General features: G+C 44.8%; 5 protein-coding genes across 9 annotated transcripts in view; 2 read left to right on the plus strand and 3 right to left on the minus strand.

The window, feature by feature from the left end:
* Window positions 1-17,103: 17,103 nt before the first annotated feature.
* Window positions 17,104-51,531, plus strand: LOC129821938 (glucagon receptor-like). Of its 4 annotated transcripts, XM_055879703.1 has the most exons (14): window positions 17,108-17,402; window positions 39,566-39,736; window positions 40,227-40,323; window positions 40,738-40,845; window positions 42,403-42,524; window positions 43,729-43,835; window positions 44,263-44,416; window positions 44,555-44,714; window positions 44,826-44,886; window positions 44,982-45,051; window positions 46,035-46,123; window positions 47,001-47,139; window positions 47,392-47,433; window positions 47,899-51,531. In XM_055879703.1, the coding sequence occupies exons 2-14, from the start codon at window positions 39,683-39,685 to the stop codon at window positions 48,253-48,255; spliced, it is 1,560 nt and encodes a 519-aa protein (XP_055735678.1). In that variant the 5' UTR covers window positions 17,108-17,402; window positions 39,566-39,682; the 3' UTR covers window positions 48,256-51,531. The 4 variants fall into 4 exon arrangements, with proteins under 4 accessions (XP_055735677.1, XP_055735676.1, XP_055735678.1 ...); XM_055879701.1 differs by having other exon boundaries at window positions 17,106-17,402; window positions 44,555-44,886; XM_055879702.1 differs by lacking the exon at window positions 40,738-40,845 and having other exon boundaries at window positions 17,104-17,402; window positions 44,555-44,886.
* LOC129821942 (cytochrome P450 2M1-like) lies at window positions 51,443-56,753 on the minus strand. The gene is made up of 9 exons (XM_055879710.1): window positions 56,146-56,753; window positions 55,296-55,458; window positions 55,001-55,150; window positions 54,202-54,362; window positions 52,936-53,112; window positions 52,609-52,750; window positions 52,203-52,390; window positions 51,963-52,104; window positions 51,443-51,726 (listed from the first exon to the last, which is right to left on the minus strand). The coding sequence occupies exons 1-9, from the start codon at window positions 56,335-56,337 to the stop codon at window positions 51,527-51,529; spliced, it is 1,515 nt and encodes a 504-aa protein (XP_055735685.1). The 5' UTR covers window positions 56,338-56,753; the 3' UTR covers window positions 51,443-51,526.
* A 2,995-nt stretch (window positions 56,754-59,748) lies between these two features.
* Window positions 59,749-64,883, minus strand: LOC129821939 (cytochrome P450 2M1-like). The gene is made up of 8 exons (XM_055879705.1): window positions 64,646-64,883; window positions 64,349-64,498; window positions 62,379-62,539; window positions 62,043-62,219; window positions 61,642-61,783; window positions 61,251-61,435; window positions 60,959-61,100; window positions 59,749-60,557 (listed from the first exon to the last, which is right to left on the minus strand). The coding sequence occupies exons 1-8, from the start codon at window positions 64,866-64,868 to the stop codon at window positions 60,367-60,369; spliced, it is 1,371 nt and encodes a 456-aa protein (XP_055735680.1). The 5' UTR covers window positions 64,869-64,883; the 3' UTR covers window positions 59,749-60,366.
* A 15,289-nt stretch (window positions 64,884-80,172) lies between these two features.
* LOC129821682 (cytochrome P450 2M1-like) lies at window positions 80,173-114,294 on the minus strand. Its single transcript, XM_055879274.1, is given in 16 exon segments — window positions 80,173-80,981; window positions 81,780-81,921; window positions 82,072-82,256; window positions 82,463-82,604; window positions 82,864-82,900; window positions 82,902-83,032; window positions 83,196-83,391; window positions 93,273-93,462; window positions 93,865-94,003; window positions 94,154-94,338; window positions 94,603-94,744; window positions 95,004-95,180; window positions 95,340-95,500; window positions 101,436-101,585; window positions 101,733-101,895; window positions 113,918-114,294. Coding segments are annotated over 16 exon segments (2,520 nt in total). The 5' UTR covers window positions 114,107-114,294; the 3' UTR covers window positions 80,173-80,790.
* Window positions 114,295-134,215: 19,921 nt separating this feature from the next.
* The window catches only part of LOC129821937 (CAP-Gly domain-containing linker protein 3-like), a 462,950-nt gene continuing 452,986 nt past the window's right edge, over window positions 134,216-144,179 (plus strand). The window contains exons 1-5 of one of the 2 annotated variants that reach the window (XM_055879699.1): window positions 134,216-134,355; window positions 137,088-137,240; window positions 138,150-138,289; window positions 143,934-144,027; window positions 144,176-144,179. The exon at window positions 144,176-144,179 is cut by the window's right edge and continues 158 nt beyond it. In XM_055879699.1, the coding sequence (XP_055735674.1) occupies window positions 137,108-137,240; window positions 138,150-138,289; window positions 143,934-144,027; window positions 144,176-144,179 (371 nt within the window). In that variant the 5' untranslated portion in view covers window positions 134,216-134,355; window positions 137,088-137,107. The remainder of the gene's footprint in view (window positions 134,356-137,087; window positions 137,241-138,149; window positions 138,290-143,933; window positions 144,028-144,175) is intronic. The other variant, XM_055879700.1, reaches the window with a different exon arrangement.

Raw genomic sequence — 144,179 nt, forward strand, 5'->3', positions numbered from 1 at the left:
AGAGTTGCAGTCAGTTTTGGAATGGGTGGCCTCTTTGGGCTAGGAGGCAGTATTTTGACGTCCGGATGAAAAGTGTGCCGAAAAGTAAACTTCCTGTTTATCAGGCCCAGAGGCTAGAATATGCATACACATGGTAGATTTGGATAGAAAACACTCTAAAGTTTCTAAAACTGTTAAAAATAATGTCTGTGAGTATAACAGAACTGATATGGCAGACGAAACCCAGAGGACAAACCACCATCTTTGAAATCCAAGAGAAAGGCCATAATGTATTATTCCAGCCCAGGTGCAATTTAGATTTTGGCCAGCAGTGTACATGCAAAGTGTTAGACTGATCCAATGAATCATTGCATTTCTGTTCAAAATGTTGTATCAAGACTGCCCAAATGTGCCTAATTTGTTTATTAATAACTTTTCAAGTTTATAACTGTGCACTCTCCTCAAACAATAGCATGGTATTCTTTCACTGTAATAGCTACTGTAAATTGGACAGTGCAGTTAGATTAACAACAATTTAAGATTTCTACCAATATCAGATACGTCTATGTCCTGGGAAATGTTCTTGTTACTTACAACCTCATACTAATCGCATTAGCCTACATTAGCTCAACCGTCCAGCGGGTTATGCCATTATGTGAGCCATGACCGACCTTTCAAAGCACTTCATAGCTACTTACGTGAGTGCTACGGGTCGGTAGTCATTTAGGCAGGTTACCTTGGTGTTCTTGAGCACAGGGACTATGGTGTTCTGCTTGAAACATACAGGCATTACAGACTCGGTCAGAGACAGGTTGAACATTTCAGTGAAGACACTTGCCAGTTGATCAGCGCATGCTTGGAGTACACGTTCTGCTAATCCATCTGGCCCTGCGGCCTTGTGAATGTTGACCTGTTTAAAGGTCTTACTTACATCGGCTACGGCGAGCGTGATCACACAGTTGTCCGGAACAGCTGGTGCTCTCATGCATGCTTCAGTGTCACTTGCCTCGAAGCCCACATAGAAGTAATTTAGCTCATCTGGTAGGCTTGTGTCACCGGGCAGCTCGCGGCTGGGCTTCCCTTTGTAGTCTGTAATAGTTTGCAAGCCCTGCCACATCCGACGAGCGTCGGATCCGGTGTGGTAGGATTCAATCTAAGTCCTGTATTTATGCTTTGCCTGTTTGAAGGTTCGATTGAGGGCATAGCGGGATTTCTAGAGACCCGCTCCTTGAAAGCGGCAGCTCTACCCTTAAGCTCAGTGCGGATGTTGCCTGTAATCAATGGCTTCTGGTTGGGGTATGTACATACAGTCACTGTGGGGACAACGTCATCAATGCACGTATTGATTAAGTCAGATTTGCCAAATGGAGAGCGAGGGAGAGCTTTGTACGCGTCTCTGTGTGTGGAGTAAAGGTGGTCTAGAGTTTTTTCCCTCTTGTAACATGCTGGTAGAAATGAGGTAAAATGGATTTAAGTTTCCCTGCTTTAAAGTCCCTGGCTACAGTTTTTAATGTCCCGTTGGTAGGATAGTCTTGAACGGAGATCATCCAGTTTATTCTCCAACGATTGCATGTTGGCCAATAGGACAAATGTTAGAGGCGGGTTACCCACTCGCTGACGAATTCTCACAAGGCACCCAGACCTATGTCCCCTGTATCAGCGTCTTATCTTCATGCGAATGTCGGGGATTTGGGCCTGGTCGATATCTGGTGTAAATCCTTCACGTCTGCCTCGTTAAAGAAAAAATCTTCGTTCAGTTCTGATATCCAGAAGCTCTTTTCGGTCATAAGAGACAGTGGCAGAAACATTTTGTACAAAATAAGTTACAAACAGTGCGAAGAAATACACAAAATAGCAGAATTGGTCAGGAGCCCATAAAACGGCAGCCATCTCCTCCGGCGCCTATCTGTGTGTATGTACTGACATGTACTGTATGTGTAACTGATAGATGCACACACACGCACACTACATGTACATTTTTTAAATGTATTTTTCGTTATTTTCATGCGTTGTTCCCCCTGCTTACGATGTATCACTGTTTTACTCTGCTCACTGGCTGGTTCCTATAATGGAAACCTCCGTGATAGAGAAAGGAAAGGGGATACCAAGTCAGTTGTACAACTGAATGCATTCAACTGAAAGTGCCTTCCACATTTAAGAGGTAGATGCTTTAGTAGCTTTCTCTATTGTTAAAGACAGTCAATCGTCTGGTTTCTGAGGCTCCAAACTAGAGAAGTACTGTACAGTATGTGTAATTGGAGTAGAATTGGTTTGTCTGTCTGAGTTCGACACATGGTTATGATTTTGAACAAACCGCAGAGAACGACTATGTTCTCATGGCTAATTCATAGATTGTGATTAGTCTGACATTATGGCTCATGTATGCCATCATAATGATACACTACACTGGATTGCCATTCTCATGTTGCAACGAGACTCATAGGAAAATGCCTCCCCAGCTGTGTTCTTAGCGGGGCGGGGCCTGGCAGGGCGTGAGATAGACACGAGTGACTGTTAATGAGGTTATTGTCACGATCCATTATGTTTCAGGTGGGAGCGGTCAGCACTTTAAAAACCTGTTTGGGCTGCAAGCCCGAATTCGGTACGACAATGACAACAGCTGCAGGGCGCGAAATTCAAAATCTATTTTTTTAAAATATTTAACTTTTACACATTAACAAGTCCAATACAGCATTTGAAAGATAAACATCTTGTCAATCCAGCCAACATGTCCGATTTTTTAAATGTTTTACAGAGAAAACACCACATATATTTATGTTAGCTCACCACCAAATACAAAAGTGGACAGACACGTATGGATATGATTATGAAGTATGAATCATGATTGAAGTAGCATGCACAAGCCAACCGAAATAAACTAAAACCAACCTAAAGAGCCCAGAAAAAACTACCTCAGATGACAGTCATATAACATGTTACACAATAAATCTATGTTTTGTTCATAAAAAGTGCATATTTTAGCTATAAATCAGTTTTACATTGATGCTACCCAAAAATGCTAACACATAGCTAGAGTCTGAATCCAGACGGGAGTAGCCAGAGAAAATACATACACCAACGTCGGCTACTAATTACACCTCATAAAACATTTCAGAAAAACATATCGTGGATAACTAATGAAAGACAGATATCGTGTGAATAAAGCCAACATTTCCGATTTTTGAAGTGTTTTACAGCGAAAACACAATATATCGTTATATTAGCTAACAACATAAGCTAGCATAAGTCAGCACTAGCATTGGTCAAGCGCTAGCCTAGCACAGTTAGCCCACTTAGCACAGCACAGCTCAACAGATATATGAAAAAGCATCCCAAATTGGGTCTTATCTTTGTTGATATTCCATCAGAATGTTGTAACGGGGTCCAATGTCCAGTAGAGTCTTTAGTTGGGTTCCAGAACGAATTATTTCCTTCTTTGGTTAGCAAGCACGATAGCATTGCGGCGCTACACAGCGTTTCTTCAAAAAATTCTTCCGTCGTATCACATCTAAAGTCCAGAATAAATTGCAATAATATAATTAAAGTATATTGAAAAAACATACTTTAGGATGATTTTGTGACATGTATCAAATAATATCGTAGTCAGACATCATATTCACCGTTATCTACCTTGTTCCAGAAGCCGAGACCAAATTATCCTTCGCGCCCGGAATTTTTTTTTAACTGCGCAGGTCTCACAAGAAGGTGTGTTATTCAGTCCATGGACGAGATATTCGACTCCTTTCAATTCTCACTTCCGCATTACAGCCTGACGAAGGCCTGTGACGTGTCCCTATGGTCCTAAGTCAAAGGGCCTTTTATAGAGAAGGTCTTAAAGAGACACATCGCATTTTGGAAATCTCAATTCGGCTGGGAAAATGGCTGTAAAAATATTTCTGTTCGACTTAGAGAAACAATTCAAACCTTTTTAGAAACTACAGACTGTTATCTATCCAACAGTAGTAAATATATGCATATTGGAAAATAAAAAGTTTCTTAGGAGGCCGTTTGAAAATGTGCACACATTTTCCAGTTTTTTCAATATTCAGCTTGCAGCCCAAACAGGTTAAGAGACCATGAGAGGAACATTTCCTATCCGATTTCTTTGAATGGATCTGAGTCTAGAATATCTAGAGTCTGTATTGAGTGTATGGCACTCAATCTAATTTCAAATGAGGCATAAATGGGAGCGGTTTCTGCTATGTGCCCTTTCCCTACTATTATGCATAATCACTCCTGTACTTCGTTTTGGGGACACTTATGAGACAATGACATTGTAGAACCTTGAATAAAGTCAGTGAGGATAACAAACTATCACGACAAGCACAAGGACAAGTGAAACAGATCAGGGTGTGACACAGACAATTAGTCATGTAGCCTTGTAACATAGACAGAATGTAATTTATTCATTAGATATGATAAATAGATATTTCCTGGATGGCTCATGGGCCAGTGGAAGAATCAAGTGGAACATTTCTCAAAGAAAACACCAGAAGAAGCATGACCACACACACAAAAGTTGACGACCCCGTGACACGTATGATTACTGAGCTGAATATCCCTCTTTGTGTGGTGCATCAAAAAATTACTTAGCACAGTGACTCAACACTGGCCCTTTAAATAGTGTTAACCTATTTTCCAAAGAGGCACTGTTGACGGCAACATCTGAAGCGATGCAGTTGCCTCATTAAGAAAATATTGAAAAGAAAGTGTTAAAAATGTTCATGTTAACGGTTGCTTTTAAAACCTCTGATCAACACACAACTATCCTACTGTCTTTTCTTTTAGCATTTATCTCCTGCGGCAGGGGTCAAAGCAGAAAAAGTAAATTAGGGCATTTATTTAAGATTGCAATCAATGAGAAATGCCACGTAACCCTGTGCCAGGACTGTATCTATGCTGCTGCTGTATGTGATATCATAACATTTCAGTGAGAATATTTTTGTTTCAATCTTGTGTATTGACATGTGTTTGAAAATGTGAGGATTTGGAAAGCTAGGGGAATAACCATCATTGTGTTTTCATAATGGCTAACACGAGTGCTGTGCCAAGCACTCTTTTGGATTTGCACAAAACATAAAAAATGTTGGTCTTCACACAGAGGCATGGTTTTTGTTTGGGTTTTGATCAGTCTACCTGTTCCCCCATGAAACACTATCCATATGATGCTAATTTGGGGATTTTTCCCACAAATATCAACAAGACAGAAAATGATGGACCATTCTTTAATGTATGAGCCCTATTTATGAAATATCTAATGTACTGTGTACCACATTGACCTGTGAGTACTGCATTTGCTCACACAGCAATCAATGGTAAAGAATTCCAGTCTCCTGCAAGTTAAACATTTCCTGACAGGTGTTATTGTATAAGCACTTTACATGTAAATATTCAGACCATCCACAGTTCAATATAGTTGTGTTGATTAACATCCAAATCAGCACTATTGAGAAAGTGCAGATTTTTACAACATTTCTGATAATAGCTGCTTTTCCTGTTATAACTCAATATAATTTCCCCAACACAGATGCCAGTACATTAGTAGAGTCAATGTATTGACATAAGGATATGACTCAAGCTGGTTTTAGGCCAGGAAGTGCTTGTGGAAAAGGATAGCTATCAGCCAACACAGTCATAATCCATCCAACAATCCTTTTGTGGCCAGCTCAAGGACAGCTGTAACGGCAGTCTAGCTCTTCCTCCTCCTCGGACGAGGAGAGGCGAGAAGGATCGGAGGACCGTGGTAAGTTTCCATAATTTAATGAGATGAAAACTAGACAAGAATACAAAACAACAAACGTACTAACCATCACAGTCCCGTGTGGCACAAACACTGACACAGGAAACAATCACCCACAAATCCCCAACACAAAACAAGCCACCTATATATGATTCTCAATCAGGGACAACGATTGACAGCTGCCTCTGATTGAGAACCATATTAGACTGAACACAGAAACAGACAAACTAGACACACAACATAGAATTCCCACCCAGCTCACGTCCTGACCAACACTAAAACAAGCACAACACATAAGAACTCTGGTCAGGACGTTACAACAGCCTTCCACTGGTTCCTGGTCTGCTGGACTATACTGCACTTCAGTGCCTTATTGATTCAAGTAGTTAATTTACTGAATGTGGTAGAAAATCAGGGATCATGAACTAGGAACAAAATTACAAATAATTTGTAGACTGCAAATTGACCGCAAGAAGCCCAAACAGATGTTTGACTAACATGTTTGACTATGTTTGACTAACACATAATCATTTCAAACCTAGCTTACATTTGTATACGATCACGTGTCTCTCTATTATGCGTGGGAATACTTGGGTACAGATTTCTTAGATAAAAATCCTGGTGTTTTTACAGTGTTTTATGTCCAACAATAAAAATAAAAAAAGTAAAAAGTATTTTTTTCAGTACATATTTTTGTTCCAAAAATGTTGGGGGTCAAATAAAACCACCGGTGGGGAAAAGTCGGTCCGCGGGCCGCAAGTTGGGGAGCCCTGTTTTAGGGTTATCGGGAATGGATTAGGATAATCTCAGTCAGGAGGAGAGTGTGACTTCCTGGAGACAAGAGAAAAACACATGCTACAAGCCTCAATGCTTTCATTCCAATCACTCAATGAATAATTTGTCTAATGATGGTGGGCCAGATCAGCTTCCTCTCTCGTACTGGGAGTAGAGGTGTGAATCTGACATACAGTTTGGTCCTCCAGGACCTGAAATGGGCAGCAGAGCTAAAAGATATCAGCTGCGATGAAGCTCATGCATGAAGCAGCTGCCAGACTGCCACTTGTAGGGTTGGAACACTTTGGCCTGCAGCCATACAACGACATTCAGCCAGCATCCTTAATGATCCCTGACAAGTGCAGGAAACAACCACCGCCCAGCAATGGGAAGTTTCCACTTCTGATGTCTGATATGGTTCTATGTTTCTCATGTGTTTCCCTGCATATCCAGATCTTATCATCTTTACAGCCAGGGTAGATAATATCCTTCTATAAACGTCCCTTTTCAGGACCCTGTCTTTCAAACATAATTCGTAAAAATCCAAATAACTTCACAGATATTCATTGTAAAGGGTTTAAACACTGTTTCCCATGCTTGTTCAATGAACCATAAACAATTAATGAACATACACCTGTGGAACAGTCATTAAGACACTAACAGCTTACAGACGGTAGGCAATTAAGGTCACAGTTATGAAAACTTATGACACTAATGAGGCCTTTCTACTGACTCTGAAAAACACCAAAAGAAAGATGCCCAGGGTCCCTGCTCATCTCCATGAACGTGCCTTAGGCATGCTGCAAGGAGGCATGAGGACTGCAGATGTGGCCAGGGCAATAAATTGCAATAAATTGCCTAAGACAGCGCTACAGGGAGACAGGACGGACAGCTGACCGTCCTCGCAGTGGCAGACCACGTGTAAAAACCCCTGTACAGGATCGGTACATCCGAACATCACACCTGCGGGACAGGTACAGGATGGCAACAACAACTGCCCGAGTTACACCAGGAACGCAAAATCCCTCCATCAGTGCTCAGACTGTCTGAGAGAGGCTGGACTGAGGGCTTGTAGGCCTGTTGTAAGGCAGGTCCTCACCAGACATAACCTGCAACAACGTCGACTATGGGAACAAACAACACCGTTGCTGGACCAGACAGGATTGGCAAAAAGTGCTCTTCACTGACGAGCCGCGGTTTTGTCTCACCAGGGGGGATGGTCTGATTCGCGTTTATTGTCGAAAGAATGAGCATTACACCGAGGCCTGTACTCTGGAGTGGGATCGATTTGGAGGTGGAGGGTCCGTCATGGTCCGTGGCGGTGTGTCACAGCATTGCCTGCTGGATTGCAGGCAATCTCAACGCTGTGCGTTACAGGAAAGACATCCTCCTCCCTCATGTGGTACCCTTGAGGGTCATGCTCATCCTGACATGACCCTCCAGCATGACAATGCCACCAGCCATGCTGCTCGTTCTGTGCGTGATTTCCTGCAAGACAGGAATGTCAGTGTTCTGCCATGACCAGGGAAGAGCCCGGAACTCAATCCCATTGAACACGTCTGGGACCTGTTGGATCGGAGGGTGAGGGCTAGGGCCATTCCCCTCAGAAATGTCCGGGAACTTGCAGGTGCCTTGGTGGAAGAGTGGGGTAACATCTCACGGTAAGAACGGGTAAATCTGGTGCAGTCCATGAAGAGGAGATGCACTGCAGTACCTAATGCAGCTGGTGGCCACACCAGATACTGACTGTTACTTTTGATTTTGATCCCCCCCCTTTGTTCAGGGACACATTATTCCATTTCTGTTAGTCACATGTCTGTGGAACTTGTTCAGTGTATGTCTCAGTTGTTGAATCTTGTTATGTTCATACAAATATTTACACATGTTAAATTGACAGTGAGTGGACATTTCTTTTTTTGCTGAGTTTATGTCTCCTAGATTTTAATACTGTATCACCCTTAGGGTAACATTTATTGAAGCTTAGTGAGTTATTCAACTCTCTCCTGTGCTAATTTATAACGTGCTCTCTTGACAAACACTATGACTGGTGTCATATCAGCTGTCAGCAGCAGCACCAGCCTCAGCTGCACGAGTAACAAAACACATCTTGTTGTGATGGCGCCGACAGAGATGGTCCTTAGGACTATGAAGTAATTTGTTTTTTAATGTATTATTTCTTACATTGTTAGCCCAGAAAATCTCAAGTGTTATTACATACAGCCGGGAAGAACTATTGGATATAAAAGTGACTGTAACGTTCCTGACCTGTTTTCTGTTGTTTTTGTATGTGTATAATGGTCAGGGCGTGAGTTTTGGGTGGGCAGTCTATGTTTTCTGTTTCTATGTTGGTTTTGGGTTGCCTGGTATGGCTCTTAATTAGAGGCAGGTGTTTTGCGTTTTCCTCTAATTGAGAGTCATATTTAGGTAGGGTGTTCTCACTGTTTGTTTGTGGGTGATTGTCTCCTGTTTCGTCCATGTCTGTACCATACGGGACTGTTTGGCTGTTCGTTCGTTTTGATGTAGTCTGTTCCTGTCCGTGAGTTCTTCGTTTAGTTATGTAAGTTCATGTTCAGGTTTCGTCTACGTCGTTTTCTTATTTTTTTAATTTTGTAAGTGTTTTGGTTTTCGTTTTGCCGTCCTATTAAATAAAGAGATGGCTTATTTCCCTACTGCTGCGTATTGGTCCACTGATCCTTCTCTCCTCTCCTCGTCCGAGGAAGAGGAGGACAACAGCCCTTACAGAATCACCCACCAAACTAGGACCAAGCGGCAAGGGAAAGCTCAACAGAGCAACCAGGACTTCTGGACTTGGGAGGAGATCCTGGACGGCAAAGGACCCTGGGCTCAGCCAGGGGAATATCGCCGTCCCAAGGCGGAGTTGGAAGCAGCGAAGGCAGAGAGGCGCTGGTATGAGGAGGCAGCGCGGCGACGCGGTTGGGAACCCGTGAGTCAGACCCAAAAATTTCTTGGGGGGGGGCACACGAGGAGTGTGGCAAAGCCGGGTAGGATACCTGAGCCAACTCCCCGTGCTTACCGTGGAGTGAGAGGGCGTCGTACTGGTAAGACACCGTGTTATGCGGTAAAGCGCACGGTGTCCCCAGTACGCGTGCTTGGGAGGGCTAAGTTGGGCATCGAGCCGGATGTCATGAAGCCGGCCCAACGCATCTGGCCACCAGTGCGTCACCTCGGGCCGGCATACATGGCACCAGCCTTACGAATGGTGTCCCCAGTACGCGTGCTTAGCTCAGTGCGGGCTATTCCACCTCGCCGCACTGGCAGGGCTACGGGCACCATTCAACCTGGGAAGGTTGGGCAGGCTCGGTGCTCAAGAGCACGTGTCCTCCTTCACGGTCCGGTATACCCGGTGCCACCTCCATGTACCAGTCCTCCGGTGGCAGCCCCCCGTACCAGGCTGTCTCTCCGGGTTCTCTCTCCAGCTGTTTCCTCCTCTCCAGCGCAGCCAGTGCCTATACCACGCACCAGGCTGTCTCTCCTTCTCCTCCCTACAGAGCCGTCCTGCCATGACCAGCCAGAGCCGTCCTGCCATGACCAGCCAGAGCCGTCCTGCCATGACCAGCCAGAGCCGTCCTGCCATGACCAGCCAGAGCCGTCCTGCCATGACCAGCCAGAGCCGTCCAGCCAGGACCTGCCAGAGCCGTCCAGCCAGGACCTGCCAGAGCCGTCCAGCCAGGACCTGCCAGAGCCGTCCAGCCAGAACCTGCCAGAGCCGTCCAGCCAGGACCTGCCAGAGCCGTCCAGCCAGGACCTGCCAGAGCCGTCCAGCCAGGACCTGCCAGAGCCGTCCAGCCAGGACCTGCCAGAGTCCCTCAGCCAGGACCTGCCAGAGTCCCTCAGCCAGGACCTGCCAGAGTCCCTCAGCCAAGACCTGCCAGAGTCCCTCAGCCAGGATCTGCCAGAGTCTCTCAGCCGGGACCTGCTGCCCCTTATCCCGGTGCTGCCCCTTATCCCGGTGCTGGCCCTTATCCCGGTGCTGCCCCTTATCCCGGTGCTGCCCCTTATCCCGGTGCTGCCCCTTGTCCCGGTGCTGCCCCTTGTCCCGGTGCTGCCCCTTGTCCCGGTGCTGCCCCTTCTCCCGGTGCTGCCCCTTATTCCGGTGCTGGCCGTTCATTTAGGGGGTTTTAGTTGGAGGGTGGTCATTGGGAGGGGAATACAGAAGCGGGGAGTGACTATGGTGGTGTGGGGACAGCGTCCGGAGCCTGAGCCACCACCGTGGTCAACTGCCCACCCAGACCCTCCCCTGGACTTTGTGCTGGTGCGCCCGGCGTTCGCACCTTGAGGGGGGGGTTCTGTAACGTTCCTGACCTGTTTTCTGTTGTTTTTGTATGTGTATAATGGTCAGGGCGTGAGTTTTGGGTGGGCAGTCTATGTTTTCTGTTTCTATGTTGGTTTTGGGTTGCCTGGTATGGCTCTTAGAGGCAGGTTTTTTGCGTTTTCCTCTAATTGAGAGTCATATTTAGGTAGGGTGTTCTCACTGTTTGTTTGTGGGTGATTGTCTCCTGTTTCGTCCATGTCTGTACCATACGGGACTGTTTGGCTGTTCGTTCGTTTTGATGTAGTCTGTTCCTGTCCGTGAGTTCTTCGTTTAGTTATGTAAGTTCATGTTCAGGTTTCGTCTACGTCGTTTTCTTATTTTGTAATTTTGTAAGTGTTTTGGTTTTCGTTTTGCCGTCCTATTAAATAAAGAGATGGCTTATTTCCCTACTGCTGCGTATTGGTCCACTGATCCTTCTCTCCTCTCCTCGTCCGAGGAAGAGGAGGACAACAGCCCTTACAGTGACGTCAATTTACCAACATTACGACCAGGAATACGTCTTTCCAGAAGCGGATCCTTTGTTTGGACCTCCACCCTGGACATGGGATCTTATCCCAGAGGCTGAACCAAAACAACGCGGTCGCCGCAGGAGAGACAGACGGAGTGGCCTACTGATCAGACTTAGAAGACGAGCACACCATCCTCCGCTTCCGAGCATATTACTCGCCAATGTCCAATCTCTAGACAACAAGGTGGATGAAATTAGGGCACGAGTTGCCTTCCAGAGAGACATCAGAGATTGTAACATTCTCAGAGATTGTAACATTCTCTGTTTCATTGGAAACTTGGCTCACTCAGGATATGTTGTCACAGTCGGTACAGCCACCTGGTTTCGTTACGCATCACGCCGACAGAAACAAACAACTCTCTGATAAGAAGAAGGGCGGGGGGTGTATGCCTTATGATTAACGACTCATGGTGTGATCATAACAACATACAGGAACTCAAGCCCTTTTGTTCACCTGACCTAGAATTCCTCACAATCAAATGCCGACCGCATTATCTACCAAGAGAATTCTCTTCGATTGTAGTCACAGCCGTGTATATCCCCCCAAGCAGAAACCTCGACGGCCCTGAAAGAACTTCACTGGACACTAGGTAAACTGGAAACCATATATCCCGAGGCTGCATTTAATGCAGCTGGGGATTTTAACAAAGCTAATCTGAGAACAAGACTTCCAAAATTCTATCAGCATATTGAACGCGCGACACGGGCTGGTAGCATTCTGGACCATTGCTACTCAAACTTCCGCGAATCATACAAAGCCCTCCCCTGCCCTCCCTTCGGCAAATCTGACCATGACTCCCTTTTGTTTCTCCCAGTTTATAGACAGAAACTAAAACAGGAAACGCCCATGCTCAGGTCTATCCAACGCTGGTCTGACCAATAGGATTCCTCACTTCAAGATTGCTTCGATCATGTGGACTGGGATATGTTCCGGGTAGCCTCAGACAATAACATATATGCTGACTCGGTTAGCGAGTTTATTAGCAAGTGCATTGGTGATGTACTCACTGTGACTATAAAAACCTTCCCTAACCAGAATCCGTGTATTGATTGTAACGGCTCTCTTTCGGTGAGTGAGTTGACCAAGGCGCAGCGGGTTGTGAATACATAATGAACTTTATTTAACAAGACGAAACTAAACACACGAAGAACACTTGAATAATTTTACAAAACAACAAAACGAACTAGACAGACCTATACTATGAACTTACATGAAACGAGGAACACATAAACAGGAACGACCGAACGAACGAGACGAGACAGTACCGTGTGGTGCAACAAACACAGACACAGTGACAATCACCCACAAACAAACAGTGAGAACACCCTACCTTAATATGACTCTCATTTAGAGGAAAACGCAAAACACCTGCCTCTAATTAAGAGCCATACCAGGCAACCCAAAACCAACATAGAAACAGAAAACATAGACTGCCCACCCAAAACTCACGCCCTGACCATCACACACATACAAAACAACAGAAAACAGGTCAGGAACGTGACATTGATGGACAAAGTAGAGTCGCAATTTAACGGTTCAAACACGAGACGTATGTGGCAGGGTCTACTGTCAATCACGGAGTACAAAAAAAAACACAGCCCCGTCGTGGACACCGACGTCTTGCTCCCAGACAAATTAAACAACTTCTTTGCTGGCTTTGAGGACAATACAGTGCCACTGAGACGGCCCGCTACCAAAGCCTGTGGGCTCTCCTTCACCGTGGCCAATGTGAGTAAAACATTTAAACGTGTTAACCCTCGCAAGGCTGCCGGCCGAGACGGCATCCCTAGCCGCGTCCTCAGAGCATGCGCAGACCAGCCTGCTGGTGTGTTTACGGACATATTAAATCATCCCCTATCCCAGTCTGCTGTCCCCACATGCTTCAAGATGGCCACCATTGTTCATGTTCGCAAGAAAGCTAAGGTAACTGAACTAAATCACTATCGCCCGTAGCACTCACTTCCGTCATCATGAAGTGTTTTGAGTCAAGGATCATATCACCTCCACCCTACCTGATACCCTAGACCCACTCCAATTGGCTGACCGCCCCAATAGGTCCACAGACGACGCAATCACCATCACACTGCACACTGCCCTATCCCATCTGGACAAGAGGAATACCTATGTACTGTAAGAATGCTGTTCATTGACTACAGCTCAGAATTCAACACCATAGCACCCTCCTGGTCCACCCACACAGTCAGCATTGTGAAGAAGGCGCAACAGCGTCTCTTCAACCTCAGGATGGTGAAGAAATTTGGCTTGTCACCTTAAACACTCACAAACTTTTACAGCTGCACAATCGAGAGCATCCTGTCGGGCTGTATCACCGCCTGGTACGGCAACTGCTTCGCCCAAAACCACAAGGCTCACCAGAGGGTAGTGAGGTCTGCACAATGCATCAATAGGGGGCAAACGACCTGCCATCCAGGACACCTACAGCACCCGATGTCACAGGATGGCCAAAAAGATCATCAAGGACAACAACCAACCGAGCCACTGCCTGTTCACACCGCTATCATCCAGAAGGCGAGGTCAGTACAGGTGCATCAAAGCTGGGACCGAGAGTCTGAGAAACAGCTTTTATCTCAAGACCATCAGACTGTTAAACAGCCATCACTAACATAGAGTGGCTCCTGCCAACATGCAGACTCAAATCTCTTGCCACTTTAATAAATGTAATAAATGTATTTAATAAAGGTATCACTAGTCACTTTAAATAACATCACTTTTATAATGTCTACATATCGTCCATTACTCATCTCATATGTATATACTGTATTCTATACCATCTACTGCATCTTGCCTATTGCCGCACGGCCATCGCTCATCCATATATTTGTATGTACATATTCTTATTCATCCCTTTACATTTGTGTGCATAAGGTCTTCATTGTGAATTTGTTAGATTTCTTGTTAGATATTACTGCACTGTCGGAACTAGAAGCACAAGCATTTCGCTACACTCGCATTAACATCTGCTAACCATGTGTACGTGACCAATACAATTTGATTTGATTTGATCTTGTGAAATGCTTGAACCTGAGCATTGTGCTTAGAGGGCTTCTGTGGGCTGCCATTGTTACAGTGTGTTTAGGCAGAGACTTAGCCACCGTAGTCTCTCAGACTGCTGTTGCAGGTCTTGTTTCTTCAACATGCATAACCCACTCGATGTCACAGTATCCAACTCTCTGTGTACATAACATCGTAATCCTCTCATTATTTCTCTCGAGCTACCTACCAACATTCCCTTCCTTGCACCCCGCCTTCTTGTCCCCCTTCCCTTTCTCCTTAAATCTGTAAAGTAAGAATTTGACAGCTCTCTTCTGACCTCGGTGAACCTTCTAAATTGTGACGCATTGGTTCCCTTGGAGTGATGTTCAGATGTTACTGAGGCTCTGTAAATCAGGTCTGACTCCTGTTGACTGGCTTTTCCCTTGTGCTGCTGCAGGATGTGGTACTGTAGGTTCCTTTCGTCTCGTGGTGGTCAGGGTGCTGAGGATGGTTTGTTTCGGTTTATCCTGATACACCCCAAGGTTGCTATTGTTTGAAACTAGAGATGGTGGCTGAATGAGGATTTGGGAAGTAAGGCATGCTGCTGTTGTGCCTCCATAACATTAATTCCCACACCCCACCAATGAAACTGGTATTTTGAGAATGTTTCCTCTCTCCTTTCCTCTCCTGATATAGCCATGCTGCTCTTATTTCTCGTATTTTAAATATAGGGTTTTACACATATACTGTAGCATGTTTAATATTGTATGTGGAGGCTGCTGTATGTGTAGGAAGGGGATTGGTGGAATTGGGGGGCAAATGCATGAGTATTGAATTCCCAAAGTCAACAACTTCCTTGGAACATTTTCCCATACACAGTCCTTGATCGATATGCCTGGAGATTAAACAGTGGAGTTACCACTTCACCCCCCCCCCCCCCAAACCACCTCTGGGGATGACCCTGGGGATGATCTGTTTGGGAGTGAGTGAGAGTCCCCATCAGTTCTGTTTATTTACGATGAATGGGCTCGTGCTCAGGGTGAATGATGACTTATGAAACAAAGCTCAGTCATTCATTCTTCACCATGAGGAAAAACAAACCATTGAACCAACAGTGGGCTAAGCTAGCAGGGTGGTTAACTGTAATTGCCTGGGGGTCCCTTCTCTCCTATACATCCCAATCAGCGTTGACGCCCCAGAGCGGTGTTGGAACATGCAGCTGCAATCCATCACTTAATGAAACACACTTCAAAAACAACAGCAGATACGGCTTATCAGAGAATCAGCCAGTGTCCTCCCAGAGGTGTGCTGAGACAAATAATGTCTGTCAAAGATAATGGTGGTCACTGTCACGGCCATAGAGAGGTTTTTATTCTCTATTTTGGTTAGGCCAGGGTGTAACTAGGGTGGGCATTCTAGTTTCTTTATTTCTATGTTTTCTATTTTGTTTTTGGCCGAGTGTGGTTCCCAATCAGAGGCAGCTGTCTATCGTTGTCTCTGATTGGGAATCATACTTAGGCAGTCCTTTTTCCCTCTTTCATTTGTGGGTAGTTATTTTCTGTTTAGTGTCTGCACCTGACAGAACTGTTCGCTTTTTTCGTTTTGTTACTTTGTTCAAGTGTTTTTTTGATATTAAATAAAATCATGAACACTTACCACGCTGCGCTTTGGTCCACTCCTTCTGACAACGAGCGTTACAGTCACACACAAAGCACGTTTCCTAGTAGAGGGCTATAGACAGAACACAGGGCAATAGGTCAGATGGATAGAGAATGATGTCATTGATAAAGAGAGGGTGTCACTCATTTAGGGTGTCACTCACTTACTCAGAGTACACGTTGGTAGCGTTTGCTAGTTGGGAGTGTTATGACAACAATTGTGTGCTAGTATAACATGCTCACAAGCAAGGTTCATGGATAAATTAGTCACTTCTTTACCATGAGGGGTGGAGGGCCAACTTCACAATAAATGCAATGCACTAAGGTCTCCCCGTATGTATGTCCCAGAATGGGAGGGTGGAGTGTGAGGAAAGTCACACAAACTGGTTGACATTGAACCCTGCACTCTTGTCCATTGTAACCCTGATCCAGTTTGTTGCTGGGGTGTTGGGTCTAGTTTGGGCAGTCATGTGGGATTGGAGAGATATAGGTTTTGAAGGATAAACAGTCACAGTACCTTTGTGTGTGAATGAGAACAGGAACAAACAGAGAAACAATAGGTTGCTAAACAAACAGTGTGATTCTGGCACGCACATTTTACACAGTTAATATTCACTGAATTATTGTTGGTTTAGTAAGGAAGTAAATAGCCCAGTATTCTTCTCTTTTGACCTCTGAATATCCTTTATCCAGGGTCATTCTCTGATAAACTTTGAATAAAAAAAATACTTCACATAAATCTTTGGTCGTTTCCAAATTGTTTTGCTTTGCAAATGAACACTTTAGACCCATCGCTGTACCTTTAAAGGGGCAATCTGCAGTTACTACATCCACTAATGGTATTATAAGTGAATGATATAGACTAGTTTAGTTCAACTGTTGTAACCCATCAGAAGCCAAACTATAAGCTTGTTTGTTTAATGTTTGTAAACAAAGTATAAGTCAACAAACACTGTCTAGCCTCAAAACATGGTTAAAACTATCATTTTGATATCTTTGCATCCATAGCTCGGTCTATGCATTTGAGTGTGTTTAAATTTCTCCAGGCAAATCGCTTAATCTTTTACCCAAACAGTGGCGGGCAATGGGAAAATGCTTTGTTATTGTTTCGACTGCGTCAGCGCCAGACATCATTTTCCAAGAGTTTAGTGTTTCGCCCGTGTTTCCGAGCTCACATCGCAGTCGACAGACAGTGGGCAGGCCGGATGCTAATTTGGTTCAATTCCCTGCAGAGTGATTTTAAGCTTCACATGTATCGCAGTGCTACGGGTGGAGGCGCCTCTGTCCTACAAACTTTATGGATTCCGCTACAAACGTGTAATTTTGAAATACGCTTTGTATTTGGCGTTTAAAGGCCATTTCACTTGTACACGGGATCTAGACAATTAACTGAAAAAAAAATGATTCCCCGAACGGTAAGATTCTGCTTTCAGTATTCATCTCAGTGATAGTATTTATTAATGGTCTCTATTGCATTGGCAACTTTGTAGTCTGCATTGATAAAGAAATGCGTGAGATACTTTTTGAGCGCGAGTTGTCTAAAAATATTGTTATTTTTAAGTGGTTTAGCTCAGTGTGAGGCACATAAAGCCACTTGCTAAGAATTGTGCATCATTTGCCCAATTATGTGTAACATGATCACAATTCGGGAAATTCAGGCGCCCAGGCTGATGCAATGCTATTTAACATGATCAGAAAGCAGACTTGCGCCTGGAAGAATTGATATTCGACCTAATTACAAAATATATTGATCATTATCACAGTGAAAATGTATTATAAATTGTAGGCTATATTATTCGTATTAGTAGTAGTAGTAGTAGGCCTAGTGATATATATATATATATATATATTATTAGAGTAGACATTATATTGTATATGTTACACTTAATATTTTATATTTCTACATGTTATTCGTTTTCTTATTGGGGTTTTTCGTTTTCCTTTCCATTAGGCCTATTTATCTGATATGGGATGGTTACATGTTTGTTTCATTTTCAAAATGACACGTTTTCAAACGCCAGTAGGCTTGTTGTCATATCAAGATTATGATAAGGGGTCGAAAGTTGATACGTTGGAAATAACAAATCATGGTTGTGCATGCCGGCTGCGGGTAGGCTTCATCTCTGTGCCTTGCGCACAACTAGCGCTCCCGACCCATGACTTTGCTATTGACAGCTCTAGTGCAGAATTATTGGAAGGCGCTAGTCTGGTGTCATTTTATCACTTGGTCAACCGTTTTACATGTATTGGTTGGACAAAGAGCTGAAATGTCTTTGGTTTGAGGCCCGAGTGTGGTTTTACCTATTTGCTGTCATAGACTGTACAATTATTTGTGTGGCGTGGTAAACAAGCTTTGAATGTGGAGAAGATCTTTGAACCAACAAAGAACGGAAACCTCCGGGGCGTTTTACGGGAAAGCAAATAAAACATTATTGCTCTTTTGTTGAGGTTTGAGGTGTGTTCAGAGGTTATTGAACACATGACATCATAAAAAATAAAAATAAATAAGAGTTAATTATTTTACATTTATCCAAGTTGTTATAGCAAGTAGCTGCAAGAAGTCATATCTACAGGTGAATTCTTCTTCAAGAGGCAATGATGAATTCCTGACAAAAGACAACTGTGCACTGACTTGCATCATTTTGATTAGATTAGTTGTTATGGTCACTATGATTTATGTTTAGAGATGTTATTTCAGAGTAAAGTGTCCAGTACAGTACATTGCTGATAGGCAATCACAGATTTGGCTGAATGATAGTATTGATGGACTGTTACATGTGTTTTCCTTCACCCTCCGCTCTCCACCCTCCTGTTCGTGGTAGGGGGTTTATGCAACACAAACCTTGGCTTCCATTGTCATGCTGTAACATACAGTACTGTTCATTATTATTTAGACCAGTGCTGTTTCCTTAACATCGTCCCCAAACACAATCACCTCACTACCAATGTCTCTTACGTGTAAAGCATGCAAGCAAGATGATAGTGCTTTGACTTTTTGAACTTGTGAGAAGAAAGCACTGGGTAACAGTTCAGCATGGCTCATTGCTTCTTCTTTGGTAGCAGGTGCTGTCAGATAGTTGTTACATGCAGCGCATATCCACATATTTTTACGGTACTTGGACATCTTGATGTATTCATATTCACAGAGATCACCATACAGACACACATCAACTGAGCAAAACACATGCACATATACTGACTCTCCATACCCGTCTCTCTCAAACACACTCTCTCTGTCTTTCTCTCTCTGAGAGAGAGGATCACGGACGCCATTTGTAGTAACAGTCCTGTTTTGTAAAATGAGAGCTCTTTCTGTCGGGGGTGTCAGTGTTAATTGGGCTGGCACCTAATGGCTCTGTGTGCTCCTCTGTTAGAGTCACAAACAGTTGTGCCGTGTGTCTGTCAATGTACTGGCCCACGCACCTGACACCACTCAGAATGACAGGGTTGTGACATCAGGCGCTCCATGAATGTGGTGCCAAGGGGTTCCCGGTTTAGAGCAAAGGAATTTCATACCAGCAGGGGCATCTGGTTGCTGGGATATGCCACAGCTCCTATACTTTACAAGGAGTCCATGAGTACATTACTGTAATGCTTTGGTTGGCTTGGTAAACATCAGTGGCTTCGGGGCCTCCCGAGTGCTAGAGGCGTCACTACCGATCCGGATTCGATTATGAGGCGACGCACAACAGGCCCAGCGTCGTCTGGGTTAGGGGAGGGTTTGGCCGACTGGGATGTCCTTGTCCCATCGCGCTCTAGCGACTCCTTGTGGCGACCGGGCGCATGCACGCTGACTTTGGTCGCCAGCTGTAAGATGTTTCCCGATGACACATTGGTGCGGCTGGCTTCTGGGTTAAGCGAGCAGTGTGTCATCACGTAATTGGAGAGAAAAAGTGGTAAAAAATAAAATAAATAAACATCAGTGCCTTGCAACTTCTTTAAAGAGAATCCCCGGATTAAGTGTAGACGGACACAAAATAGATGTCTTGAGCAAATAAAATAGTGTTATCTGAAGTACAAAGTAAATTGTGTGTATGTGTGTGTGTGGCATAGCCCTATGGCGCCTGGATGAAATATATTTTCATTCTTCTACTGCCTTATTGTGTACTGAGTCCTGACCTATTTGTAAGCCAAAATTCCAATATTTCTTATTTCATTTAATAGAATGTATTAAAAAATGTACACGTAAAATCTAGGGAGAATGGTCAATGCTTGTTCAAGGTTTTCTACTTTTGAAGATTATAAAATGTATCTGTCCTTGAATATTATCAATGATCTTCCAAACATGTTTTCAATGATTCTGTTTGTGATTTTCCGTAATGAATAGGGTTTATGTACCGACATCAAGACGGGGAAAAGTCTCAAAGGGAGATTTCCTTTTTATCTTGTTTGCCGTCTTGAAAATACAAGTAAACAACACAAGCATGTTGAGGGTGGTTAGTTGATTACTTTTCCTGATTTAAATGACGCATGCAGTATAACCTTTCATTCAGTCATACCCATGATCTGATCAAGACCTCAGGTACAATAAATCCAATTTGGTCAATGAGGTCAGCATCAATTGGCTGAAGTCTATGGAGTCCCTAAGTTGTACAGACAGTTGATCATGGCAGGATAAAAGCCAGTAACACCAACTTTCAGTCAGATAAGCATACATAAAGCATCTATGACCATCTTATGAGGCAACACCCGGTATAGACATCAACAAAAACACTAAGACAACAGACAACAACAAAAACTGAAAAGCTCGCTTTAAACACCCAATCCTGTTGTTCACTATGGAATGTTCGCGTCTCGATTTGAAGGGAATACCTTAACTGGAATGCTATTGTTGCAGGTCTTTCTGTTGGCACTTCTACAGTACATGGGAACCCCACAAACAGTTATCCCCTCTTTTCCTTCACCCTCTAACTTAGGTAGACTTCTAAATGGCCTGAGGGGTTTGGTTTGTTTCTAATCCTCCTCTATTGAGGATGTGCCAAGGCATAGCCCTGCTGCAGCCGGGCTGAAGGCAAACGGCGCATAGAGCTTTTCTTATCTGCGTCGTGTAGAGAGGGAATCTGAGGTATTAGTGCAAATATGAGATCTGAATCTCTTTACCCTATTAAGTATGATAATTGGGATGTGAAGCAACACACAAGGCTCCAGTAGTCCAAGCTTGTGTTTAGAAGCTACAGAGTTCTCGTGGATGTACTGTGTCTCTCACTGCCTCTTTTCTTGCCGCACCAACTGTTCATGTTCGATTCTTCTTTGCTATGAGTCTTTGGTCTTAACAGAGTAGGTGAAGTTCTGTTTGTTCTGTTCACAGTAGGTAGGCTATTGCATTTATGGGGAAACATTTCTCGTCATGTTTACTCAGTCCTCCATATTTCACCTTTGAATGTACTGATCTATGGTTTCTACAGCCTAAGTTACTCCCAGGGAATGTCTGCTTAATGATTGATTGACTGTCTTGCCAAGTCATGGCTGCCATGTCATGTGTTTGAGTACTAATTAAAAGGACTAAGGCCCACTTATGAGGAAACATCTGTCTATCATCAAGCCTTCAGGACAGAGAAAAATAAACATGGGAATTGAATGATGCCTTCCTCTTTTATTTGGCATTGTGGTTGCCTCGTGATTTATCAGGGAAAGATCCTAATGTAACCTATCTGTTATGAGATGTCAGACATTGCTATTGTTCGTTTTATCATTATTATCACATTTCAAGGTAAGACCCAGATGCAGACTGTGTCGAAGTAACAATGTTTATTACAACAACAGGGGCAAAGGTACAGGACGGCAGGCAGGCTCCGGGTCAGGTTAGGCAGAGGCCGGTAATGCAGAGTAATGGGGCAAAGGTGCAGGGCTGCAAGCAGGCAGGGTCAGGGCAGGCAGAATAGTCAAAGCCGGGAAAAACTAGAAAACAGTATTCCCTGCCAAATAATAGGTTACGTGCGATTAAGATTCGCAGAGCTACGCCTCCCCTGGCTTATGCAATCCCCCCACCGAACACACACGCACAACCAGACCTCGATTAACTGATTGTGTCACTTACAGAACGTTTCCTAGGATTTCCTACCTGCAGCAACACTAGTAGACAATTCTGGAAATACCAGTAAAAGCACAATGCCTCAAAAGTGCCCCAAAACACCTGCCCAAATGATGACATGTTAGACATTGTGTTTTATCTTTATTGTGTGGGTGAGTGCGTGCGTGTGCTGGATGGCGTGCCTGTGCATATCTGCATGCATGTCTTTGCCCATTTCTGTGTACTTTGCCATACAGTATACCGGTATCTGTGCGTAAACAGTGCCATGTGGAAATGATAGCTCTCTCTCTGAAGTAAAAATCATTCAGTGTTTACTATGTAGATCCCCCCCAATCCCTCCCTCCCCTCTTCTACACAACACGACGATTGAAAAAAATGGATGTCACACAGGAAGAGGGGCCAATGGGTCCACAGCTTCTTGTAACCTTCCACTGCTCATCAGAGCTCTGATATGCCTCAGAGATACTACAGCAGCAGGAATTCAACAACAATTCCTCTCCTCTTCCCTTGCAGGCTATAGTACTGGATCTGAATTTGAAAAGGCATTCATCCGTTTTATCGCTGTAGATTCCATCATCCATGCACCACACATTTCATGTTTGAAATATGCTGGCTACATGTCAAAGTGCTGATGCATAGAGGAGGTTGAATTATTTCCCGCTTCCTGTGTCTACAGCAGTGTAAAGGGAGCAGTGGGTTGTGCTGGCTTGCTCCAGCTTGATCAGATCAGGTCCCACCCGACTTTCCCCTAGTTATGCACACAAGCTCAAATCTCCAGTTCTAATCTTTCCCCGTTTGAAGCTGCCGTGCTTCTAGACCTTGGTAAGTGTTATTACCTTAGTCACAGACAATGAGTTGGAGGGGCCACAAGGGCCACTGGACTGGCCTGAAATAGCCCTGGTGTTAAGAAGACCCAGTAGCCTAGCTCTGATCCTCTTACACCTCCTGCCCAAACCGTTTCCAGTTTGACCATGATGGAGAGGGTCACACGCCATCCACCCTGTTTTAAAAGCATATCTGCCTTTGAGGACAGAAAAACTGTGACAGCACTGGTAAGAGACAGTCCCTCTACTGCAAGTTATACGCAACCAACCCCTGGCTCATGTGCTTCCTATTACTGTCGGTGAAAGATGCCAGCTTCCATGGACACAAGATTAACTGTATTGTAGAAACTTTGGGAAATAGGGGGAAAAAAACTACTGAAAAACTGTGGCGCAGTTTAGATAACACAACTGACCACATATCCTTATACCTTGGGCTTCCCTTGTTTTCATCCTCAAAAGACTGTGACTCTACTCTATATCACAGGGCTGGCATTGATACATGAGGTCATTGCCATGGTAAGTAGACCTGAAATACATAAATAACAGTCTAGATCTGTGCACTATAGACACTATATTCATCAATTCTCCAGGCTGTCGTTGGTGAATATTATTCCACCTGACAGTCCCATTTTACGGCTTTCTTCAACATCTCTTCACCTGCTTATATTTGTGTCTATTTGATTCCAGGCGAAGCGCCATTCTGCCCCAAAGCGATGTTCTTTTTTGAATTATCCTCTAATGTTTCTAGTCAAAGACGCCCTGTGTGTTTTCCCTCAAATATGTCATGAAGATGTCATTTGTGTTTAAAAATAACATTTGTAACAACTACCCCTGAAAATAGGCTCCATTCTGATGTAATATTGCCCACCAGATTCCAAATCACTGAGTGCATGTTTCACTCTTTGCAGTGAACTGTCAGTCAGAGCTTTGGATCTCTTTAAAGGTAAGCCAGATGTTTCACAACAGCCTTTGCAGATTATTTTTGTTGCGTTCTAGTCTAAGCCTTTTATCATTACACCTGGCTCTAGCAGGGTTGACAGAGGTTTGCCAAGGACACGGGAATAGGATCCGTTGTCTCCTTCAAAGCGTGTCGTCAGGGAATACCTGAGCCAATGTTTGAAGGAACCTTAAACGGAGGACATTTCACTCACCACTTCATCTGGTGGATGGAAGCGTATGTGTGTTCCTTCAATAGGCCAGACTTGTCACTGCCGACACAGTACAGGGATGGATTAAACCTACACAGATATGTCAAAACATTGCAAGCGTATAACACCTCATGAAAAGAGGCATGATAAACATGCCACTAATGATATAAAAAACTCTAGATTCTATCACTTTTTGAAAATCACATGTTACCACGAGTGTCTGTAACGTAGCTTGGTTTTTGAGAAGTAATTCCTTTCTTGACATTGAGTAAGTCATCCTTGCTATGTTGGCTTTCTCCCTATTGCTCACGTCTCACAAACGTTGTCCAAACCTGTTATGGCAGCCTAGGTTGTCTCATGATGCTGCCTCTTACCTGTCTACACTCTGGCGTCAGATGGGTTCGAGTTTGAGGGGTTTCCTGCCAGGTATGACTGGCATTAAGGCAGGTTATCATCACTCCCATCTCATGCCTGGATTTCAATTATCTTTTCACTTTCTTTGCAGGGTATATATGTGTAGGCTAGCTCTTTGTATAGCTACAGTCTATGTGCATACTGTAGCTGTACATTCCACTGAGACCCTACAGAAAATATGTATTTTTGAGATGATAATGCTGTAATTGTTTGCCTAAAACCTCAGCAGCTTCAACGGTAGAATCGCCTGGATGTTTTGTGAGACCAATTCCAATAATGAGATAATTAAATCCTGAATATTCTGGCAGAATGTGAACTCTCATAAAAAGTCATGTTTTATTCACCATGGTACACTGGAATTGCCCGAGGCCCGAGGCCTCACTAACGAGTTGGGTTTTAATTAGGATTCATTAATGTGCAAATATCCCCCACCACATAACGAGCAGGCTGTCACCCAGCAGACGTGCGATAATTTCCTCATATGTTACCAGTGGCAATTTTATCATGTAATCTTGGTGGAGCAAACTCAAACTAAATGTTTTAGATGCATGCCAGCAAAGCCACAACACAACACTAAACAATACATTAATTGCATTATAACGGCGACAAGCGATGCCCACAAACTGTTACCTCCTACATAAAGCTATCCCAACAGCAGAGCTTTCTTTTCAGCACCATTCAGAATCCTTACCACCGCTACACCTTCAAATCAAATCAAATCAAATTTTATTTGTCACATACACATGGTTAGCAGATGTTAATGCGAGTGTAGCGAAATGCTTGTGCTTCTAGTTCCGACAATGCAGTAATAACCAACAAGTAATCTAACCTAACAATTCCACAACTACTACCTTATACACACAAGTGTAAGGGGATAAAGAATATGTACATAAAGATATATGAATGAGTGATGGTACAGAACGGCATAGGCAAGATGCAGTAGATGGTATAGAGTACAGTATATACATATGAGATGAGTAATGTAGGGTATGTAAACATAAAGTGGCATAGTTTAAAGTGGATAGTGATACATGTATTACATAAAGATGGCAAGATGCAGTAGATGATATAGAGTACACTATATACATATGAGATGAGTAATGTAGGATATGTAAACATTATATTAAGTGGCATTGTTTAAAGTGGCTAGTGGTACATTTTTACATAATTTCCATCAATTCACATTATTAAAGTGGCTGGAGTTGAGTCAGTATGTTGGCAGCGGCCGCTAAATGTTAGTGGTGGCTGTTTAACAGTCTGATGGCCTTGAGATAGAAGCTGTTTTTCAGTCTCTCGGTCCCAGCTTTGATGCACCTGTACTGACCTCGCCTTCTGGATGATAGCGGGGTGAACAGGCAGTGGCTTGGGTGGTTGTTGTCCTTGATGATCTTTATGGCCTTCCTGTGACATCGGGTGGTGTAGGTGTCCTGGAGGGCAGGTAGTTTGCCCCCGGTGATGCGTTGTGCAGACCTCACTACCCTCTGGAGAGCCTTACGGTTGTGGGCAGAGCAGTTGCCGTACCAGGCGGTGATACAGCCCGACAGGATGCTCTCGATTATGCATCTGTAGAAGTTTGTGAGTGCTTTTGGTGACAAGCCGAATTTCTTCAGCTTCCTGAGGTTGAAGAGGCGCTGCTGCGCCTTCTTCACAACGCTGTCTGTGTGGGTGGACCAATTCAGTTTGTCCGTGATGTGTACATCGAGGAACTTAAAACTTTCCACCTTCTCCACTACTGTCCCGTCGATGTGGATAGGGGGGTGCTCCCTCTGCTGTTTCCTGAAGTCCACAATCATCTCCTTTGTTTTGTTGACGTTGAGTGTGAGGTTATTTTCCTGACACCACACTCCGAGGGCCCTCACCTCCTCCCTGTAGGCCATTTCGTCGTTGTTGGTAATCAAGCCTACCACTGTAGTGTCGTCCGCAAACTTGATGATTGAGTTGGAGGCGTGCATGGCCACGCAGTCGTGGGTGAACAGGGAGTACAGGAGAGGGCTCAGAACGCACCCTTGTGAGGCCCCGGTGTTGAGGATCAGCGGGTTGGAGATGTTGTTACCTACCCTCACCACCTTGGGGCGACCCGTCAGGAAGTCCAGGACCCAGTTGCACAGGGCGGGGTCGAGACCCAGGGTCTCGAGCTTGATGAGTTTGGAGGGTACTCTTGTTTAAATGCTGAGCTGTAGTCGATGAACAGCATTCTCACATAGGTATTCCTCTTGTCCAGATGGGTTACGGCAGTGTGCAGTGTGGTTGCGATTGCGTCGTCTGTGGACCTATTGGGTCGGTAGGCAAATTGGAATGGGTCTAGGGTGTCAGGTAGGGTGGAGGGGATATGGTCCTTGACTAGTCTCTCAAAGCACTTCATGATGACGGAAGTGAGTGCTACGGGGCGGTAGTCGTTTAGTTCAGTTACCTTAGCTTTCTTGGGAACAGGAACAATGGTGGCCCTCTTGAAGCATGTGGGAACAGCAGACTGGGATAAGGATTGATTGAATATGTCCTTAAACACACCAGCCACCTGGTCTGCGCATGCTCTGAGGACGCGGCTTGGAATGCCGTCTGGGCCTGCAGCCTTGCGAGGGTTAACACGTTTAAATGTTTTCTCACCTTGGCTACAGTGAAGGAGAGCCCGCAGGTTTTGGTAGCGTGCCGTGTCAGTGGCACTGTATTGTCATCAAAGCGAGCAAAAAAGTTATTTAGCCTGTCTGGGAGCAAGACATCCTGGTCCACGACAGGGCTGGTTTTCTTTTTGTAATCCGTGATTGACTGTAGACCCTGTCACATACCTCTTGTGTCTGAGCTGTTGAACTGCGACTCTACTTTGTCTCTATACTGGGACTTAGCTTGTTTGATTGCCTTGCGGAGAGAATAGCTACACTGTTTGTATTCGGTCATGTTTCCGGTCACCTTGCCCTGGTTAAAAGCAGTGGTTTGCGCTTTCAGTTTCACGCGAATGCTGCCATAAATCCACGGTTTCTGGTTTGGGAATGTTTTAATCATTGCTGTGGGTACGACATCGTCAATGCACTTTCTAATGAACTCGCTCACCGAATCAGCGTATTCGTCAATATTGTTGTTGGACGCAATGCGGAACATATCCCAATCCACGTGATCGAAGCAGTCTTGAAGCGTGGAATCAGATTGGTCGGACCAGCGTTGAACAGACCTGAGCGAGGGAGCTTGTTGTTTTAGTTTCTGTTTGTAGGCTGGAAGCAACAAAATGGAGTCGTGGTCAGCTTTTCCAAAAGGAGGGCGGGGGAGGGCCTTATATGCGTTGCGGAAGTTAGTATAACAATGATCCAAGGTTTTACCAGCCCTGGTAGCACAATCGATATGCTGATAGAATTTAGGGAGTTTTGATTTCAGATTAGCCTTGTTAAAATCCCCAGCTACGATGAATGCAGCCTCAGGGTGTGTGGTTTCCAGTTTACAAAGTGTCACGTTCCTGACCTTGTTTTCCTTTTGTATAGTTGTGTTTAGTGGGTCAGGACGTGAGCTGGGTGGGCAGTCTGTGTTTGTTCTATGTTAAGTGTCAGGTTTAATTGACCTTGTATGGCTCTCAATCAGAGGCAGGTGTTTTACGTTTTCCTCTGATTGAGAACCATATATAGGGAGGTTGTTTCACATTGTTTGTTGTGGGTGGTTGTCTTCCGTGTCTGTGTATGTTGCACCACACGGGACTGTTTCGGTTTGTTCGTTCGTTTGATGTAGTCTGTTCCTGTTCGTGAGTTCTTCGTGTATTTATGTAAGTTCCATGTTCAGGTCTGTCTACTTCGTTTTGTTATTTTGTAGTTTGTTGAAGTGTTTTCGGTTTTCGTCTTTACTTTAATAAACTTAATTATGTCTACATTCCACGCTGCGCTTTGGTCCAATCCCTACTCCTCCTCTTCGTCCGAAGAGGAGGAGGACACCCGTTACACAAAGAGTCAGATAAAGTTCGTTCAGGGCCATCGATGTGTCTGTTTGGGGGGGAATATATACGGCTGTGATTATAATCGAAGAGAATTCCCTTGGTAGATAATGCGGTCGACATTTGATTGTGAGGAATTCTAGATCAGGTGAACAGAATGACTTGAGTTCCTGTATGTTGTTATGATCACACCACGTCTTGTTAATCATAAGGCATACACCCCGCCCCTCTTCTTACCAGAAAGATGTTTGTTTCTGTCGGCGCGATGCGTGAAGAAACCAGCTGGCTGCACCGACTCCGTTAGCGTCTCTTGAGTTAGCCATGTTTCCGTGAAGCAGAGAACGTTACAATCTCTGATGTCTCTCTGAAATGTTACCCTTGCTCGGATTTCATCAACCTTATTGTCAAGAGACTGGACATTGGCGAGTAGTATGCTAGGGAGTGGAGCGCGATGTGCCCGTCTCCGAAGCCTGACCAGGAGACCGCCTCGTTTGCCCCTTTTACGGCGTCGCTTAGGGTCGCCGGCTGGGATCAGATCCATTGTATTGGGTGGAAGGCAAAACACTGGATCCGCTTCGGGAAAGTCATATTCCTGGTTGTAACGATGGTGAGTTGACGTTGCTCTTATATTCAGTAGTTCCTCCCGACTGTATGTAATGAAACCTAAGATTACCTGGGGTACCAATGTAAGGAATAACACATAAAAAAACAAAATACTGCATATTTTCCTAGGAACGCGAAGCGAGGCAGCCATCTCGGTCGGCGCCGGAAGTTGCACAATCTGGTAGTCAGCAGAGCCTTGTCTGGCAGCGAAACAATTCATCCAGCCTCGTTGACTGCCTTTAAAAAAAAACATAGCTGATATGGCTGACTTGCTTAAACAAATACTGACATTTGAGATGTACGAACTATGGCATAAGGGAACAATGAGCGGATAAGAGACATTCCGTAATTTCGATTAAGACATTAAGACATCTTTTTTCCAAGATGGCGTAGCAGTCAGATGTCCATTGTCCTCGTCTTGTCCCGTGTATATATATTTTTCTTCGCATATCTTTTTTATATATATATTATTTTCTTCTTAAAAACTCAACTTCAAAACACTCTCCTGCAACCTACCTCACCAAATGTGGTGCGGATCTGTTTTTTTTCTTCCTCAAAAGTATTATTCACCTCGTATCCGAAATCTACAACAGAAGCTAACAAGCTAACCAGAAGTTAGCCAGCTCACAAGCTAACGTTAGTAGCTAACGTTAATAGTTCAGCTAACCACAGCTAGCGCTCATCAGCTATCCTTTAGCTCGGAAAACTATTGCCAGTTTTGTACAACGCGACTCAGACCAGAGCATACCAGACCTATTTTTCTCTCCATATCCCCGGATTTTTACCTCAAGCTCTGGACATTTACACCTGGATCTTGCAGCTAACTAGCTGCTATCCGAGTGTCTATCGGCTAACATCAATTCCGGAGCAAACACCAATTATCCCGGAGCTAGCCAGCTGAAGAGTGCCATCAGCCACTCCTGGGCTACAATCACCTATCCGGACCCGTTTTACTGCCGATGCGGAGCCCCACCGGGCCTTCACGACTGGGATACCGACGTTATCTGCCCGAGGGAGTATTTCAACCGGCCCCTCCATCGCGACGTAACCTGAACGTCCATATACTAACTGCGGCCCGCTAATCGTTAGCTGTCTTGAGCATATCGGCTGCTATCTGAACAGGTCTATCGAACAATCTTCTTAGGCCACTATAACTATTTTGACAACTGGATTGGTCCCCTCTACCACACGGAACCCCACTAATCTACCGACGGAATTGCACGGCGTGGCTAAAAACAGACCTCCATCTTCTGCTAGCTTGCTACCCATGACTAGCTGTCTGAATCACGAAGCTAGCACCAGTTAGCAAACACAATTCTACAACTCACAACCTCTCTTTCGCCACCGCCATCCGGCTTGGATTCTCTGTCGACACGACCACGTCTGGTCTGCAGACAAATACCCCATCCGCTGTGCCCTCAACCGGCCTCCGTCTGAGCAGACCCCCTCCGTCTGAGCAGACCACCCCCCCGGGCTACTAACTTTAAACGCCGCGGGCTAGCTTAGTGGAGGCCTCACTACTTCATCTACGGCTGGCCCCTGGACACTATGATCACTTGGCTACATAGCTTATGCCTGCTTGACTGTCCATTAATTCACTGTACTCCATTCTGTTTATTTGTGTTTTATCTGTCGGCTCTGTGTCTTAACTCAGGATCTGTGTGTAGTTAATCCGACCCTCTCTGCCCAGTCGTCGCCATTTTTTACCTTCTGTTGCTGTGTTAGCCGACTAGCTGCTGTTATCTGACCTGCTGTTTTAGCTAGCTCTCCCAATCATGACCTGCAATCACTTTATGCCTTATTGTATGTCTCTCTCAAATATCAATATGCCTTGCATACTGTTGTTCAGGCTAGTTATCATTGTTTTGGTTTGCAATGGACCCCGTAGTTCCACTCTCCGTACCTCTGATACCTCCTTTGTCCCACCCCCCACACATGCGGTGACCTCACCCGTTGAGACCAGCATGTCCAGAGATACAACCTCTCTTATCATCACCCAGTGCCTTGGCTTGCCTCCGCTGTACCCGTGCCCCACCATACCCTGGTCTGCACATTATGCCCAGAATCTATTCTACCACGCCCATAAATCTGCTCCTTTTATTCCTTGTCCCCAACGCTCTAGGCGACCAGTTTTGATAGCCTTTAGCCGCACCCTCATCCTACTGCTCCTCTGTTCCTCGGGTGATGTGGAGGTAAACCCAGGCCCTGCATGTCCCCAGTCACCCTCATTTGTTGACTTCTGTGATCGAAAAAGCCTTGGCCTCATGCATGTCAACATCAGAAGCCTCCTGCCTAAGTTTGCCTTACTCACCGCTTTAGCACACTCTGCCAACCCTGATGTCCTTGCCGTGTCTGAATCCTGGCTTAGGAAGGCCACCAAAAACTCTGAGATTTCCATACCCAACTATAACACTTTCCGTCAAGATAGAACTGCCAAAGGGGGAGGAGTTGCAATCTACTGCAGAGATAGCCTGCAAAGTTCTGTCATACTTTCCAAGTCTATGCCCAAACAGTTTGAACTTCTAATTTTAAAAATTAATCTCTCCAGAAATAAGTCTCTCACTGTTGCCGCCTGCTACCGACCCCCCTCAGCTCCCAGCTGTGCCCTGGACACCATCTGTGAATTGATCGCTCCCCATCTAGCTTCAGAGTTTGTTCTGTTAGGTGACCTAAACTGGGATATGCTTAACACCCCGGCAGTCCTACAATCTAAGCTTGATGCCCTCAATCTCACACAAATCATCAAGGAACCCACCAGGTACAACCCCAAATCCGTAAACATGGGCACCCTAATAGACATTATCCTGACCAACTTGCCCTCCAAATACACCTCTGCTGTCTTCAATCAAGATCTCAGCGATCACTGCCTCATTGCCTGTATCCGCCACGGGTCCACGGTCAAACGACCACCCCTCATCACTGTCAAACGCTCCCTGAAACACTTCTGCGAGCAGGCCTTTCTAATCGACCTGGCCCGGGTAGCCTGGAAGGATATTGACCTCATCCCGTCAGTTGAGGATGCCTGGTCATTCTTTAAAAGTTACTTCCTCACCATATTAGACAAGCATGCTCCGTTCAAAAAATGCAGAACCAAGAACAGATATAGCCCTTGGTTCACTCCAGACCTGACTGCCCTCGACCAGCACAAAAACATCCTGTGGCGAACTGCGATAGCATCGAAGAGCCCCCGTGATATGCAACTGTTCAGGGAAGTCAGGAACCAATACACGCAGTCAGTCAGGAAAGCAAAGGCCAGCTTTTTCAAGCAGAAATTTGCATCCTGTAGCTCTAACTCCAAAAAGTTCTGGGATACTGTAAAGTCCATGGAAAACAAGAGCACCTCCTCCCAGCTGCCCACTGCACTGAGGCTAGATAACACGGTCACCACTGATAAGTCCGTGATAATCGAAAACTTCAACAAACATTTCTCAATGGCTGGCCATGCCTTCCACCTGGCGACTCCAACCTTGGCCAGCAGCCCCGCCCGGTCCGCTGCTACTCGCCCAAGCGTCCCCAGCTTCTCCTTTACCCATATCCAGATAGCAGATGTTCTGAAAGAGCTGGAAAACCTGGACCCATACAAATCAGCTGGGCTAGACAATCTGGACCCCCTATTTCTGAAACTGTCCGCCGCCATTGTCGCACCCCCTATTACCAGCCTGTTCAACCTCTCCTTCGTATCATCTGAGATCCCCAAGGATTGGAAAGCTGCCGCTGTCATTCCCCTCTTCAAAGGGGGAGACACCCTGGACCCAAACTGTTACAGACCTATATCCATCCTGCCCTGCCTAGCTAAGGTCTTCAAAAGCCAAGTCAACAAACAGATCACTGACCATCTCGAATCCCACCGTACCTTCTCCGCTGTGCAATCCGGTTTCCGAGCCGGTCACGGGTGCACCTCAGCCACGCTCAAGGTACTAAACGATATCATAACCGCCATCAATAAAAGACATTACTGTGCAGCCGTCTTCATCGACCTGGCCAAGGCTTTCGACTCTGTCAATCACCATATTCTTATCGGCAGACTCAATAGCCTCGGTTTTTCTAATGACTGCCTTGCCTGGTTCACCAACTACTTTGCAGACAGAGTTCAGTGTGCCAAATCGGAGGGCATGTTGTCCGGTCCTCTGGCAGTCTCTATGGGGGTACCACAGGGTTCAATTCTCGGGCCGACTCTTTTCTCTGTATACATCAATGATGTTGCTCTTGCTGCGGGCGATTCCCTGATCCACCTCTACGCAGACGACACCATTCTGTATACTTCCGGCCCTTCCCTGGACACTGTGCTATCTAACCTCCAAATGAGCTTCAATGCCATACAACACTCCTTCCGTGGCCTCCAACTGCTCTTAAATGCTAGTAAAACCAAATGCATGCTTTTCAACCGTTCGCTGCCTGCACCCGCACGCCCGACTAGCATCACCACCCTGGACGGTTCCGACCTAGAATATGTGGACATCTATAAGTACCTAGGTGTCTGGCTAGACTGCAAACTCTCCTTCCAGACTCATATCAAACATCTCCAATCCAAAATCAAATCTAGAGTCGGCTTTCTATTCCGGAACAAAGCCTCCTTCACTCACGCCGCCAAACTTACCCTAGTAAAACTGACTATCCTACCGATCCTCGACTTCGGCGATGTCATCTACAAAATAGCTTCCAATACTCTACTTAGCAAACTGGATGCAGTTTATCACAGTGCCATCCGTTTTGTTACTAAAGCACCTTATACGACCCACCACTGCGACCTGTATGCCCTAGTCGGCTGGCCCTCGCTACATGTTCGTCGTCAGACCCACTGGCTCCAGGTCATCTACAAGGCTATGCTAGGTAAAGTGCCGCCTTATCTCAGTTCACTGGTCACGATGGCTACACCCACCCGTAGCACGCGCTCCAGCAGGTGTATCTCACTGATCATCCCTAAAGCCAAAACCTCATTTGGACGCCTTTCCTTCCAGTTCTCTGCTGCCTGCGACTGGAACGAATTGCAAAAATCTCTGAAGTTGGAGACTTTTATCTCCCTCAACAACTTTAAAAATCTGCTATCCGAGCAGCTAACCGATCGCTGCAGCTGTACATAGTCCATCTGTAAACTACCCACCCAATTTACCTACCTCACCCCATACTGCTTTTATTTATTTACTTTTCTGCTCTTTTGCACACCAGTATCTCTTCTTGCACATGATCATCTGAAGATTTATCACTCCAGTGTTAATCTGCTAAATTGTAATTATTCGATTTATTGCCTACCTCATGCCTTTTGCACACATTGTATATAGATTCTCTTTTTCCTACCATGTTATTGACTTGTTTATTGTTTACTCCATGTGTAACTCTGTGTTGTTGTCTGTTCACACTGCTATGCTTTATCTTGGCCAGGTCGCAGTTGCAAATGAGAACTTGTTCTCAACTAGCCTACCTGGTTGAATAAAGGTGAAATAAAAATAAAAATAAAAAATAAAAAAATAAAAAAATAAAAATTTAATGAGCGAGCTAAGACGGACATAGTCAATATAACTATGTGTTCAGCACTTTTGAAATGTACAGCAACAGAATGCAGAACATGGCCTGCTTTTACAGTATTTTCCCTGTACACCAAGTGAGAACCGTAGGATAAATAAAGGGGGCATTTAAGCAGACAATGAAAGCTCTTACAATATTAGATGATGACATTTCTCAAAAACAGTTTATAGGCTACATGTGCACTGCCGAGTCAGAACAGTAACGTTAGGCGAAATTAAGAAGTGAAAATAGACCAAATTACTAGGGTAAGGCACATGGGCTACTAACAGCTTACTACACAACATACACTTAGTATTACTTTCTTAGCTACAGTATATATATCTCTCTGGCATATTACATCACTTATGCAGCAGCATACAGTATAAGACATTTTTGGACTCACCTTGTTGTGATGTGCTCACTTGAACAGGAAGGTGGCACGGCGGTCCTTCGTGGGCAAATTTTGTTATCAAAGAAAGAGAAAGATTCACAATTCCGAGTTGGATGACCGTTCAAAACTTATTTTCCCATTCTGAGCGGATTTAGACCCGACTTCCCAGTTGCAATGCTTGCAGTTAGCCACTGTCCCCGATTCCTTCCAAACAATTCATTGTTGAATTTGCGATTTCCAACTTGTTGTGTAGTGTTTATATCCAATGGCCGATGAGCACCGATACGTTTGATCTACAATTTATCTTCATATGACAAGGATTAAAAATGATTTGCCAGTAGATTGTCTACTTGATTCATGATGATGACTGCTAGCTAAGATTTTGAAAGTATTATGTTGACATAATCAGTCCAATCAAAGCTACTGTAGATATAATGTGATTTGACATCATTTTATCCATGACCAATGACCTTGAGCCTTGAGTGACAGAACACTGAACCAATCACGATGCAATGCTCCTATTTTCTGCTGACCTGCCCAACCATCACAGAAAGCACTGAGCTAGGCTGAAACACCTACATTTTGGAGCTGCTCCCCCCCCCCCCCCAAAAAGATATATTCTTCATTTATTTAGCAAAAAATGTGGGGCTCTGCCGGGTCACCACTGTATGTTACGATGTAAAGTATTGTCTGTTGGATAATGCAGAACTTCCTTTTCTGTTTTGTGCGGCCATAGTACCTCTAAGGGTTGGATTAGGGTTCAGTAGCTTGGCTGACATGTTGACTTAAACAAAGATGTGTTTGTCATGATGAGATGACATGGTAATAATGACCTATCAGGCTGTTATACACTGCTCAAAAAAATAAAGGGAACACTAAAATAACACATCCTAGATCTGAATGAATGAAACATTCTTATTAAATACTTTTTTCTTTACATAGTTGAATGTGCTGACTACCAAATCACACAAAAATTATCAATGGAAATCAAATTTATCAACCCATGGAGGTCTGGATTTGGAGTCACACTGTCACGTTCCTGACCTGTTTTCTGTTGTTTTGTATGTGTGTGATGGTCAGGACGTGAGTTTTGGGTGGGCAGTCTATGTTTTCTGTTTCTATGTTGGTTTTGGGTTGCCTGGTATGGCTCTTAATTAGAGGCAGGTGTTTTGCGTTTTCCTCTAATTGAGAGTCATATTAAGGTAGGTTGTTCTCACTGTTTGTTTGTGGGTGATTGTCGCTGTGTCTGTGTATTTTGCACCACACGGTACTGTCTCGTCTCGGTCGTTCCTGTTCATGTGTTCCTCGTTTCATGTAAGTTCATAGTTTAGGTCTGTCTAGTTCATTTTGTTAATCATTTCAAGTGTATTTAGTTTCGCGTTTTTCCGTCTTGTCAATAAAACATTATGTATTCATCACCCGCTGCGCCTTGGTCTACTCACTCACCGAAAGACGACCTTTACACACACTCAAAATTAAAGTGGAAAACCACACTACAGGCTGATCCAACTTTGATGTAATGTCCTTAAAACAAGTCAAAATGAGGCTCAGTAGTGTGTGTGGTCTCCACGTGCCTGTATGACCTCCCTACAACGCCTGGGCATGCTCCTGATGAGGTGGCGGATGGTCTCCTGAGGGATTTCCTCCCAGACCTGGACTAAAGCATCCGCCAACTCCTGGACAGTCTGTGGTTCAACGTGGCGTTGGTGGATGGAGCGAGACATGTTGTCCCAGATGTGCTCAATTAGATTCAGGTCTGGGGAACGGGCTGGCCAGTCCATAGCATCAATGCCTTCCTCTTGCAGGAACTGCTGACACACTCCAGCCACATGAGGTCTAGCATTGTCTTGCATTACAAAGAACCCGGAGCCAACCGCATCAGCATATGGTCTCACAAGGAGTCTGAGGATCTCATCTCGGTACCTAATGGCAGTCAGGCTACCTCTGGCGAGCACATGGAGGGCTGTGCGGCCCCCCAAAGAAATGCCACCCCACACCATGACTGACCCACCGCCAAACCGGTCATGCTGGAGGATGTTGCAGGCAGCAGAACGTTCTCCACGGCGTCTCCAGACTCTGTCACGTCTGTCACATGTGCGTGTGAACCTGCTTTCATCTGTGAAGCGTACAGGGCGCCAGTGGCGAATTTGCCAATCTTGGTGTTCTCTGGCAAATGCCAAACGTCCTGCACGGTGTTGGGCTGTAAGCACAACCCCCACCTGTGGACGTCGGGCCCTCATACCACCCTCATGGAGTCTGTTTCTGACCGTTTGAGCAGACACATGCACATTTGTGGCCTGCTGGAGGTCATTTTGCAGGGCTCTGGCAGTGCTCATCCTAATCCTCCTTGCACAAAGGCGGAGGTAGCGGTCCTGCTGCTGGGTTGTTGCCCTCCTACGGCCTCCTCCACGTCTCCTGATGTACTGGCCTGTCTCCCGGTAGTGCCTCCATGCTCTGGACACTACGCTGACAGACACAGCAAACCTTATTGCCACAGCTCGCATTGATGTGCCATCCTGGATGAGCTGCACTACCTGAGCCACTTGTGTGGGTTGTAGACTCCGTCTCATGCTACCACTAGAGTGAAAGCACCGCCATCATTCAAAAGTGACCAAAACATCAGCCAGGAAGCATAGGAACTGAGAAGTGGTCTGTGGTCACCACCTGCAGAACCACTCCTTTATTGGGGGTGTCTTGCTAATTGCCTATAATTTCCACCTTTTGTCTATTCCATTTGCACAACAGCATGTGAAATTTATTGTCAATCAGTGTTGCTTCCTAAGTGGACAGTTTGATTTCACAGAAGTGGGATTGACTTGGAGTTACATTGTGTTGTTTAAGTGTTCCCTTTATTTTTTTGAGCAGTGTATGTCGGTTCTTGGTTTTATTTTAATACCTTCATTGGTCAAGAAAACCCTCACAGTTAGTGTGCTTGTTCAGGAGTTACCAAACAAGTTAATCCAATGGCTATCCAATGGCATCTCCAGCTTTGGATCTTAATTCTTATTTTCAGTGTTCTTCTGAAGTGAAGTCAAAGCTTTTCAGGGTGTTTTGAAATGGCTGCTCATAGTTTGCGAAGGAATAAAGTACCGACAGTGTACTGTGGATCACAATCTGTGTTTTGAGTAGCTACTCTTGATGTTGTGTGTGTGCTACAGTGTTTGACTGCAGACTTACTGGATTTTCTTTTGTACAGAGGAACAACATAGAGACACTTGCTGGGTCCCCCTCAACTCTTTTCTGGCCTAAAACTTAAACATGTCATGTTCGATAAATGTACACAGTTGGGGTTATCTTTGTAGGCTTAGAACGTTTTTCAAATCATGAGAGCATTAGCAAGAGAAAAGTAGAATTCAGAGAAAAATACATCTTGTCAATGTGACTGATGCTATGCACACAACTTCCAAATTCCTTGTACAGAAAAAATGACCCGTCATAAAGGACTCCTTGTAAAAATTGATTAGATTAGTTGATTTGATTACAACACTTTCATTGGATCCTCTGCGTGCATGAAGCATGGCCCTAAAAGCACAAACTCAAAAGCACAAACAATGACGTTATCACAGTACAGTATGTACATTGAGGGAGTTGCTGTATAGACCAACGTGTTCCAGCTCTTTAAGTAACATAGCAGGGACAATGGTAAAAATATGTTATGTTCAGTGTTTGTATTTCTTAAAGAGAAATCACAGGTTCTTACACTGTTTAGCACAACACCCCCCACACAAAACTATGAATAATTGACTGCAACCCGGTCATACATGATTTAACAGAACACTTTGTCTCTGGATACATGCATGCGGCTTCTTCAGAGCTATATTTAGAGAGTTAGGCCAACTTTTTAAATTCTGAATATTGTTTAAATTTTTAGATATTCAGTTATATAGCATTATACCATGGCATTGTTGAATACTCATTTCTAAATAGCTTGAAGGGCATTCCAGAGTGAGGATTATTTCCCTATAACACACGGTATACAGTGTATGATAGCAAGCTAGGACTGATGGTTTGGTTAGCTAAACTAGCAAGTCTGTATGTATGGTTACCAAGGCACCTACTGTAGATATCTAGTAAACTTGCTAGCTACTTCAGTAGCCCCGTGTTAATTATCCCTTACTTGTTTAAATATTCCCCATGTAATGATAGTGGGGTGCAAACATGGCTGCCATAGAATGTTGTAGTGTCATGCAAATGCATCCTAATGCAGAAACCTCAAGGTCCTCTCCACATACAGTACATGTCTCTGGGCTTCTTTATGTAGATGTTTACAACATTACAATGATTGGCTCTCCCATCAGATTGTCAGATAGCACTCTGGTTAGCTTTCATTGAGAAGTCTTTGGGAGACGTGGGTGTGGACATGACATCGATGCTCAAATTGTGCTGCCATTTGTCTAATAAGGCATGCCCTTATCTCCAATCCAGTCCCAAGTAACGAAGTGTCCCCATTAGTGTCATGCTCACAGAGAAAGCCAGAAATTAGCCCACACTACAGTAGCAACAAAATGGGTGTCTTGTTGTCACTGTGTCATTGGGAAATAGTGGGCTGAAACCTCTAGTGCTCTAATCAGCTACATGGTCTAATTGGCCAACGTTTTGACTTCCTTTCCCCAATCAAATGTCAAATCCTATGCCCATTGTGGACCACACGCTTGTCTTAGCGTAATAGGTGATAAGAATTGTAACCCAAACCCATATTGTGTGATTCCTCTGTACTGTATACAGTAGGTCTAACTGACTGTGTGTGTTGTTTTGCAGGGTGTGGGCTATGGGGTGGAGGTCTGAGGCATGGCCTGGTTCTAGCCCCCCTGGGTGAACAACACCCAGTAGCCCTGAGATGATGAGTGGCCCTCCGCCCTGGCACTCCTCTAAGTGATGAACACCCCTGCCATCCTCCTCCTCATCCTGTCTGTCCTGTGCAGAACTGTGGTAGGCACTTTTGACTTTGTTTCTGCTCATTACGGCAGTAGTGATTGTGCTTAACATTACTTTCCACCTTCAATGCATCCGTAGAAGTGTGTCAGGTCATTAGACGCTGCCGTCGTTCGTTTGTTGGATTATCCGTAGGAGCTGTTAGGAAATGTAAGTCATGTGAAGATGATTCACTGTTCTGAATCACTGCAGGTCATAATGGTCTCAGTGTGCTATATAGAACACAATCAGAGTGCTGGGAAACTGATCTGAACAGCAATGCAATGTGCTTTGCATCCTCAATCGATGCAGCTGGTTTTAGTGGATGTGTCAGCTTTTATGGAGAATTTAAGTTACACCACTACAGTAAGCCAAGGATTTTGTGTTTTATATCCAGTCAGATTTTACACCCAGTCAGGCCCACTGCAGTTAGGTATTGTGGGGCTTACCCAGAAGAACCCACTGGGGTTGACCCCTGACCCTCCATCTTGTGATTTGTGACCGGCAGCTTGTGTCAACGAAGTCGGTGAAGCACACAGTTGAGGAATGGAACAAATACAGGAGCGAGTGCCTGCTGAGAATGAGCACGGACCCCACACCCCCAGGTAAGACTCAAAGACATGCACCTGTCCTATGTCCTAATCAGGCACACCTGATTGTGGGTTTACCGATAGAATAGAATAACATCTAAAACGTTGTTGTGTAGACAGTGGAAATATGCCTTTGGCTTCACAATTTAAAAAAACACCAGGAGCTCCATCACCCCTCTCCTTTCCCTCAAACAAATATATATTTCAGAGTCCACAGAATCTACCCAATTCTTAGACTAAGTACCATGAGACAGGCTTCGACTTAATGTCTGACCCAAAGGACTGGATCCATTGCAGGGCATCATTACTACTGTTTTCCCGGGTGGTCTTCATCCAAACACTAAACATTCTCTATCCTACTTAGTTTAAGAGTTTAATCTTAGGGATTCAGGGTCTGCTTACTGCTTATATACTTACTTCTACCCCCAGGCTTATTCTGCGGCCGCATGTTTGACATGTACGCCTGCTGGCCGGAGGGCATCCCCAACACCACCGTTAAAGTGCCCTGCCCGTGGTACCTCCCCTGGTACAACCAAGGTACTGGTGTGGCATTGGTTAGTGCTTTATGGTTTGGTAGAAGAAATGAGATTCTGTTTCATCCAACTTCCAGCTAGGAGGTTAATGCTAACACCGTTTCTATCTAAAGCCGTGCAGAATCAGGCCCCCAGTGTCTGGTCTGGTGCGTGAAATCACAAGCTATGCTAGTCAGCTACCGCGTAGAAACCTAGATGGGGCAAAAGCCCTGGGGCCTTATTTATAACCGTGCACCATTTCTGTAAGTCTGCACACGTACAAAAATATTGAGATTTATAAACTTGACGCACGCCATACGTACGCATGTTTCCCATTATAAATCAGCCCTGTCGTAAAACTGTGGATACGTGAACGAGCATTAAAAATTCGCCTGGAAAACGCTTCACCTTTTATGGTGACAATAACACCCTTAATTTGCTGTATAATTTAGAACTATTGGAATTACACCATGGCATACAAGAGACACGTTGCTGTTTAATAGTTTATCAATAGATTATTGGGTTTTTGGTTGTCCTGCCTTGGGATTAAATCCGACCCTGAGATTAAATAAGCAATGATGTCGCGCTCCTATCGCACAGCAATACTGTAACCTGGTAGCACATGGTAATTGTTGTATGGCTCCTTTGGTAATATGAACCTATCACGGACAGAAAAGTGAGGAATATATTCTGCAATGGTTATGAAAATAGGAAAGATATTTCTATGTCTAGTTATAAGATTCCTATGTCAAATTGTTTTTTACAAAACAAATCTAACAGATTTTCGCTCTTCTCACTAATGGAAAATGTTGTTAATATGTTTTCCTGTTTTTAGTTTTTTTATTAATAAGCTTTTCATCATATCCCTCATTTGCACAAAACACTTACTTGCCAGTTTGCCATACAATATCTCAACCACTAGCAGATGTGCTTTTGCATGGTCTAAAGTTTGCGGGAAAGTGAACACATTCTCATGTCAAGTATTTGCGTGAAAACTGGCGCACACACATTTTGGGCTATATTTTGTACATACACACAGTCTATAAATGAGGCCCCTGGTCTGCCCTAAAAAGCCTATGTAAATTACGATCGCCAGAACGGCCCCAGCAAAAATGTTCAGACTATTTTGGCCTCTAAAATTAGTTTGTTATGATCAAGTTCGATCCCCATTGTGAATTATTTTAAAGGCCACTACAAATCGAGATATTAAATTAAATAGTGATTCATTCTGACTACTACATTTGTCGTCACACATGACCATGTGCTGACACAGACCAATCACGGGCCGGCAGGCTATTAGGAGGCCCCCGGTCAACGCTCAGTCAGGATGAAACCGACTACATTAACCATGATCCTTAGCTAGTTATTGCCACTTTCTCCATGATCCTTAACAATTTTGTGGTGCCATTCAGCGATATGGCGTGCTTAAAATGCAAGTAGTTCCGGCTTCATGCGCCATCGGGAATACGTGGATGACGTCAGCGTTATCACTATCTGCTGGTTTTAATGTCTATGTGCAGAATTGAATTTGTCTCATCTGTTTGCCTTCTTCCTTTATCTCTCCCTCCCCGTGTCTGTGCAGTTCGTAATGGATATGTGTTGCGGGAGTGTGGGCCTGATGGCCAATGGGCCATTAACAACACCAGTAGCACCTGGAGGGACCACTCCCAGTGCAACGCAGACAATAACCAGCAGGTGGCACAGGTAATACCCACCATGCACCATTCCTGAAGTAGACCCTCCTCTCAGAGCACATAATAACATGCGTTGCTAAGAGTAGGACAGTAGACTTTCAAAGGGTTAATGCTTTTAATTACTGAATGTGACTTTTAGAAAACTACACCAGTAGTCTTAGGAGACCCTCCAAGTACTGATATATGTTTTGAGAGGTAAACTAATGAATAGCCATTCAAAAAGCAAGGATTAATAGAGTAGGTAGTCCAATGGGAACCACCTGTAGAGGACATAGAAATGCAATTACCAGAATGGCCATTCTTTTACGATAATGCTAGAGTGCTCTGATTGCTTATGACTGTTGAGGTGGGCTAGCAGCAGCCGTTGCTGTGCCCTAATGTTGACTTCCACTCATCCCTATCAGCATGCTCAACTCGCGTCCTCCTTACCCTCTCTTAATATCACATCTAGTGCTGCACTCCATTACGAGCTCAGTAATGAAATGGCCCGTTTACTACGTAAATATAAAAGATCTCATTACTTAGTCGGTATTAGATACAGGGTTATAGATCTGCGAGGGCTACAGAGTGTGAGGGGTGAGCTCTGAAAGACACACAGTCCTCTCTTTATGAAGAGGGAGACAGACGTCACACTAGGGGTTATGTTGTTGCTGGCAACCGATGATGCAACGTTGCTTTGAGTCATTGGCCCCACAACTGAAAAGTACTCCAGTCTGCAGCCAGACTTTCTGATGATAAGAAAAATATGTGGGTAAACGTTGATCACCGTTCACGGCCATTCGCCGTGAATAAAATAACGCTCCCTAAATTTCCAATGCATTTTTCCATGATAGGTGGGTAAATGTGCGTTTACGCTCCACTTCACCATTGTTTGACACCAGTTACACTCACGTGTTCTAATCTGTGAGATTCATACGCCTAGAGTATACAATAATGGAGTGTCACATGTTTTTAACAGGAGCTTATTAGTGTACTGAGCGTCATTAAAGCATTCATGAGCATTTTCCAAGGCATAGGCAACAAGACAAGAGGACTTCTTGCGGTCAGTGCATCTACTTCGTCTGTATCTGTGTCTCTGTTTGCACTCTACTAAAAGGACAGGGCATTCGTTCAGTACAGCACATCCATAAGAGAGTCAGAGAGTTATAGGTGAACACAGGGTCATGTTCCCTCGTCTACTTGGGATTTGAGTGCAGGTCTTTGTGTGTCCACAGGAGAACCAGATGGTGATCTTGGCCTACTTCCGGGTGATGTACACTGTGGGCTACTCTCTGTCCCTGGCCAGCCTTTCCCTGGCCCTCATCATACTGCTTATCTTCAGGTAAATACTGGCTCTGACCACAGTCATAAACAGCATACAGTACATCTTAATATGTCAGGATTTGACTCTATGGGACTGTTTGTTTGGACAAGGCAATGGATTCACTTCTAGTCTTCTGATGTGAATTAGGCAAATGTAAATCATACAGTAGTAGGAAACTAACCCAGCAGCAACAGGAAATTTGAATTATTATGTGGATTATAATTAATGGATATTTTTTGTTACTGCAAATTCTGACATTTTAAAGTGTAAATTACAAACTTTAGAACCTTGGATACACTACAAGTTTGCATTTCCTGCCCTGCAGGAAAATTCTCAGTAACAAAAGCGTGATCAAATTAAGACCCTACATCTGTATATGACATATACATGATGCTGGAAAGAATTTTGTGATACAGTCATCTCAATGTCAAGTGTTGTACCCTAGGAAACTAAGGTGCACCAGGAACTATATCCACACCAATCTGTTTGCGTCCTTCATCCTGCGAGCCATATCCATCCTCACCAGAGATGCTGTTCTCACCAGGGGCACCCCCGAGTTCAGAGACAACAGAGACGTGTCCAACGCCCTAAGTGATCAGGTCGGGAACTAAAGGCTATACACACTAATGCAGGTTACAGAAATACACACACACACAAACGAACAGTTTACAGACTCAATTCATCATTCGTACTTTAGACAGCTATCCTTGACCTCTTCCCCTGACCTTTGCTCCCAGGCTCTCTCTGGCTGCCGTGTGGCCCAGGTGCTGATGCAGTACTGCGTGGGGGCTAACTACTACTGGCTGCTGGTGGAAGGCCTGTACCTTCACAACCTGCTGGTGCTCATGGTCTTCTCTGAGAACAGCTACTTCTGTGGATACCTCTTCATCGGCTGGGGTGGATACACACGCACACTCACACATACAGATGGACACACACACACATATGATAAATTATATAAATGCTGTTTCCTGACAGTAATGTATGGGTTTATGACACTGTGTGTAGGAACCCCAGTGTTATTTGTGGTCCCCTGGATTATTGTGCGGTACCTGTATGAGAATGCACGGTGAGTCCCTCTCATTTCCATTCAGTCTTATTTCCTCATCATCTGTTACTAGAAACAGAATTCCGACTGAGAGATTGTGACTCACCTCCTCCCAGGTGCTGGGAGATCAACGAGAACATGGCGTACTGGTGGATCATCCGCACACCCATCCTCCTGGCCATTCTGGTGAGTGTGTGTTGACGTGTGTGTCGACTGTGTTGTGCGCCCTAAAGCAATGGGGGCCTATGGGTGAGTCATTCGTCAACGCCCCGCTCCTCTCCTCCACCCCCCACACCTCCCCCTGCTTCCCCTGCAGTTTTGTCTCTTTGAAGTTAGCAGACCGTGACAAACCTGGGGAAATTGTGCGAAGGTGAAAGCTGAGTGGGCATGTTTTGGTTTCCGGAAGGTACTGTACATTAAAATTAATGGATGACTCATAAACCCAGAAGAGATAAAATGAATGTCACCTGGTTTCTTTTCTTTTCTTAGTAACACTTAGAAATAAGGACCTAGACCTTTAATACTTTTATGAGTGTTTAATTAGCATCTCTCAGTGAAACTCTGAGAGGAAGAGAATATACTTTTTTCTGTGGTATTTTGCATCAGAAGCAACATGCCAGAAGAGATGAGGATTCACAAATGACTTGCCATTTGTCCCACAACTCTTGCATTTCCCCTCAGGACAAAATGCCTAACATGGTTTGACATAATAAATAAAAAGACTGTGTTTTGTATTTCTGTTTCACCTTTCATAGTGTACTAATGTGTATATTTTTGTAATTACAATGCTCATCTGTAAAAGAGGCTTTGGTCTCAGCATGACTCCCTGTCAAAATAAAGGTTAAATAAATAAAAGGAGTAATTCATACGTAATATGGCGTGCAGTTACACTCTGTCACCTGGACTTTGCAGTTAATACCCTTAACATGCTGCAGTCTGACTTTGGAACTCAAACTTGAGCTTTTCACATTATTGTGGAATTCTGACATATTCACCCTACTTCAACAGTAGCAGTTATCCTTGTTTCCCTTTCTCATATAATACTGAAATGCCGCAGAGCAGGCCTATTTGGATATATATCCTTTTTTGATGTCAGATTGTTACATTTTCTTGTTGGTGTCAATAAAGATAATATTGGGTGGTTTGATGTTCTTTTTTTTTTATTCCAGGTCAACTTTTTCATATTTATTCGGATCATACAGATCCTTGTCTCCAAATTAAAGGCGCGCCAAATGAGGTACACAGATTATAAATTCAGGTAAGAAAGATACAGCAGCTTCTAATCCATGAATGGCATAAAAGCAAACCAGAATAAAAACACAAAACAAACACGGTATTGTAGCTTCTGACACTGATTTAGTCAACTCATTGCTTACTCATTGCTTGTCTATGTGTTTCTTGTCACGTAACTTTGTCTATGTCATACCTTGTTAAACGCCCTTCCATTCACGGAACATTGCCGTGCGATGTTGTCAACTATCGTCTGGCGTGAACACACAAGGACTCTGCTCTTGTGCGAGTCAGAAGACATTGTGATGACCTAACACTATCCACACTAAAGGCATTTGCTTCAAACTCAGTTGATATCCATTACCTCAATAATTCATCACTAAATTGACTTGCACTTCTACTAACACTTTATGGCATGCAGAGTAAAGGAACATGTGGAATCCTTTGATGTGTATGTGGTATTCAAACTGGCCTTCCCATCCTTTGATTGTGAGCCGTGGTCCTTTGAGACGGCATAGACTTTTTTTTTGGAAACCAGCCACATCCAGGAGACCAGTCGCATACCTAATGCTCTGAACTAAGCCTGGCCTCAAGGCACACTGGACAACATGAGTCTGATTGGAATCTAAGCACAAATGCAGCTGATACACAGATTCTGAACCAACAAAGAGTCATGGGAAGAGGAGGCTTTTTTGATTTCCCAAGATGCTTTGTTTGAAGCCGTTACTTATCATCCCTGCTCTGTGGAAGTTGTGGCTTTTCGTGTTTGGCTTTTATGCGATTGTGTGAAACGTGAACCATCCATTGATGTCATTGATGTGAAAGAGATTCACCATGTAGGACCAAACAGACCTCTCTAATAGTTGCCCTTGCTTGGCTCTGTAAAGGATGCTCTGTGTGTGCAGGTTGGCTAAGTCCACTCTGACCCTCATCCCTCTCCTGGGCATCCATGAGGTTGTCTTTGCTGTGATGTCAGAGGAACAGACAGAGGGCATCCTCCGAAATATCAACCTCTTCTTTGAACTTTTCTTCAATTCTTTCCAGGTAATATGATGAGGTACAAAGGTTATGCACTTGTGTGTGTGTGTGTGTGTGTGTGTGTGTGTGTGTGTGTGTGTGTGTGTGTGTGTGTGTGTGTGTGTGCGTGCGTGCGTGCGTGCGTGCGTGCGTGCGTGCATTCTTTCTTGTTACTGCATGTTATTTCTCTCTGTGGTGCTTCTGTTAGGTGTGTGTTAGATAAGGGGAAACTGGAGAGATCACTCTTCTTCTGATACCTGTCTCTCTCTCTTCCCGCAGGGTCTCCTGGTTGCCATCCTGTACTGCTTCGTCAATAAAGAGGTGAGTAACGAAGTGAAGTGTGCTCTCAACAAAGCCCAGGGCAAAACAAGTGCACTTGAACATCAGTTGCAAACACCTGAGGTGATGGCACATTCGTCTCTGTTTGTTCCTATGAGAAGCTAGCGCTTTCTGTGACCTGCTGGGTATGTCACCTTGTCACTGTGGGTTAGCTGTCACAGAGAAGCTCACTACCTACGTCAACGGGGCAACGGGATGTCAATGAGGGACCCAGCCATGTGTAGAGTCAAGAAGTGTATAGGCCACTGTGACATGAAGGGTCCGATGTATCTCCTGTTGAGGTATGGGCTAGTTTGGTAGAGGTAGCCTACAGAGTAGTGAGTAAAGAGAATAATGATCAAATTTGATATAATTTGTCTTTTAAAAGGTCAGGAAAAACTCATTACTTTCCCTCGTTCATCCCTCTCTCCCTCTCTCCATCTCTCTCCCTCTGTCCATCTGTCCCAGGTGCAGTCAGAGATAAAGAAGAAGTGGCAGCGATGGAAGCTGGGCATGACCGTCCTGGACGATCTTCGCAACACCGGCAGCAACACGCCACAGGGGGGCACCGGCGGCGGGCAGTGCCACCACGACCCGCCCTGCCAGCCTGACTGTCCACAGGAGGATATCCACAACCTCTCCTCGGACGCCTCCGCCTCGGAGCCGCATGCCCACCCGCGCCCACACCACCACCCAGGGGCCAAGAAGGGCAAGGCCTACTGCTACATTTCCGCCCGCAAGCAGGTGCTGAACGGCCTTGATGGAACTCCGCTGGGCAACGGGGGAGGAGAAGGAGCCATCAAATACTCTGAGAGCTACTGCTGAGTGGCCCTGTTGGGGGCTAACGAGGGCTAACGAGTAGCTGGCTACCTTTGTAATTTCTAGTGAAAGGAATCCGACCCAGACAATCACCTGCTTCCGATTCAGTTGTGTACTTCCAGATCTATGTGGCCTACTTGGTGTTTCGTCGAACCCATGTCTTAATAATTGTATGAACATGATCCGGGACTCTTTGGATGATTGCCAGAATGCCTTTTCTGCACTGTGTGTTGTGCCTCCTAGAGGCTTCCAGTGGCAGATAAGATGACCCATCCCAAGTGAAATATCGCCTCAATCGACCCAGATGTTGAGGAAAGCTACTTAAATTAGGAAATGAACACCGTCCAACCCTTATCTGCTCAGATTTTACTGTTTTGGGGGGTTTGCCTCTTTGTTCTCTACCTCTCGCTCTACTTGTGGACAAAGTGGAAAAGTTACGTACCAACCATGGACCGTCTTTTCATGTGCAATGGATATTATAACAATAGTGTGTTTTATATGTTGGTATTGGAAAAAGTCTCTGTGAGTGACTTAGAAAAGGCAAGAGGTGAGCAAACCAATACTGTCTTCCCCAGTGAGTTAGCCACACACACACACACTGGTTTCCCTAGGCAACGCTGTGTTTTGAATTCCTCTCACCCAACCGTTGAAAACCTCTCATGCCCTTTGCTCTCTAGCCATACGTTTATCGCAACCTTATAGTCGTAGCTGAATACAGTGAGCAAAGGAACCGCGCTCTTACGCAATACCAATATCATAGACCTGACTCCTGCAAAATGACTCGAGGCTGAGAAAGACAGGCACGTAATCAGAAACATCTAAGGAGGGTTCGATCACATGCACTATATAGAAGATAACTAGCAAGAGATGTATTCTTCAAATGGAGTCAGTGGGGGAAGGGGAGTTCCTTTACTGCGCTGTCTAAAGGGGTTGAATGATTTGTAATGTCCTATTAACATAGTGAAAACTATCACAGAATGGAAGGTGACCATAATCCAGAGGTCTTTTAAGCGCTGTATCTATACGCCACAGGAGGTTGGTGGCACCTTACTTGGGGAGGACAGGCTCATGGTAATGGTTGGAGTGGAATAGGCGGAATGGTATCAAATATATGAAACACATGGTTTCCATGCGTTTGATTCCATTCCATTTGCTCCGTTCCAGCCATTATTATGATCCGTCCTCCCCTCAGCGGCCTTGGTGCAGTCTGCGGCACCTTCTGTAATATTCTCCATTTATCACAGGTTTGTGGAGTCTGGGATGAAAATGATCTCTCTCGTGGTGAGTTATGATAGCCTGTTATTCACCACAAATCGTTTTTTTCTTGTAGCTTTTCCAGACTAACCACAACCACTTACCACCCAGCTGAAGGTTTTACATCCTGCTGAGCACAGGTCGTAACATGCCAAGAGGGAATCTCTCCTCTGCTTCTGGGGATTAAGGTCCCAGCGCCCCTGCAGCCATGTAGCTTAATCACTATGGTTCAATAGGAAATGGCGCTCTACACGATAGACCACAGCCACAAATACACATTTAGTATTCTGCTGCATGCGTGTTGATAGTATGCTGTAGGTCTACATGTCTGACGTCATGTTTGCAAAGCTAGGATCCATTCTGTTCATCCTCTGTGAAGACGTCTGGAAGACGTCTGGTACGTTACATACATCTGTGTAAGGGTGCCAAAAACTCAGTTCTCCGTGCTGGAATCTGTGAGAAACAAAATATTTTGCACTGATCTCACCCTCAGTGAAGTTTTGAAACACCAATTACCCAATATGAGTTTAGCTACAGGTGCTTTATTTGAACCCAGCTAACAATCCCCCACTCTTATTTAGAGACGGGTTTCAATCTAAAACTAGTACAGCACAACCCTAACTTCTCCAGATATAGCTTGACTACTCTGTGTGTATGGATCTGTCTGAGCATCCAGAGCCCTCAACTCATTTTACTGTTTGTAATTAGTCTCTTCTTGAGGGTCACATTGCACCTAATGGCTCCCCACCGGTTGAACAGGGGTTCTGTATAAATGTAGGCAATTAAACCAGGCAATCTCCAACTTCACTTCTGAAATAGCTCCTCTAACCAACATACATACCAACATAAAGGCCCGATCTTCACACATACCAATGGAGTAATGAGGTAGCCTTGTCTTTCTGTCTTCCTATTCACTCCAAATGGGAACCCGTTACCCAAGCATGTCCACCATCTCTCAGTGTCAACAAAATGCAGCATGTCATACAAATGAACATTCATTTTGTCACCAGGAGTATTCCTAATAGGGTCATTACTGGTGCATGACAGAGGGGCCTCAATGCCTCTGGTGGCATAGATCATTACTCTACTAGTGTGTGTGTGTGTGTGTGTGTGTGTGTGTGTGTGTGTGTGTGTGTGTGTGTGTGTGTGTGTGTGTGTGTGTGTGTGTGTGTGTGTGTGTGTGTGTGTGTGTGTGTGTGTGTGTGTGTGTGTGTGTGTGCTATTATCTTAATTTCCAAAGTGGCTTGGCTGATCCTCACAACTGAAATAGCATTCACGAACTGAGCATTGCACTTCACAAATATCTTCTAGTATAATGTACCTTTGGCAACAGCACGCATAGCCTTTGGAATTTCTTTGGCAAACATGACAAAATACTGTGTTGTTTGTAAAATTGCTTATGTCAGACATTGACCTTTCAATTAAAAAATGACCAGATGTAGCATATAGTTAGTTAGCATTGTTAGTATGTGTTACAGGGGTGCCGTGACCTGGATCTAGAGAGTGGATCCAGTAAATTGAGGTCAAAGGGATGTAGATTCAATGGAAGCCTATGTTAGAACCGTGCAGTGGGTTAGGACTGTACTGTCCCCCTGGACCCATAATACTTTGGGTCCATTGTGGCAGAGGTGGAACGTGTTACATAAACGGACATGACCTTCTGACGTGACTCCACATGTTCCAAATACCTGTCAACAGGTAAACTTGGCGCACTGACACTCAAATGATATTTAACTCTGTGTGAGTAGGTTATCATCACCGGGAGATTACAGAACAAAGAGCAGCACTAAATCTCACATTTAAGACTATGTGACATGAATGGACACTATTTTTACTCACTTTTTAGTTACGTGTTTGTTATTTAAATTAAATTATTCTTAATCTGACAGTATTTGTCTATTGTTTTTTTGTATCTAACAAAAAAATGGACATTAATAATGACATGACAACTTTGCTGTTGAGCTTCCTTATTCAGAAAAGAAATCACATTGAATTTCATCAAGATTAAAAGCTGTTTGAACAATTAAATATTTGGTGTCCTGAGTTTGACATAGCAGGTGTAGGGGCGCGCCAGGCGACCATGAAAGTAGGATACTACACTGGCGTCAATTTCCTCTGGAGGTTTGGTGCCCCTGAAGATGAAGCGCTGAAGAAGGGAAGTAAAGAACAGGAAGAGCACCGTCCTGGGAATCCCCATTCCATCTCCCAGGCAGTAGCGCTTCCCTGATGGACAGTGAGAGGAGAGAAGTTACCTTCAGCAGTCAACCTACACTCCTGAGACTGAAACCTACACATTGGCCTTGTTTGATATGCAAAACCTATCAAACAAGATGCTAGCAATGTGTATGTATATTGTGTGATGATGTTTAGTCTTTTTATCTGAGAGCTACTGGTTATTGTTTTCACATTCTCATATTATTCTATTAGCCAACTATTAGCCAATTGTAACATCATTTTACCCAGTCCAAAAACAAGAAATCCGTTGTTTTCCTTAAAGACTCCGTTTTCATCCAGGAAGTTCTCTGGGTCAAACTCATCTGGGTTCTTGAACAGTTTGGGGTCAAACAGCACAGATGACAACAGCGGAAACACCGTGGTACCCTGGACGAATTACAAAAGAGTACTTACGTAAAACAATTGACAGTTTAACAAGTCAAAATGATAGACGTTTAGGATAAGTCTGCAGAAATGGTGGTCACCTTTGGGATGTGGTAGTTGTGGAACGTTGTGTCTCGGGTCATTTGGTGAGGGAAAGCAATGGGAGCAAGACTCATACTTCTCTGGATTTCGTGGATTACAGCGTCCGTGTAGGGCATCTTATGTCTGTCGTCAACTGTGGGGAATCTGTTTGAGCCAATCACCTCGTCTATCTCCTTCTGAACTTTCTCTGAGGAAGAAAGACAGTCATAGGCCTTCATAGCTTTTGGGTTAATATACAGTGTTTACAGTCTATTGGGAATGAAGAAATGCCCGCATGTATGTGCTGCTTATATGGTGTGTAATGTAAACTCTCTGTTGCAGCTATTTGACTGGTTTACCAGTACTATTTTCTATTTGCAATACATGTGTATAATTTCAATAACAGTGTTGCAGAAGAGAGAATACCTTGGATGTCAGGGTACTTGATCATCATCAGACAGGCGTGTGATAGGGTGGAGGACTGGGTCTCCGTGCCGGCAGCAAACAGATCCCACACACACGGAAACAAGTTGTCATAGTTGAACTCGGTCTCGGGGTGACCCTTCTCCTAAGGAAAGTTGGAAGATACCTCTAAATCTTACACTGATAGATTTGTGATAAAGTAAGATTTTTGCACAAAGATTCAGACCCACATAAATATTGATCATATATTTTCTTGTGGCTAGTTGGTGCTCTTACAATATTTTGATACTGTGTAAGAGGTTCAACATCAAATTCCAAATTCTGTTTTACCTCCAGCATTTTAACCAGGAAGACGTCGAAGTAGTCCTGAGGGTTAAAGGTGTCCAGTTTTTTAAGGCGACGATCTGCTTCCTCTCGTATGTAAGCTTTGGCCTTGTCTATGGCCTTAAACAGCTCATGGTGTTTTCCTGGAAAGCACTCAACAATTCTGGGGAAAATGTTGTACAGCTAGAAGAGACGCAACATTGGAAACATGGGAATGAAAGAAGGGGTGGTTGTTATATTCAAATGGTGACACATTTGACACATATGGTGACACAAATGGTGACACATTTGACACATATGGTGACACAAGTGGTGACACATACTTTTGTTATCATTATCCATTTCGGCAGGCAAGCTTATAAGACACAATCAAGTCATGCTTTGGAAGAGCTGGTATAGATAAATAACAGGCATACAGTGCATATCAGAAGTATTTTTCCACCTTGGATTTTTTTCACATTTTGTTGCATTACAAACTGGGTTTGAAATTTATATAATTATATAAATGTATAGAATTTCTTTGTCACTGATCTACACAAAATACCAAATAATGTCAGTGAAAATAACATTCTATACATTTAAAAAAAATGTTTTTTTAAATAACTCAAATGTCTTGGTTATATAAGTATTTGCCCTCTTTGTTGTGGCAAGCCTTATTGGGCTCAGGAGTCCATTTACCTAACAAATCATAGAAGTTGCATGGACAATAATAGCGGTTAACATGATTTATTGAATGACTACACGATCTCTGTACCCCACACATACAAGTATCTGTAAGTACCTTCACTTGAGTAATGTTTTTTGAGGATAGATTCAACCACATTGGCTTTTCCAATGCCTCGCAAAGAAAGGCACCAATTGGTATATACAAATTATTATTTATTTTTTACAGACACTGAATATCTCCTTGAACATGGTAAAGTTAATAATTAGGCTTTAGATTGTGTATCAATACAACCAATTATTAAAAAAAGTGAAATCACTGAGTGGTTTCCTTCCTTTCTGGCAACTGAGTTAGGAAGGACACCTGTATCTTTGTAGTGACTGGGTGTATTGATACACCGTCCGAAGTGTAATTAATAAATTCTCCATACTCAAAGGGATATTCAATGTCTGCTTCTCCCCCCCCCCCCCCCCCCATCTATCAATAGGGGCCCATCTTTTCAACATTGGAAAACCTCCCTGGTCTTTGTGGTTGAATCTGCATTTGAAATTCACTGCTTGACTGAGGGACCTTACAGATAATTGAAGGCACTGTATGTGCTACCATACCATTGCCACTTTGCTTTTTAGCATGTCGAAGTATGTATAGACAGGCTTGTAGAGGATCTGAAACTCTGGGTCGGTGTATTCAAACCTGCGCCCAAAGACTATGGACCAGAATAGGTTGATGATAGAATGGAACAGGAGTTCTTTGGGGTCGACAGTGGAATCTGGAATAGAGACAGCAGACAAGCATAAACACGCATGCTTGCACACCACAGGAGGTTGGTGGCAAATTATATATTTAAAAAAACGTTTTACCCCTTTTTCTCCTCAATTTCATGATATAAAATTGGTAGTTACAGACTTGTCCCATCGCTGCAACTCCCGTACGGAATCAGGAGAGGCGAAGGTCGAGAGCCATGCGTCCTCCGAAACACGACCCTGCCCAGCCGTACTGCTTCTTGACCGAAGTCAGCGTGCATGCGCCCGACCCGCCACAAGGAGTCACCAGAGCGCGATGGGACAAGGATATCCCGGCCGGCCAAACCCTCCCCTAAACCGGATGACGCTGGGCCAATTTTGCTGTGACACAGCCTGGGATCGAACTGGGTCTGTAGACCACTGTGCCACTTGTGGAGGCAGGTTGGTGGAACCTCAACTGTGGAGGACAGGCTTGTGGTAATGGCTGGAGCGGAATAAGTGATATGGTATCAAAGACATCAAACACATGGTTTCTATGTGTTTGATGCCATTCCATTCACTCTTTTCCAGACATTATTATGTACCGCCCTCCCCTCAGCAGCCTCCTGTGATGCACTCATGCACGCACACACACGTAGAGATGACACCGACAAAAACAACATACCTCCATGTTCACTGAAGGTTTTCACTAGACTCTTAGCTTCCTCTTGGACCCTCTCCTCGAGGCTCCTGCATCCTTTTCCAAGGTTTTTCAGGGACATCAAGGAGAAACTGCGAAGAGTTTTCCATCTCTGCCCATTACTCAATCCCACCCCTAGATTGATGAGTACAACAGGACAGAGAGATAGGATGAACAATGCTCAGTACTTCCCTTTTCTAAGCAAAGTCAATTCCCACGCAGATTACAACACTATGACACATGTATTTTACAACATCCCTCTTCCAGTCATTTTACTCACCGTGTTCGTTAACAAGTTTCAGGGTAATGGCAGAGTTGGCTCTTCCATTGAAATCTTCTCCTTGTGTGACAAAAGCATCCTTGATAGCCTGATAGCCAGAGATCACCACTACAGGTTTGGAGCCCAGCCATACAGTAAACACTGAGCCATATGTCTTACTGAACTGAGGAGAGATGAAAGGAACCCATTGATTCTTGAAGAATATAACGTATAACTCCTTCATGAACTTAGTACTTATCCCCTCATCTTATCCCATTGTCTTTAAACAAATGATCAGGGCTGAGTAAATTACTTTGTCAATATAATCTGTTACAGTTACTAGTTACCTGTCCAAAATAAGAATCAGTAATGTAACTTTTGAAATGTCCAAACTCAGTAACATTACTTTCCCCTCAAGAGGCAATAGAAAAAGACACAAATGATCCATCAAACTAATTTGGTATGTCTTCATAGTGGTCTCTGACTCGTGATCAGACTCGCTCAGGTGGAACAAACTTCAACTTGTGCCTTTTTTAAATGCAGAATTGAATGTCATTGACAAAAAAAGATATATTTTTATTGCAAACATCATTTCTGAATAATCCAATAAATAATAATCTCGTTTTTCAAAAGTATCTGTAATCTGATTACAATATTTTTGGTGGTACGTAACTGTTTAGTTAGTTTTGTAATCAGATTACATGTAACTGATTACAGTACATGTAATCAGTTAATCCTCAACACTGCAAACAATGTATACTGTAGCTTCAAATTATTAAAACTATAATATTGATATATGACTGCAGTACTTGCATCCGTAGCTACATCTATGACTTTGAGAAAATCAACCAGATTGTAGCTTTTAACTGACCTTCATGTAGGACATGTCCGGTCGTTTCAGATCCATTTGTAACAAGTTACCAAGCAGAGGAATTGGTGAAGGACCCGGAGGCAAACGTCCATAGCTGCTCTGTTTCCCCATGTACTTCCAAAGTAAAATAATAACCACTATAGCCATTATTATGGACAAAATGTTAGTCTGCAGTACATGTAGTAAATCCATGTTGAAGTCACTTAAGGACTAAGATGTGTCTGAGCAGTGTGGCAGTAACTCTTAGCTATGTACTGTAGGCAAAGAGAGAAAGTGGAACGTTGTGTGCAAGATGCTACAGGTAAGCTGTGGTTGGAGGGTAAACAGGAACTATCATTTAATGAATGACTAATAAACAAGAAAGATGTGTCTGACGACTGTCAGAAAAAATAGGGACTCTTTTAAGGGCTCCTCACAACACCCTCGGGGTATGTAGAGTACGCTCTCCTGCACTGTATGTAGCCTATTTTAACAGACAACTTGTATAACTGATTTGTAAAAATGTTACGCAGACAAAATCAGTTAAGAAAATAAACCGCACAATAGACGGGTTCAAATCAAAATGTATTGGTTGTGTACACATATTTTGCAGATGTTATCGCAGGTGCAACGAATGCTTGTGTTTCTAGCTCCACCAGTGCAGTAATACCTAACAATACAAAACAATACACACAAAGCCAAAAAATAAAATTAAGAAATATCAGAACGAGCAACGTCAGACTCCAGAATATAAATATATATGTTTATGATGGTGTGTATAGACAATGCAGTATATGAATAGAAAAGGAGTGAAAAGGTGTGAACAGCACCTGTTCTATAAGGATGAGCCTTGCCTAGACTACAGTATATACATATGAAGTGGGTTGAACAGTATGTAAACATTATTAATGTCACCAGTGTTAAATGACTATGTACAGTTGAAGTCGGCAATTTACAAACAGCTTAGCCAAATATATTTAAACTCAGTTTTTCACAATTCCTGAAATTTAATACTAGTAAGAATTCCCTGTCTTAGGTCAGTTAGGATCACTACTTTCTTTTAAGAATGTGAAATGTCAGAATAATAGTAGAGAGAATGATTTATTTCAGCTTTTATTTCTTTCATCACATTCCCAGTGGGTCAGAAGTTTACATACACTCAATTAGTATTTGGTAGCATTGCCTTTAAATTGTTTAACTTGGGTCAAATGTTTTGGGTAGCCTTCCACAAGCTTCCCACAATAAGTTGTGGGAATTTTGGCCCATTCCTCCGGACAGAGCTGGTGTAACTGAGTCAGGTATGTAGGCCTCTAAGGTGCAGAGTAAAGTATTGGGTGGTAGCCGACTCGTAACATTGACTAAGTTCAGGGCAGGGTACTGGGCGGAGGCTGGCTAGTAACAGTGACTAAGTTAAGGGCAGGGTACTGGGTGGAGACTGGCTAGTAACAGTGACTAAGTTCAGGGCAGGGCAGGGTACTGGGCGGAGGCCAGCTTTTGGTGACTATTTAACAGTCTGATGGCCTAGAGATAGAAGCTGTTGTTCAGGCTCTCTGTGCAAGCTTTGATGCACCTGTACTGTCTCCTCCTTCTAGATTGCAGCTGGGTGAACAGGCTGTGGCTCGGGTGGCTGAGGTCCTCGAGGATCTTCTTGGCCTTCCTGTGACACCGGGTGCTGTAGATGTCCTGGAGGGCAGGCAGTGTGCCCCCGGTGACCTCACCCATCTCTGGAGAGCCCGGTGGTTGCGGATGGTGCAGTTTCCACACCAGGCAGTGATACAGCCTGACAGGATGCTCGCCATAGGGCATCTGTAGAAGTTTGTGGGGATCTCAGGGGCAAAGTCAAATTTCTTCAGCCTCCTGAGTTTGCACCTTCTTGACCACATTGTCTGTATGGACGGACCATTTCAGGTTGTCAGTGATGTGGACGCAGAGGAACTTGAAGCTTAATGATGAGCTTGGAGTGCACTATGGTGTTGGTTGTCGAGCAACAAAACCGATGTGTGCACAAATATGGGGCAAAACAGACTGGATTGGCTTAGATTGTTGATGACATGTAAACTATATTTTGTGAGCACTGGTCTCTCAAATACATCGTTATGGTTGTTGGTAGCTAGCTAGATAGCTAATGATTAGCCATATTAGCAGAAATGTGACAGTCAAAACACCTCAAAACAAGATATGGTATCAACAGCAAGATCAAATGAGCTGAAACGAGCCACTTACGGTTCACGACATGGGAGTTTCGTGTCATTGTTGTTAGCTATCTGGCCATCCAGAACCATAACATACAGCTTTCTGTCCATTTGAAGCGCACATTGTTTTCATGATGTTGTTAGCTAGCCAGTCTATTTTCTTGCCAGTATCACTGACAGTGAACAAGTATTTGCTCCCTTTCTGATTTTCTCAATTTTTGCACATTTTTTAAAACTGATTATTATCAGATCTTATTAGATAAAGGAAACCTGAATTTACAAATAACAAACAAAATGTATACTTACTTTATTTATTTAATGAACAAAGTTGTCCAACACCCAATTCCCCTGTGTGAAAAAGTAATTGCCCCCTTGAACTTAATAACTGGTTGTGCCAGATTTAGCTGCAATGACTGCAACAAAATGCTTCCTGTAGATAAGTCTCTTACATCTCTGTGGAGGAATTCTGGCCCACACTTGCATGCAGAACTGCTTTAACGCAGCAACATTTGTGGGTTTTCAAGCATGAACTGCTCGTTTCAAGTCTTGCCACATCTCAATTGCGATTAGGTCAGGACTTTGACTAGGCCATTCCAAAATGTCTTTTTTTTGTTGCTTTTTAACAATTCTCGTGTAGACTTGATTATGTGTTTTGGATCATTGTCTTTCTGCATGATCCAGCTGCGCTTCAGCTCACAGATGGACGACATGGGTTCCATTATGCCGGGCGAAAACCAAACACTGCATTCCACAGTAAGAACCTCATATCAACGAACAGCATGCTGGTGGTAGTGTGCTGGTTTGGGGATGCTTTGCTGCCTCAGGACCTGGACGACTTGCCTTAATAGAAGGAACCATGATTTCTGCTCTGTATCAGAGAATTCTACAGGAGAACGTCGGGCCTTACATCTGTGAGCTGAAGCTGAATCATGCAGCAAGACAGTGTTTCAAAACACACAATAAGTGTACATGAAAATGGTTAAAAAGCAACACATTTGAAGTTTTGGAATAGCCTAGGCTGATCAACAACTATAGTAAGAGTTTTGTTGGAGTCATTGCAGCTAAATCTGGCACAACCAGTTATGAGTGTAAGAGGGCAATTACTTTTTCACACAGGGGCATTGGGTGTTGGATAACTTTGTTTATGAAGTAAGTATGTAATCGTTGTGTCGATTTTGGTTGAAGATCTGAGTACATTCATAATCAAAAATATGTAAAAGTAGAGAAAATTAGGAAGGGGGCAAATACTTTTTCACAGCACTGTAGGTTTAAGTTTGCAAACAAACTCAATATCAGTTGAGCCAAACACAACCATTGTGTCAAAAGCATATGAAAAATGTGTTGTACCATGACAATACTATTTTTATGAGTAAATTGATTTATTTTTCTGGTAACCACTAACATTCCACTAACAGTGTTCTTCAGGTCTGGCTGAAGTGTGCAGTACTATTTATTAGTTGAAGCAAAAGTTACAACCAAATGTTGTGTTACAATACATCAGTCATGTTGAAAACAAAGGCAGAATAACATAGTGCCCCCACAGTATACATAGTGTACAGTACCCCTAAGTGCTCTGCCAGTATAGATGTACAGTCCGAACCACATAGCAACCTACAAAACAAGACTCATTTCAGTTGCTTACATTTAAACACCTGAAACGTTTGGTCCTTTCACCATAATGTTTCAATAGACAATTTAATATGAACCTATAGGCCTGTGCCAATTTTCTTTTCCTATTTTACAAGGGTACAAAGAAGGTGAGTGTGATATACAGCATAGAGATATGGTGACCAACATCTCTGAAGGCAATTCTTGAAACCTGACCAAAAACAAGCTTTAAAAGACATTAATGTAGACAGAAATTAGCCTTGAAATATCAACCCATACCTTAGAGATCCTACCTGAGGATAATAGCAAGATGCATAGAACCCACTAACGCTTATATAGTTGTCTACAAGAAGAAAGGTGGTAAATGTAATGCTATGGTTACTGTATAATGACAAGCAGCTGCCTGTGAGGCTGAGCCTGTGACCTCTCCACTGTAAAGTGGTCACTCCTCAGTCCTGAGTTTGATGTAGCAATCATAGGAACGCGGCATGCGGCCAAAGCTGGAGCACGCTGGCTCGATGTTGATCTCCTCTGGAGGTTTGGTGCCGGTGAAAGTGAAGCGCTGCAGGAGGGAGGTAAAGAAGAGAAAGAGCTCCACTCTGGCTAGAGCCTCCCCAGGACACGCCCGCTTCCCTGAGGGACAAGAGAAAGGAGAGAGGTCATTGTCAGTCAGCTGAGCCTATAACTGAATTGAAGTTGACCAGAGGTTTTCAGGTTTCTTGTTAAATTTTTTTAAATGAGTGGGGAAACCCTAGGCTGGTGGATCAGGCTAGCTAAACCAGGCTAGGAAAGGCCCAATCCTCTCATATCTTTTAAAGTTGTTTTTTGTGGATTGGATAGAGAGATACAGGAAAGTTATTAGGAGAGTGTGCTGAAAAGCAGCGGGTCAGATTCAAACCAAACCCATGCTGGCAGCGGAACATAGTACCTCCAGAGAGGCAGCGGCTTACTGTAGACCGCAAGACCACCCCAGGCCACTAGGTTTCTTGTTTTTAACTCACATAATCCACAAACTACTTGGAGCATGATCTTACCCACTCCAAAAGCAAAGAATCCATCACTTTTCTTAAAGACTCCATTTTCATCCAGGAAGTTCTCTGGGTCAAACTCATCTGGGTTTTTAAACAATTTGGGATCAGCAAGCACAGAGGACAGCAGAGGCAGGACCATGGTACCCTGAAAGAATGACAAAATACCACCCATCACAAACTGCATGTTGATCCGTAAAATGTAAATCATCTTTTTTAAACAACAGTTCCACCACGTCAAACAAGATACAGTGAAATTTAACATTCAGTGTTGGTACAGTTACATAATTGTGGTCACCTCTGGAATGTGGTAGTTGTAGAACTCTGTATCTCTCATCACTTTGTGGGGTAAAGACGTAGGACTGAGGTCCATGTATCTCTGGACTTCGTGAATGACAGCATCCGTGTAGGGCATTTTAACTCTGTCGTCAACCGTGGGCACTCTTGAGCCAATCACCTCGTCTATCTCCTTCTGAACACTCTCTTAGGAAGATTTTAGTCACACTTTACAATATGTTGCACTGATACCATGTACAGATTGTTGTTGGAGTTATTACATGTCACTACATCGTAATAACACATTTCAAACAATTCATAGTCCAGAATTATACTTTTTGGGGGATTACAGTGTTTTCTAATAGGTCTAGGAGATTTGGACGCAATCGATAAAGACTTGGGTAGCAGGGTACCTTGAATGTGAGGGTACTTTATCATCATCAGAAATGATTGTCTTATTGTGGATGATGTGGTTTCTGTTCCAGCAGCAAACAGGCTCCATGCAGTCATCACCATATTATCATTGTTGAACTCAGTGTTGGGATCATCTTTGTCCTAAGAAAAGAGAATAAGTCACCATCAGTTATGCAAGTGAACATCGACATCTGGTGGCTAGTTGTTGCCAGCTCCACATTACTATTGCCACTAAATACGTTGGAAAACCAGACATTGGCCTCTCACTTGTCTATTCACTCATGATAGCCAAACTCACATAAGTGGACATGGATAGTGTCTTAATTCCAGCCACATTCCATATTTTCATAATGTGTAAGAGGTTCAACCTCCAATGTGAGGATCATGCCGTGTTTTCTACCTCCAGCATTTTAACCAGGAAGGCCTCGATGAAGTCCTGAGGTTCAGAGGTGTCAAGGGTTTTAAGACGGGTTTCTGCTTGCCCTTGTATGTAAGCTTTGGCCTTGTTTATGATAGCAAACATCTCATGGTGTTTGCCTGGAAAGCACCAAACGATTCTAGGGAACATGTTGTACATCTGAAAGAAAAGGGATGGAATGGGGTTTTGTTAGTGAAAACAATGGCTTGGTCAGCTCAAGGCCATTGTGTGCAATTACTGTGATAGAGCTTCAATTTAGCAGGGCGTTGAGAGCAATGGAAGATTCTATGAAAAGAGATGAGCTGAAGGTTACTGTACCGCTCCAATAGGGCTGCTGAGGACATTGAAGTAGGCATCAACAGCCTTTTGGATGAGCTGAAACATTGGGTCGTCATTTTCAAACCTGTGCCCAAAGACTATGGAGCAGATCACATTGCCAACACAATTGCAAAGCAATTCTTTGGGATTGACAACTGAATCTAGATTAGAAAAGGAAGGCAAGGACAGACAAATACTTTAAAATACCTGATTGGTTATCCATATATAATATTCTGATGGTGAAACTTTTAGAAATAGCTGTGAGAAGCAACAACTCGTTTTTCCATGTATTTTAATGTAAAATGGTACCTTTTCAATGACATGTTTAGCGTGAAAACCTTGCTGAAGATAATATACTGAGAATTATGTATACAGTTAAACCGATTACAGAATAATGTATCTCAGTTACACTGATTACAAAACCAACGTTACCCATGGGGTCCTGGAGGGAGAGGCAGGTCCTGGCAAAGTGCTCTGTCTGGTTTTGTAGTGCGGAGGTTTAATCAATGGTGGACTTATCATTAGGATCACATCATCAAGGGGCCTCGCTCGTAAGCTGGGCATAATATTATATGTTGTTGTAATTAAGTTATTTCAACGCTTTTTCCCCCCTCATCCTTCGACACACAACAAATACCCCATAATGACAAAGCAAAAACAGGTTTAGAAATTTGGCTCATGGCTTGGTTTTTGCTCTGTCATGCACTGTCAACTGTGGGACCTTATATAGACAGGTGTGCGCCTTTCCAAATCATGTCCAATCAATTGAATTTACCACAGGTGAACTACAATCAAGTTGTAGAAACATCAAGGATGATCAATGGAAACAGGATGCACCAGAGCTCAATTTTGGGTTTCATAGCAAAGGGTCTGAATACTTATGTAAATAAGATATCCGTTTTTTATTTTTATACATTTGCAACATTTTCCAAAAACCTGTTTTCGCTTTGTCATTATGGGGTATTGCGTGTAGACTGATGAGGAGGGAAAAAAGTTTTTAATCAATTTTAGAATAGGGCTGTAACGTAACAAAATGTGGAAAAAGTCAAGGGGTCTGAATAGTTTCCACGAGACAGCGGAGCGCTGTTTCGCTCGAATGCTTTCTCCGATGAGATATATGCGCAAGTGGCTGAAACTAAGTAAAGTAATGTGAATAAATGATGGTTAATAAATGAGTAACGGGCAGTCACGTGTATCAATTGTTTAATTCTGTGTTATAACAACATTTAAACAACATAATGCATACTGCACTTCATGTTTTTTTTATTTATTAATGAAACCGAAATCTGCAATTATTTGATCGAAACTCCCTCAGCACCAAAATGGTACTTGTGTCACGTTCCTGACCTTATTTCCTTTGTTTAGTCTTGTTTAGTTGGTCAGGACGTGAGCTGGGTGGGCATTCTATGTTATGTGTTCCTATGTTTGGTTTAGGGTTGTCAACTAGCCTGATATGGTTCTAAATCAGGGGCAGGTGTTTTACGTTTCCTCTGATTGGGAACCATATTAAGGTTGACTGTTTTCACTGTTTGTTTGTGGGTGATTGTTGCTGTGTCTGTGTTTGTTCGCCACACGGTACTGTTTCGTTTCGTTCGTTTGTTCCTTCCTGTTCGTGCGTTCATGTTTTATTGTGTTCTCAAGTTCAGGTTTGTTCACGTCGTTTTGTTATTTTGTATTTTGTCAGTGTTTTGTTGGATATCATTAAAATTCGACATCATGAACATTCACCAAGCTGCGCCTTGGTCCTCCTCACTTCCACCTAAAGACGAGCGTTACAACTTGTTCACAGGTAAATGACATGTCTATACTATAAAAACCCTGTACACCCCATGGGTGTTACTGTTACTATGTTCTGCAGTAAACCATGTATCTTCAGTTTCTCACATTCCAACAACCTGAGTAATATTGCCCATAAAGTAATTATAAAATATATTTCCAAGGCAAGAAAAATACTAAGAAAAACAATCTACCTCCATATTCACTGAAGGCTTTCACCAGCATCTTAGCCTCTTCTTGGACACGTTCTTCAATGCTCCTGCGCCCCATCCCAAGGGTTTTCAGGGTCATCAGCGAGAACCTGCGAAGATCTTTAGATCTCTTCCCACTGCTCACCAACACCCCTACAGTAAACAGTATGACAGAAGCACAAAGAGGAATAATTAGAATAGCATAACATAAACCTAATGTAATTTCCACACAGACTGACTGTAGCAAAGTCAATGACACCCACCCACTCCCATTTAAAAAAATACAAAATAATCACCCACCATATCCTTTAGTGACTGTCATGATCATGGGGTAGTTGGCTCTGCCGCTGAACTCTTCTCCTTGTGTGACAAAAGCATCCTTGATAGCCTGATAGCCAGCGATCACCACTACAGGTTTGGAGCCCAGCCATACAGTAAACACTGAGCCATATGTCTTACTGAACTGAGGAGAGATGAGAGGATCCCATTGATTCTTGAAGAATATAACGTATAACTCCTTCATGAACTTAGTACTTATCCCCTCATCTTATCCCATTGTCTTTAAACAAATGATCAGGGCTGAGTAAATTACTTTGTAAACATAATCTGTTACAGTTGCTAGTTACCTGTCCAAAAAAAGAATCAGTAATGTAACTTTTGAAATGTCCAAACTCAGTAACATTACTTTCCCCTCAAGCAGCAATAGAAAAAGACACAAATGATCCATCAAACTAATTTGGTATGTCTTCATAGTGGTCTCGGACTCGTGATCAGACTCGCTCAGGTGGAACAAACTTCAACTTGTGCCTTTTTTAAATGCAGAATTGAATGTCATTGACAAAAAAGTATATATTTCTATTGCAAACATCATTTCTGAATAATCCAATAAGTAATCATCTCGTTTTTCAAAAGTATCTGTAATCTGATTACAATATTTTTGGTGGTGCGTAACTGTTTAGTTAGTTTTGTAATCAGATTACATGTAACTGATTACAGTACATGTAATCAGTTAATCCTCAACACTGCAAACAATGTATACTGTAGCTTCAAATTATTAAAACTATAATATTGATATATGACTGCAGTACTTGCATCCGTAGCTACATCTATGACTTTGAGAAAATCAACCAGATTGTATCTTTTAACTGACCTTCATGTAGGACATGTCCGGTTGTTTCAGATCCATTTGTAACAAGTTACCAAGCAGAGGAATTGGTGAAGGACCCGGAGGCAAACGTCCATAGCTGCTCTGTTTCCCCATGTACTTCCAAAGTAAAATAATAACCACTATAGCCATTATTATGGACAAAATGTTAGTCTGCAGTACATGTAGTAAATCCATGTTGAAGTCACTTAAGGACTAAGATGTGTCTGAGCAGTGTGGCAGTTACTCTTAGCTATGTACTGTAGGCAAAGAGAGAAAGTGGAACGTTGTGTGCAAGATGGTACAGGTAAGCTGTGGTTGGAGGGTAAACAGGAACTATCATTTAATGAATGACTAATAGAATCCTGACTAGAACCAAGAAATTTGATCATATTACTCCAGTGCTAGCTTCCCTACACTGGCTTCCTGTTAAGGCAAGGGCTGATTTCAAGGTTTTACTGTTAACCTATAAAGCGTTACATGGGCTTGCTCCTACCTATCTTTCCGAGTTGGTCCTGCCGTACATACCTACACGTACGCTACGGTCACAAGACGCAGGCCTCCTAATTGTCCCTAGAATTTCTAAGCAAACAGCTGGAGGCAGGGCTTTCTCCTATAGATCTCCATTTTTATGGAATAGTCTGCCTACCCATGTGAAAGACGCAGACTCGGTCTCAACCTTTAAGTCTTTACTGAAGACTTATCTCTTCAGTAGGTCATATGATTGAGTGTAGTCTGGCCCAGGAGTGTGAAGGTGAACGGAAAGGCTCTGGAGCAACGAACCGCCCTTGCTGTCTCTGCCAGGCCGGTTCCCCTCTCTCCACTGGGATTCTCTGCCTCTAACCCTGTTACAGGGGCTGAGTCACCGGCTTGCTGGTGCTCTTTCATGCCGTCCCTAGGAGGGGTGCGTCACTTGAGTGGGTTGAGTTACTGATGTGATCTTCCTGTCTGGGTTGGCGCCCCCCCTTGGTTTGTGCTGTGGTGGAGACCTTTGTGGGCTATACTCGGCCTTGTCTCAGGATTGTAAGTTGGTGGTTGAGGATATCCCTCTAGTGGTGCGGGGGCTGTGCTTTGGCAAAGTGGGTGGGGTTATATCCTTCCTGTTTGGCCCTGTCCGGGGGGTTTTTCGGATGGGGCCACAGTGTCTCCTGACCGCTCCTGTCTCAGCCTCCAGTATTTATGCTGCAGTAGTTTATGTGTCGGGGGGCTAGGGTCAGTTGGTTATACCTGGAGTACTTCTCCTGTCTTATCCAGTGTCCTGTGTGAATTTAAGTATGCTCTCTCTAATTCTCTCGTTCTCTCTTTCTCTCTGAGAACCTGAGCCCTAAGACCATACGTCAGGACTACCGGGCATGCTGACACCTTGCTGTCCCCAGTCCGCCTGGCCTTGCTGCTATTCCAGTTTCAACTGTTCTGCCTGCGGTTACGAAACCCCTACCTGTTCCAGACCTGCTGTTTTCAACTCTTAATGATCGGCTATGAAAAGCCAACTGAGATGTATTCCTGTTTATTATTTGACCATGCTTGTCATTTATGAACATTTTGAAAATCTTGGCTCTCTCTAATTTTCTCCTTCTCTCTTTCTTTCTCTCGGAGGACCTGGGCCCTAGGACCATGCGTCGGGACTGCCGCCCGTGGTGACTCCTTGCTGTCCCCAGTCCGCCTGGCCTTGCTGCTATTCCAGTTTCAGCTGTTCTGCCTGCGGTTATGGAACCGCCACCTGTCCCAGACCTGTTGTTTTTCAACTCTTAATGATCAGCTATGAAAAGCCAACTGAAAATTATTCATGATTATTATTTGACCATGCTTGTCACTTATGAACATAATCAGATTACATGTAACTGATTACAGTACATGTAATCAGTTAATCCTCAACACTGCAAACAATGTATACTGTAGCTTCAAATTATTAAAACTATAATATTGATATATGACTGCAGTACTTGCATCCGTAGCTACATCTATGACTTTGAGAAAATCAACCAGATTGTATCTTTTAACTGACCTTCATGTAGGACATGTCCGGTTGTTTCAGATCCATTTGTAACAAGTTACCAAGCAGAGGAATTGGTGAAGGACCCGGAGGCAAACGTCCATAGCTGCTCTGTTTCCCCATGTACTTCCAAAGTAAAATAATAACCCCTATAGCCATTATTATGGACAAAATGTTAGTCTGCAGTACATGTAGTAAATCCATGTTGAAGTCACTTAAGGACTAAGATGTGTCTGAGCAGTGTGGCAGTTACTCTTAGCTATGTACTGTAGGCAAAGAGAGAAAGTGGAACGTTGTGTGCAAGATGGTACAGGTAAGCTGTGGTTGGAGGGTAAACAGGAACTATCATTTAATGAATGACTAATAGAATCCTGACTAGAACCAAGAAATTTGATCATATTACTCCAGTGCTAGCTTCCCTACACTGGCTTCCTGTTAAGGCAAGGGCTGATTTCAAGGTTTTACTGTTAACCTATAAAGCGTTACATGGGCTTGCTCCTACCTATCTTTCCGAGTTGGTCCTGCCGTACATACCTACACGTACGCTACGGTCACAAGACGCAGGCCTCCTAATTGTCCCTAGAATTTCTAAGCAAACAGCTGGAGGCAGGGCTTTCTCCTATAGATCTCCATTTTTATGGAATAGTCTGCCTACCCATGTGAAAGACGCAGACTCGGTCTCAACCTTTAAGTCTTTACTGAAGACTTATCTCTTCAGTAGGTCATATGATTGAGTGTAGTCTGGCCCAGGAGTGTGAAGGTGAACGGAAAGGCTCTGGAGCAACGAACCGCCCTTGCTGTCTCTGCCAGGCCGGTTCCCCTCTCTCCACTGGGATTCTCTGCCTCTAACCCTGTTACAGGGGCTGAGTCACCGGCTTGCTGGTGCTCTTTCATGCCGTCCCTAGGAGGGGTGCGTCACTTGAGTGGATTGAGTTACTGATGTGATCTTCCTGTCTGGGTTGGCGCCCCCCCCTTGGTTTGTGCTGTGGTGGAGACCTTTGTGGGCTATACTCGGCCTTGTCTCAGGATTGTAAGTTGGTGGTTGAGGATATCCCTCTAGTGGTGCGGGGGCTGTGCTTTGGCAAAGTGGGTGGGGTTATATCCTTCCTGTTTGGCCCTGTCCGGGGGTTTTTTCGGATGGGGCCACAGTGTCTCCTGACCGCTCCTGTCTCAGCCTCCAGTATTTATGCTGCAGTAGTTTATGTGTCGGGGGGCTAGGGTCAGTTGGTTATACCTGGAGTACTTCTCCTGTCTTATCCAGTGTCCTGTGTGAATTTAAGTATGCTCTCTCTAATTCTCTCGTTCTCTCTTTCTCTCTGAGAACCTGAGCCCTAAGACCATACGTCAGGACTACCGGGCATGCTGACACCTTGCTGTCCCCAGTCCGCCTGGCCTTGCTGCTATTCCAGTTTCAACTGTTCTGCCTGCGGTTACGAAACCCCTACCTGTTCCAGACCTGCTGTTTTCAACTCTTAATGATCGGCTATGAAAAGCCAACTGAGATGTATTCCTGTTTATTATTTGACCATGCTTGTCATTTATGAACATTTTGAAAATCTTGGCTCTCTCTAATTTTCTCCTTCTCTCTTTCTTTCTCTCGGAGGACCTGGGCCCTAGGACCATGCGTCGGGACTGCCGCCCGTGGTGACTCCTTGCTGTCCCCAGTCCGCCTGGCCTTGCTGCTATTCCAGTTTCAGCTGTTCTGCCTGCGGTTATGGAACCGCCACCTGTCCCAGACCTGTTGTTTTTCAACTCTTAATGATCAGCTATGAAAAGCCAACTGAAAATTATTCATGATTATTATTTGACCATGCTTGTCACTTATGAACATAATCAGATTACATGTAACTGATTACAGTACATGTAATCAGTTAATCCTCAACACTGCAAACAATGTATACTGTAGCTTCAAATTATTAAAACTATAATATTGATATATGACTGCAGTACTTGCATCCGTAGCTACATCTATGACTTTGAGAAAATCAACCAGATTGTAGCTTTTAACTGACCTTCATGTAGGACATGTCCGGTTGTTTCAGATCCATTTGTAACAAGTTACCAAGCAGAGGAATTGGTGAAGGACCCGGAGGCAAACGTCCATAGCTGCTCTGTTTCCCCATGTACTTCCAAAGTAAAATAATAACCACTATAGCCATTATTATGGACAAAATGTTAGTCTGCAGTACATGTAGTAAATCCATGTTGAAGTCACTTAAGGACTAAGATGTGTCTGAGCAGTGTGGCAGTTACTCTTAGCTATGTACTGTAGGCAAAGAGAGAAAGTGGAACGTTGTGTGCAAGATGGTACAGGTAAGCTGTGGTTGGAGGGTAAACAGGAACTATCATTTAATGAATGACTAATAGAATCCTGACTAGAACCAAGAAATTTGATCATATTACTCCAGTGCTAGCTTCCCTACACTGGCTTCCTGTTAAGGCAAGGGCTGATTTCAAGGTTTTACTGTTAACCTATAAAGCGTTACATGGGCTTGCTCCTACCTATCTTTCCGAGTTGGTCCTGCCGTACATACCTACACGTACGCTACGGTCACAAGACGCAGGCCTCCTAATTGTCCCTAGAATTTCTAAGCAAACAGCTGGAGGCAGGGCTTTCTCCTATAGATCTCCATTTTTATGGAATAGTCTGCCTACCCATGTGAAAGACGCAGACTCGGTCTCAACCTTTAAGTCTTTACTGAAGACTTATCTCTTCAGTAGGTCATATGATTGAGTGTAGTCTGGCCCAGGAGTGTGAAGGTGAACGGAAAGGCTCTGGAGCAACGAACCGCCCTTGCTGTCTCTGCCAGGCCGGTTCCCCTCTCTCCACTGGGATTCTCTGCCTCTAACCCTGTTACAGGGGCTGAGTCACCGGCTTGCTGGTGCTCTTTCATGCCGTCCCTAGGAGGGGTGCGTCACTTGAGTGGATTGAGTTACTGATGTGATCTTCCTGTCTGGGTTGGCGCCCCCCCCTTGGTTTGTGCTGTGGTGGAGACCTTTGTGGGCTATACTCGGCCTTGTCTCAGGATTGTAAGTTGGTGGTTGAGGATATCCCTCTAGTGGTGCGGGGGCTGTGCTTTGGCAAAGTGGGTGGGGTTATATCCTTCCTGTTTGGCCCTGTCCGGGGGTTTTTTCGGATGGGGCCACAGTGTCTCCTGACCGCTCCTGTCTCAGCCTCCAGTATTTATGCTGCAGTAGTTTATGTGTCGGGGGGCTAGGGTCAGTTGGTTATACCTGGAGTACTTCTCCTGTCTTATCCAGTGTCCTGTGTGAATTTAAGTATGCTCTCTCTAATTCTCTCGTTCTCTCTTTCTCTCTGAGAACCTGAGCCCTAAGACCATACGTCAGGACTACCGGGCATGCTGACACCTTGCTGTCCCCAGTCCGCCTGGCCTTGCTGCTATTCCAGTTTCAACTGTTCTGCCTGCGGTTACGAAACCCCTACCTGTTCCAGACCTGCTGTTTTCAACTCTTAATGATCGGCTATGAAAAGCCAACTGAGATGTATTCCTGTTTATTATTTGACCATGCTTGTCATTTATGAACATTTTGAAAATCTTGGCTCTCTCTAATTTTCTCCTTCTCTCTTTCTTTCTCTCGGAGGACCTGGGCCCTAGGACCATGCGTCGGGACTGCCGCCCGTGGTGACTCCTTGCTGTCCCCAGTCCGCCTGGCCTTGCTGCTATTCCAGTTTCAGCTGTTCTGCCTGCGGTTATGGAACCGCCACCTGTCCCAGACCTGTTGTTTTTCAACTCTTAATGATCAGCTATGAAAAGCCAACTGAAAATTATTCATGATTATTATTTGACCATGCTTGTCACTTATGAACATAATCAGATTACATGTAACTGATTACAGTACATGTAATCAGTTAATCCTCAACACTGCAAACAATGTATACTGTAGCTTCAAATTATTAAAACTATAATATTGATATATGACTGCAGTACTTGCATCCGTAGCTACATCTATGACTTTGAGAAAATCAACCAGATTGTAGCTTTTAACTGACCTTCATGTAGGACATGTCCGGTTGTTTCAGATCCATTTGTAACAAGTTACCAAGCAGAGGAATTGGTGAAGGACCCGGAGGCAAACGTCCATAGCTGCTCTGTTTCCCCATGTACTTCCAAAGTAAAATAATAACCACTATAGCCATTATTATGGACAAAATGTTAGTCTGCAGTACATGTAGTAAATCCATGTTGAAGTCACTTAAGGACTAAGATGTGTCTGAGCAGTGTGGCAGTTACTCTTAGCTATGTACTGTAGGCAAAGAGAGAAAGTGGAACGTTGTGTGCAAGATGGTACAGGTAAGCTGTGGTTGGAGGGTAAACAGGAACTATCATTTAATGAATGACTAATAGAATCCTGACTAGAACCAAGAAATTTGATCATATTACTCCAGTGCTAGCTTCCCTACACTGGCTTCCTGTTAAGGCAAGGGCTGATTTCAAGGTTTTACTATTAACCTATAAAGCGTTACATGGGCTTGCTCCTACCTATCTTTCCGAGTTGGTCCTGCCGTACATACCTACACGTACGCTACGGTCACAAGACGCAGGCCTCCTAATTGTCCCTAGAATTTCTAAGCAAACAGCTGGAGGCAGGGCTTTCTCCTATAGATCTCCATTTTTATGGAATAGTCTGCCTACCCATGTGAAAGACGCAGACTCGGTCTCAACCTTTAAGTCTTTACTGAAGACTTATCTCTTCAGTAGGTCATATGATTGAGTGTAGTCTGGCCCAGGAGTGTGAAGGTGAACGGAAAGGCTCTGGAGCAACGAACCGCCCTTGCTGTCTCTGCCAGGCCGGTTCCCCTCTCTCCACTGGGATTCTCTGCCTCTAACCCTGTTACAGGGGCTGAGTCACCGGCTTGCTGGTGCTCTTTCATGCCGTCCCTAGGAGGGGTGCGTCACTTGAGTGGGTTGAGTTACTGATGTGATCTTCCTGTCTGGGTTGGCGCCCCCCCTTGGTTTGTGCTGTGGTGGAGACCTTTGTGGGCTATACTCGGCCTTGTCTCAGGATTGTAAGTTGGTGGTTGAGGATATCCCTCTAGTGGTGCGGGGGCTGTGCTTTGGCAAAGTGGGTGGGGTTATATCCTTCCTGTTTGGCCCTGTCCGGGGGGGTTTTCGGATGGGGCCACAGTGTCTCCTGACCGCTCCTGTCTCAGCCTCCAGTATTTATGCTGCAGTAGTTTATGTGTCGGGGGGCTAGGGTCAGTTGGTTATACCTGGAGTACTTCTCCTGTCTTATCCAGTGTCCTGTGTGAATTTAAGTATGCTCTCTCTAATTCTCTCGTTCTCTCTTTCTCTCTGAGAACCTGAGCCCTAAGACCATACGTCAGGACTACCGGGCATGCTGACACCTTGCTGTCCCCAGTCCGCCTGGCCTTGCTGCTATTCCAGTTTCAACTGTTCTGCCTGCGGTTACGAAACCCCTACCTGTTCCAGACCTGCTGTTTTCAACTCTTAATGATCGGCTATGAAAAGCCAACTGAGATGTATTCCTGTTTATTATTTGACCATGCTTGTCATTTATGAACATTTTGAAAATCTTGGCTCTCTCTAATTTTCTCCTTCTCTCTTTCTTTCTCTCGGAGGACCTGGGCCCTAGGACCATGCGTCGGGACTGCCGCCCGTGGTGACTCCTTGCTGTCCCCAGTCCGCCTGGCCTTGCTGCTATTCCAGTTTCAGCTGTTCTGCCTGCGGTTATGGAACCGCCACCTGTCCCAGACCTGTTGTTTTTCAACTCTTAATGATCAGCTATGAAAAGCCAACTGAAAATTATTCATGATTATTATTTGACCATGCTTGTCACTTATGAACATAATCAGATTACATGTAACTGATTACAGTACATGTAATCAGATAATCCTCAACACTGCAAACAATGTATACTGTAGCTTCAAATTATTAAAACTATAATATTGATATATGACTGCAGTACTTGCATCCGTAGCTACATCTATGACTTTGAGAAAATCAACCAGATTGTAGCTTTTAACTGACCTTCATGTAGGACATGTCCGGTTGTTTCAGATCCATTTGTAACAAGTTACCAAGCAGAGGAATTGGTGAAGGACCCGGAGGCAAACGTCCATAGCTGCTCTGTTTCCCCATGTACTTCCAAAGTAAAATAATAACCACTATAGCCATTATTATGGACAAAATGTTAGTCTGCAGTACATGTAGTAAATCCATGTTGAAGTCACTTAAGGACTAAGATGTGTCTGAGCAGTGTGGCAGTTACTCTTAGCTATGTACTGTAGGCAAAGAGAGAAAGTGGAACGTTGTGTGCAAGATGGTACAGGTAAGCTGTGGTTGGAGGGTAAACAGGAACTATCATTTAATGAATGACTAATAGAATCCTGACTAGAACCAAGAAATTTGATCATATTACTCCAGTGCTAGCTTCCCTACACTGGCTTCCTGTTAAGGCAAGGGCTGATTTCAAGGTTTTACTATTAACCTATAAAGCGTTACATGGGCTTGCTCCTACCTATCTTTCCGAGTTGGTCCTGCCGTACATACCTACACGTACGCTACGGTCACAAGACGCAGGCCTCCTAATTGTCCCTAGAATTTCTAAGCAAACAGCTGGAGGCAGGGCTTTCTCCTATAGATCTCCATTTTTATGGAATAGTCTGCCTACCCATGTGAAAGACGCAGACTCGGTCTCAACCTTTAAGTCTTTACTGAAGACTTATCTCTTCAGTAGGTCATATGATTGAGTGTAGTCTGGCCCAGGAGTGTGAAGGTGAACGGAAAGGCTCTGGAGCAACGAACCGCCCTTGCTGTCTCTGCCAGGCCGGTTCCCCTCTCTCCACTGGGATTCTCTGCCTCTAACCCTGTTACAGGGGCTGAGTCACCGGCTTGCTGGTGCTCTTTCATGCCGTCCCTAGGAGGGGTGCGTCACTTGAGTGGGTTGAGTTACTGATGTGATCTTCCTGTCTGGGTTGGCGCCCCCCCTTGGTTTGTGCTGTGGTGGAGACCTTTGTGGGCTATACTCGGCCTTGTCTCAGGATTGTAAGTTGGTGGTTGAGGATATCCCTCTAGTGGTGCGGGGGCTGTGCTTTGGCAAAGTGGGTGGGGTTATATCCTTCCTGTTTGGCCCTGTCCGGGGGGTTTTTCGGATGGGGCCACAGTGTCTCCTGACCGCTCCTGTCTCAGCCTCCAGTATTTATGCTGCAGTAGTTTATGTGTCGGGGGGCTAGGGTCAGTTGGTTATACCTGGAGTACTCCTGTCTTATCCAGTGTCCTGTGTGAATTTAAGTATGCTCTCTCTAATTCTCTCGTTCTCTCTTTCTCTCTGAGAACCTGAGCCCTAAGACCATACGTCAGGACTACCGGGCATGCTGACACCTTGCTGTCCCCAGTCCGCCTGGCCTTGCTGCTATTCCAGTTTCAACTGTTCTGCCTGCGGTTACGAAACCCCTACCTGTTCCAGACCTGCTGTTTTCAACTCTTAATGATCGGCTATGAAAAGCCAACTGAGATGTATTCCTGTTTATTATTTGACCATGCTTGTCATTTATGAACATTTTGAAAATCTTGGCTCTCTCTAATTTTCTCCTTCTCTCTTTCTTTCTCTCGGAGGACCTGGGCCCTTGGACCATGCGTCGGGACTGCCGCCCGTGGTGACTCCTTGCTGTCCCCAGTCCGCCTGGCCTTGCTGCTATTCCAGTTTCAGCTGTTCTGCCTGCGGTTATGGAACCGCCACCTGTCCCAGACCTGTTGTTTTTCAACTCTTAATGATCAGCTATGAAAAGCCAACTGAAAATTATTCATGATTATTATTTGACCATGCTTGTCACTTATGAACATTTTTGAACATCTTGGCATAGTTCTGTTATAATCTCCACCCGGCACAGCCAGAAGAGGACTGGCCACCCCTCATAGCCTGGTTCCTCTCTAGGTTTCTTCCTAGGTTTTGGCCTTTCTAGGGAGTTTTTCCTAGCCACCGTGCTTCTACACCTGCATTACTAGCTGTTTGGGGTTTTAGGCTGGGTTTCTGTACAGTACTTCGAGATATTAGCTGATGTACGAAGGGCTATATAAAATAAAATTGATTGATTGATTAATAATAAACAAGAAAGATGTGTCTGACGACTGTCAGAAAAAATAGTGACTCTTTTAAGGGCTCCTCACAACACCCTCGGGGTATGTAGAGTATGCTCTCCTGCACTGTATGTAGCCTATTTTAACAGACAACTTGTATAACTGATTTGTAAAAATGTTACACAGACAAAATCAGTTAAGAAAATAAACCGCACAATAGACGGGTTCAAATCAAAATGTATTGGTTGTGTACACATATTTTGCAGATGTTATCGCAGGTGCAACAAAATGCTTATGTTTCTAGCTCCACCAGTGCAGTAATACCTAACAATACAAAACAATACACACAAAGCCAAAAACAAAAATTAAGAAATATCAGAACGAGCAACGTCAGACACCAGAATATAAATATATATGTTTATGTGTGTATAGACAATGGACAGTATATGAATAGAAAAGGAGTGAAAAGGTGTGAACAGCACCTGTTCTATAAGGATGAGCCTTGCCTAGACTACAGTATATACATATGAAGTGGGTTGAACTGTATGTAAACATTATTAATGTCACCAGTGTTAAATGACTATGTACAGTTGAAGTCGGCAATTTACATACAGCTTAGCCAAATATATTTAAACTCAGTTTTTCACAATTCCTGAAATTTAATACTAGTAAAAATTCCCTGTCTTAGGTCAGTTAGGATCACCACTTTCTTTTAAGAATGTGAAATGTCAGAATAATAGTAGAGAGAATGATTTATTTCAGCTTTTATTTCTTTCATCACATTCCCAGTGGGTCAGAAGTTTACATACACTCAATTAGTATTTGGTAGCATTGCTTTTAAATTGTTTAACTTGGGTCAAATGTTTTGGGTAGCCTTCCACAAGCTTCCCACAATAAGTTGTGGGAATTTTGGCCCATTCATCCGGACAGAGCTGGTGTAACTGAGTCAGGTATGTAGGCCTCCTTGCTCGCACACGCTTTTTCAGTTCTGCCCACAAATTGTCTATAGGATTGAGGTCAGGGCTTTGTGATGGCCACTCCAATACTTTGACTTTGTTGTCGTTAAGCCATTTTGCCACAACTTTTGAAGTATGCTTGGGGTCATTGTTTATTTGAAAGACCCATTTGCGACCAAGCTTTAACTTCCTGACTGATGTCTTGAGATGTTGCTTCAATATATCCACATAATTTCCCACCTCATGATGCCATCTATTTTGTGAAGTGCACCAGTCCCTCGTACAGCAAAACACCCCCACAACATGATGCTGTCAACCCCGTGCTTCACAGTTGGGATGGTGTTCTTCGGCTTGCAAGCCTCCCCCTTTTTCCTCCAAACATAAAGATGATCATTATGGCCAAACAGCTCTATTTTTGTTTCATCAGACCAGAGGACATTTCTCTATAAAGTACGATCTTTGTCCCCATGTGCAGTTGCAAACCGTAGCCTGGCTTTTTTATGCAGTTTTTGGAGCAGTGGCTTCTTCCTTGCTGAGCGGCCTTTCAGGTTATGTCGATATGGGACTCGTTTTACTGTGGATATAGATACTTTTGTACCTGTTTCCTCCAGCATCTTCACAAGGTCCTTTGCTGTTGTTCTGGGATTGATTTGCACTTTTCGCACCAAAGTACGTTCATCTCTAGGAGACAGAACGCGTCTCCTTCCTGAGCAGTATGACGGCTGCGTGGTCCCATGGTGTTTATACTTGCGTACTATTGTTTGTACAGATGAACGTGGTACCTTCAGGCGTTTGGAAATTACTCCCAGGGATGAACCAGACTTGTGAAGGTCTACCATCTTTTTCTGAGGTCTTGGCTGATTTCTTTTGATTTTCCCATGATGTCAAGCAAAGAAGCACTGAGTTTGAAGGTAGGCCTTGAAATACATCCACAGGTACAGGTACACCTCCAATTGACTCAAATTATGTCAATTAGTCAATCAGAAGCTTCTAAAGCCATGACATCCTTTTCTGGGATTTTCCAAGCTGTTTAAAGGCACAGTCAACTCAGTGTATGTAAACTTCTGACACACTGGAATTGTGATACAGTGAATTATAAGTTAAATAATCTGTCTGTAAACAAATGTTGGAAAAATTACTTGTGTCATGCACAAAGTAGATGTCCTAACCGACTTGCCAAAACTATAGTTTTTAACAAGAAATTTGTGGAGTGGTTGAAAAACGAGTTTTAATGATTCCAACCTAAGTGTATGTAAACTTCTGACTTCAACTGTATATAGGGCAGCAGTCTCTAAGGTGCAGAGTAAAGTATTGGGTGGTAGCCGACTCGTAACATTGACTAAGTTCAGGGCAGGGTACTGGGCAGAGGCTGGCTAGTAACAGTGACTAAGTTCAGGGCAGGGTACTGGGTGGAGACTGGCTAGTAACAGTGACTAAGTTCAGGGCAGGGCAGGGTACTGGGAGGAGGCCAGCTTTTGGTGACTATTTAACAGTCTGATGGCCTAGAGATAGAAGCTGTTGTTCAGGCTCTCTGTGCAAGCTTTGATGCACCTGTACTGTCTCCTCCTTCTAGATTGTAGCTGGGTGAACAGGCCGTGGCTCGGGTGGCTGAGGTCCTTGAGGATCTTCTTGACCTTCCTGTGACACCGGGTGCTGTAGATGTCCTGGAGGGCAGGCAGTGTGCCCCCGGTGACCTCACCCATCTCTGGAGAGCCCGGTGGTTGCGGATGGTGCAGTTTCCACACCAAGCAGTGATACAGCCTGACAGGATGCTCGCCATAGGGCATCTGTAGAAGTTTGTGGGGATCTCAGGGGCAAAGTCAAATTTCTTCAGCCTCTTGAGTTTGCACCTTCTTGACCACATTGTCTGTATGGACGGACCATTTCAGGTTGTCAGTGATGTGGACGCAGAGGAACTTGAAGCTTAATGATGAGCTTGGAGTGCACTATGGTGTTGGTTGTCGAGCAACAAAACCGATGTGTGCACAAATATGGGGCAAAACAGACTGGATTGGCTTAGATTGTTGATGACATGTAAACTATATTTTGTGAGCACTGGTCTCTCAAATACATCGTTATGGTTGTTGGTAGCTAGCTAGATAGCTAATGATTAGCCATATTAGCAGAAATGTGACAGTCAAAACACCTCAAAACAAGATATGGTATCAACAGCAAGATCAAATGAGCTGAAACGAGCCACTTACGGTTCACGACATGGGAGTTTCGTGTCATTGTTGTTAGCTATCTGGCCATCCAGAACCATAACATACAGCTTTCTGTCCATTTGAAGCGCACATTGTTTTCATGATGTTGTTAGCTATCTGGCCATCCAGAACCATAACATACAGCTTTCTGTCCATTTGAAGTGCACATTGTTTCATGATGTTGTTAGCTAGCCAGTCTATTTTCTTGCCAGTATCACTGACAGTGAACAAGTATTTGCTCCCTTTCTGATTTTCTCAATTTTTGCACATTTTTTAAAACGGATTATTATCAGATCTTATTAGATAAATTAAACCTGAATTTACAAATAACAAACTGTATACTTATTTTATTTATTTAATTAACAAAGTTGTCCAACACCCAATTCCCCTGTGTGAAAAAGTAATTGCCCCCTTGAACTTAATAACTGGTTGTGCCAGATTTAGCTGCAATGACTGCAACCAAATGCTTCCTGTAGATAAGTCTCTTACATCTCTGTGGAGGAATTCTGTCCCACACTTGCATGCAGAACTGCTTTAACTCAGCAACATTTGTGGGTTTTCAAGCATGAACTGCTCGTTTCAAGTCTTGCCACATCTCAATTGGGACTAGGTCAGGACTTTGACTAGGCCATTCCAAAATGTCTTTTTTTTTGCTTTTTAACCATTCTCGTGTAGACTTGATTATGTGTTTTGGATCATTGTCTTTCTGCATGATCCAGCTGCGCTTCAGCTCACAGATGGACGACATGGGTTCCATTATGCCGGGCGAAAACCAAACACTGCATTCCACAGTAAGAACCTCATATCAACGAACAGCATGCTGGTGGTAGTGTGCTGGTTTGGGGATGCTTTGCTGCCTCAGGACCTGGACGACTTGCCTTAATAGAAGGAACCATGATTTCTGCTCTGTATCAGAGAATTCTACAGGAGAACGTCGGGCCTTACATCTGTGAGCTGAAGCTGAATCATGCAGCAAGACAGTGTTTCAAAACACACAATAAGTGTACATGAAAATGGTTAAAAAGCAACACATTTGAAGTTTTGGAATAGCCTAGGCTGATCAACAACTATAGTAAGAGTTTTATTGGAGTCATTGCAGCTAAATCTGGCACAACCAATTATGAGTGTAAGAGGGCAATTACTTTTTCACACAGGGGCATTGGGTGTTGGAAAACTTTGTTTACGAAGTAAGTATGTGATCGTTGGGTCGATTTTGGTTGAAGATCTGAGTACATTCATAATCAAAAAATATGTAAAAGTAGAGAAAATTAGGAAGGGGCAAATACTTTTTCACAGCACTGTAGGTTTAAGTTTGCAAACAAACTCAATATCAGTTGAGCCAAACACAACCATTGTGTCAAAAGCATATGAAAAATGTGTTGTACCATGACAATACTATTTTCATGAGTAAATTGATTTATTTTTCTGGTAACCACTAACATTCCACTAACAGTGTTCTTCAGGTCTGGCTGAAGTGTGCAGTACTATTTATTAGTTGAAGCAAAAGTTACAACCAAATGTTGTGTTACAATACATCAGTCATGTTGAAAACAAAGGCAGAATAACATAGTGACCCCACAGTATACATAGTGTACAGTACCCCTAAGTGCTCTGCCAGTATAGATGTACAGTCCGAACCACATAGCAACCTACAAAACAAGACTCATTTCAGTTGCTTACATTTAAACACCTGAAACGTTTGGTCCTTTCACCATAACGTTTCAATAGACAATTTAATATGAACCTATAGGCCTGTGCCAATTTTCTTTTCCTATTTTACAAGGGTACAAAGAAGGTGAGTGTGATATACAGCATAGAGATATGGTGACCAACATCTCTGAAGGCAATTCTTGAAACCTGACCAAAAACAAGCTTTAAAAGACATTAATGTAGACAGAAATTAGCCTTGAAATATCAACCCATACCTTAGAGATCCTACCTGAGGATAATAGCAAGATGCATACAACCCACTAACGCTTATATAGTTGTCTACAAGAAGAAAGGTGGTAAATGTAATGCTATGGTTACTGTATAATGACAAGCAGCTGCCTGTGAGGCTGAGCCTGTGACCTCTCCACAGTAAAGTGGTCACTCCTCAGTCCTGAGTTTGATGTAGCAATCATAGGAACGCGGCATGCGGCCAAAGCTGGAGCACGCTGGCTCGATGTTGATCTCCTCTGGAGGTTTGGTGCCGGTGAAAGTGAAGCGCTGCAGAAGGGAGGTAAAGAAGAGAAAGAGCTCCACTCTGGCTAGAGCCTCCCCAGGACACGCCCGCTTCCCTGAGGGACTGTCACGTTCCTGACCTGTTTTCCTTTGTTTTGTATTCATTTTAGTTGGTCAGGGCGTGAGTTGGGTGGGTTTGTCTATGTTTGTATTTCTATGTGGGGTTTTGTGTTCGGCCTGGTATGATTCTCAATTAGAGACAGGTGTGTATTGTTTGTCTCTAATTGAGAGTCATACAAAGGCAGCCAGGGTTTCACTGGTGTTTTGTGGGTGTTTGTTTCCTGTGTCAGTGGTTGGACCACACAGGACTGTTTTGAGGTATGTCACGTTTGTTGTCTTGTAGTTTGTAGTGTTTTCCTGTTATTTTCATTAAACATGTACAATTATCAATCCGCATCTTGGTCCTATCCATGCTCCTCCTCGTTTGAGGAGGAGAACAACATTGACTGCCTTAACAGGGACAAGAGAAAGGAGAGAGGTCATTGTCAGTCAGCTGAGCCTATAACTGAATTGAAGTTGACCAGAGGTTTTCAGGTTTCTTGTTAAGTTTTTTTAAATGAGTGGGGAAACCCTAGGCTGGTGGATCAGGCTAGCTAAACCAGGCTAGGAAAGGCCCAATCCTCTCATATCTTTTAAAGTTGTTTTTTGTGGATTGGATAGAGAGATACAGGAAAGTTATTAGGAGAGTGTGCTGAAAAGCAGCGGGTCAGATTCAAACCAAACCCATGCTGGTAGCGGAACATAGTACCTCCAGAGAGGCAGCGGCTTACTGTAGACCGCAAGACCACCCCAGGCCACTAGGTTTCTTGTTTTTAACTCACATAATCCACAAACTACTTGGAGCATGATCTTACCCACTCCAAAAGCAAAGAATCCATCACTTTTCTTAAAGACTCCATTTTCATCCAGGAAGTTCTCTGGGTCAAACTCATCTGGGTTTTTAAACAATTTGGGATCAGCAAGCACAGAGGACAGCAGAGGCAGGACCATGGTACCCTGAAAGAATGACACAATACCACCCATCACAAACTGCATGTTGATCCGTAAAATGTAAATCATCTTTTTTAAACAACAGTTCCACCACGTCAAACAAGATACAGTGAAATGTAACATTCAGTGTTGGTACAGTTACATAATTGTGGTCACCTCTGGAATGTGGTAGTTGTAGAACTCTGTATCTCTCATCACTTTGTGGGGTAAAGACGTAGGACTGAGGTCCATGTATCTCTGGACTTCATGAATGACAGCATCCGTGTAGGGCATTTTAACTCTGTCGTCAACCGTGGGCACTCTTGAGCCAATCACCTCGTCTATCTCCTTCTGAACACTCTCTTAGGAAGATTTTAGTCACACTTTACAATATGTTGCACTGATACCATGTACAGATTGTTGTTGGAGTTATTACATGTCACTACATCGTAATAACACATTTCAAACAATTCATAGTCCAGAATTATACTTTTTGGGGGATTACAGTGTTTTCTAATAGGTCTAGGAGATTTGGACGCAATCGATAAAGACTTGGGTAGCAGGGTACCTTGAATGTGAGGGTACTTTATCATCATCAGAAATGATTGTCTTATTGTGGATGATGTGGTTTCTGTTCCAGCAGCAAACAGGCTCCATGCAGTCATCACCATATTATCATTGTTGAACTCAGTGTTGGGATCATCTTTGTCCTAAGAAAAGAGAATAAGTCACCATCAGTTATGCAAGTGAACATCGACATCTGGTGGCTAGTTGTTGCCAGCTCCACATTACTATTGCCACTAAATACGTTGGAAAACCAGACATTGGCCTCTCACTTGTCTATTCACTCATGATAGCCAAACTCACATAAGTGGACATGGATAGTGTCTTAATTCCAGCCACATTCCATATTTTCATAATGTGTAAGAGGTTCAACCTCCAATGTGAGGATCATGCCGTGTTTTCTACCTCCAGCATTTTAACCAGGAAGGCCTCGATGAAGTTCAGAGGTGTCAAGGGTTTTAAGACGGGTTTCTGCTTGCCCTTGTATGTAAGCTTTGGCCTTGTTTATGATAGCAAACATCTCATGGTGTTTGCCTGGAAAGCACCAAACGATTCTAGGGAACATGTTGTACATCTGAAAGAAAAGGGATGGGAGGGGAGGGGTTTTGTTAGTGAAAACAATGGCTTGGTCAGCCAAAGGCCATTGTGTGCAATTACTGTGATAGAGCTTCAATTTAGCAGGGCCTTGAGAGCAATGGAAGATTCTATGAAAAGAGATGAGCTGAAGGTTACTGTACCGCTCCAATAGGGCTGCTGAGGACATTGAAGTAGGCATCAACAGCCTTTTGGATGAGCTGAAACATTGGGTCGTCATTTTCAAACCTGTGCCCAAAGACTATGGAGCAGATCACATTGCCAACACAATTGCAAAGCAATTCTTTGGGATTGACAACTGAATCTAGATTAGAAAAGGAAGGCAAGGCCAGACAAATACTTTAAAATACCTGATTGGTTATCCATGAAGTATGTAATATTCTGATGGTGAAACTTTTAGAAATAGCTGTGAGAAGCAACAACTACGTTTGAATTAAACACTAGTTTTTCCATGTCTTTTAAAGTAAAATGTTACCTTTTCAATGACATGTTTAGTGTTAAAATCTTGCTGAAGATAATATACTGAGAATAATGTATACAGTTACTTCCTTATCTGAGATGACATTCACCCTGCCCCAGTTCTCAGTTACACTGATTACAAAACAAATGTTAAACTCCCTTGTAATTTATCCCTAGGGTCCTGGAGGGAGAGGCAGGTCCTGGCAAAGTGCTCTGTCTGGTTTTGTACTGGGGAGGTTTTACCAGTGGCGGACTTACCATTTGGCAGAAGAGACAATTCCCTAATCAAGGGGCCTCGCTTGTGAGTTGGCAAAAAAAAATAATTTATAATTAAATCATTTCTACGCTTGAGGCCCCCCATGCTCCGCTCGAGAATATTGCCAATAAAGTTATTATAAAATATATTTAAAATGCAAGAAAAATACTCAGAAAACAATCTACCTCCATACTCACTGAAAGCTTTCACTAGCATCTTAGCCTCTTCTTGGACCTGTTCTTCGATGCTCCTGCGCCCCATCCCAAAGTTGCAAAGAAGTGCCTGTCCAATAAGGCTCAAGGTCATTGGCCACAGATAAAATTACGTCAAATCATGTTATATCTACAGTAGCTTTGATTGGACTGATCATATCAACATCCTACGTTCAAAATCTTAACAAGCAAGCTAGCAGTCATCATCATGAATCAAGTTGACAATCTACTGGCAAATCCTTTTCAATCCTTGTCATATGAAGATAAATAATTATGAGAAATTATAGATAAAACGTATTGGTCGGCCACCGGACATAGCACAGACTAGAAAATGTTCCGGGATTCTTCCGAAGGCAATGAGGAGTACACCACATCAGTCACTGGCTTCATCAATTAGTCCATCAATAACGTTGTCCCAACAGTGAATGTGCGCACATACCCCAACCCGAAGGCATGGTTTACAGGCATATCCGCACTGAGCTAAAGGGTAGAGCTGCCGCTTTCAAGGAGCGGGACTCTAACCCGGAAGCTTATAAGAAATCCCGCTATTTCCCCAGATGAACCATCAAACAGGCAAAGAGTCAACACAGGACTAAGATTGAATCGTACTACACCAGCTCCGACGCTCGTTGGATGTGGCATGGCTTGCAAACTATTACAGACTACAAAGAGAAGCACAGCCCCAAGCTATCCAGTGACACGAGCCTACAAGACGAGCAAAATTACTTCTATGCTCGCTTCGAGGTAAGTAGCAATGAAACATGCATGAGAGCATCAGCTGTTCCGGACAACTGTGTGATCACGCTCTCCGTAGCCAATGTGAGTAAGACCTTTAAACAGGTCAACATTCACAAGGCTGCAGGGCCAGATGGATTACCAGGATGTGTACTCCAAGCATGCGCTGACCAACTGGCAATGTCTTCACTGACATTTTCAACCTGTCCCTGACAGAGTCTGTAATACCAACATATTTCAAGCAGACCACCATAGTCCCTGTGCCCAAGAACACTAAGGTAACCTGCCTAAATGACTACCGACCTGTAGCACACACATCTGTAGCCATGAAGTGCTTTGAAAGGCTGGTCATGGCTCACAACAACATTATCCCAGAAACCCTAGACCAACTCCAATTTGCATACCGTCCCAACAGATCCACAGATGATGCAATCTCTATTGCACTCCACACTGCCCTTTCCCACCTGGACAAAAGGAACACCTATTTTAGAATGCTATTCATTGACTACAGCTCAGCGTTTAACACCATAGTGCACTCAAAGATCATCACTAAGCTAAGGACCTTGCACGCTGCTGCTACTCTCTGTTTATTATCTATGCATAGTCACTTTACCCCTACCTACATGTACATATTACCTCAATTACCTCAACTAACCGGTGCCCCAGCATATTGACTTTGTACCAGTACCCCTGTATATAGCTTCGCTATTGTTATTTTACTGCTGCTCTTTAATTAATTATTTGTTACTTTTATTTTTTATCACATTTTTACTTAACACTTATTTTTCTTGAAACTGCATTGTCGGTTAAGGGCTTGTAAGTAAACATTTCACTGTTGTATTCGGCGCATGTGACAAATAACATTTAATTTGATTTGATAAACATTACACAAAAAGTTAGAAATCTCAAATTCAACAATGAGCGGTTTGGAAGGCATCAGTGGCATTACATTGCAAACCAATCACTTGCCTGCTATTCAGTGAAGTGGGTATGTGGTGCTAAGTCTGGGTTAAAAGGTCTCTTTTCCAAGCTTAAAGGGATAAACATTCAACACTGTCAATCCAGCATGACTTCTGCTGCGCTCAAAACGACTGTAAACTCGAAACTGGGAAATCTGACTTCAGTGAGTTCAAGACAACTGAGAACTCTGAAAGAAATGAGCTCCGACTGGGAAAATACGTTTTGAACTCTGGCCTCTTTCTAGAGCTCTGACCTGAAGATCTCTAACGTCATCATGATTCAACCTTGTTTTTGTCTGAGTTCCCAGTTGTCTTGAAAGCACCATAAATCCAGAGAATGCCAGACTTTGATGACAAAGTTGGATGACAAAATTTGCCCACGAAGGACTGCCAGGCCACCTTCCAGTTCAAGTGAGCATAGCACAACAAGGTGAGTCCAAGAATGTCTTGTATGCTGCTGCATAAATTAAGTAAATTGCCAGGGAGATATGTATACTATATGTATATGTCTCTACATTCTCCTCTTCTGTCTCTGCTGCTAAAGCCAATTTCTACCACTCTAAATTCCAAGCATCTGCCTCTAACCCTAGGAAGCTCTTTGCCACCTTCTCCTCCCTCCTGAATCCTCCTCCCCCTCCTCCCCCCTCCTCCCTCTCTGCTGATGACTTCGTCAACCATTTTGAAAAGAAGGTCGACGACATCCGATCCTCGTTTGCTAAGTCAAACGAAACCGCTGGTTCTGCTCACACTGCCCTACCCTGTGCTTTGACCTCTTTCTCCCCTCTCTCTCCAGATGAAATCTCGCGTCTTGTGACGGCCGGCCGCCCAACAACCTGCCCGCTTGACCCTATCCCCTCCTCTCTTCTCCAGACCATTTCCGGAGACCTTCTCCCTTACCTCACCTTGCTCATCAACTCATCCTTGACCGCTGGCTACGTCCCTTCCGTCTTCAAGAGAGCGAGAGTTGCACCCCTTCAGAAAAAACCTACACTCGATCCCTCCGATGTCAACAACTACAGACCAGTATCCCTTCTTTCTTTTCTCTCCAAAACTCTTGAACGTGCCGTCCTTGGACAGCTCTCCTGCTATCTCTCTCAGAATGACCTTCTTGATCCAAATCAGTCAGGTTTCAAGACTAGTCATTCAACTGAGACTGCTCTTCTCTGTGTCACGGAGGCGCTCCGCACTGCTAAAGCTAACTCTCTCTCCTCTGCTCTCATCCTTCTAGACCTATCGGCTGCCTTTGATACTGTGAACCATCAGATCCTCCTCTCCACCCTCTCCGAGCTGGGCATCTCCGGCGCGGCCCACGCTTGGATTGCGTCCTACCTGACAGGTCGCTCCTACCAGGTGGCGTGGCGAGAATCTGTCTCCGCACCACGTGCTCTCACCACTGGTGTCCCCCAGGGCTCTGTTCTAGGCCCTCTCCTATTCTCGCTATACACCAAGTCACTTGGCTCTGTCATATCCTCACATGGTCTCTCCTATCATTGCTATGCAGATGACACACAATTAATCTTCTCCTTTCCCCCCTCTGATAACCAGGTGGTGAATCGCATCTCTGCATGTCTGGCAGACATATCAGTGTGGATGACGGATCACCACCTCAAGCTGAACCTCGGCAAGACGGAGCTGCTCTTCCTCCCGGGGAAGGACTGCCCGTTCCATGATCTCGCCATCACTGTTGACAACTCCATTGTGTCCTCCTCCCAGAGTGCTAAGAACCTTGGCGTGATCCTGGACAACACCCTGTCGTTCTCAACTAACATCAAGGCGGTGACCCGTTCCTGTAGGTTCATGCTCTACAACATTCGCAGAGTACGACCCTGCCTCACGCAGGAAGCGGCGCAGGTCCTAATCCAGGCACTTGTCATCTCCCGTCTGGATTACTGCAACTCGCTGTTGGCTGGGCTCCCTGCCTGTGCCATTAAACCCCTACAACTCATCCAGAACGCCGCAGCCCGTCTGGTGTTCAACTTTCCCAAGTTCTCTCACGTCACCCCGCTCCTCCGCTCTCTCCACTGGCTTCCAGTTGAAGCTCGCATCCGCTACAAGACCATGGTGCTTGCCTACGGAGCTATGAGGGGAACGGCACCTCCGTACCTTCAGGCTCTGATCAGGCCCTACACCCAAACAAGGGCACTGCGTTCATCCACCTCTGGCCTGCTCGCCTCCCTACCTCTGAGGAAGTACAGTTCCCGCTCAGCCCAGGCAAAACTGTTCGCTGCTCTGGCACCCCAATGGTGGAACAAACTCCCTCACGACGCCAGGTCAGCGGAGTCAATCACCACCTTCCGGAGACACCTGAAACCCCACCTCTTTAAGGAATATCTAGGATAGGATAAAGTAATCCTTCTAACCCCCCCCCCCCCCTTAAAAGAGTTAGATGCACTATTGTAAAGTGGTTGTTCCACTGGATATCATAAGGTGAATGCACCAATTTGTAAGTCGCTCTGGATAAGAGCGTCTGCTAAATGACTTAAATGTAAATGTAGCTAAGAAAGTAATATTAAGTGTATGTTGTGTAGTAAGCTGTTAGTAGCCCATGTGCCTTACCCTAGTAATTTGGTCTCCTTTCCCGTCATAATTTCGCCTACTGTTCTGACTTCATGGTGCACATAGTTTGTTTCAGAGAAATGTAATCATTGAATATTGTAAGAGCTTTCATTGTCTGCTTGTATGGCCCCTTTATTTATCCTACGGTTCTGACTTGGTGTACAGGGAGAATACTGTATGAACGGCACATGTTCGGAATTCTGTCGCTGTACATTTCAAAAGTGCTGAACAAATAGTTATATTGACTATGTCCGTCCTTGCTGGCTTAATCAATAAGATTTCCTCTAATCTGCTCGTCGTCCCCTTACGCTATCTCAATTGTCGGTAGAAACCACATTTGCTAAGCAAGTCAGCCAAATCAGCTATGTTTTTTTTAAAGGCAGTAAATGAGGCTGAATGAACTGTTTCGCTGCCAGACAAGGCTCCGCTGAAGGTGTTGGGACTGCTGTTGGGACTCTGCTGTTGGGACATCTTTATGTAGGTCCTAACAGTTTGTGGGCACCATTTGTCACCAATATAGTGAAATGAATGTATTGTTTAGTTTTGTGTTGTTGCTTTCCATCTAAAAACATTTTGCGGTGAGTTTGCCCCACCAAGATTTACATGCTAAAATAGCCACTGACTACAAAGTATAGCACCATCATCTTCAGTACAAGGCTACAATTGCACAATTTACTTGAATACCTCTAAACAGTGAAATACGATGTTATACCCATATAATGATGTACCATATACATATACAATTACAAGGCATATAAACAACGCACTGGGGGACAGTATCCTATACAAATAATTACAGGGTTACTAGTAAATGTCTGAAATGATATGACAACCAAAACAGAGCTAGCCAGCTCACAATAGCTAGCTTGCGGTAGAAACGGCTAATTAGCATAACCATAAATATGACATCATCGGCGCAGAGCGCATCTTCAAACATAAACACCTGAAAGATATGAAATATGTACTTACATGTCAACACGGACGCACACTGGCCTTGGCTAATACAATGAAAGCTAACTGGTATGAAAACACAAGGATGGCTGGAACATTCTCTCACTTGACTTCTCTCAAGCTGATCTTCTCTGAGATGGAGATCGCCCAGCATGCTCTGTTCCACTTCTGTCCAGTGTTTTCCACAAAGCATATTGCATGTACAGTAACAGACAGTTACATGACCTACAGCTACATGTTTGTGTTGCTTCACAGCTGTTCCATAAGTTGTATTTTTATCTGTTTTTTTTAAATCTGAGTGTGCGTGCGCGCAAGTAGAAAAACATGTGGACATCCCCTACTTGTAGAGAAATGCCAATGCCATTCTCCTCTCTTTCATGTTGACGAAACAGTCATACAGTACACACTTTTATTTTTGTTGTCCTAGGCTATCTGGCTAAAATGCATGCTTGCTAGTCTAACTTCCAACATTAGCTAGTTAACATTAGCCTTCAACATCTAGCTACATATTGAACTTCCATCCTCTCAGGCCAGGGGCACAACAATGTATGTATGAATTAATAGTTGGATCAGAATTGACATTATAATCATTGGCCAGTACGGAGAATTAAGTAAAACCACAAGTCCAATGGCTAATTTAGGAAAGGGACAATTTTAGCTAGCTAGCCACCGGTTGACAACAACACAACAAGATGCAACAACTCAAGTTTTTGGGAGTCGTGACGAGACAGACAGGCAGCGTTTCTCAGCCAGTCAAAATAATGAATCAGCTGGCATCTTTTTTATGGATACTAACAAAGAAAATGTCAATTGAAAAAAGGTCAAACGAAACGAAGTGCAGCTAGTTTTCAGTCTTTACAGCTTCGGTTTCAAGGGATTGTGCTAGCTGTGTTGTTGGCTAGCTCCTCTGAACAAGTGTCCTGACAAGTGAGGACATTTTCTAAGCCAGGTGAAATCACACCTCATTAGCTCATTGTTATGGATGTATCCAAATAAATGTCACTAGAAAACAGCTTAAACAAATGCAAATGCTGCAACTTTCCTGTTATTCTGGATGCACTTTTTGACCCGACTAAGTTAGCCGTAGTTGGCTAGCTAGCAAACAAAGGAAGAACTTTGCCAGCCAGTTTGGCAATGGAGCATTTAGAAGGAACTGCTGGGTCGCGTCTCTAGCAACTGAACCGATTGAACTAACGACCAGCCGGCTTGGGTAGCAACCCTAGATTTGTGTCGGGACTATATCTTATGGAAGAATTAAATAGTATGAATAAATTCATCAAAATAATTTTGTTTATGAAACTGTCAATCATTATTTTAAATATGTTGGTAACCTGTTATATAAAAGTGATAATGCCCTCTAAGCCAGTGTTTGGAGGATATATTGACACGGTTTGCAACACCCATGTCAATATGTCCTCCAAACACCGGGTTCTCAGGCATTATCACTAAATGGTAACACACATATTCTTTTGTCATTTTGGCAGGCAATCTTACGACACAATCAAGCTATGCTTTGGAAACAAGCATAAACACACATGCACACACAAACCTTACTCTTGGACCCTCTACTCGAGGCTCCTGTATCCTATTCAGGGGTTTTTCAGGGACATCAAATAGAAGCTGCCTAGTAAACACTGAGCCATATTTCTTACTGAGCCAATGAGAGATGAGACAAACCCATTGATTCTTGAAGAATATAACTGCTTCATGAACTTACAACTTTCTTATCCCCTCATTTCCACAAATAAGTCTGGGACTGGGTGACTACGCACTATCGAGGGAAAGATGAACAGAGCAAAGTACAGGGAGATCCTTGATAAAAAACCTGCTCCAGAGTGCTCAGGACCTTAGACTGTGTCACGATCGTCTTTAGGTGAAAGAGAGGACCAAGGCGCAGCGTGATATAGATACATCTTCTATTTATTTGAGAAGATGAAACAAACACAAACACTAATACAAACTAAACAAAAACAAATGTGAAGCTACAAACGAAAGTGCAGACACAAGCTACTAACGTCAAACATAGACAATTACCCACAACCTACCTAATGCCTATGGCTGCCTAAATATGACTCTCAATCAGAGACAACGATAGACAGCTGTCTCTAATTGAGAACCAATCCAGGCAACCATAGACTTACATAAACACCTACACTGAACACAACCCCATGAACTCTACCAAAACCCCCTAGACTAGACAAAAAACACACAAACATCCCCCATGTCACACCCTGACCTAACTAAAATAATAAAGAAAACAAAGATAACTTAGGCCAGGGCGTGACAGACTGGGGCGATGGTTTACCTTCCAACAGGACAACGACCCTAAGCACACAGCCAAGCCAACAGAAGAGCAGCTTTGGGACAAGTCTCTGAATGTCCTTGAGTGGCCCAGCCAGAGCCTGGATTTGAACCCGATCGAACATCTCTGGAAAGACCTGAAAATAGCTGTGCAGTGACAGTCCCCATCCAACCAGACAGAGCTTGAGAGGATCTGCAGAGAATTGGACAAACTCCCCAAATACAGGTGTGGCAAGCTTGTAGCGTCATTCCCAAGAAGACTTGAGGCTGTAATTGCTACCAAAGGTGCTTCAACAAAGTACTGAGTAAAGGGTATGAATACTTAGGTAATGTGATAAATAGATTTGCAAAAATGTCTAAAAACCTGTTTTCACTTTGTCATTCTGGGGTATTGTGTGTAGATTGGTTATATTTTTGTTAATCAATTGTGGAAGGACCACCAGAGGGCAGGCTGGACTCACGGATAGTAGCCCAACTAGGCATGTGAGTCAAGGGGACCTGAGGCAATTAAGCACAGCTGAGGGTACTAATGACCTATGATCTTTTCCCTACAAGAGAGAGGCGGGAACCAGCAAGAAGGGAGGAAAAACCTATCTCTGGAAGAAGGCTACCAAGAGAGAGAAGCTAACCACGAAGAACCATTAAGACAGTGACAAACCCGTGACTTTTGTTGTAGTTTAAAGATAATCGTATTGTGTTCCTGTTTCATCTGGAGAAGATGTATGTTTTTCCTTGGGAGATTTTCATTGATTATGTTGGAGTGTTTGTATTGACCAAAATCCCTCAATAGAGAACTGTGTTCAATCAAGTAACCAACTCCTGACTCGTTTATTCCACCTTTCCGCTTTAGAGTGACGCCAAATTACTTGGTCCGCTGAAACAATTCTAGAATGAGGCTGTTACGTAAACATTTTCAGAAAAAGTGAAGGGGTCTGAATACTTTCCGAAAATGTACAGGGCCCAAGTCTCTATTTTCATGAGTTAATTGATAACTTTTTCTGGTAACCACTAACATTCCAGTAACAGCGTTCTTCTTCTGTGAAACAGATATTGTATGTGTACATGGATATGGCTATACTTATGTGTCTACACAAGTCTAATACGACAGTTATATGTGAGCAGGTAATCCGAACACAAAGCTCGCTTTTTAATGACAGGTCTGGACACACAAGATATTGTTTGAATCTGGCTGAAGTGTGCAGTACTATTTATTAGTTGAAGCAAAAGTTACAACCAAATGTTGTGTTACAATACATCAGCTATGTAGAATACAAAGGCAGAATAACATAGTGACCCCACAGTATACAGTACCCCTAAGTGCTCTGCCAGTATAGATGTACAGTCCGAACCACGTAGCAACCTACACAACAAGACCAATTTCAGTTGCTTACATTTTAACACCTGAAACGTTTGGTCCTTTCACCATAACGTTTCAATAGACAATTTAATATGAACCTATAGGTCTGTGCCAAAAATATTGTCTTATTTTACAAGGGTACAAAGCAGGGGAGTGTGATATACAGCATATGGTGACCAACTCTGATGGCAATTCTTGAAACCTGACCAAAAACCAGCTTTAAAAGACGTTAATGTAGACAGAAATTAGCCTTGAAATATCAACCCATACCTTAGAGATCCTACCTGAGGATAATAGCAAGATGCATACAACCCACTAACGCTTATATAGTTGTCTACAAGAAGAAAGGTGGTAAATGTAAGGCTATGTTTACTGTATAATGACAAGCAGCTGCCTGTGAGGCTGAGCCTGTGACCTCTCCACTGTAAAGTGGTCACTCCTCAGTCCTGAGTTTGATGTAGCAATCATAGGAACGTGGCAAGCGGCCAAAGCTGGAGCACGCTGGCTCGATGTTGATCTCTTCTGGAGGTTTGGTGCCGGTGAAAGTGAAGCGCTGCAGGAGGGAGGTAAAGAAGAGAAAGAGCTCCACTCTGGCTAGAGCCTCCCCAGGACACGCCCGCTTCCCTGAGGGACAAGAGAAAGGAGAGAGGTCATTGTCAGTCAGCTGAGCCTATAACTGAATTGAAGTTGACCAGAGGTTCTCAGGTTTCTTGTTAAGTTTTTTTAAATGAGTGGGGAAACCCTAGGCTGGTGGATCAGGCTAGCTAAACCAGGCTAGGAAAGGCCCAATCCTCTCATATCTTTTAAAGTTGTTTTTTTGTGGATTGGATAGAGAGATACAGGAACGTTATTAGGAGAGTGTGCTGAAAAGCAGCGGGTCAGATTCAAACCAAACCCATGATGGCAGCGGAACATAGTACCTCCAGAGAGGCAGCGGCTTACTGTAGACCGCAAGACCACCCCAGGCCACTAGGTTTCTTGTTTTTAACTCACATAATCCACAAACTACTTGGAGCATGATCTTACCCACTCCAAAAGCAAAGAATCCATCATTTTTCTTAACTCCATTTTCATCCAGGAAGTTCTCTGGGTCAAACTCATCTGGGTTTTTAAACAATTTGGGATCAGCAAGCACAGAGGACAGCAGAGGCAGGACCATGGTACCCTGAAAGAATGACAAAATACCACCCATCACAAACTGCATGTTGATCCGTAAAATGTAAATCATCTTTTTTAAATAACAGTTCCACCACGTCAAACAAGATACAGTGAAATGTAACATTCAGTGTTGGTACAGTTACATAATTGTGGTCACCTCTGGAATGTGGTAGTTGTAGAACTCTGTATCTCTCATCACTTTGTGGGGTACAGACGTAGGAGTGAGGTCCATGTATCTCTGGACTTCGTGAATGACAGCATCCGTGTAGGGCATTTTAACTCTGTCGTCAACCGTGGGCACTCTTGAGCCAATCACCTCGTCTATCTCCTTCTGAACACTCTCTTAGGAAGATTTTAGTCACACTTTACAATACGTTGCACTGATACCATGTACAGATTGTTGTTGGAGTTATTACATGTCACTACATCGTAATAACACATTTCAAACAATTCATAGTCCAGAATTATACTTTTTGGAGGATTACAGTGTTTTCTAATAGGTCTAGGATCCACCCCCCCCAAAAAAAAAAAAATAATAATAATAATAATAAATAATAGGTCTAGGAGATTTGGACGCAATCGATAAAGACTTGGGTAGCAGGGTACCTTGAATGTGAGGGTACTTTATCATCATCAGAAATGATTGTCTTAGGGTGGATGATGTGGTTTCTGATCCAGCAGCAAACAGGGCCCATGCAGTCATCACCATATTATCATTGTTGAACTCAGTGTTGGGATCATCTTTGTCCTAAGAGAAGAGAATAAGTCACCATCAGTTATGTAAGTAAACAGCGACATCTGGTGGCTAGTTGTTGCCATCTCCACATACCTATTGCCACTAAATACGTTGGAAAACCAGAGATTGGCCTCTCACTTGTCTATTCACTCATGATAGCCAAACTCACATAAGTGGACATGGATAGTGTCTTAATTCCAGCCACATTCCATATTTTCATAATGTGTAAGAGGTTCACCCTCCAATGTGAGGATCATGCCGTGTTTTCTACCTCCAGCATTTTAACCAGGAAGGCCTCGATGAAGTCCTGAGGTTCAGAGGTGTCAAGGGTTTTAAGACGGATTTCTGCTTGCCCTTGTATGTAAGCTTTGGCCTTGTTTACGATAGCAAACATCTCATGGTGTTTGCCTGGAAAGCACCAAACGATTCTAGGGAACATGTTGTACATCTGAAAGAAAAGGGATGGGAGGCGGTTTTGTTAGTGAAAACAATGGCTTGGTCAGCTCAAGGCCATTGTGTGCAATTACTGTGATAGAGCTTCAATTTAGCAGGGCGTTGAGAGCAATGGAAGATTCTATGAAAAGAGATGAGCTGAAGGTTACTGTACCGCTCCAATAGGGCTGTTGAGGACATTGAAGTAGGCATCAACAGCCTTTTGGATGAGCTGAAACATTGGGTCGTCATTTTCAAACCTGTGCCCAAAGACTATGGAGCAGATCACATTGCCAACACAATTGCAAAGCAATTCTTTGGGATTGACAACTGAATCTAGATTAGAAAAGGAAGGCAAGGACAGACAAATACTTTAAAATACCTGATTGGTTATCCATATATAATATTGTGATGGTGAAATAGCTGTGAGAAGCAACAACTCGTTTTTCCATGTATTTTAACGTAAAATGGTACCTTTTCAATGACATGTTTAGCGTGAAAACCTTGCAGAAGATAATATACTGAGAATTATGTATACAGTTAAACCGATTATAGAATAATGTATCTCAGTTACACTGATTACAAAACCAACGTTACCCATGGGGTCCTGGAGGGAGAGGCAGGTCCTGGCAAAGTGCTCTGTCTGGTTTTGTAGTGCGGAGGTTTAATCAATGGTGGACTTACCATTAGGATCACATCATCAAGGGGCCTCGCTCGTGAGCTGGGCATAATATTATTTGTTGTTGTAATTAAGTTATTTCAACGCTTTTTCCCCCTCATCCATCGACACACAACAAATACCCCATAATGACAAAGCAAAAACAGGTTTAGAAAGTTTAGCAAATTTATAAAAAAATAATTTACATACACTACCGTTCAAAAGTTTGAGCTCACTTAGAAATGTCCTTGTTTTTGAAAGAAAATCAAATTTTTTGTCCATTAAAATAACATTAAATAGTTCAGAAATACAGTGTATGTCACGCCCTGACCTTAGAGATCCTTTTTTATTCTCTATTTTGGTTAGGTCAGGGTGTGACTAGGGTGGGTAGTCTAGTTTTTTCATTTCTATGTTGGCCTGGTATGGTTCCCAATCAGAGGCAGCTGTCTATCGTTGTCTCTGATTGGGGATCATATTTAGGCAGCCTTTTCCCACTGGGTTTTTGTGGGATCTTGTCTATGTCTAGTTGCCTGCGAGCACTACATTAGTTTCACGTTTTGTTTAGCGCTTTATTGTTTTCTGTGAGTGTCATCCAATAAACATGTGGAACTCTATGCACACTGCGCCTTGGTCCATCAATTCAACCAACGATCGTGACAGTGTAGACATTGTTAAGTTGTAAATGACTGTTGTAGCTGGAAACGGCAGATTGTTTATGGGATATCTACATAGGCGTACTGTCACGTTCCTGACCTGTTTTCCTTTGTTTTGTATTCATTTTAGTTGGTCAGGGCGTGAGTTGGGTGGGTTTGTCTATGTTTGTATTTCTATGTGGGGTTTTGTGTTCGGCCTGGTATGATTCTCAATTAGAGACAGGTGTGTATTGTTTGTCTCTAATTGAGAGTCATACAAAGGCAGCCAGGGTTTCACTGGTGTTTTGTGGGTGTTTGTTCCTGTGTCAGTGTTTGGGCCACACAGGACGGTTGAAGGTTTGTTAGTTTGTTGTTTTGTAGTTTGTAGTGTCTTGTTTGCTGTTCTTCATTAAAAGATGGCTTATTTCCCTCAATCCGCATCTTGGTCCTATCCATGCTCCTTCTCGTCTAAGGGGGAGAACAACATTGACTGCCTTTACAGAAACACCCACCACAACAGGACCAAGCGGATTGAGGAGAGAGAAAAAGAACTAAGGCAATGGAGAGAAGAGGAATGGAGTTGGGAGCAAATTTTCAATGGAGAAGGACCCTGGGCTAAGGTTGGTGTGAATCGCCGCTCTCGGGAGGAGAAGAAGGCAGCCACAGCCCAGGAGCGCAGGTATGAGGGTACGCGGCTAGCACGGAAGCCCGAGAGGCTCACCCAAACATTTCTTGGGGGGGGGCTAAAGGGGAGTGTGGCGAAGCCGGGTTGGATACCTGAGCCAACTCCCCGGGCTTGCCGTGGAGTAAGAGGGCGTCGAACTGGTCAGACACCGTGTTATGCGGTAAAGCGCACGGTGTCCCCAGTACGCGTGCTTAGCCCAGTGCGGGCTATTCCACCTTGCCGCACTGGGAGGGCTAGGTTGGGCATCGAGCCGAGTGCCATGAAGCCGGCCCAACGTATCTGGTCTCCAGTACGTCTCCTCGGGCCGGTGTACATGGCACCAGCCTTACAGGTGGTGTCCCCGGTTCGCCTGCATAGCCCAGTGCGGGCTATTCCACCTCGCCGCACTGGCAGGGCTACGGGGTCCATTCAACCTGGTAAGGTTGGGGAGGCTCGGTGCTCAAGAGCACGTGTCCTCCTTCACGGTCCGGTATATCCGGCGCCACCTTCCCACCCCAGCTCAGTACCACCAGTGTCTACACCACGCACCAGGCTTCCAGTGCATCTCCAGAGCCCTGTTCCTCTTCCACGTACTCTCCCTATGGTGCGTGTCTCCAGCCCGGTGCCTCCAGTTCCGGCACCACGCACCAAGCCTCCTGTGCGTCTCCAGAGCCCTGGACGCACTGTTCCTTCTCCCCGCACTCGCCCTGAGGTGCGTGCCCTCAGCCCGGTACCTCCAGTTCCGGTACCACGCACCAGGCCTATAGTGCGTCTCAGCCGGCCAGAGTCTGCCGTCTGCCCAGCGGTGCCTGAACGGCCCGTCTGCCCAGCGCCGTCTGAGCCATCTGTCTGCCCAGCGCCGTCTGAGCCATCTGTCTGCCCAGCGCCGTCTGAGCCATCTGTCTGCCCAGCGCCGTCTGAGCCATCTGTCTGCCCAGCGCCATCTGAGTCAGCCGTCTGCCACGAGCCATTAGAGCCGCCCGTCTGTCCCGAGCCAGTAGAGCCGTCCGTCAGTCAGGAGCCGCTAGAGCCGTCCGTCAGTCAGGAGCCGCTAGAGCCGTCCGTCAGTCAGGAGCTGCCAGAGACGCCCGCCAGTCAGGAGCTGCCAGAGACGCCCGCCAGTCAGGAGCTGCCAGAGACGCCCGCCAGTCAGGAGCTGCCAGAGACGCCCGCCAGTCAGGAGCTGCCAGAGACGCCCGCCAGTCAGGAGCTGCCAGAGACGCCCGCCAGTCAGGAGCTGCCAGAGACGCCCGCCAGTCAGGAGCTGCCAGAGACGCCCGCCAGTCAGGAGCTGCCAGAGACGCCCGCCAGTCAGGAGCTGCCAGAGACGCCCGCCAGTCAGGAGCTGCCCTACAGTCCGGAGCTTCCCTACAGTCCGGAGCTGCCCTACAGTCCGGAGCTGCCCTACAGTCCGGAGCTGCCACTCAGCCCGGACCTGCCGGAGTCCCTCAGCCAGGACCTGCCGGAGTCCCTCAGCCAGGACCTGCCGCCCCTTATCCCGGTGCTGCCCCTTGTCCCGGTGCTGCCCCTTGTCCCGGTGCTGCCCCTTGTCCCGGTGCTGCCCCTTGTCCCGGTGCTGCCCCTTGTCCCGGTGCTGCCCCTTGTCCCGGTGCTGCCCCTTGTCCCGGTGCTGCCCCTTGTCCCGGTGCTGCCCCTTGTCCCGGTGCTGCCCCTTATCCCGGTGCTGCCCCTTCATTTAGGTGGGGTTAGTGGGAGGGTGGTCATTGGGAGGGGGATAAAGAAGCGGGGATTGATTATGGTGGGGTGGGGACCTCGTCCACCGCCAGAGCCGCCACCGTGGACAGACGCCCACCCAGACCCTCCCCTAGACTTTGTGCTGGTGCGCCCGGAGTTCGCACCTTAAGGGGGGGGTTCTGTCACGTTCCTGACCTGTTTTCCTTTGTTTTGTATTCATTTTAGTTGGTCAGGGCATGAGTTGGGTGGGTTTGTCTATGTTTGTATTTCTATGTGGGGTTTTGTGTTCGGCCTGGTATGATTCTCAATTAGAGACAGGTGTGTATTGTTTGTCTCTAATTGAGAGTCATACAAAGGCAGCCAGGGTTTCACTGGTGTTTTGTGGGTGTTTGTTCCTGTGTCAGTGTTTGGGCCACACAGGACGGTTGAAGGTTTGTTAGTTTGTTGTTTTGTAGTTTGTAGTGTCTTGTTTGCTGTTCTTCATTAAAAGATGGCTTATTTCCCTCAATCCGCATCTTGGTCCTATCCATGCTCCTTCTCGTCTAAGGGGGAGAACAACATTGACTGCCTTTACACGCACAGAGGCCCATTATCAGCAACCATCACTCCTGTGTTCCAATGACAAACTTGGATTAGCAAACACAACATATAATTTTAAAAGGCTAATTGATCATTAGAAAACCCTTTTGCAATTATGTTAGCACAGCTGAAAACTGCTGTTCTGATTAAAGAAGCAATAAAACTGTCCTTTAGAATAGTTAAGTATCTGGAGCATCAGCATTTGTGGGTTCGATTACAGGCTCACAATGGCCAGAAACAAAGTACTTTCTTCTGAAACTCGACAGTCTATTCTTGTTCTGAGAAATTGCGGCTATTCCATGTGAGAAATTGCCAAGAAACTGAAGATCTCGTACAACGCTGTGTACTACTCCCTTCACAGAACAGCGCAAACTAGCTCTAACCAGAATAGAAAGAGGAGTGGGAGGCCCCGGTGCACAACTGAGCAAGAGGACAAGTACATTAGAGTGTCTAGTATGAGAAACGGATGCCTCACAAGTCCAAAACGGGCAGCTTCATTAAATAGTACCCGCAAAACACCAGTCTCAACGTCAAAAGTGAAGAGGCAACTCAGATGCTTGCTTGCCTTCTTAGAAGAATCTTGGTGGTTCCAAACTTCTTCAATTAAAAAATTATGGAGGTCACTGTGTTCTTGGTAAACTTCAATGCTGCCAAAATTATTTGGTACCCTTCCCCAGATCTGTGCCTCGACACAATCCTGTCTCGGAGCTCTACGGACAATTCCTTCTACCTCATGGCTTGGTTTTTGCTCTGTCATGCACTGTCAACTGTAAGACCTTATATAGACAGGTGTGCGCCTTTCCAAATCATGTCCAATCAATTGAATTTACCACAGGTGGACTACAATCAAGTTGTAGAAACATCAAGGATGATCAATGGAAACAGGATGCACCAGAGCTCAATTTTGGGTTTCATAGCAAAGGGTCTGAATACTTATGTAAATAAGATATCTGTTTTTTATTTTTATACATTTGCAACATTTTCCAAAAACCTGTTTTCGCTTTGTCATTATGGGGTATTGCGTGTAGACTGATGAGGAGGGAAAAAAGTATTTAATCAATTTTAGAATAGGGCTGTAACGTAACAAAATGTGGAAAAAGTCAAGGGGTCTGAATAGTTTCCATGAGACAGCGGGGTGCTGTTTCGCTCGAATGCTTTCTCCGATGAGATAAATGCGCAAGTGTCTGAAACTAAGTAAAGTAAAGTGAATAAATGATGGTTAATAAATGAGTAACGGGCAGTCACGTGTATCAATTGTTTAATTCTGTGTTATAACAACATTTAAACAACATAAGGCATACTGCACTTCATGTTTGTTTTTTTTATTAATGAAACCGAAATCTGCAATTATTTGATCGAAACGACCTCAAACATCAGTAATCCCTCAGCACTAAAATGGTACTTGTGTCACGTTCCTGACCTTATTTCCTTTGTTTAGTCTTGTTTAGTTGGTCAGGACGTGAGCTGGGTGGGCATTCTATGTTATGTGTTTCTATGTTTGGTTTAGGGTTGTCAACTAGCCTGATATGGTTCTAAATCAGGGGCAGGTGTTTTACGTTTCCTCTGATTGGGAACCATATTAAGGTTGACTGTTTTCACTGTTTGTTTGTGGGTGATTGTTGCTGTGTCTGTGTTTGTTCTCCACACGGTACTGTTTCGTTTCGTTCGTTTGTTCCTTCCTGTTCGTGCGTTCATGTTTTATTGTGTTCTCAAGTTCAGGTTTGTTCACGTCGTTTTGTTATTTTGTATTTTGTCAGTGTTTTGTTGGATATCATTAAAATTCGACATCATGAACATTCACCAAGCTGCGCCTTGGTCCTCCTCACTTCCACCTAAAGACGAGCGTTACAACTTGTTCACAGGTAAATGACATGTCTATACTATAAAAACCCTGTACACCCCATGGGTGTTACTGTTACTATATTCTGCAGTAAACCATGTATCTTCAGTTTCTCACATACCAACAACCTGAGTAATATTGCCCATAAAGTAATTATAAAATATATTTCCAAGGCAAGAAAAATACTAAGAAAAACAATCTACCTCCATATTCACTGAAGGCTTTCACCAGCATCTTAGCCTCTTCTTGGACACGTTCTTCAATGCTCCTGCGCCCCATCCCAAGGGTTTTCAGGGTCATCAGCGAGAACCTGCGAAGATCTTTAGATCTCTTCCCACTGCTCACCAACACCCCTACAGTAAACAGTATGACAGAAGCACAAAGAGGAATAATTAGAATAGCATAACATAAACCTAATGTAATTTCCACACAGACTGACTGTAGCAAGGTCAATGACACCCACCCACTCCCATTTAAAAAAATACTAAATAATCACCCACCATATCCTTTAGTGACTGTCATGATCATGGGGTAGTTGGCTCTGCCGCTGAACTCTTCTCCTTGTGTGACAAAAGCATCCTTGATAGCCTGATAGCCAGAGATCACCACTACAGGTTTGGAGCCCAGCCATACAGTAAACACTGAGCCATACTTCTTACTGAGCTGAGGAGAGAAGAACCACAGGATTATAGGAACCAGTACAGTGATGTCTTAGATCCCAGGTTTATATGTAGCACAGCTGACAGTCCTGGGATGTGTGACATGGAAGTGAAATGATTGTGGCCCTGCTATTCCTTTGGATAAGTGGTGGAGCGACCCAAGAGAGCAAGAAATGCAGTGGCAAATTGATAGAGTACATTATACTCACTTAGATATCGAAAATGTGTCAAAATAAGTGTATTTATAGCATGTAATTGTATGCTTCCAACAGTAGCGGTGTGTGGGTAAAATCCCTGAGGAAGTCGAGCCTCCCCAACCATATTACAACCTATGTGTTGTGATAATTGCGTTGCTTGCTCCATAACCTTTCAATTCATTTGCCTTGCAATATATAGGCCTAAAGGCCGAGCCAATAAGAAGACCATTCAACCACACCTGTAAGTGAGGACTTGGTGGACTGTATATTCTTTAGGTTAGGTTTACTTTATGTGTTCGCTCCCGTGTGATGGTTGTAACATCCATAGTTATTTAGATTGCGTATGTTTATAAGAACTGAGGTCGGTGCTGTAACTGACAATTAACCTGTAAGTCTATGTTGTTGGTTTTTTATTTGAATTATTTACGTGTTTTCTTTGCGTGGGAAATGATAAGACAAGAGGAACTACGTGGCTAATAACTGTTGTAACGTGGATCATTATCGTAGCAACACACCTTTGAGGTGAAGGCAATCACACGCTGTGTTAGCTAAATATTCATGTCTTCGGGTGTAGTTCGTAAAGGTTGAAGTGTGTATGTTAGAATGGTGACGTTATAATAATTAAGGATGAAGCGTGAATTCATGCCAGGAATAATAAGTGTGAAGTTTTTGATTTCCTCACTTCTGTAATAAGCAGCCAATGAGGTATTTTTCCTTTATTCATATGTTTAATCTGATACTGTTATAGCTCCGGCTAAACTGTTTATGTATGTAAACACTTCAGAGTTATACCAAGCTAATAAGTCACTCGTAAGACAAGAAGGTTGTACGAGTGTGCTTAACTGTATTTTCAATTACTTTATAGTTCTCACGGAAGGTGATAATTCTGACTACAACTACAGAATAAAGCCGGCAGTTAAAATCAAGGAACGGTTGTGCTCGTGGTTACTGGAGGGGCTACAGGGCCGTTTGTAAACTTTAGTTTAACTTTACTCAGAAGTATGCTGGTATTACACAGTTCACATGACATATCACTCCCGCTGTCTGGCTACCGTAAAACATGGAACTGGAATCCCAAGTATCAATACACGGACTGGATTATGGTTTAATGTTCACTACATTACACTGGTAAAGGCACAGATGACAGACAGGTAGAATTCCAGTTGAGGTGGTTTCACGTTCTGACCTTAGTTCCTTTTTTATGTTTTTATTTTAGTTGGTCAGGGCGTGAGTTGGGGTGGGCATTCTATGTTGTTTTTCTATGTTTTGTTCTGTCGTTATATTTCTATGTGTTTGGCCTAGTATGGTTCTCAATCAGAGGCAGGTGTCAGTCGTTGTCTCTGATTGGGAGCCATATTTAGGTAGCCTGTTTTCCATTGTGTGTTGTGGGTGGTTGTTTCCTGTTTCAGTGTTTGCACCATACGGGACTGTTTCGGTTGTTTGTTCGTCTTTTGTTATTTTTGTTCTGTGTTCATTTTGATTAATTAAAAATCTATTATGGACACTTACCACGCTGCACATTGGTCCGATATTTCCTACTCCTCCTCAGACGAAGAGGACGAAAGCCGTTACAGAACCACCCACCAGAAAAGGACCAAGCAGCGTGGTAACCAGGAGCTGAGGGTTCTGGACTCCTGGACATGGGAGGAAATGCCTCCAGCTCCTCCGAAAAAGCACAATGTCCCCAGTGCGCACGCATAGCCCGGTGCGCTACATCACAGCTCCTCGAATCGGCCGGGCTAGAGTGGGCATCGAGCCAGGAGGGATGATGCCGGCTCAGCGCATCTGGTCTCCAGTGCGTCTCCTCGGCCCGGGGTATAATGCACCAGCCCTACGCACGGTGTCTCCAGTTCGCCAGCACAGCCCAGTGCGGCCTGTTCCAACTCCCCGCACTTGCCGGGCTACAGGGGATATCCAGCCAGGACGAGTGGTGCTAGCTCTGCGCTCAAGAACGCCAGTGAGCCTCCACTTCCAGTGCATCCGGTGCCTCTACCAAGGACAAGGCCTCCTGCATGTCTCCCCAGCCTGGTGAGTTCTGTGTCTGTGCTAAGCACTAACCCTCCTGCATGTCTCCCCATCCTGGTGAGTCCTGTGCCTTCTCCCAGAGCCAGGCCTCCTGTGTGTCTCTCCAATCCAGTGATAATCCATGGCAAGAAGCCTCCAGTGATATCCATGGCAAGAAGCCTCCAGTGATGATCCACGGCACAAAGCCTCCAGTGACGATCCACGGCACGAAGCCTCCAGTGACGATCCACGGCACGAAGCCTCCAGTGACGATCCACGGCACGAAGCCTCCAGTGACGATCCACGGCACGAAGCCTCCAGTGACGATCCACGGCACGAAGCCTCCAGTGACGATCCACGGCACGAAGCCTCCAGTGACGATCCACGGCACGAAGCCTCCAGTGACGATCCACGGCACGAAGCCTCCAGTGACGATCCACGGCACGAAGCCTCCAGTGACGATCCACGGCACGAAGCCTCCAGTGACGATCCACGGCACGAAGCCTCCAGTGACGATCCACGGCACGAAGCCTCCAGTGACGATCCACGGCACGAAGCCTCCAGTGAGGATCCATGGCATGAGGCCTCCAACAGCGCCCTCCTGTCCGGAGCAGCAGGAGTCTCCCTCCTGTCCGGAGCAGCCGTAGTCTCCCTCCTGTCCGGAGCAGCCGGAGTCTCCGTCCTGTCCGGAGCAACCGGAGTCTCCGTCCTGTCCGGAGCAACCGGAGTCTCCCGCCTGTCCGGCGCTGCCGGAGTCTCCTGTCTATTCGGGACCCTCTGAAAGGGTCCCCAGCCCGAAGTCGGCGGCGAGGGTCGCCACTCCAAAGGCACCACATAAGTGGGCCAAGACTATGGTGGAGTGGGGTCCACGTCCCGCACCAGAGCCGCCACCGCGGTGAAATACCCACCCAGATCCTCCCCTATAGGTTCAGGTTTTACGGCCGAAGTCCGCACCTTTGGGGGGGGGGGGGGGTACTGTCACGTTCTGACCTTAGTTCTTTTTTAATATTTTTATTTTAGTTGGTCAGGGCGTGAGTTGGGGTGGGCATTCCATGTTGTTTTTCTATGTTTTGTTCTGTTGTTATATTTCTATGTGTTTGGCCTAGTATGGTTCTCAATCAGAGGCAGGTGTCAGTCGTTGTCTCTGATTGGAAGCCATATTTTTTATTTTTTTTAAAATATTTTTTTTATATCCCCTTTCCCCCCAATTTTCGTGGTATCCAATCGCTAGTAATTACTATCTTGTCTCATCGCTACAACTCCCGTACGGGCTCGGGAGAGACGAAGGTCGAAAGCCATGCGTCCTCCGAGGCACAACCCAACCAAGTCGCACTGCTTCTTTAACACAGCACGCCTCCAACCCGGAAGCCAGCCGCACCAATGTGTCGGAGGAAACACCGTGCACCTGGCCCCCTTGGTCAGCGCGCACTGCGCCCAGCCCGCCACAGGAGTCGCTGGAGCGCGATGAGACAAGGAAATCCCTACCGGCCAAACCCTCCCTAACCCGGACGACGCTAGCCCAATTGTGCGTCGCCCCACGGACCTCCCGGTCGCGGCCGGCTGCGACAGAGCCTGGGGGCGAACCCAGAGACTCTGGTGGCGCAGTTAGCACTGCGATGCAGTGCCCTAGACCACTGCGCCACCCGGGAGGCCCTTGGAAGCCATATTTAAGTAGCCTGTTTTCCATTGTGTGTTGCGGGTGGTTGTTTCCTGTTTCAGTGTTTGCACCATACGGGACTGTTTCGGTTGTTTGTTCGTGTTTTGTTCTTTTTGTTCTGTGTTCATTTTGATTTATTAAAAATCTATTATGGACACTTACCACGCTGCACATTGGTCCGATATTTCCTACTCCTCCTCAGACGAAGAGGAAGAAAGCCGTTACAGGTGGTTTAATAATGGTTAAGATGCACAGGCACAGAACAGCACCGCACAGTGTATGTAGTATGGATGGGATAAGGCACTTAGTGGTCTGGCAACTTGCTTCAACCAAAGTGTGTGTGTGTGTGTGCGTGCGTGGTCTGCAAGTAAAGAGATAAATAAAGATACAATAGTAAATGACAGAATACAATCTCCAAATCACATCTCTTATAAACAATATGCATGGTTTAACATGACTATGATGACTTAATGCTATACAGGACCACACAGTGCAAAGAAACTTGAATCTGACTGTACTCATTTGACATCATAGGGGAGCCGCCGCACCTGTACTACAAAGCATACCACCACCATCTTCAGTACAAGGCTACAATTGCGCTATTAACTTGAATACCTCTAAACAGTGACATTTGATCTAATACCCCTATAATGATGTACCATACACGTATACAATTACAGGGCATATAAACGACGCATTACCCTAAATGTCCGAAATGATGACAATCAAAACAGAGCTAGCCAGAGCACAATAACTATAGTAGCTAGTGATAGAAACTACTAATTAGCATAACCATAACTACAACATTATCCTCGCAGAGCGCATCTTCAGACATAAACACCTGAAAGATATGAAATATGTAATATAATACAATGAAAGCTAACTGGTATGAAAACACAAGGATGGCTGGAACTTTCTCTCACTTGACTTCTCTCAAGCTGATCTTCTCTGAGCTGGAGATCGCCCAGCATGCTCTGCTCCACTTCACCAGTGGGCGGCGCTACAGCTCTGATATGATGAACTAACATTACTGATGTGATTAACTACAAATACTTCAAAGCCTTTTGTAAAACACCTTTGTTTTATCACAAAACCGGAGAGCAACCTCTCTCCAGTGAAGTCCACAAAGCATATTGCATGTACAGTAACAGACAATTACATGACCTACAGCATGGTCAAGCAAGTTCATGTTTCCAACAATTTTTGGACCACTACAAAACTACTGATTTAGAACAACAGTTACCACAAATCGCAAAGAAAACAGTAGCTATTCCAGCACCATTTCAACTTCAACATTTCAGCATCATCAAATCACCTCTGCTTAGTCTAATACAGTGACAACTAAAAGATACCAAAAACAATTTAGTCCAATCAACATAAGCTAAATATGACGTGCCTGTCCATGCTTCTGATTTCTGGCCTTCGTGCAAGTAGAAAAATATGTTGACTCACCCTACTTATAGAGAAATGCCAATGCCATCGACGTGGTTAGCTTTTAACAGTTAGGACCGCTATTTCTTGTCCCGGAATCCCTCTGAACCGACAGGTTGAAGTCTGCTTCACAGAGCCACTAACCAAGCTAAGCTGCCAATGATGGACTTTCATTTCTCTTACTTATTTGAGCTGCTCTTGCCACAATATGGATTTTTTACAAATAGGGCTATATTTTGTATACATAAATTCCACAAATTAACTTTAAACAAGGCACACCTGTTAACTGAAATGCATTCCAGGTGACAACCTCATGAAGCTGGTTGAGAGAATGCCAATATTATTATTGCTGTCATCAAGGCAAAGTGTGGCTTCTTTGAAGAATCTCATAAAACATATTTTTTATTTGTTTCACACTTTTTTGTTTACTACATGATTCCATGTGTTATTTCATAGTTTTGGTGTCTTCTATTATTCATCAATGTAGAAAATAGTAAAAAGAAAGAAAACCCCCGGAATGAGTAAGTGTGTCCACACGTTTAACTGGTACTGTATATCTGAATTATGAAAGACAAGCATCGTCATTTTGAATTCCACAAAGTGAGTTTGAAACATTGTCATACTCGTTTGGACCAGACAGCATCAGACAGATGGCCTACAACTAGAAAGACAGGGGGGCGTTGTTTCGCTCGCTCAGATGCTTTCTCCTGTGAGATGCGTTCAGCTTCTTGCGAATTGAAGGGAAATTATGAAACACAGAGACAAAAGATTTAAAACAAAATAAATGTGTCAACATTTTTCGGAAGCCTGGCATCCATGAATACACGCCACTGGTTCCCAAATATATTTTACAGAAGCACCTTTTCCTCAGTAATATATCAACCAGGACGTGTCTGTGTCTACTCTGTTAGACATCTGAGCATTGGAGATAGAAATGATTTGCTTAGAAGGCACCTGATGGTTAACTAGTAAATAATTACAAGTTTATGGCAACCACAAATCTGTTCAACCAAAAGTTAACCTACAGTATCAAGACCTCACATTATACAAAAAGTCCAAATTTGGCAAGGTGTGACGTTAATTGTTAGTATGTACTGTATTTTAGCAGTGTAGACGTGTTTGTTTAGTCCTCTCGTGTACGTTTGTATTTTTCGTATTTCTTGTATATATTTAAAAAAAATGTTTTCTATCTCTTTTCAATTTTTAATTCGATTATACCTTCCGGTAACCTACCTCACCCAATGTGATACGGAATCGCTATTATTTTTTAACTTTGGAACAGATTCAAGAACCCCCAGTAGCTAACCAGCTAATCAGCTACAAGCTATTTAGCCATTTTTAGCCGCTGCTAGCAGCTTTTACCTTCTGCACAGACACCAGCCCTGTTATTAGCCTGGATATTACTCACCAATTTACCAGCATCGGACTGTCTCTCGACAACAACGCCGGAATCCTGCCGTAATCCCTGAGCCACTACTTCTGATCCTCACAGCTAGTTTGCAGCTAGCGCAGCTAGCGCAGCTAGCGCCACTGCCACGAAGCTAGCACCAGTTAGCAAACACAATTCTACAATCACAACCTCTCTTTCGCCATCGCCATCCGGCTTGGATTCTCTGTCGACACGACCACGTCTGGTCTGCAGACGAATACCCCATCCACTGTGCCCTCAACCGGCCTCCGTCTGAGCAGACCCCCTCCGTCTGAGCAGACCACCCCCCGGGCTACTAACTTTAAACGCCGCGTTCTAGCTTAGTGGCGGCTTCCCTGCTCCATCTACGGCTGCCCCCTGGACACTATGATCACTTGGCTACATAGCTGATGCCTGCCGGACTGTCCATTAATTCACGGTACTCCATTCTGTTTATTTGTGTTTTATCTGTCGGCTCTGTGTTTTAACTCAGGCTCTGTGTGTAGTTAATCCGACCCTCTCTGCCTAGTCGTCGCCATTTTTACCTGCTGTTGCTGTGTTAGCTGACTAGCTGCTGTTATCTCACCTGTTGTTTTAGCTAGCTCTCCCAATCAAGACCTGTAATCACTTTATGCCTTACTGTATGTCTCTCTCAAATATCAATATGCCTTGCATACTGTTGTTCAGGCTAGTTATCATTGTTTTGATTTGCAATGGACCCCGTAGTTCCACTCTCCGTACCTCTGATACCTCCTTTGTCCCACCTCCCACACATGCGGTGACCTCACCCATTGAGACCAGCATGTCCAGAGATACAACCTCTCTTATCATCACCCAGTGCCTGGGCTTGCCTCCGCTGTACCCGTGCCCCACCATACCCCTGTCTGCACATTATGCCCAGAATCTATTCTACCACGCCCATAAATCTGCTCCTTTTATTCCTTGTCCCCAACACTCTAGGCGACCAGTTTTGATAGCCTTTAGCCGCACCCTCATCCTACTACTCCTCTGTTCCTCGGATGATGTGGAGGTAGACCCAGGCCCTGCATGTCCCCAGGCACCCTCATTTGTTGACTTCTGTGATCGAAAAAGCCTTGGCCTCATGCATGTCAACATCAGAAGCCTCCTCCCTAAGTTTGTCTTACTCACCGCTTTAGCACACTCTGCCAACCCTGATGTCCTTGCCGTGTCTGAATCCTGGCTTAGGGAGGCCACCAAAAATTCTGAGATTTCCATACCCAACTATAACACTTTGTCAAGATAGAACTGCCAAAGGGGGAGGAGTTGCAATCTACTGCAGAGATAGCCAGCAAAGTTCTGTCATACTTTCCAGGTCTATGCCCAAACAGTTCGAACTTCTAATTTTAAAAAATTCATCTCTCCAGAAATAAGTCTCTCACTGTTGCCGCCTGCTACCGACCCCATCAGCTCCCAGCTGTGCCCTGGACACCATCTGTGAATTGATCACTCCCCATCTAGCTTCAGAGTTTGTTCTGTTAGGTGACCTAAACTGGGATGTGCTTAACACCCCGGCAGTCCTACAATCTAAGCTTGATGCCCTCAATCTCACACAAATCATCAAGGAACCCACCAGGTACAATCCTAAAGCCGTAAACATGGGCACCCTAATAGACATTATCCTGACCAACTTGCCCTCCAAATACACCTCTGCTGTCTTCAATCAAGATCTCAGCGATCACTGCCTCATTGCCTGTATCCGCTACGGGTCCGCGGTCAAACGACCACCCCTCATCACTGTCAAACGCTCCCTAAAACACTTCTGCGAGCAGGCCTTTCTAATCTACCTGGCCCGGGTACCCTGGAAGGATATTAACCTCATCCCGTCAGTTGAGGATGCCTGGTCATTCTTTAAAAGTTACTTCCTCACCATATTAGACAAGCATACTCCGTTCAAAAGGTGCAGAACTAAGAACAGATATAGCCCTTGGTTCACTCCAGACCTGACTGCCCTCGACCAGCACAAAAACATCCTGTGGCGAACTGCAATAGCATCGAAGAGCCCCCGCGATATGCAACTGTTCAGGGAAGTCAGGAACCAATACACGCAGTCAGTCAGGAAAGCAAAGGCCAGCTTTTTCAAGCAGAAATTTGCATCCTGTAGCTCTAACTCCAAAAAGTTCTGGGATACTGTAAAGTCCATGGAGAACAAGAGCACCTCCTCCCAGCTGCCCACTGCACTGAGGCTAGGTAGCACGGTCACCACCGATAAATCCGTGATAATCTAAAACTTCAACAAGCATTTCTCAATGGCTGGCCATGCCTTCCTCCTGGCGACTCCAACCTTGGCCAACAGCCCCCCCCGCTGCTACTCGCCCAAGCCTCCCCAGCTTCTCCTTTACCCATATCCAGATAGCAGATGTTCTGAAAGAGCTGGAAAACCTGGACCCATACAAATCATCTGGGCTTGACAATCTGGACCCCCTATTTCTGAAACTGTCCGCCGCCATTGCCGCACCCCCTATTACCAGCTTGTTCAACCTCTCCTTCGTATCATCTGAGATCCCCAAGGATTGGAAAGCTGCCGCGGTCATCCCCCTCTTCAAAGGGGGAGACACCCTGGACCCAAACTGTTACAGACCTATATCCATCCTGCCCTGCCTATCTAAGGTCTTCGAAAGCCAAGTCAACAAACAGATCACTGACCATCTCGAATCCCACCGTACCTTCTCCGCTGTGCAATCCGGTTTCCGAGCCGGTCACGGGTACACCTCAGCCACGCTCAAGGTACTAAACGATATCATAACCGCCATCGATAAAAGACATTACTGTGCAGCCGTCTTCATCAACCTGGCCAAGGCTTTCGACTCTGTCAATCACCATATTCTTATCGGCAGACTCAGTAGCCTCGGTTTTTCTAATGACTGCCTTGCCTGGTTCACCAACTACTTTGCAGACAGAGTTCAGTGTGTCAAATCGGAGGGCATGTTGTCCGGTCCTCTGGCAGTCTCTATGGGGGTACCACAGGGTTCAATTCTCGGGCCGACTCTTTTCTCTGTATATATCAATGATGTTGCTCTTGCTGCGGGCGATTCCCTGATCCACCTCTACGCAGATGACACCATTCTGTATACTTCTGGCCCTTCCTTGGACACTGGGCTATCTAACCTCCAAACAAGCTTCAATGCCATACAACACTCCTTCCGTGGCCTCCAACTGCTCTTAAACGCTAGTAAAACCAAATGCATGCTTTTCAACCGTTCGCTGCCTGCACCCGCACGCCCGACTAGCATCACCACCCTGGACGGTTCCGACCTAGAATATGTGGACATCTATAAGTACCTAGGTGTCTGGCTAGACTGCAAACTCTCCTTCCAGACTCATATCAAACATCTCCAATCCAAAATCAAATCTAGAGTCGGCTTTCTATTTCGCAACAAAGCCTCCTTCACTCACGCCGCCAAACTTACCCTAGTGAAACTGACTATCCTACCGATCCTCGACTTCGGCGATGTCATCTACAAAATAGCTTCCAATACTCTACTTAGCAAACTGGATGCAGTTTATCACAGTGCCATCCGTTTTGTTACTAAAGCACCTTATACGACCCACCACTGCGACCTGTATGCCCTAGTCGGCTGGCCCTCGCTACATGTTCGTCGTCAGACCCACTGGCTCCAGGTCATCTACAAGGCTATGCTAGGTAAGTGCCGCCTTATCTCAGTTCACTGGTCACGATGGCTACACCCACCCGTAGCACGCGCTCCAGCAGGTGTATCTCACTGATCATCCCTAAAGCCAAAACCTCATTTGGACGCCTTTCCTTCCAGTTCTCTGCTGCCTGCGACTGGAACGAATTGCAAAAATCTCTGAAGTTGGAGACTTTTATCTCCCTCAACAACTTTAAACATCTGCTATCCGAGCAGCTAACCGATCGCTGCAGCTGTACATAGTCCATCGGTATATAGCCCACCCAATTTACCTACCTCAACCCCCATACTGCTTTTATTTATTTACTTTTCTGCTCTTTTGCACACCAGTATCTCTACTTGCACATGATCATCTGATGATTTATCACTCCAGTGTTAATCTGCTAAATTGTAATTATTCGATTTATTGCCTACCTCCTCATGCCTTTTGCACACATTGTATATAGATTCTCTTTTTTCTACCATGTTATTGACTTGTTTATTGTTTACTCCATGTGTAACTCTGTGTTGTTGTCTGTTCACACTGCTATGCTTTATCTTGGCCAGGTCGCAGTTGTCACGAATCCCGCCGAAGATGGTGCCTCTTCCTGTTCGGGCGGCGCTCGGAGGTCGTCGTCACCGGCCTACTAGCTGCCATCGATTCTTTTCTTTTTGTTTCTGTTAGTTTGGGCTGATTGGGTGCACCTGTTTTGAGTTTAGTTTTGTGGGTAGGCTATTTAAGGGCAGTAAGCCCGCTGGCTGTTGTGCGGGCTTGTTTCTGTAATTTGGTGTTGGATTTGTTATGTGGATTTATTAATTTTTCCTGGACAGTTTAGTCCTGTGTTTTTGGACTCGTCTTTTCATGCGCCCGTGTGTTTAGGGCATGATCGTTTTTCCTGTCGACTGGAAAATAAATCCACTTTCTTGAAACCCTGCTCTCTGTGCTTGACTCCTCCACCCAGTACTCCTAGCAGCTCTGACAGCATTTGCAAATGAGAACTTGTTCTCAACTAGCCTACCTGGTTAAATAAAGATGAAATAAAAATAAAAAAAGTAAAAAAAAGTAGTAGTAAATGCACAAAGGCTGTGGGTTTAAGACATGAAGGTCAGTCAATACCGAAAATGTCCTTGTCACAACACAACTGATTGGCTCAAACGCATTAAGAAGGAAAGAAATTCCACACATTAATTTATGGAATCGATAGATAGATATATATATATATATATATTTTGAGAAATGAAAAAGTGTGTGTGTGTATATATATATATATATATATATATATATATTTCCTTCTTAATATATATATATATACAATATAATATATATAATAATATACATATATATATATATATACACACACTTTTTCAGTTCTCAAATACATGCATGTAGTAAACTTTGGATGAATATTGAAACAAGAGGGGCAATTCAATAAAAATGTACAGTAGGCTGGTAACTAAGCAGTCACATGAAAATACTGAACTGCTTTGTTGCTACAATAACCAACACAGAAAATAATGTAAAACAATAATAATCTAGCCTACATTTAGCTTGTATGAATGAAAATAAAGCATTTTTGCCAAGTTCTGTTGAAAAGTAATTAAATGTATATCTCATTCTACACCCTTATTCTATGTCTTTGACATAACCTTGCACACTGATCTAGCTCAAGTATTTGACTGACCTCCATGTAGAGCTTGTATGGCGCTTTCACATCCATTCGTAACGAGTTACCGAGCAGAGGAATCGGTGCAGGACCAGGAGGCAAACGCGAGTTGCATTGTTTGCCTCGATTCATCCACAGTAAAAGAATAACGACAAAGCCGATTACAATAGACACAAAGTTTGTCTGCAAAATATGAAGTGCATCCATCTTCAGTAGAGTCGAGGACAATGATCGGCTACGGAGTTAATAACAGAAAAACTGATATCGGAAAGCTTTATTTGCCCCTCCAAGTTCTGTACCGGGTCAGAGCCTTCTACTGCAAAAAGTGGGTTGAAGTTGCACAATTGTGAGTTTCATCAGGGATGTTCCTATATATGACAAGAAAGCCGAGTGACAGCGCTAATACTGGGGGCGTTATATTAAGATGGACCGGTTTGAACCTGGCAATGGCCCGGCACGTAATCGAACGAAAGCGGGGAGGGAGGAGCACCTTTCTCAAATCAAATAGTTCTATGCGCCGCTCGGTCATGTTGTCAAGAAGGCAGCTAGGTGCATCGTCTCATCTCCATAAAAAACACATGTTAGAACATTCGAACTAATTTCAATCGGGAAGACAACGCGTTTATCAAAAGTAATCACTTTCGCATGTGAAATCACAGAAGCCTGCTCATTACTCCACGTGGTTAACTACATCACCTTTGCAATCACCTTTCACCCGATTTAAACTCCCACAACAGGGTAACGCGGGCCAGATATACAAATGCCCTTAATGGAAATACATGTCCTCAATGATTAAAGAAGAAGAGATCTTTTAAATTACTAAAATGTAAATCTAGATTAGGTGGGAACATTATAGTGATGGCAGATACGCTCATGAGCAACAGGTTCAACTAAATCGTTTTTCTCAAAGTTGACAGAATCCACTTATATCATTTGTAACAGCCTAAACATTACCAAACTTCTAGTCTATCAAATAATATTCATTGTAGGCATTGTTTTTAGTCCCATATTATTTCACTGGTAGTACATTTAATGGCTCAATGTTCTTCTTGGATTAGGTTTTATGGTGGTTGGCATCCAAATACACTGAGTGTACAAAACGTTTCCATTACATGGACTGACCAGGTGAAAGCTATGATCCCTTATTGAGGTCACCTGTTAAATCCACTTCAATCAGCGTAGATGAAGGGGAGGAGACAGGTTAAAGAACGATTTTTGAGACTTGAGACATGGATTGTGTATGTGTGCCATTGAGAGGGTGAATGGGCAAGACAAAATATTTAAGTGCCTTTGAACGGGGTATGGTAGTCGGTACCAGGCGCACCAGATTGAGTGTGTCAAGAACTGCAATGCGATTTGGTTTTTCATGCTCAACAGTTTCTGTGTATATGAAGAGTGGTCCACCACCCAAAATACATCCAGCCAATTTGACACAACTGTGGGAAGCATTGGAGTCAACATGGGCCAGCATTCCTGTGGATCCATGCCCTGACAAAATTAAACTGGGGGTGCAACTCAATATTAGGAAGGCATTCCTAATGTTTTGTACACTCAGTGTATGTTGCAGTACCGACACCAACTAGTCTAGGGTATTAACCCATTATACTTTGAGCCACAAAAAGGCGAAAGGGGAAAAAAACTATAAATTGTCTTCCATCTAACCCTACACTCATTCAAACCCACCACCCTATTCTACTACTGCTTTACCCCTATCTGGTCCTGCAACGTGATCAAGACAAAGTAGATGATTGTGGACTACAGGAAAAGGCGGACTGAACAGTCCCCCATTAACATCGAAGGGGCTGTAGTGGAGTCTCAGGTCGAGAGTTTCAAGTTACTTGGTGTCCACGTCACCAACAAACTATCATGGTCCAAACACACCAAGACAGTCGTGAAGAGGCCACGACAACACATTTTCCCCCTCAGGAGACATGGCATGGCTCCCCAGATCCTCAAAAAGTTCTACAGCTGCACCATCGAGAGCATCCTGACCGGTTGCATCACCGCCTGGTATGGTAACTGCTCGGCATCTGACCGTAAGGCACTACAGAGGGTAGTGCATACGGCCCAGTACATCACTGGGGCCAAGCTTCCTGCCATCCAGGACCTGTATACTAGGCAGTGTCAGAGGAAAGCCCAAAACATTGTCAGAGACTCCGTCACCCAAGTCATAGACAGTTTTCTCTGCTAGTGCACGGCAAGCAGTACTGGAGTGCCAAGTCTAGGACCAAAGGGCTCCTTAACAGCTTCTACCTCCAAGCCATAAGACTGCTGAACAATTAATCAAATGGTCACCGGATTATTTACATTGACAACCCCCCCCCCCCCCCAATTTGTTTTTTACACTGCTGTTATTTGCTGTTTATTATCTATGCATAATTACTTCACAACTACCTACAAATTACCTTGACTAACCTGTACCCCCGCACATTGACTCGGTACCGGTACCCCCTGTATATAGCCTCGTTATTGTTATATTATTGTGTTACTTTTTATAATTTTTTGTTTATTTGGTAAATATTTTCTTCACTTTCTTGAACTGCACTGTTGGTTAAGTAAGCATTTCACGTTAAGGACTACACATGTTGTATTTGGCGCAGGAGACAAAATAAAGTTTGATTTGATTTGAAATGCATCGGCGATGTCCCCACAGCAGTGGTGGGAAAAGTACTAATGTGATGTGAGTAAAGTCTTTAATCAGGTGAACACCCTCAAAGCCCGATGGTATTCCAGGGTGCTTAGTCAGAGAATGCGCAGAACAGCTGGCAGGCATATTTACTGTAATTTTCAACCTCCTGATATCACAGTCTGTTATCCCCACATTTTAAGATGACCACCATCATTCCTGTTCCCAAGAACTCTAAGGCTTCATGCCACAATGACTACCGCCCTGTAGCACATGAAGTGCTTTGAGAGGCTGGCTATGGCACACATCAACTCCATCATCCTAGACACCATAGACCCACTCCAATTTGTATACTGCCCCAACAGACCCATAGACGACGCAATCTCAATTGCGCTCCACACTGCCCTCACCCACCTAGAATAGATGAATAAGGCTCAGCGTTTAACACCATTGTCCCCTCCACGCTAGTCACCCACGCCAGTCACCAAGCTTAGGACACTGGAACTGAACACCTCCCTCTGCAACTGGATCCTCGATTTCCCGACGAGCCGAACACGCTGACCCTCAACACGGGGTCCCCACAGGGGTGTGTGCTTAGTCCCCCCCTGTACTCCCTGTTGACCCACAATTGCGTGGCCATGCACAACTCCAACACCATCATCACGTTTGCTGATGACAGTGGTAGGTCTGATCACCGGCGACGATGAGACAGCCTACAGGGAGGAGGTCGGTGACCTGGCAGTGTGGTGCCGGAACAACAACCTCTCCCTCCCCGTCAGTAAGACCAAGGAGTTGATCATGGACTACAGGAAATGGTGGGGGGTGAGCACGCCCCCATCCACATCGACAGGGCTGCAGTGGAGCGGGTCGAGAGCTTCAAAGTTTGTTGGTGTCCAAATCACTAAAGACTTGAAATGGTCCACACACGCTCAGTCGTGAAGAAGCCGAGGCAGTGCCTCTTCCCTCTCAGGAGGTTGAAAAGGTTTGGCATGGACCCTCAGATGCTCAAAAGCCTTGGACACTTCTCTCTGCTTCCGCATGGCAAGCGGTACTGGTGCATAAAGTCTGATATCAACAGGCTCCTGAACAGCTTCGTGCCATAAGACAGCTAAATAGCTAACAAAATGGCTACAAGGACAAATATGACCCTTCTGTTTTATTCTTACCACTGTCTCTATGCACACTCACAGGGCCCTACACACTTACACACACAAACTCTCACTCCATCATTTGCACACACATACATTTAAACGGACTGTTTTTGTTCTACCTTGTTATTTTTAGTATTACATTGTTATTGATTACTGCATTGCTGGGGTTAGAGCTTGCAGGAAAGGCATTTCACTGTACTTGTGTCACGTCCTGACCATAGTGCTTATGTGTTTTGCTTGTTTTAGTATTGGTCAGGACGTAAGCTGGGTGGGCATTCTATGTTGTGTGTCTAGTTTGTCTGTTTCTGTGTTCAGCCTAATATGGTTCTCAATCAGAGGCAGCTGTCAATCGTTGTCCCTGATTGAGAATCATATGTAGGTGGCTTGTTTTGTGTTGGGGATTGTGGGTGGTTGTCTTCTGTCTTTGTGTTCTGCACCAGATAGGACTGTTTCGGTTTTCACATTTCTTGTTTTGTTGTTTGTAGTGTTCTAATATATTCTTTATTAAATCATGTTGAACACTAGCCGCGCTGCGTTTTGGTCCTCTCCTTCACCTATGGAAGAAAACCGTTACAGAACCACCCAACAACCGAGGACCAAGCAGCGGGGTAACAAGCAGCGGCAGCAAGAGCAGAGAAAGGAGAAATGGACATGGGAGGACGTTTTGGACAGCAAGGGTTGCTACACATGGGAGGAGATCCTGGCTGGAAAGGATCGCCTCCCATGGGAAAAGCTGGAGGCAGTTAGGAGAGCAGAGGCAACCGGAGAGAGGAACCGGCGTTATGAAGGACGCAGCTAGCACGGAAGCCTGAGAGGCTCACCCCAAAAAAATCTTGGGGGGGGGGGGGGTAAAGGGGAGTGTGGCGAAGTCAGGTAGGAGACCTGCGCCAACTTCCCGGGCTTACCGTGGAGAGCGAGAGTACGGGCAGACACCGTGTTGTGCGGAAGAGCGCACGGAGTCTCCTGTACGTGTGCTTAGCCCGGTGCGGTACATTCCAGCTCCACGTATCGGCCGGGCTAGAGTGGGCATCGAGCCAGGTGCCATGAAGCCGGCTCAACGTATCTGGCCTCCAGTACGTCTCCTCGGGCAGGCATACATGGCACCAGCCTTACGTATGGTGTCCCCGGTTCGCCAGCACAGCCCAGTGCGGGCTATTCCACGTTGCCGCACTGGCGTGGCTACGGGGAGCATTAAACCAGGTAAGGTTGGGCAGGCTCTGTGCTTTATATGCTCCTGTACGTCTTCACGGTCCGGTATATCCGGGCCACCTTCCCGCCCCAGTCCAGTACCACCAGTGCCTATACCACGCACCAGGCTTCCTGTGCGTCTCCAGAACTCTGTTCCTCCTCCACGCACTCTCCCTATGGTGCGTGTCTCCAACCCAGTACCTCCAGTGCTGGTACCACGCACCAGGCCTACTGTGCGCCTCAGCAGGTCAGAGTCGGCCGTCTGTCCAACGCCGTCTGCACTGCTCCTCTGCTCAGCGCCGTTTGCACTGCCTGCCTGCCCAGCGCCGTCTGCACTGCCTGCCTGCCCAGCGCCGTCTGAGCCATCCGTCTGCCCAGCGCCGTCTGAGCCATCCGTCTGCCCAGCGCCGTCTGAGCCGCCCGTCAGTCAGGAGCCGCTAGAGTCGCCCGTCAGTCAGGAGCCGCCAGAGCCGTCCGTCAGTCAGGAGCCGCCAGAGCCGTCCGTCAGTCAGAAGCCGCCAGAGCCGCCAGCCAGTCAGGAGCCGCCAGAGCCGCCAGCCAGTCAGGAGCCGCCAGAGACGCCAGCCAGTCAGGAGCCGCCAGAGACGCCAGCCAGTCAGGAGCCGCCAGAGACGCCAGCCAGTCAGGAGCTGCCAGAGCCGCCCTCCAGTCATGAGCCGCCCTCCAGTCATGAGCCGCCCTCCAGTCATGAGCTGCCCCCCAGTCATGAGCTGCCCCTCAGCCCGGAGCTGCCCCTCAGCCCGGAGCTGCCATTAGTCCGGAGCTGCCTCTCTGTCCGGAGCTGCCTCTCTGTCCGGAGCATCCTCTCTGTCCGGAGCTGCCCCTCTGTCCTGAGTTGCCCCTCTGTCCTGAGTTGCCCCTCTGTCCTGAGTTGCCCCTCTGTCCTGAGCTACCTCTCTGTCCTGAGCTACCTCTCTGTCCTGAGCTACCTCTCTGTCCTGAGCTACCTCTCTGTCCTAAGCTACCTCTCTGTCCTGAGCTGTCTCCTAAATCTAGGAGGGACCTTTGTGAAGGTTCCTAGACTAGGATCAGGGGCGAGGGTCGCAACTCAAAGGACACTAAGGAGGGGGACAAAGACAATGGTGGAGTGGTGTCCTCGTCCTGCGCCGGAGCCGCCACCGCGGACAGATGTCCACCCAGACCCTCCCCTTGAGTTTTAGGGGTGCGTTCGGAGTACGCACCTCAGGAGGGGGGTACTGTCACGTCCTGACAATAGTGCTTATGTGTTTTGCTTGTTTTAGTGTTGGTCAGGACGTGAGCTGGGTGGGCATTCTATGTTGTGTGTCTAGTTTGTCTGTTTCTGTGTTCAGCCTAATATGGTTCTCAATCAGAAGCAGCTGTCAATCGTTGTCCCTGATTGAGAATCATATGTAGGTGGCTTGTTTTGTGTTGGGGATTGTGGGTGGTTGTCTTCTGTCTTTGTGTTCTGCACCAGATAGGACTGTTTCGGTTTTCACATTTCTTGTTTTGTTGTTTGTAGTGTTCTAATATATTCTTTATTAAATCATGTTGAACACTAGCCGCGCTGCGTTTTGGTCCTCTCCTTCACCTATGGAAGAAAACCGTTACAACTTGTCCATGTAACATTAAAATGTGAAACTATCACCATCCCCTGGATTAACAGAGGTTTGCGCGAAACTAAAGGACAGAGCTACCGCACACAGGGCTATCACAGACAACCCTAAGGCTACAGCTGAGGACAGGAACAAGTACAAGCAGTCCCTCTATAACCTCCGCAGAGTCACCAAACTAGCAAAACAACAATATAGGAATAAGGTGGAATCATATTACAGATGCTCCGACGCCCTACAGTGCGTTATGGATTACAAAGTAGGGGCAGAACCTTCTACTCTGATAATACTTTTATTTCCTTTTTGACCCACATTCAAAAGTGTCACACAAGCATGAAGATGTTGTGGCAATGCCCCGAATTGCGGGAATGCCCCGAATTGTGGACAGCAGTTGCACACTATTGGAAAGCTCTGCCTGTGGTTAGAAGTTGAAGTCATGTCAAATTTACACTGAACAAAAATAGAATGTAACATGCAACAAATTCAATGATTTTACTGAGTTACAGTTCATATAAGGAAATCAGTCAATTGATATGAATTCACTAGGCCATAATCTATAGATTTCACACGACTGGGAATATGACAATTTGCTTTGGAAAAACCTACGTAGCCAATGTCACTAGGTGAGTGGATGGTAGCAATTAGACTTGTTCTTTACGCGCCTCAAACTTCGTGGTTACCTTGAATTAATGAATGTTGATCCATAGAGTTGACTGTAGCAATCCTTTGTTTCTTGCGTTTTCTGGCATTGGTTTGATTGCGGTAGGAACCGTGATCTCTCCCACCACCCACACACCCACCAAGTGTGTTTATAGATCACCTAATGTGTGTTTACCACCACCATTTATCTTCACCTAATGTTCTGGAGTGTAATTGCCCAAATATTACCACAATATAAAGATACACCCAAATTGGCTCCAACACTCCGGCCCCTAATTGCAACCAACAATTACCCAAAATCTTCCTTCACTTCTGTTGGTCAGAGTTCTTCACAGGTCCATCTGTACCCGGTTGGAGTAGACAGATCTTGGTAACAGGTCTGTCCAGTTCTCCTGTTCTAGTTTTCAGTCTCACAGACCGGACCAGACCCTTCTTGTCAGGGTAGGTTTCCAACACCTTTCCCATCAGCCACATACCTCTTGGAGCAGTAGGATTCATGATGACTAGATCTCTCACAGAAAAACATCTCTTATGTTTGTTCCACTTCTGTCTTTCTTGTAACAATGGTAGGTACTCTTTCACCCATCGTTTCCAGAATAGATTACCCAAGTACTGAACTTGTCTCCACCTCCTTCTGGGGTAGAGATCACAGTATTGAAATAGTCCAGGAGCAAGAAGTGGTTTTCCCCTTCAAAAGCATTAGGTGGTTTGGAGTGAGTGCATCAAATCATTTGGATCATCGGAGAGTTTTGTGATGGGACAGTCGTTCAGAATTGCCGCTGCTTCACACAAAATGGTATGAATTTAGTAGAGCACTTTCCTCACTGGACGAATAAGATGCTCCCACACTCCACCATGATGCAAACCAGCAAAACTGTCATCTTCTGTTCACCAACCTTCCCTTGATGACAGTGACAGACCACACAATCAGAAATAACTTTTCTGGAGGCAGAGTTGGAACTTGTGATCCAATACTTCTTTATATGTGTAGATACCGTAACATGTGGTTCCATCCAGCATCTCCCAGCAGCGTGTGTCCATCCAGCATCTCCCAGCAGCGTGTGAATGATTTGTAAGATAAGTTTTGGTACATGTTGATGTTTTGACAATATAACTGGGTGCTTCACCTCTTCAGGCATGGCCCTCTTCCCGAGTCTGCCTCCTACCCTTAACAAGCCATCTTCCAGCATAGTTTGAAGATGTCAGTTTCCTTTTATACCACATGTTCAGTTTTCCAATGCAGATATTTCAGCAGCAAATTGTTCCCTCTGACTGAAACGGATGATTGAGGTTTCAACCCTTGAGAAATCTGTAGTCAATAGTTAACCACCGAATGCAGCTCTGAACACCATCTCAGTTCCTACTTCCACTGACTGTACTTGGGAGTCATCCGCAGAGGGCAGTATTTCTTTACTCTTCTTCTGAGCTCTAGAAGAGCATCTCTGAGTTTAAAAGGCTTTGCAATGACTCCAATCTGAAAAGTAGATTAGTTGCACTCTCAGAGTTCTTCATAACAACAAAGTTCACCGTCAGGTCACGTTTATCTCTGGATCACCTGATGAGATTGGAGTGGGATCCAAGGCCAGCTTTGGCCATTCTTTCTCTGACTTCAAGAGAAAGTCTGAGCCCTCTATTCATCTTTTACAAGCCAAAAAGATGTCAGACGACAAACCTCTGGAGGCCTCATCAGCAGGATTCTACTTGATGCTGATATATCTCCACTGAGAGACTTCTGTGGCTTCTCTTATGGCTGCTACTTGGTTTGCCACGAAAGGTGTGAAATTGTCTCTTCTCACTTTCAATGTACTTCAATATTGTCATGCTGTTCATCCAAAAACTTGACTGTCCCAGTTGAAGTGACAGCCCTTTCCTCAACATTCTATCAACTCTAACTGCCAACACAGCGGCCGTGAGCTCAAGCCTAGGAATGGTAGTCTGCTTCAAGGGAGAAACCCTCGCTTTTCCCAGCATGAATAAAATATGTACTTGTTTCTTGTTTACCAGCATTAAGCTACAGTTCCATAACCATACTTACTGGCATCTGAAAAGTGATGCAATTCTGCATGCTCTGGCTTCCCAAAGTCTTCGGGCTTGATGCACCTTTTCATCTTGAGTTCTGCCACTTTCCCTAAATCCGACATCCATTCTTGCCATTGCTGTGAGACAGATTGGTGTATGTTGTTATCCCAGCTGATGTTCCTGCTACACAACTCCTATAGCAATAGTTTGAGAAAGCGTAAACTGAGATAGAAAGCCCAAGTTGTCGTATATTGAGCTGACCACCGACAAGACGCCACATCTTGTATATGGGCGTTTCAACAAGAGGTCTTGAATTGGAACGTGTCAGTCTCAACACACCAGCGCAATCCCAGAGCCCTTTCCACTGGTAAGTCATCTTTATCCAAACGCAGCTCTCTGGTCGCTTTGGATCTTCTTTCCTCGGGAATAGATGCCAACAACGCATGGCTATTGGTAATCCACTTTAGCAGTAAGATCCTTTACCATCTGCATGGCTTCTTCTTAAGGTAGGGATTTCAGACAATCATCCACAAATAAATGATAAAGCACGGTATCAAACACATCAGTCGCAAAGAGAGTCCTGTTGTCCTCAGCAGTCTTCTTCAGAGCGTAGTTTGAGCAGCTTGGTGACGATGTCGCTCCAAACAAATGCACCGGCATCCTGTTCTCCACTGGGTCCTGTGTAAAATTTCCATCGGGCCACCACAAAAAACTTAAAGTCTCCGACACTTCCACTTGGTGGAACATGGCTTGTATGTCTGCCATTAAAGCAACAGGTTCCTCTCTGAACCTCGTCAGGACTCCAAGGAGAGTATTTGTGGCGGTCTGAACCTTGTAGCAGTTGGCTGTTCAGGGATGTTCTGCTGAAAAACTGACCCACAGTCAAACACCACTCTCAAGCATTTATTTTTGGGTGGTACACGCCATGATGTGGAATTCTTACCATCGTTGTGGTTAAACTAATGATCTGGCACAACCTCAGCATACCCTTTGTCAATAACATCAGTTAGAAAAGCTGTGTATTCTTCATGATACTTCTAATTTATTTTCAACTTTCTCTTCAAACTCGGCACATCTATATAATCTATATAATCACATCTATATAATCTATATAATCATTTTAGCTGAAAAGCACAAAGTCTTGAATCTCGCGTTGTTTTATATATCAACTCATACACCCTGTACCATGGAATCGGTACATCAAAAATCTCTTCCCAACTATTTTGAAATCTGTATGGCACAGTTGTCAACATCCTGGTCCTCAAATGAAACTGGAATACTTTCCTATTTATGCTATTTCTATTCCTCCGCCAGTTTTGATCCTTTATATTGGGCAGACAGACCAGTTCCCTACCTCCTCCCACTGCCACCTGCCTCCTCTATTTTTAGGGTAATGCTGTAATCAATTGGTTGTACTCTTGGATTGAGCAGACCTTTCTATACAATTCTGATAACTCCATGAAGGACATAACTTTACCATTCCAATTTACAATATCATTTAAGAACAAAATACCCTTTTCACACATCTTTCCCATAAATACAGGTATTTTGTCAACCAGCACATTTGAGTTCAGCCATAACATTTGTGTTATGCTGATGAAGGAGGACCCAAAAGCGACGTAATAGAAACAGAGTCTTTATTCCAGTTTTAAACAAACAATGATGTTCCTGGATATTATCAAAGGTAATCCAAAACAGGAAACTGAAAACCTCTTGTCAGTAGAGAGGAACGACTGGAGACGCGACCACAGACTGCAGGTCGCTTCAGGAAGGCACAGACCGTAGCGGACATAGACACCTGCTCACACGCAGCATCTGACAAATGCAAAAACACAACAGGGCGGAACAAGGACACAGAGCAGCTAACCTCAAACAAGAATCCGACAAAGACAGAAGCGGAAAACAGAGGGAGAAATAGGGACTCAAATCAGAGGGCAAAATAGGGGACAGGTGTGAAAGAGTAAATAAGGTCGTTAGGAGAATGAGAAACAGCTGGGAGCAAGAACGGAACGATAGAGAGAGAGAAATAGAAAGAGGGAAAGAACCTAATAAGACCAGCAGAGGGAAGCACAGGGACAAGACATGATGATCAAAGACAAAACATGACAATTTGTTGTAATATTTGTTCTATCTTTTCAGGGGGATGAAATTGGAATTGTAGCCAGCTCTGCAATGCTTGTTTGAAAAAGAGAGTTACTTTGAAAAAAGTATAATTTTCAATTAATCGAAAATGAGACATGGCAATCTGCACAAAGTCAAAAAGGCCATTTTTAAACAATGGATGAGCGTTTCTTAGTAATCTACTTGAGAACCATTTAGGGTTCAAATAAAACTTTTGAATGAGTGAAGCTTTTAGAGAGAGGTTTAGTGCTTTTATGTTTAATAATCTCAACCCACCCAATTCATATTCATTATATAGATAGGTTATATAGACGTTTTATTTTGTCTGGTTTAGCGTCCCAGATAAAGCAAAATATTTTTGCTCAAATGATTTGAAATACAAATCATCAGGAGTAGGCAGTGCCATAAGTAAGTGAGTAAACTGAGATATGACTAAGGAGTTAATCAGGGCAATTTTTCCATAAATAGACTGGTATTAACTCTCCATGGTTGCAGGATCTTGTCTACGTTTTCTATTGAAATTCATTATGGAGAGCTTATTTAAATATTTTGTGATATGAATACCGAGTATGTCTACTTCACCACCACCATTTCATAGGTAAACTGCAGGGTAATGTAAAAGTTGTATTTTTTAAGGATCTAATACGTAATATTGTACACTTCATAATTAGGTTTTAGTCCAGAGAGTACAGAAAAGTTGTCTAGATCTTCAATGAGACATTGCAGGGATCTAGCTTGCGGACTTAATATAAAACTTGAGTCATCGGCATACATGGACACCTTTGTTTTAAAGCCTTGGATTTCTAATCCTCTAATGTTGTTATTGGATCTGATTTTAATAGCTAGCATTTCGATGGCCATAACGAATAGATATGGTGACAGCGGACACCCGTGTTTAACTCCTCTTGACAATTCAAAACTCTGAGAAGTAGCCATTATTTACTATTTTACACCTGGGGTTGCCATACATTATTTTGACCCATTTTATAAGAGAAATACCAAAATTGAAAAAGTCCAGGCATTTATAAATAAAATCCAGTCTTACTTTATCAAATGCCTTTTCAAAATCCGCTATAAATACCATTCCTGGCTTCTTATATGTTTCATGATGTTCTATTATTTCTAGTAGTTGTCGTATATTATCTCCAATGTATTGTCCATGTAAAAAAAACCTGTCTGATCAGGATGAACAATACTTGGTAAAACCCTTTTAATTCTGAATGCTATGCATTTTGCTAGTAGTTTTGCATCACAACATTGAAGTGTAAGGGGCCTCCCATCTGGGTCATGTTTTAATAATGGAAAAATCAGACCTTCCTGCTGAGTACCTTTACCATGAACTTTTTCAGAATCTTGAGCAGCAGATAAAACAGCAGCAGCGGTAGTAACAAGAGAAGTTACTTTTTTATCCATATCTATTTCAATATAGACTTCTAATGAATCCCTTCCGGAACATGACACGTGATGAAGTAAGGACGTCAGAACTCATAGACAACTCTTCAATGGATTAATCACAAGTACGCCAAAGGATTGAACTTTCAATTGGCTTTGATTGCAATCCACAACAAGCACATTTCCCCCCCCCATTCCAATATTCAGAATCAAAGGCAATCAGCCCCTGTATTCACTTGCAGCAACCCAGTAGTAACCAAATTTTGTTTAGAACGTAGGCATATACAATAGACAATGAAAAAGGTACTCCCACAGGTTGTATTCTCGTGTCTTGCCTTTGGCTCCATTGGCATTCTACTTTGTGAGTTGGCGTTTTCAAACATTCAATCAATGAAAACGTTTCGGAAGTCCAGTGGTACATTAACATCCAAATCCAATGAACACCAATCATTTGTTTGGAGAATAGGTCCTTACTTTTGTTGTGACAATTTGCTTCAGAAGAAATTAAGATTTCTATATAGCTGTCATTAGGTGAGTGAATGGTAGCAATTAGACTTGTTCTTTACGCGCCTCAAACTTAGCAATAGTAGGTACCTTGAATTAATTCAGCAGCATACCACCCTGCATACCACTGCTGGCTTGCTTCTGAAGCTAAGCAGGGTTGGTCCTGGTCAGTCCCTGGATGGGAGACCAGATGCTGCTGGAAGTGGTGTTGGAGGGCCAGTAGGAGGCACTCTTTCCTCTGGTCTAAAAAATATCCCAATGCCCCAGGGCAGTGATTGGGGACACTGCCCTGTATAGGGTGCCGTCTTTCGGATGGGATGTTAAACGGGTGTCCTGACTCTCTGAGGTCATTAAAGATCCCATGGCACTTATCGTAAGAGTAGGGGTGTTAACCCCGGTGTCCTGGCTAAATTCCCAATCTGGCCCTCAAACCATCATGGTCACCTAATAATCCCCAGTTTACAATTGGCTCATTCATCCCCCTCCTCTCCCCTGTAACTATTCCCCAGGTCGTTGCTGCAAATGAGAATGTGTAAAATACCTGGTAAAATAACGGTTAAATAAATAAAATAAATAAATTCCTTTTGATCCGTAGAGTTGACTGTAGCAATCGTTTGTATCTTGTTTCTTTGCATTGGTTTGATTGCTGTAGGAACCGTGAGCTCTCCCCCAACCAAACACCCACCATACGTTTAAACACCTGTGTGTTTATAGATCACTTGATGTGTGTCTACCACCACCATTTATCTTCACCTAGTGATCTGGAGTGTAATTGCCCAAATATTACAATAATATAAGATACACCCAAATTGGCTCCAACAGATATGTATCTGTTGATCACAGATATCTTTAAAAAAAAGTAGGAGCGTGGATCAGAAAACCAATCAGTATCTGGCGTGACCACCATTTGCCTCATGCTGCACGGCACATCTCCTTCACATAGTTGATCAGGCTGTTGATTGTGGCCTGTGGAATGTTGTCCCACTCTTCAATGGCTGTGCGAAGTTGGATATTGGCAGGAACTGGAACACGCTGTTGTACATGTCAGTTCAGAGCATCCCAAACTTGCTCAATGGGTGATGTCTAGTGAGTATGCAGGCCATGGAAGAACTACCGTTCAAAAGTTTGGGGTCACTTAGAAATGTCCTTTTAAAATAACATCAAATTTATCAGAAATACAGTGTAGACAATTAAATAGTACCCACAAAACACCAGTCTCAACGTCAACAGTGAAGAGGCGACTCCAGGATGCTGGCCTTCTAGGCAGAGTTCCTCTGTCCAGTGTCTGTGTTCTTTTCCCATATTAATCTTTTACTTTTATTGGCCAGTCTGAGATATAGCTTTTTCTTTACAACTCTGCCTAGAAGGCCAGCATCCCGGAGTTGCCTCTTCACTGTTGACGTTGAGAATGGTGTTTTGCGTGTACTATTTAATGAAGCTGTCAGTTGAGGACTTGTGGGGCGTCTGTTTCTCACACTAGACACTCTAATGTACTTGTCCTCTTGCTCAGTTTTGCACCGGGGCCTCCCACTCCTCTTTCTATTCTGGTTAGAGCCAGTTTGTGCTGTTCTGTGAAGGGAGCAGTACACAGCGTTGTACGAGATCTTCAGCTTCTTGGCAATTTCTCGCATGGAATAGCCTAAATTTCTCAGAACCAGAATAGACTGACGAGTTTCAGAAGAAAGGTCTTTGTTTCTAGCCGTTTTGAGCCTGTAATCGAACCCACAAATGTTGATGCTCCAGATACTCAACAAGTCTAAAGAAGGCCAGTTTAATTGCTTCTTCAATCAAAACAACAGTTTTCAGCTGTGCTAATGTCACGTTCCTGACCTGTTTTCTCTTGTTTTATATGTCTTTATTGGTCAGGGCGTGAGTGTTGGGTGGGCAGTCTATGTTTTCTATTTCTATGTGGGGTTTTGTGTTCGGCCTGGTATGATTCTCAATTAGAGACAGGTGTGTATCGTTTGTCTCTAATTGAGAGTCATACTAAGGCAGCCAGGGTTTCACTGGTGTTTTGTGGGTGTTTGTTTCCTGTCTCAGTGTTTGTTCTGCACCAGATAGGACTGTCTCGGTTTTCACGGTTTGTTATTTTGTTATTTGTTAAGTGTTCATGGTTATTGTTTAATTAAACATGTTGAGCACTGGCTACGCTGCATTTTGGTCCTCTCTTTCACACCAGGAAGAAAGCCGTTACAGAATCACCCACCAAACCCGGACCAAGCAGCGTAGCAACGGGGAGCAGCAGCGGCCCAGTACACAGGACTACTGGACACAGGAGGAATGGTCGTGGGAGATCATGGACGGAAAAGGACCCTGGGGAAGGGTTGGAGAGAATCGCCGCTCTCGGGAGAAGGAGGCAGCCACAGCCCAGGAGCGGTGGATTGAGGAGGCAGCACGTAAGAGAGGCTGGAAGCCCGAGAGGCTCACCCAAAAATTTCTTGGGGGGGGGGGCTAAAGGGGAGTGTGGCGAAGCCGGGTTGGATACCTGAGCCAACTCCCCGGGCTTACCGTGGAGTGAGAGGGCGTCGTACTGGTCAGACACCGTGTTATGCGGTAAAGCGCACGGTGTCCCCAGTATGCGTGCTTAGCCCAGGCTATTCCACCTTGCCGCACTGGGAGGGCTAGGTTGGGCATCGAGCTGGATGTCATGAAGCCGGCCCAACGTATCTGGCCTCCAGTACGTCTCCTCGGGCCGGCGTACATGGCACCAGCCTTACAGGTGGTGTCCCCGGTTCGCCTGCATAGCCCAGTGCGGGTTGTTCCACCTCGCCGCACTGGCAGGGCTACGGGGACCATTCAACCTGGTAAGGTTGGAGAGGCTCGGTGCTCAAGAGCGCGTGTCCTCCTTCACGGTCCGGTATATCCGGCGCCACCTTCCCGCCCCAGCCCAGTGCCACCAGTGCCTACACCACGCACCAGGCTTCCAGTGCATCGCCAGAGCCCTGTTCCTCCTCCCCGCACTCGCCCTGAGGTGCGTGCCCTCAGCCCGGTACCTCCAGTTCCGGCACCACGCATCAGGCCTATAGTGCGTCTCAGCCAGCCAGAGTCTGCCGTCTGCCCAGCGGTGCCTGAACTGCCCGTCTGCCCAGCGGTGCCTGAACTGCCCGTCTGCCCAGCGGTGCCTGAACTGCCCGTCTGCCCAGCGCCGTCTGAGCCATCCGTCTGCCCAGCGCCGTCTGAGCCATCTGCCTTCCCAGCGCCGTCTGAGCCGTCCGCCTTCCCAGCGCCGTCTGAGCCATCCGTCTGCCCAGCGCCATCGAGCCATCCGTCTGCCCAGCGCCGTCTGAGCCATCCGTCTGCCCGGCGCCGTCTGAGCCATCCGTCTGCCCGGCGCCGTCTGAGCCATCCGTCTGCCCGGCGCCGTCTGAGCCATCCGTCTGCCCGGCGCCGTCTGAGCCATCCGTCTGCCCGGCGCCGTCTGAGCCATCCGTCTGCCCGGCGCCGTCTGAGCCATCCGTCTGCCCGGCGCCGTCTGAGCCATCCGTCTGCCCGGCGCCGTCTGAGCCATCCGTCTGCCCGGCGCCGTCTGAGCCATCCGTCTGCCCGGCGCCGTCTGAGCATTCCGTCTGCCCGGCGCCGTCTGAGCATTCCGTCTGCCCGGCGCCGTCTGAGCATTCCGTCTGCCCGGCGCCGTCTGAGCCGTCCGTCTGCCCGGCGCCGTCTGAGCCGTCCGTCTGCCCGGCGCCGTCTGAGCCGTCCGTCTGCCCGGCGCCGTCTGAGTCGTCCGTCAGTCAGGAGCTGCCAGAGACTCCAGCCAGTCAGGAGCTGCCAGAGACGCCCGCCAGTCAGGAGCTGCCAGAGACGCCCGCCAGTCAGGAGCTGCCAGAGACGCCCGCCAGTCAGGAGCTGCCAGAGACGCCCGCCAGTCAGGAGCTGCCAGAGACGCCCGCCAGTCAGGAGCTGCCAGAGACGCCCGCCAGTCAGGAGCTGCCAGAGACGCCCGCCAGTCAGGAGCTGCCAGAGACGGCCGCCAGTCATGAGCTGCCCTCCAGTCATGCGCTGCCCTCCAGTCATGAGCTGCCCTCCAGTCATGAGCTGCCCTCCAGTCATGAGCTGCCACTCAGTCCGGAGCTGCCACTCAGTCCGGAGCTGCCCCTTATCCCGGAGCTGCTGCCCCTTATCCCGGAGCTGCTGCCCCTTATCCCGGAGCTGCTGCCCCTTATCCCGGAGCTGCTGCCCCTTATCCCGGTGCTGGCCCTTATCCCGATGCTGCCCCTTCATTTAGGTGGGTTGAGTTGGAGGGTGGTCATTGGGAGGGGGATACGGAAGCGGGGAGTGACTATGGTGGGGTGGGGACCTCGCCCAGAGCCTGAGCCACCACCGTGGTCAGATGCCCACCCAGACCCTCCCCTAGACTTTGTGCTGGTGCGCCCGGAGTTCGCACCTTAAGGGGGGGGTTATGTCACGTTCCTGACCTGTTTTCTCTTGTTTTATATGTCTTTATTGGTCAGGGCGTGAGTGTTGGGTGGGCAGTCTATGTTTTCTATTTCTATGTGGGGTTTTGTGTTCGGCCTGGTATGATTCTCAATTAGAGACAGGTGTGTATCGTTTGTCTCTAATTGAGAATCATACTAAGGCAGCCAGGGTTTCACTGGTGTTTTGTGGGTGTTTGTTTCCTGTCTCAGTGTTTGTTCTGCACCAGATAGGACTGTCTCGGTTTTCACGGTTTGTTATTTTGTTATTTGTTAAGTGTTCATGGTTATTGTTTAATTAAACATGTTGAGCACTGGCTACGCTGCATTTTGGTCCTCTCTTTCACCCCAGGAAGAAAGCCGTTACAGCTAACATAATTGCAAAAGGGTTTTCTAATGATCAATTAGCCTTTTAAAATTATAAACTTGGATTAGCTAACACAACGTGCCATTGGATCACAGGAGTGATGGTTGCTGATAATGGGCCTCTGTATGCCTATGTCGATATTCCATAAAAATATATATTTTTAAATCTGCCGTTTCCAGCTACAATAGTCATTTACAACATTAACAATGTCTACACTGTATTTCTGATCAATTTGTGTTATTTTAATGTACAAAAAATGTGCTTTTCTTTCAAAATCAAGGACATTTCTAAGTGACCTCAAACTTTTGAACGGTAGTATATATATTTTTTAATATAAATATATACATATTCACAGCTGTAACAATGATAAATGTCCATGGGGGGGGGGCAGGGTAAATGTTTGTGGGGGGAGGGGGCAGGAAGTCCGGGGGGCAGGAGGGGGACACAGAGACCAGGTTGCTGCCTAGTGGCTATTCAGCAGCCTGATAGTCTGGGGGTAGAAGCTATTGGCCAATCTGACAGTTCGTGCCATGATACTCGTATACTGCTCGTGTCTGAGTGATTGAAGTGGGGAGAACAGGCCATGGCTCGGGTTGCTGAGGTCCTTGATGATCTTCTTGGCCTTCGTGCTACACCTGGTGTTGTAGGTGTCCTGGAGGGCAGGCAGTGAGCACCCAATGGTGTGTTCGGCTGAGCGTACCACCCTCTGTAGAGCCTTGCGGTCAGAGGCAGTTGCCGTACCAGGCCGTGATGCAGCCCGACAGTATTGTCTCGATGGTGCTCCTGTAGAACACTGTGAGGGCCCTCGGGGACTGGTCAAATTTCTTCAGCCTCCTGAGGTGGAAGAGTCGCTGCCGTGCCTTCTTCACCATGGTGTTCGTGTGCTTTGACCATTTCAGCTCATCAGATATGTGTACGCCGAGGAACTTGACATTCTTTGACTGTCTCTATGGCGGCCTCGTTGATGAGGGTGGGGACATGCCCAACCTGGTTCCTCCTGAAGTCCACAATCATCTCCTTTGTTTTTCTGACGTTGAGGGAGATGTTGTTTACCTGGCACTGCACCGTCAGAGTGCCTACCTCCTCTCTGTAGGCCGTCTCGTCGTTGTTGGTAATCAGGCTTACTACTGTCGTGTCGTCAGCGAACTTAATGATGGAGTTGGAACTGTGTGAGGCCACGCAGTTCCTGGGGTATACAGGGAGTACAGGAGGAGACTGCGGACGCACCCTTATGGGGACCCGTGTTAAGGATCAGTGTGGAGGAGGTAGTGTTGCCTACCTTCACCACCTGGGGGCGGCCCATCAGGAAGTCCAGGACCCAGTTGCATAGGGAGGAGTTCAGTCCCAGGATCGTGAGTGTAACGATGTGAGCTTAGAGTCGGGAAGCGAGTTCAGGGAGTGAGTGTTTTTAATAAATAAACGCAAAACTAAACAAAACAAGAAACACGAACAACGCACAGACTTAATGCTGGAACAGAAACAATAACACCTGGGGAAGGAACCAAGGGGAGTGACATATATAGGGAAGGAAATCAGGGAGGTGATGTGTGCGCCATAACGAGCTGTCTGGTGACCTAGAAGCTAGAGAGGGAGCCCACGTGACAGTGAGCTTTGTGATGAGCTTATTGAAGACCAAGCTGTAGTCGATGAACAGTATCCTCACATATCAAAGTGTAGGCTATCATTGTCCTCACATACCAAAGTGTAGTCTATCATTGTCCTCCACTCGACTAAAGATGGATTTACTTCATATTTTGCAGACAAACTTTGTGTCTATTGTAATGGGCTTAGTCGTTAATTTACCATTATTAAACTATTACTAGTTATAAACATAGAGCCATTAAATGCACTATCCCGTGAAATAATATGGGACTAAAAAACAATGTCTAGAATTATTATCAGATTAAATGTGGGCTGTAGAGTTATATAACAAGGTGCAGACAGGCTATTTCGTGTTGATTTACTTTTCATACGTTTATGTTTGGCTATATAGGCTTACTCATTTTATGTGAGTAGGGGGTGTTTATAATGATGGCTTCGTTTGGCATATTGAAGATGATCGTCACTATTTACCACAGCCACAAAGTCATGAACCCCGCATATTTCAAAAAAAAAAAAAATGATTAATTTAACCACGCTGTGTAACCTTATATCTAACCCTAACCTTAAATTAAAAAATAAAATAAAAATTATGAATTATTAAGATAGAGCAAATTTTCTGACTGTGGTATCTAGGCGAATTCGTGTGCCTAGGAAAGACACACAATGGTAGCCAACGTTGTGGTCCATGGGCGCTCACGCACGTGACGCAGGCACAGAGAAAGACCTTCGCAGCAGTATAGCAGCATCTTCAGCACCATTGCAGTTCTCATCTAGCTGAACCGCGAGGAAAAGCTTGAGATAATCGACAAGGCTTGTTTTGAGGTAAGATGAATATCATTCATGCATATACGATTCAAATTATTGGATATATTTCGTTTGATTAGATTTATTTGCGTCTGTGTTTTTCACAGCCCGTGTGTTTGTCTTGAGACGGAGCCTAGAAAGATGGAGATGCTCTGGAACACTGTTCCGTGAAATCTCACGGGCAGATGTTTTTTTGCGCCCATTTTATAATATAAGCGCAAACATAAGACGTCAGCGAATTGCTATTAGATCAAATGAATAGTTGCACATGCCATGTGTACATTCCTCCTTCGGCATTTTTCTCATTGTTTGCCAACGGGGCGTTTTTTTCTCGTTGTACACGCCCTCTGCTACGCACAAGTCACGAATTGACACATTTTCTCATATAGGCTTGTCAAAAGCTCTGTTATCATGCACGTTGTAGGGCGATGTGATATGCACATTTGCATTATTGCTCATTGCAACACTAATATGTTGTTTTTATTTATCGTTAATGACTCAAAAATACAGCTCTGGCCTATTGTTTTTGTCATTACTGTGACCCAGCCAAATGATCAAATGCTAATCATTCCATTACAATAGGGATTGAGTAGAATATAGAAATCTGTCGAGTTTGTTGGACCATTTTCTTCTCCTATTTTGCTATCTGAATGTATTTGCCTCCAAAATGTAAACATCTTGTTGACTCATATGAGCACTGTTGCGTAAGACTTAGTTGTATAGAGTACTCATTTAATTAGACAAATAATGTGCTCATGCTAATTATACATCACATTTATACCAGGGAAAATGCTGTCTGTGACTGAGACTTCATTCATGAAACACACTACTGTCAGATCAGGGGTAGGAACTAGGAGGAGCAGGGCAACTCAGAGGAGCCGATGATGGCTGCCTTTACTGGACTCTGTTAGCAGTGTAGTCATAATAGGTGACAGGTATTGCACTGCACAGGTATAGTTATCTGTCAGTCATCGGACGCTATATCATGGAAACCCTTTATTTCAACATAATCCTTTTGAGATGTGAGGCAATGTGTTTTATCACCCATTCTGCAGTGGCTATTGATTCAGCAGCAAATCATGGGAAGCAGTAAAGAAAGTATATAATTAACGGAAGAAATAAAAGACACGTAGGAGCTTGTAGGTAAGGTGACAAACTGCACAGGGACAGTTGCTCCCAAATCATCCAGGCTATGATATATCTTGGCTATGTATCTGTAACAGTATAACTTTAGTCCGTCCCCTCGCCAATACCCGGGCTCGAACCAGGGACCCTCTGCACACATCAACAACAGTCACCCACGAAGCGTCGTTACCCATCGCTCCACAAAGGCCGCGGCCTTTGGGGAAACACTACTTCTAGGTTTCAGAGCAATGACGTAACTGATTGAAATGCTATTAGCGCGTACCCGCTAACTAGCTAGCCATTTCACATCCGTTACATATCCATCTTATGTATCCATATCCAAACACGAATAGGAATCCCCCTCAATATGATGCAACTGAAGGAAACAGGCAACTCGTAGAGTATCAGGGGGATGGTATCTGCCTGCGTGTGGGTTGTTCATTTGGCTTTGAGTACATGTCTGTATAACAGCAGAATCGCTCTCTGTTAATGAAGTTTCCCGAAGCTTAATGAATAAAGCACAGACCACTGTATGGCCTCTGTTTTGCCTCACTGTTTGCCCCCATAGTGCTTGGGACAATGAGTTGGTAGATTGATACAGTAGCACAGCTGCGCAATAGGATAAGGCTTTTACTGATTGTGTGATGAGCCCTCTCTCTTTCTCCTCTCTCTCTGGACTTCTTTCAAAATCCAAAAGGATTAGCAGAGGCATGGATGGACAGTTTAGTCTGTGTATTAGATTACTTGGCAGCTAAATCATTTTACATGTGGTGTGCTCACAGTGCAGTCAGACTTTGGAGGAAGAAACCCTTGGACTTGACTAAAAAGACCCAATGAATACGCTATCATAGATTTTGTTCCCATTTCAATGTTGGGATAAATAGTGGTTCTTGGTTCTGTTCTAAAGGGGTGTTTATTAACACATACACACAACTTATTTTCTGACCCTAGATGAGAGTGTGAAAAAAAAAATTAGGATGGAAATCCAGTCAGGCCTATTAATGTTATAGGCCAAAGGGTCCATTGTGTTGTATATAAAATTGCATTCGGGTTGGAATACTGATACTATAGGGCTTTTACATAGATGTTTTATGGTTTGTTCAGCAGCACTTCAGAAATGAGTGCTACAATGTCCAACACATACTGCACAGTACACGCATCCCTGATTTCTCATAGTCAGGACGGATGTGCGAGATATGCTGCTGTATATATTATTTGGAAAATATAGCTCAGCCCATTAGCTATGTCCAGTTCAATGATGGACATTAAGACTTAGCATTAGCATGCACTGAGATGGTACAATAAATTAGCCTGCCTGTTAGTCTGCCTGCTCCCTGAGTCTCCTCATCTCTTGTCAGTAAGTTTAGTTATCAGTGAGTCACTAGTGACCATCTCTCACAGGCCCTAGAGCCAAACATAGCTCTGCTCTGAGAGGGGCATCTGCAAGGCATAGACTTGCCAGAGTAGATAGACTGTCATGGGAGCAAGACTCTTATAAGCAACTACTTCATGTGACTCTTGGCTGAGTCACAGACGTATGACAACTGTTCAGAGAAACCTGCGATAGAGCTGTTTGTTTTGAAGTGCCATCTCAAGGAATGTTTGTCATCCATCATCTTTTCCAGGCCTGGCAACATCTAGCAGAATGACTAAAGAGCAGACTGCTGAGGTGGAGGAGGAGGCCCAGCCTGCCTCTGAGTACCAGAGCCCAGTTCACGAGCCCCGGAAGAGGCCCATGGTCCACCCATCTGCACAGGCCCCCCTCCCCAAAGACTATGGTGGGTCCTAGGCCTCAGGCTCCAGGGCCCGTGTTCACAGGAAGTGTCTCATAGTAGGAGTGATTTTTAGATCATAATGAATACGATTATATGGACAGGGGTGACCTGATCTTAGATCAGCACTTTGGGACGTTTTGTGAATACAGGCCAAGGCCCTTTGTTAATGCTCCCTACTCAACACTGCTTTATATGTAACAGTGGATTTTGGGATCTGGGACGTGTGCTGCTGTAGTCTCGATCCACAAAGAGCCTTTCACCAAGCACAGACCACTGCCTGGTCAAAACAACCTCTGCAGATTCATAGAAACATAATGAAAATATTTAATCAAATGTATATTATCATAAATAAGTGAACAAAGACTTTTATAGCATGTTATTGATTATTTTAGTAGATGGATATTGGCTTTGGGGCTGTTATATGCAAACAGTATGATACTGCCGGACTTATTCCACTCTATGCCAATGAATGTAAGTGTTTTCTGCAGGCTAGCGTGATGTAAAGCTTTTCATTTCAGTTTGCCCACAAGCTTCAATGCATCTATTGTGATGGTGTTTTATAAAAACAAAGTAAGAATGATTGTGTTATTTCAGTGCAATGTTTCCACTTTGATAGGGTTTCAATCTACCTCATGCTGCTTTTAGAAACAGTGCTTTCAGACAGGATGTACAACAGAGAGAACTCCATAAGTTATTAAATAGAGCGGACTAGGAGGCCTACTGAAAAATACAATCCGAAATACAAATTACATTTTTTTATCAAATAAAAATATGTATGATATTTAATGTCACACATTCAGAATGAGTCAATATGCTGTCTGGACAAGAACGAAAAATAGCAAGAGAGGCACATTTCATACTGCTTTCATGAGGAGGGTAATTCTCTTGTTGGCATTTTCCTTACCATTCCAGTCTTCACATTCTTTGACCCAAATGATCCTGCGTGTCTGGAGATCCTGCTGGATCCGCGCACCACCATCCCAGAGCTTTTCGCCATCATCCGTCAGTGGGTTCCACAGGTCCAGCACAAGATCGACCTCATCGGAAACGAGGTGAGTTACTGCCAGTAAGGACTTTCAGCAGACTACAGGCCTGACTACGGCTCACACAACACTGGTAGAAACATACAGATATATGTAGAAAGCTGTAGGCCTAGAATAGGGATGGGCAACTTTGATTGGGTGGGGGCAACAAAAAATCTGAACTCAGCATGTGGGGCGCAGTGGCTCACGGTGTTAAGGCTGTCGCTTTCCTCATCCTCGGATGAGGTGAGGAGAGAAGGATCTTCAGACCAAAATGCGGTTTCAGGGAAATAAGCCATCTTTTATTTTAAAACAACGATGAAGATGGCAACACGAAAACAAATACTTTAACAAACTTACAAAATAACAAAACGACGTAGAACGAAACCTGAACATAAACTCACATCAACAAACGTAAACTCACGAACAGGAACGTTACATCAAAACGCACGAACAGCCAAACAGTCCCATATGTGAAAAACATCGACAACACGAGAGACATCACAGGAGACAATCACCCACAAACAAACAGTGAGAACGCCCTACCTAAATATGACTCTTAATTAGAGGAAAACGCAAACCACCTGCCTCTAATTAAGAGCCATACCAGGCAACCCATAACCAACATAGAAACAGATAACATAGACTGCCCACCCAAAACACATGCCCTGACCATAAACACATAAAAAACAACATAAAACAGGTCAGGACTGTTACAGAACCCCCCCCCTCAAGGTGCGAACGCCGGGCGCACCAGCACAAAGTCCAGGGGAGGGTCTGGGTGGGCAGTTGACCACGGTGGTGGTTCCGGCTCAGGACGCTGTCCCCACACCACCATAGTCACTCCCCTCTTCTGTCTACCCCTTCCAATGACCACCCTAAAACTACCTTCCCCTAAATAAACGGCCAGCACCGGGACAAGGGGCAGCACCGGGACAAGGGGTAGCACCGGGACAAGGGGCAGCACCGGGACAAGGGGCAGCACCGGGACAAGGGGCAGCACCGGGACAAGGGGCAGCACCGGGACAAGGGGCAGCACCGGGACAAGGGGCAGCACCGGGACAAGGGGCAGCACCGGGATAAGGGGCAGCACCGGGACAAGGGGCAGCACCGGGACAAGGGGCAGCACCGGGACAAGGGGCAGCACCGGGACAAGGGGCAGCACCGGGACAAGGGGCAGCACCGGGACAAGGGGCAGATCCCGGCTGAAGGACTCTGGCAGGTCCTGGCTGAGGAACTCTGGCAGGTCCTGTTTGGACGGCTCTGGCAGGTCCTGGCTGGACGGCTCTGGCAGGTCCTGGCTGGACGGCTCTGGCAGGTCCTGGCTGGACGGCTCTGGCAGGTCCTGGCTGGACGGCTCTGGCAGGTCCTGGCTGGACGGCTCTGGCAGGTCCTGGCTGGACGGCTCTGGCAGGTCCTGGCTGGACGGCTCTGGCAGGTCCTGGCTGGACGGCTCTGGCAGGTCCTGGCAGGACGGCTCTGGCTGGTCATGGCTCGCTGGCGGCTCTGGCAGATCCTGTCTGGTTGGCGGCTCTGGCAGATCCTGTCTGGTTGGCGGCTCTGGCAGATCCTGTCTGGTTGGCGGCTCTGGCAGATCCTGTCTGGTTGGCGGCTCTGGCAGATCCTGTCTGGTTGGCGGCTCTGGCAGATCCTGTCTGGCGGGCGGCTCTAGCGGCTCCTGTCTGGCGGGCGGCTCTGTAGGCTCATGGCAGACGGGCGGCTTTGCAGGCTCATGACAGACGGGCGGCTTTGCAGGCTCATGGCAGACGGATGGCTCAGACGACGCTGGGGAGACGGATGGCTCAGATGGCGCTGGGGAGACGGATGGCTCAGATGGCGCTGGGGAGACGGATGGCTCAGATGGCGCTGGGGAGACGGATGGCTCAGATGGCGCTGGGGAGACGGATGGCTCTGTAGGGAGGAGAAGGAGAGACAGCCTGGTGCGTGGTCTAGGCACTGGCTGCGCTGGAGAGGAGGAAACAGCAGGAGAGAGAACCCGGAGAGACAGCCTGGTACGGGGGGCTGCCACCGGAGGACTGGTACATGGAGGTGGCACCGGGTCTACCGGACCGTGAAGGAGGACACGTGCTCTTGAGCACCGAGCCTCCCCAACCCTACCAGGTTGAATGATCCCCGTAGCCCTGCCAGTGCAGCGAGGTGGAATAGCCCGCACTGGCCTATGCAGGCGAACCGGGGACACCACCTGTAAGGCTGGTGCCATGTACGCCGGCCCGAGGAGACGTACTGGAGGCCAGATACGTTGGGCCGGCTTCATGACATCTGGCTCGATGCCCAACCTAGCCCTCCCAGTGCGGCAAGGTGGAATAGCCCGCACTGGGCTAAGCACGCGTACTGGGGACACCGTGCGCTTTACCGCATAACACGGTGTCTTACCAGTACGACGCCTTCTACCTCCACGGTAAGCACGGGGAGTTGGCTCGGGTATCCTACCCGGCTTTGCCACACTCCTCGTGTGCCCCCCCCCCAAGAAATTTTTTGGTCTGACTCACGGGCTCCCAACCGCGTCGTCGCGCTGCCTCCTCATACCAGCGCCTCTCAGCCTTCGCTGCTTCCAACTCCTCCTTTGGACGGCGATATTCCCCTGGTTGAGCCCAAGGTCCTCTACCGTCCAGGATCTCCTCCCAAGTCCAGAAGTCCTTGTTGCTCCGTCGAGCATTCCCATACCGCTTGGTCTTAGCGTGGTGGGTGATTCTGTTAAGGCTGTCGCTTTCCTCATCCTCGGATGAGGTGAGGAGAGAAGGATCTTCAGACCAAAATGCGGTTTCAGGGAAATAAGCCATCTTTTATTTTAAAACAACGATGAAGATGGCACACGAAAACAAATACTTTAACAAACTTACAAAATAACAAAACGACGTAGAACGAAACCTGAACATAAACTCACATCAACAAACGTAAACTCACGAACAGGAACGTTACATCAAAACGCACGAACAGCCAAACAGTCCCATATGTGAAAAACATCGACAACACGAGAGACATCACAGGAGACAATCACCCACAAACAAACAGTGAGAACGCCCTACCTAAATATGACTCTTAATTAGAGGAAAACGCAAACCACCTGCCTCTAATTAAGAGCCATACCAGGCAACCCATAACCAACATAGAAACAGATAACATAGACTGCCCACCCAAAACACATGCCCTGACCATAAACACATAAAAAACAACATAAAACAGGTCAGGACTGTTACACACGGGTCTGCGTACCCACATTCACTGGCCCCCACTGATTTTCTTAGTCACTCTCACTCAGATATCATACTAAAAACTGCAAACATTTCTCTCTACCCTATGGCACAATGTAGAATTGCAGGAAATTTGCTGTAAAACTGCACAGTTTTCTCTATGCCCCATGGCAAAACGAGTAGAATGGCATGAAATGAGTTATAAAATTGCTAAATATTCTATCTGCCCCATGGCAAAATGTGTAGAATTGCAGGAAAATTGCTTTGCAACTGCAATATTTTCTCTACACCCTATGGTAAAATGTATAGAATTGCAAGAAATGTACTTTAAAACTGAAAATGCTGTCAAGAGAAGCAAAATGTTTTGCTCGGGAGGTAGGCCCCCCCAACAAAATTTTACATAAGGCCCCCAAAAGGCTAGGGACCAGTTTGTTGACTGTCAAGATAATGGCGAAATCAGAGACAGACGGCCAGAGCACCGTAAATAGCAAAGGTAATTAGAGAGCTTGTCAAAAGCAGAGTGTGGGTAGATGTTCCTGGTTACAGAAAGTGTAGCAGGTACAAGAAGTGATGACAAAAATTCAAAGTTAAGAGGCGGACCCCTGGACGTATTGGGTGAATACTGAAAGTTGAGGCTCTACTAGTGTGTTTTTAAAAAAAACACCTTCTTACTAAGCATGTTGTCATATAAGGTGTAGTTTATGTTTCAGTTGATTCCCTTTATTTTGCTGTTGCTCAGATGAAAGTGCACAGCTTTAGCTCAGGACCAACCATTACTGCAGTTTGAGCAGTGGTAATGTGACCGTGGGAGCGGGAACTCTCATAACCCTGAAGAGGAAGAGTGATGAGGGTGGGATGTGAATCAACATAAAGTATGCATACTTCAAGTTTCAGACTAATTTCCTAATCCCGCCCTACTCTCTTGGAGAGAGGGAAGATATTCCCCATAAAAACACATATATACACACGTATACACACATACAAATACACACTCTTAGTTAACTCGGTTTCCTCTTATTGATGCAGTTTTAGTGTTAGGATTGATTGTAAAGTCAGCCTCAGTTCCTGGGTGTCCCCAGTGACGCTGTGATGGCTGTGATTGATGGCTGAGATAATAGGTCCTTTCCATTACCCCTCCAGGCTCTGCACTAAGACAGACTCTAAATCAGACCAGGCTGTCAGATATGGGCAAAGAACCACTCTGCTGCACTGTCAGTAAACAACCTCAGCCCTCTGGCAAATTTTAGAGTATTTTTATAAACAGAGATGCATTGACTTATCTACAAAAGGCTGTGTAGGTGTAGGCTTTTGCTCCAATCAAAGTTTTAACGCACCTGATTCAAGTTAACAAAGTCCTAAATGAAGTTGAATCAGATGTGTATGGCTTTGGCAAGTACAGATTGGCCACCTCTTCTTTACAAACTACTTGGACCGCAATGATTTCCACCAATATCAGTTACTACTAACCCCAAATTCCTTTTCGACAGTGCTAGCCTCATGTTAGCACTGCAGCTACGGGGATTCATCTTATAGAATCCATGTTGAATCCATGTTGAATCATGAAAGTGTGCTTGGTGGTGTCCTCGTTAAGCCTCAGGAGAGGACCTGTCTGATAATATCATGTTCCTTCAGTTGGATTACATGTCTCTGTATGAAAAGGCATAATGTCAGTGCTTGAGGAGAGTGTGCTCATTTCGTCTCTCTTGATTGACACTGGTGGATAATGAACTGTCCCGAGATAGTTGCTAGTCTAGTTCAGGAATCAGGATGGGTCCTTTCTCTCTTGTCACTCGGCACCCGTCACTGCTGTCACCAGAGGAAAGAGCTAATTAACTGGAGTTTCACTGCTTCTTCAATCGACACCGTTGGGAATATGGCTTTGCATTACACTCAGCAAGACATTGATGGAGGTTATTCTACATTGTAAAGGCTGCTATGAATAGTTTGCTATTAACTCCTATTTGTACTATTTTCAATGTACCAAGTACAAGCTTAGATATTCAGCTGAAACAGCCTAGTAAATTAATGTCACTTCCGGTAACGACTGCCATCATTTCAATATGTGTCCCTCAAATGTTTTACCTATCCAAAATGGATGCCAGTTCCTCATGTTGATGTATGCTACTAGCAATGATAGCCTCTGATGAAGTTGCAATGCAGTGAAAATGACTGTAGTGCTTAATTCATGACTCAGCAGGATCGCATGTCTCCCCATCATTAGACTTCACAAACACGTGTCGTCTGTGCGAATTGGGTGTGAATGGCTCATCCTGCTAATGTGGCTACGATAAGCACAGGAAGCATCTCTCAGAGAGATGAGAGGCTATGACCCTGAGGTGGTGTGGTCTGTATGTGTGGTGTGTTCAGTGTTTCAAAAGGCATATGATACTACTGCTCTCTCTGCCTTTCCCCTAGCATCTCTCTCTCTCAGTTCACTGAACAGTTCTTGTCTCCTTTTACAGATCTTGAAGCGTGGTTGCCATGTCAATGACCGTGATGGACTAACAGACATGACCTTGCTCCACTATAGTTGCAAAGCCGGGGCCCATGGAGTTGGTGAGACTCTCAAACCTTGAACTGATTGCTCATTGCAAGTGTCTGATTTCAAAATAAATCTTTCATAAAATAGTGTTTTTAGCCTAAGATTCAATGCAGATTTACTGTAGTTTCCTACCAGTTTTGTCCATCTTGTGACCCCATCCAGGTGA

Source organism: Salvelinus fontinalis, chromosome 24 (genome assembly GCF_029448725.1).
Source record: "Salvelinus fontinalis isolate EN_2023a chromosome 24, ASM2944872v1, whole genome shotgun sequence".
Classification (NCBI taxonomy): Eukaryota; Metazoa; Chordata; class Actinopteri; order Salmoniformes; family Salmonidae; genus Salvelinus; species Salvelinus fontinalis.

Bases quoted from the DNA above. Each gene is read 5' to 3' on its own strand.
- LOC129821938 (XM_055879701.1), top strand. From the start codon at position 39,683: ATGAACACCCCTGCCATCCTCCTCCTCATCCTGTCTGTCCTGTGCAGA. The intron at 47,140-47,391 runs GTAATATGATGA...CTCTTCCCGCAG, and splicing joins TTTTCTTCAATTCTTTCCAG to GGTCTCCTGGTTGCCATCCT. The intron at 47,434-47,898 runs GTGAGTAACGAA...CATCTGTCCCAG, and splicing joins ACTGCTTCGTCAATAAAGAG to GTGCAGTCAGAGATAAAGAA.
- LOC129821942 (XM_055879710.1), bottom strand. From the start codon at position 56,337: ATGGATTTACTACATGTACTGCAGACTAACATTTTGTCCATAATAATG. The intron at 52,751-52,935 runs GTAAAACAGAAT...AACTTTCCTTAG, and splicing joins TCCTGGTTAAAATGCTGGAG to GAGAAGGGTCACCCCGAGAC. The intron at 51,727-51,962 runs GTAAAATGATGT...ACTGTCCATCAG, and splicing joins ATTTCTTGTTTTTGGACTGG to GGAAGCGCTACTGCCTGGGA.
- LOC129821939 (XM_055879705.1), bottom strand. From the start codon at position 64,868: ATGAAGGAGTTATACGTTATATTCTTCAAGAATCAATGGGATCCTCTC. The intron at 64,499-64,645 runs GTGGGTGATTAT...TGTTTACTGTAG, and splicing joins GACAGTCACTAAAGGATATG to GGGTGTTGGTGAGCAGTGGG. The intron at 62,540-64,348 runs GTAGATTGTTTT...TTTCTAATCTAG, and splicing joins AGCCTTCAGTGAATATGGAG to ATTCAGTTGTCAATCCCAAA.